The 144,179-nt window shown below is 44.2% G+C and overlaps 1 protein-coding gene and 1 pseudogene across 2 annotated transcripts; both read left to right on the plus strand.

The window, feature by feature from the left end:
• The first annotated feature begins 11,356 nt into the window (after positions 1-11,356).
• Positions 11,357-76,004, plus strand: ripk2 (receptor-interacting serine-threonine kinase 2). Of its 2 annotated transcripts, XM_078540707.1 has the most exons (11): positions 11,357-11,841; positions 34,452-34,605; positions 35,773-35,928; positions 41,330-41,487; positions 45,598-45,647; positions 47,691-47,852; positions 54,593-54,678; positions 55,603-55,683; positions 58,238-58,394; positions 70,142-70,345; positions 72,098-76,004. In XM_078540707.1, the coding sequence occupies exons 1-11, from the start codon at positions 11,651-11,653 to the stop codon at positions 72,454-72,456; spliced, it is 1,758 nt and encodes a 585-aa protein (XP_078396833.1). In that variant the 5' UTR covers positions 11,357-11,650; the 3' UTR covers positions 72,457-76,004. The 2 variants fall into 2 exon arrangements, with proteins under 2 accessions (XP_078396833.1, XP_078396834.1); XM_078540708.1 differs by lacking the exon at positions 47,691-47,852.
• On the plus strand, positions 42,089-42,299 carry LOC144680145 (small nucleolar RNA SNORA53; annotated as a pseudogene).
• Positions 76,005-144,179: the final 68,175 nt, after the last annotated feature.

Here is a 144,179-nt window from a genome sequence, read left to right on the forward strand (position 1 = left end):
ATGCCCAACTTCCCTTGAGAAGATGGTAGTGAGCTGTCTTGTATATGTTATATACTGCAGCCATGGTTGCTGAGGGGGTGAGTCTTTAAGGTACTTGATAGCACGGCAATCAAGTGGACTATTATGTCCTGTATGCAAGTGAGATTCTTGGCTGTCGTTGGAGCTACACTCATCAAGACAAGTGGAGAGTTCTTTATCAAACTCCTGGCTTGTGTCTTGTAGATAGTGGACAGCATTTTGGGGGACTCAGGAAGTGACCTGTTCTTATAGACACAGTATTTCTGTGGCTCATTCTGATTTGTCAATGGTATCCCCGAGGATGCTGATGGTGGAGGGTTTCAGCAATGGTTATGCCACTGAATGTCAAGGACAGGCGGTTGTTGGAGATGTTCACCGTGTTATGGACAGGAGGGGGCTTTAAGTTAAACAGCCTCGATTTCTCCTCTCACCATTTGTCCATATACAGAAAGGTGTTTATAGATTTTTTGATTTCCCCCTTTATAAGAGGTGGCATATTTTCCCCAATCCCTCAATTTTGGAGTGACCCATCCTCTATTAATAGCCCCACAGCAAACCCAAGATATGGTAAAATCAGAGGGACAGTTTATTTTACACACACTCAAAATGTGGTGAGTGGGTGTTGCTACGTAACCCCGATACATTCACACCATAAAGGAGGGATAAGGGAAAGAAAGACGTACAGGGCAAAGACCATAGAGAGAAAAAAAAATATTGTTTCACTTGAGTCCAGGGTCCAGTAAGTCACTGTCCAAGGAAGATTCTTTCAGTTGGCTTTGTCTGACAGAATTCCTGGTCTTTTTCTCAGGAGCTTGGTTGAAGGCTGAGGTAGGTGAAGATGCAGCAAAGTATTCTTGTATTCTGGGATTTAGTTCACTTTGCAGGCGAAATGCAAGATTCTTTCTGGAGACCAGGATTTGATAGAAACGGAGGTCAGAGGCAGGCTGCTATAGCCTGGAGTGTTGTTATCTCTTCTGAAGTTAAAAAGCAACTGAAATCTGGGTCATGTGACAGGATGATTTTGAGTTGAGCCATTCAGCAAATGAAGCCCCCTTGTTAAAACCCATTGCATTTTGAGCAGGTAACTGTGGAACCATTAGCACAATGTTGGGGACAAGGAGTCACAAATAGCTCTGCCTTTGTCCAGTGCTGGCTGAGCAGAAGTCTTGCCCTTTGTGTTGGCTTGGCTAGAATGTTCAGACAACACAAGTCACATTCCAGGAGGTTGATGAGTTCACTTTTGTCTATTGGAACTGCTCAGAATTTTACATAACTACAAGCATGTGACTAGCTGCGGCCATTTTATCAGTCCAGCAACTGTCGATATATTTTAAAAAAGAATTTAAACAAGACAATATGGAAGAGAAACAAAATTCTTGGAGATGGTGTTTTCCTTCATGATTTCTTGGCATGACAATTGCCTGATATTCATGTGGTGTGAATAGGACTGAACACTGGGTAAGTATCAGAGTCAATGTTGAAGACTCCCAGACCATTCCCTCCTGACTGTGTGTCTCTGCTGTTGGTGGGACAGGACATACACAGGTATAGTGATGGAGGAGATTGTAACATTTGCTGAAAGGTACACCTTGGTGAGTATGATTGTGTCAGGCTGATGCTTGACCAGTCAGTGGCTCTCCTAGTTTTGGCACATGTCCCCAGATGTGGTTGACTCTTAAACCAATGTGGTTGATTCTTAAAGGCCCCCTGAAATGGCCTAACAAGCCACTCTGTTGTAACAAACTGCTATGAAGTCTCAAAAAAGGAATGAAAACAGACGGACCACCCAACGTCGACTTAGGCACCAGAAACAACAACGGCATACTCAGCCCTGTTGACCCTGCAAAGTCCTCTTTACTAACATCTGGGGGCTAGAGCCAAAATTGGGAGTTGTCTCACACACTAGTCAAGCAACAGCCTGACATTGTCACATTCACGGAATCATATCTTACAGACACCACCACCACCACCATCCCTGGGTATGTCCTGTCCCACTGGCAGGACAGATCCAGCAGAGGTGGCAATGCCATGGTATACAGTCGGGAGGGAGTTTCCCTGGGAGTCCTCAACATCGGCTCTGGACCCCATGAAGTCTCATGGCATCAGGTCAAGCATGGGCAAGGAAGCCTCCTGCTGATTACCATGTACCACCCTCCCAGCTGATGAATCAGTGTTCCTCCATGTTGAACATCACTTGGAGGAAGCACTGAGGATGGCAAGGGCACAGAATGTGCTCTGGGTGGGGACTTCAATGTTCATTACCAAGAGTGGCTCAGTAGCCCCACTACTGAGCTGTCCGAGTCATAAAGGACATAGCTGCTAGACTGGGTCTGCGGCAGGTGGTGAGGGAACCAGCAAGAGTGAAAAACATACTTTACCTCATCCTCACCAACTTGTCTGCTGTAGATGCATCTGTCCATCACAGCATCGGTGGGAGTGACCACCACACAGTCATTGTGGAGACAAAGTCCCGCCTTCACATTGAGGATACCCTCCATCGTGTTGTGTGCTAAATGGGATAGATTTTGAACAGATCTAGCAACTCATCCATGGGCATCCATGAGGCACTGTAGGCTATCAGTAGCAGCAGAATTATACTCAAACACAATCTGTAACCTCATGGCCCAGCATACCCCCACTCTACCATTACCATCAAGTCAGGGGATCAACCCTGGTTCAATGAAGAGTGCAAGAGGGTATGCCAGGAGCAGCACCAGGCATACCTAAAAATGACATGTCAACCTGGTGAAGCTATAACACAGGACTACTTGTGTGCCAAACAGCATAAGCAGCAAGTGATAGACAGGGCTAAGCAATGCAACAACCACCAGATCAGATCTAAGCTCTGCAGTCCTGCCACTTCCAGTTGTGAATGGTGGTGGACAATTAAACAACTCACTGGGGGAGGAGGCATCACAAATATCCCCTCTCTCAATGATGGGGGAGCCCAGTACATCAGTGCAAAAGTTAAGGCTGAAGTATTTGCAACCATCTTCAGCCAGAAGTGCCGAGTGGATGATCCATCTCGGCCTCCTCCACAGATGCCAGTCTTCAGCCAATTCAATTTGCTCCACATGATATGAAGAAACGGCTGAAGGCACAGGATACTGCAAAAGCTATGGATCTTGATAATATTCTGGAAATAGTACTGAATGAAGATTGTGCTCCAGAACTTTCCACGCCCCTAGCCAAGCTGTTTCAGTACAGTTACAACACCGGCATCTACCCGGCTATGTGAAAAATTGTCCATGTATGTCCTGTACACAAAAAGCAGGACAAATTCAACCCGGCCAATTACCGCTCCATCAGTCTACTCTCCATCATCAGTAAAGTAATGGAAGGTGTCATCAACAGTGCTATCAAGTGGCACTTGCTTAGCAATAACCTGCTCACTGAAGCCCAGTTTGGGTTCCGCCAGGGCCACTTATCTCCTGACCTCATTACAGCCTTGGTTCAAACATGGACAAAAGAGCTGAACTCCCGAGGTTTGGTGAGAGTGACTGCTCTTCACACCAAGGCCGCATTTGACCAAGTCTGGCATCAAGGAGCCCTAGCAAAACTGGAGTCAGTGGAAATCAGGGGGAAAACTCTCCACTCTTTGGAGACAAACCTAGCACAAAGGAAGATGGTTGTGGTTGTTGGAGGTTAGTCATCTCAGCTCCAGGACATCACTGGAGGAGTTCCTCAGGGTAGTGTCCTTGGCCCAACCATCTTCAGCTGCTTTATCAATGACTTTGCTTCCATCATAAGGTCAGAAGTTGGAATATTTGCTGATGATTGCACAATGTTCAGCACCATTCGTGACTCCTCAGATACTGAAATAGTCCATGTTCAAATGCAGCAAGACCTGGACAATACCCAGGCTTGGGCTGACAAGTGGCAAGTAACATTAGTGCTACACAAGTGCCAGTCAAGGACCACTCCAACAAGAGAGAATCTAGCCAACGCTTCTTGACATTCAATGGCATTACCATCACTGAATCCCCCACTATCAACATCCTGGGGGATATCATTGACCAGAAACTGAACTGGAATAGCCATAAAAACTGTGGCTACAAGAGCAGGTCAGAGGATAGCAATCCTGCGATGTGTAGCCTACCTCCTGTCTCCCCAAAGCCTGTCCACCATCTACGAGGCACAAGTCAGGAGTGTAATGGAATACTCCCCACTTGCCTGGATGAGTGCAGCTCCCACAACACTCAAGAAGTTTGATACCATCCAGGTCAAAGCAGCACTCTTGATTGGCACCACATCCAAAAACATTCACTCCGTCCACCACTGACACACAGTAGTAACAGGAATTCACCAAGGCTCCTTTGACAGCACCTTCCAAACCCACGACTGCTACCATCTGGAAGGATAAGGGCAGCAGATAGATAGGAACACCAGCATCTGGAAGTTCTCCTCTAAGTCACTCACCATCCTGACTTGGAAATATATCGACGTTCCTTCACTGTTGCTGGGTCAAAATCCTGGAACTCTCTCCCTAACAGCACTGTGGGTGTACCTACACCACATGGGTTGCAGTGGTTCAAGAAGGCAGCTCTCTATCATCTTCTCAAGGGATGGTCAATAAATGCTGGCCCAGCCAGCAAAGCCCACATCCTGTGAATGAATAAAAAAAATGTTAGAGAGGAAGACCTGCAGGGTCAACCTGAAAGTGTCAGTTTTTTTTCTGAATCTGATGCCTAAGTCAATGTCGGGTGGTCTGTACAGTTTGTTCTTAGCATTCTCTGTTGTAGCAGTTTGATAGAACAGAATGGCTTGCTAGGTGATTTCAGAGGGAAGTTAATAGTTAATCACACCCCTGTAGGCCCAGAGTCACATAAAGGCCAGAAGGATAAGGGCAGCAGATTTTCTATCCCTGAACGACAATAGAGACCAGTTGGTTTTTCCAACAATCCTGTGGTTATATGCCATAACTGGTACTAGCTTTTATTTAATTAACTGAAATTAAATTAATCAGCTGTTGTGATTTGAACTAATTTCTCCAGATGATTAGTCCAGGTCTTTGGGTTACTCCTCCAGTGGAATAACCACTATGCTACTGTTCCACTTGCTATTTGGTGCAATCAAATTTCTAGGTCTGGTTCTTTAATAACTTCAGACTTGAACGTAGCTCACCCTTCGTCTTCAGTGTGAAATTCTGGCAGTTCATCTGTTAACATTTTGGGAGCGGTTAGAGATAGGTTTTGGTACTTAATCGGATCCTTGGAATGACCATGCATTTTCTTCCACAGGGCCAATGTTTTTGCTTTCATTTGTACCAGCCTCATTTCCAACCAATACATCTATTCACAGGTTCTCTGCATTTCATAGATGGAGCATTGGCTGAAAGGTATGATCTGTAATTTCTCTAATTATGCTTCTTCTTGTCTTATTAATATTACTGCAGTCATTTAACTATCTCTCTCTTCTATTTAGGCACTTTATAGGTAATTTTATTGTTTCGCCCTCATCTGTGATTTTTATCCCTTTCCTCTTTCGTTTGTTCTATTACTTTTCAAATGCTGCTTATATGTTCTAAAGTAGATTCTATGTTGACAGATGTTCTTCGGGTGAATTAATAGCATGGATTCTTCTCCAAATTGCCACCCATTTTGATATGGGTTTGGACAGATAAACAGAGAAAAATATGTTTTTAAAGGCTACTGCCTCAAACCTGCCACAATATAAAACATGCAGCTACATTCTCCTCCCATAAACTGATAGTTTTGTTCAAGGCTAATCAGAAATGCACTCTGCCATATTTAAATCGGGTCAAAGTCCTCGTCCCTCCACTCCTTTCATAGAATTACAGGCTGAAAAACAAAATATCACTGATGCTAGAAATCAAAAATAAAATTAGAAAATGAGTCAGTGGAGTTATTAATGCCATTGACCCCATGCCAGAATGCCGAGAACTCTCGATACATCAAGTAGCAAATGCCAAATGGATGGTAGGGTATTTCAGTCCTTTCCTCAGTATGTTGGTTATGTTATTGTTTAGTCACTACATGAGCAATAATCTTGAAGACAAAAGCCTGCCTTGTTCCTATATTCCTTTTTTCTCCTTCGACCACTTATCTCGCCAACTCTGAACTGTTGACATGGTGTCTACTTGAATCATTTATTAACTCCAGTCATGCATTCCACAGCTTCTCAAATACTTGTGCAAAAGAGTGAATCTATGCTATATCCTTCCATAATTCTGGAACCCAAAACTGCACAGCACACCAACAGAGTTCTTATCAAGATTTTATATCGATTCACCATTACATCTCTACTTTTTTTAAAAATCAAAGTGTACCATCTCATGCTTACTGACACAATTCTTCTATCGTATCAGTGCCTCTTTAAAGCTTTCTTTGATCCTCAAAATTTTTTACCACAAGCTGGGAACCCATCCTAATGTTGGGAAATAAAGGGATAAAAGTTAAAAATAAGATTTAAAAGTAAGATAAAGGAAATGTTTTTATGAAAGAATAAGCGGAGATATTTTCCCTACGGGCAATGTGGGCTGAATGAGGTAAGTCTTAAAGCTGAAAATCAGACCACAAATATGTTTCTATGAAGCAGTTTATTTGAAGCATTTCTTGTACCCAACAGATTTCATTCAACAATTCACTTACTTAAATTCTTTCACACAATTATTTTAATTAACAGTTTTAATCCACAAATATGAAACACAAATATCCAAATTCACATAAAATTATTATATTAACAAAACATTATTTGACAAAAAATATTTCTTTTCAGAATATTTTTAAAATTTGCTTTATAGAGCCATATAAATGTTACAGCACAGAAAGAGACCTTTCAGCCCATCATGTCTGTGCCAGCTGGAAAAGAAAAAAAAAATTTAAAAACTAGCTGCCCATTTTAATCCTACCTTGCAATACCTGGTCCATAGCCTTGCAGGTTACAGCACTTTAGGTGTAGATCCAGGTGCCTTTTAAATGAATTGAGGGTTTCTGCCTTCACCACCAAACCAGGCAGTGAATTCCAATTACCCACCACCCTCTAGTGAAGATGTTTTTCCTCATGCTCCCTCTAATCATTTTACAAATCACCTTAAACCTATACCCCTGGTAATTGACCACTCTGTTAAGGCATCCCTGTCTATTCTATCAAGACCCTCATCATCTTGTACACCTCAATCATGTCACCCTCAGCCTCCTCAGTTCCAAGCAAAACAACTCCAGTCTATCCAATCTTTCCTCATAGCTGCAATTTTCAAGCACGGGCAACATTCTAGTAAACCTCCTCTGTGATCTCTTCAGACCAATTATGTCCTTCCTGTAATGTGGTGGTCAGAACTGTACGCAAAATTCCAGCTGTGGCCTAACCAGCATTTTATACAGTTACATCATTACATCCCTGCTTTTGTATTTAATATCTTGTCCTATAAAGGAAAGCATTCCATTTGCTTTCATTACCACCTTATCCACCTGTCCTGCCACCTTCAGAGACCTCTGGACATGCACACCAAGGTCTCTCCCTTCTTCTACCCCTCTCAATATCCTCCCATTTATTGTGTATTCCCCAGCTTGGTTTGCCCTCCCCAAATGCATTACATCGTACTTCTCTGGATTGAGTTCTATCTGAAACTTTTCTGCCTGTCACAAAGTTATAATATTTTTCATAATGTTATTGTGGTTTATTGTAAAGTAGGTTTATGAGTGTGAGTGTGTATAGTTCTGTCTGTGATTTAATTGAATTGGAGTCAGATAGACTGCAAGCTTACAATTATCAAAAGAAGTTAGGTGTAAAAGGCATTTTAAATGCTAATGAGTACACATACATGATGTTTTACAATGTAGGGTGTGAAGGAAATTTGCCATTTTTAGATAAGTGATGGAGTTGTTTAGGTTTCAAAGGGATAGGGTGCTTGCAACTAACAACGTAAACAAGGCCAAGCAGTGTGGTTATTTTTCATTTATTGACAAGATGAGAAGTACATTTCCAAAGACATATGGGAGAATGGAATTTACAGATTAAAGAGAAAGAAACATATATAAAGAAGGAAGGAAGGTGATGTTTGGAGGGGGCACGTAAAATCTAAGACAATCATGTAAAACAGCCTTGGGGAAGCCTCCAACCGCTTTTGAAGAAGCCTGCTGTGTCCAGTAACCAAAGGTGGAGGAAAGCTTTTGGAATTCCACTGTTGAGTGGGTGCTGTGGTAAACTAGCTGGCTTGCTATTTAAATTTAAAATTTATTTTGGACTGTTGTCTTAAAGGAGGTGTGTAGTTGGGAGTCAGGTTAATTAGGGATTTGTTATTGTTTTAGTCACTTTAATCTTACATATGTGCTCGAAATCTTTCCTTTTGTTAATAAATGTTTTAATTTTGTTCTTAAAATCTCTAAAGGTGTATTAGACTCATTACTTCTGAATTCAGCGCACAAATATTCTCATAATAAATACAAATTGCAAAACCATTGTGATAGCGTGGCAACATTTCCCTTGTGGATTTGGCATCACCTGCCACATTCTAACATGCCCACTCAACCAAACCATCATTCCGGAGACAACAGCTATCCTTTTCACTATTAACAACACGGCCATTTTTTGCATCATCCACAATTTTCCCAATCATGCCAGCCACATTAAGTCCAAATCATTAATATATACAACAAACAGCAAGAGACCCAACACTAAGCCCTGTAGAACGCCACTGGAAACTGTTTTCCATTCGCAAAAACATGCATCAACCAGTACCCTTTGTTTCATGTCACTGAGCCCATTTTGAATCCAACTCGCCACATGCCCCTGTATCCCATGGGCTTTTACTTTTCTGACCATTCTGTCATGTGGGATCTTGTCAAATGCCTTACTAAAATCCATGTAGACCACATCGACTGCACTACCCTCATCAATCCTCCTTGCTGCTTCCTCAAAAAATTTGATTAAGGTAGTAAGACAGAATCTTCCCCTAACAAAACCATGCTGACTATCCCTGATTAATCCATTCCTTTCTAAGTGACAGTTTATCCTGTCTCTCAGAATTGATTCTAATAATTTGCCCACCACAGAAGTCAGACTCACCAGCCTATAATTATTTGATCTGTCCCTCACACCCTTTTTAAATAATGGTACAACATTCTCAGACCTGCAATCCTCTAGTGGTTCATTTGTATCTAGTGAGGATTGAAAAATGATCCCCAGGGCATCTGCTATTTCCTCACTGGCTTCCTTTAACAGCCTGGGATATAATCCATCCGGCCCTGGTGACTTATACACCTTCAACGATGCCAGTCCTTCTCTCACTTTGCTAATTGTATCTAATATATTGCACTCTTTCTCTTTAACTAGAATATCTGCTTCATTCCTCTCCTTAATGAAAACAGAGACAAAATACTGATTGACAACCCTGTCCACATCTTCAGCATCAGAGCACAAGTTACCATGTACATCTCTGATTTGCCCTACCCTTTCCTTAGTTATTCTCTTGCTCTTAATGTACTAGTAAAACATCTTAGAGTTTTCTTTGATTTTACCTGCCAATATTTTTCATAAAAGACCATAAGAAGTAGGAGCAGAAGTAGGCCATTCGGCCCATCAAGTCTGCTCTGCCATTCAATGAAATCATGGCTGATCTGATAATCCTCAACTCCACTTTCCTGCCTTTTCCCCATAACCCTTGATTCCCTTGCTGATTAAAAATCTGTCCATATCCTCTCTTTGCTTTCCTAATTACCTTTTTTATTTCACCTCTGTATTTTCTATAGTCTTCTCGGCTTTCTACGGTATTACGTTTTTTGCGACTGTCATAAGCTTACTTTTTCTGCTTTATTTTACATTGTATACTTCCAGATAACTAGGGGGCTCTAGATTTGGCAGTACTGCCCTTTTTCTTTGTGGATACACTGTGCCTGTAGAATCTTGCTTTTGAATGCTTCCCACTGGTGTCACTGATTTCCCTTCAAGTAGCTGTAACCAGTCAGATCACCTCTCAGTTTTGTAAAATGTTTCCTTCCCCAATTTAGAACTTTTAATCCTATTCTATCTTTATTCTTTTCCATAATTATATTAAATTTAACTATATTATGGTCACTTTCTTCAAAATGGTCACCCACTGCTACTTCATATTTCATGATAGACCACGTTAGAATGCCTCCCGTCTTGAGCCAAAATAAAGAGATTCCTTGGTGATCCTACTCAGCTGTTATATTTCCTGATGATTCTCAAGGAGTGTTTTGATTTTTCTGTTGTTCCCATAAGAACATACAGTGGGTTGTGTGGCTCACTTAAGGGTGGCAATCATACTTTACCATTTATGCAACACATTGAAGGTGGTTCCTTTTTCCACTTTAACGTTCACAAACCTCTGATCTACTGCCAATATCATTTTCTGGGTCTGATTCATAATTGTGATGAGGATCATAGATTAAAGCCTCCTTAAGAATCTTGGTCTGCTACTTGCAGCACTGGTTCTTCTTGCATTCTGTTGCTCTCTATCAACATCTTGTCTTCTTACTCTCTCCTCTTCATCTTCCCTTTCTCTAATTCCTGCCTTTTTGCTCTAGAGTCTTCATCTTCCCTGGCTCTGTGTGCTGCCTGTTGCTTTCCCTTACCAACTAATAATGTGTAGTGACAGAACATAACTAACAGAACAGAACTACGATTCTGTAGTGTCACAGAACATAACTTACATGAGACAAATAAAATAAGAAAAAAGCAAATATGAAAGAAAGTTGGGGATTTATGACATAAATTCATTGTTTTCTTTCTTGGAATGTATGATTAAGATTGGTTAAAGCATGTCTTAGTTATGGTGTCAGTGGGGGCACAGTGTAGGCTGGGCCGCAGGATTCTCTGCTAGGAGATCAAAGCTCCCCAAACTCCCCTACAACATGCCACTTGGTCCAATGTATCATGCCACCAAATTTGGTTGAGGTTGACCAAAGGACTTCGGAAGAGTTTGTCAACAAACAAACAGGCATTTTGCTTTTTATGCATATAGTTGTATCTGACCTATCAATTACACATTTCAGAGACCACTTGTCCAATTTAGTAACAATTGAGAAGAGTCTGACAATCATTTTAAGTGAAATAGCACGAATTATTCAGATATGGCATTCATCACTTATTCGTTAGCCTAAACTTTTTTTTTACTATTGTGATTCAAATTGAAAGCGACATTTAGTCATTTCTAGCTAAAGAATAAGTTTCCCATGACTGTGGGAACGCCAAGTACATTCGAATAAATAGCGAGCATAAAAGCTACATAATATCTAATTTTCTTAAAGTGGTTCTCCCAGAAATATGAGTGAGAGCTGCGCGCACCAGATTTTCGGATTCCAGTAAAAGGCGTGGTTTCGGTCGGTTTCAGGTTGCGCAGTGACTGATCCCGAAGAGCGGAAGAGCCCTGAGTTTGGGGAATTCCTCGGAGGAAGTGATCAGAGAGCAGCTCCTTCGCTGCCGAATCATTAACACCTTTGATAACATTCGGCCGAATCCCAAGGCGAAAGTGGGTTGAGGATTTTAGCCCAGTGGGAACTCGTCCGTTGAGTTATGTAGGAGGAGCGTTAACTTGTGAAAATGTACAGTTAACCTTAGAGCTGGACCGGTCCTTAAGCAATGAGCAAACGCTGGAGGCACAGGTTGCAGTGACAGAGGAGGAGGAGAGTCTGAGTGCGTATCGACAGTTATGGAGTGTTCGAGGGGGAGCAATTTCTCGAGTATATCATCCATCCTGGATGTGGTTCCCTATCAGAAGTTGGTGGATCTGCATTATATCAGCAAAGGAGGCTATGGCGTAGTGTTCAGAGCGCAACACAGCGACTGGAGGATGACAGTGGCAGTCAAATGTCTACAGTTCGACTCTCCAATGGGTGAAGGGTATGGTATTGATGCATTGGGAGAGGAGAGGAGGTGGTGCTATTCAAATAATTGAGATTTCTGAAGGACTTTATATAATCTGTGAATCTGCAACCCGGTAATGATTCTATATGAAATAGGATGTGAATTTGCGCACACACTTAATCCTTTGGTGTGCGTGTTGTTATGCATGCGCCGCTGAAAAATAACACTTGAGTAATTTCAATGTCGTGATTTGTCTAAGTCGCCACACCTCATTCATGTGAAATCACCACTGCAATTATTGCATCTGAAATTTTGAATTTGATTACTAATTTCCAGTCATTCCTAGTCAACTGTTAGACCATAAGACGTAGGAGCAGAAGTAGGCCATTCGGCCCATCGAGTTTGCTTGCCATTCAGTGAGATCATAGTTGATCTGATAATCCTCAACAAAAACAGAATTACCTGGAAAAACTCAGCAGGTCTGGCAGCATTGGTGGAGAAGAAATCAGTTAACGTTTCGAGTCCTGACGACCCTTCGGCAGAACTGAGTATAGTTAGGAGAAAGGTGAAATATAAGCTGGTCTAAGGTTGGGGGCGGGGGGAGAGAGAAGTTGAGGGTGGGGTGATTGTGGGGATAAGCAAGCAGTGATAGGAGAAGATAATCAAAAGATGTCACAGACAAAAGGATCAAAGAGGTGTTGAAGGTGGTGATATTATCTAAGAAAAGTGCTAATTAAGAATGGAAGGCAGGATACTCAAGGTACAGCTCTAGTGGGGGTGGGATGGAAAGGCTAACAAAGTTTTGGTTTTAGATTTAAAAATAATGGAAATAGGTGGGAAAAGAAGAATCTATATAAATTATTGGAAAAAAAAGGGGGAGGGGGGAGAAACGGGGTGGGGATGGGGGGAGGGGGAGTTTAAGATCTAAAGTCGTTGAATTCAATATTCAGCCCGGAAGGCTGTAAAGTGCTTAGTCGGAAGATGAGGTGCTGTTCCTCCAGTTTGCGTTGGGCTTCACTGGAACAATGCAGCAAGCCAAGGACAGACATGTGGGCAAGAGAACAGGGTGGAGTGTTAAAATGGCAAGCGACAGGGAGGTTTGGGTCTTTCTTGCGGACAGACCGCAGGTGTTCTGCAAAGCGGTCGCCCAGTTTGCGTTTGGTCTCTCCAATGTAGAGGAGACCGTATTGGGAGCAACGAATGCAGTAGACTAAGTTAGGGGAAATGCAAGTGAAATGCTGCTTCACTTGAAAGGAGTGTTTGGGCCTTAGGACGGTGAGGAGAGAGGAAGCGAAGGGGCAGGTGTTGCATCTTCTGCGTGGGCATGGGGAGGTGCCATAGGTGGGGGTTGAGGAGTAGGGGGTGATGGAGGAGTGGGCCAGGGTGTCCCGGAGGGAACGATCCCTATGCAATGCCGCCAGGGGGGATGAAGGGAAGATGTGTTTGGTGGTGGCATCCTGCTGGAGTTGGCGGAAATGGCGGAGGATGATCCTTTGAATGCGGAGGCTGGTGGGGTGATAAGTGAGGACAAGGGGGACCCTATCATGTTTCTGGGAAGGAGGAGAAGGCGTGAGGGCGGATGCGCGGGATATGGGCCGGACACGGTTGAGGGCCCTGTCAACGACCGTGGATGGAAAACCTCGGTTAAGGAAGAAGGAGGACATGTCAGAGGAGCTGTTTTTGAAGGTAGCGTCATCAGAACAGATGCGACGGAGGCGAAGGAACTGAGAGAATGGGATGGAGTCCTTACAGGAAGCGGGGTGTGAGGAGCTGTAGTCGAGGTAGCTGTGGGAGTCGGTAGGCTTGTAATGGATATTGGTGGACAGTCTATCATCAGAAATTGAGACAGAGAGGTCAAGGAAGGGAAGAGAAGTGTCAGAGATGGACCATGTGAAAATAATGGAGGGGTGGAGATTGGAAGCAAAATTAATAAATTTTTCCAGGTCCCTACGAGAGCATGAAGCAGCACTGAAGTAATCATCAATGTACCGGAGAAAGAGTTGTGGGAGGGGGCCGGAGTAGGACTGGAACAAGGAATGTTCCACATACCCCATAAAGAGACAGGCATAGCTGGGGCTCATGTGGGTACCCATAGCCACACCTTTTATTTGGAGGAAGTGAGACGAGTTAAAGGAGAAATTGTTCAGTGTGAGAACAAGTTCAGCCAGACAGAGGAGGGTAGTGGTGGATGGGGATTGTTCGGGCCTCTGTTCAAGGAAGAAGCTAAGGGCCCTCAGACCATCCTGGTGGGGGATGGAGGTGTAGAGGGATTGGACATCCATGGTGAAGAGGAAGCGGTTGGAGCCAGGGAACTGGAAATTGTTGATGTGACGTAAGGTGTCAGAGGAATCACGGATGTAGGTGGGAAGGGACTGGACAAGGGGAGAGAGAAGGGAGTCAAGATAACGAGAAATGAGTTCCGTGGGGCAGGAACAGGCTGACACGATCGGTCTGCCAGGACAGTTCTGTTTGGATTTTGGGTAGGAGGTAGAAGCGGGCCGTCCGAGGTTGGGCGACTATCAAGTTGGAAGCTGTGGGAGGAAGATCTCCAGAGGAGATGAGGACAGTGACAGTCCTGGAAACAATGGCTTGATGTTCTGTGGTGGGGTCATGGTCCAGGGAGAGGTAGGAGGAAGTGTCTGCGAGTTGACGCTCAGCCTCCACGAGGTAGAGGTCAATGCGCCAGACAACAACAGTACCACCCTTGTCAGCGGGTTTGATGACAATGTTGGGGTTGGACCTGAGAGAACGGAGTGCAGTAAGTTCAGAGAGAGACAGATTAGAATGGGTGAGAGGAGCAGAGAAATTGAGACGGCTAATGTCACGCCGACAGTTCTCAATGAAAAGATCAAGAGAAGGTAAGAATCCAGAGGGAGGGGTCCAGGTGGAGGGAGAATATTGGAGGTGGGTAAAAGGATCCGTTGAACGGGGAGAGGACTCCTGCCCAAAGAAGTGAGCACGAAGACGAAGACGGCGGAAGAAGAGTTCAGCATCATGCCCAGCCCGAAATTCATTGAGATGAGGGCGTAAGGGTATGAAACTAAGTCCATTGCTGAGCACTGAACGTTCAGCATCGGAGAGGGGAAGGTCAGGGGGTATAGTGAATACGCGGCTGGGGCTGGGATTGGAAGATGGGGTGGGGACGGAGGGACAAGCAGGGGTGGAGGGTCCCAGATGGGTGTTGGTGTCGATGAGTTGTTGGAGCTTGCGTTCCTTAGCACTTGAGAGAAAGAGAAAAAGTTTCTTGTTGAGGCGACGGATGAGGCGAAGAATAAAATGAAACTGGGGCACGCGCAGCTTTGAAAAAGGGTGCGGCGGTGCTGCTGGAGGGAGAGGTCGAGTGTGTTCATATGGCGGCGCATGGCACTGAGTGTGGATCTCAGAATGTGACGGGAACAGCAGTCCGAGAAACGTTTTATGTCCCGGAGATACCTGTAATCCTGGGTGGGTTCGAAACAAGAGGGATGGAATTTCAGTTGAAATCCACGTGAGGTGAGTCGGAGACAGAGACAGTCACTGAGAAAGGAGATATGGCTGTGAAAGCGGGTTTTAGTAAACACCTTGTCAAACACCAGGAGAGAAATGGAAAGCAATGAAGGTGAGCAGGGCAGAAGAGACAGGCGGAAATCCTGTCGGAGAACAGAACCGTACTTCTTCAGAGAGGGCATTTCTTGAAGAGAGGTGGCAGTCAATTAAACACAGAGATAAAAACAAAAAGCTAAAAGCTACTGCGGATGCTGGAAATCCAAAACAAAAACAGAATTACCTGGAAAAACTCAGCAGGTCTGGCAGCATCGGTGGAGAAGAAATCAGTTAACGTTTCGAGTCCTCACGACCCTTTGGCAGAACTGAGTATAGTTAGGAGAGAGGTGAAATATAAGCTGGTCTAAGGTGGGGGGCGGGGGGAGAGAGAAGTTGAGGGTGGGGTGATTGTGGGGATAAGCAAGCAGTGATAGGAGCAGTAATCAAAAGATGTCACAGACAAAAGGATCAAAGAGGTGTTGAAGGTGGTGATAGGTGGAATCCTCAACTCTACTTTCCTGCCTTTTCCTCATAAACTTCGATTCCCTTACTGATTAAAAATCTGTCTATTTCAGCCTTGAACAAACTTAACAACCCAGCCTCTATAGCTCTCTGTGGTAAAGAATTCCACAGATTGACTATGCTCTGAGAGAAGAAATTCCTCCTCCTCTCTATTTTAATTGGACGCCCCTTTAGTCTGAGATTATGCCCTCTGTTCCTAAACTCTCCCACAAGAGGAAGCAACCTCTCACCATCTGCCCTGTCAAGCTCCCTAAGAATCTTATAAGTTTCAATAAGGTCACCTCTCATTCTTCTAAACTCCAATGAGTACAGGCCCAACCTACTCAACCTCTCCTCATAAGAAAATCCCTCAATCCCCAGGATCAACCTAGTGAATCTTATCTGGACTGCCTCTAATGCCAATATATCTTTCCTTAGATAAGGGGACCAAAACTGTTCACAGTATTCTAGGTGTAGTCTAACTAGTGCCTTGTATAGTTTTAGCAAGACATCCCTATTTTTATATTCCATTCCCTTTGAAATGAAGGCCAACATTCCATTTGCCTTCCCTATTGCCTGCTGAACTTGTATGCTAGCATTTTGGGATTCATGCACGAGGACCCCCAAATCCCTCTGTGCTGCAGCTTTCTGCAGTCTTTCTCCATTTAAGTAACATTCAGCTCCTGTATTCTTCCAGCCAAAGTGCACAACCTCAACTTTTCCACATTATATTCAATCCGCCACGTTTTTGCCCACTCACTTAACCTGTTTATATCCCTCTGTAGACTCTGTGTCATCCTCACCACTTGCCTTTCCATCTATTTTTGTGTCATCTGCAAACTTGGCGATAATACATTTATTTCCCTCATCCAAGTCATTAATATGTAATGTAAATAATTGAGGCCCCAGCACTGATCCCTGTGGCACTCCACTAGTTACAGGTCGCCTTCCTGAAAATGACCCCTCGTATCCCAACTTTCTGTCTTCTATTAGTTAGCCAGTCCTCTGTCCATGCTAATATACTACTCCCAACACCATGGGCTCTTATTAAGTATTATGTGTGATACCTTATCGAACGCCTTTTGGAAATCCAAATATATTACATCCACTGGTCTCCCTTTATCTACCTTGCTTATTACCTTCTCAAATAATTCTAATAAATTTGTCAGGCATGACTTCCCCTTCGTGAACCCATGCTGACTCTGCTTGATTAGATTAAGTGCTCTGTTATTACACCCTTTATAATAGGTGCCAACATTTTCCCAATGACAGATGTTAAGCTAACTGGCATATAGTTACCTGTTTTTTGTCTCCCTCTCTTTTTGAATAGGGGTGTTACGTTGGCAGTTTTCCAATCCTCTGGGACGTTTTCAGAATTTAAGTACTCTTGGAAGATTACTACCAGTGCATCCACTATCTCTGCAGCTATTTCCTTTAATATCGTAGGATGCAATCCATCAGGTCCAGCTGACTTATCAGCCTTTAGCCCCATTAATTTCCCTAGTGCTTTTTCTCCAGTGGTTGTTATTGTATTTATTTCCTCCCATCCGCACCCCCCCCCCCCCCCCCCCCACCCCACCCCACCCCACCCTTTTGCCCCATGATTATTTAGTATTTTTGGTATGCTATTAGTGTCTTCCTCTGTGAAGACTGCAAAGTATTTATTCAACTCGTCTGCCATTTCCAGGTTCCCCATTATTATTTCCCCAGCCTCATTCTCAAAGGGGCCTATATTGACTTTGGCCTCCCTCTTCCTTTTTATATATTTAAAGAAGCTCTCACTGTCCGTTTTTATATTACTTGCTAGTTTACCCTGAAAGTTTATTTTCTCCCCTTTTTTTTTGTCATCTTTTGTTGGCTTTTAACATTTTCCCAATCCTCTGGCTTACCACTAACCTTTGCCACATTGTATGTTTTTTCTTTCACTTTGATACAATCCTTAACTTCCTTGGTTAACCATGATTGGTTTACCCCCTTCCTACAATCCTTCTCCCTCACTGGGATATATCTTTGTTGTGAGTATTGAACTATTTTCTTAAACATCTGCCGTTGTTCATCAATAGCCTTTACTGCTAAACTCCTTTCCCAGTCCACTCCAGCCAAGTCTGCCCTCATTCCTTTCTCATTACCTTTATTTAAGCTTAGCACAGATATTTTCGAACTAAGTTTCTCACTCTCAAACTGAATGCTAAATTCCACCATGTTATGGTCACTGTTTCCTAGGATATCTTTTACTCTGAGATCATTTATTAAACTTGCCTCATTTCACATTACCAGATCCAAAATAGCCTGATCCCTGGTTAGATCCACAACATATTGTTCTAGGAAACTGTCCCGAATACACTCTGAATTCTTGCTCGTGGCTACCTCTGCCAATTTGATTTTCCCAATCTACATGGAGATTAAATTCACCCATGATTAATATACTGCCTTTTTTTACATACCCTCATTATTTCCTGATTTATTCTCTGTCCGACAGCATAGCTACTATTAGGGGGCCTATAGATTATACCCACCAGTGTCGTCTTCCCCTTGTTATTCCTTACCTCCTCCCATATGGATTCCACATCTTCCAATCCAAGGTCATTTCTTGCTATCGTACTTACTCCTTCTCATACTAACAAAGCTACCCCACCACCCTATCTGTGCAGCCGGTCCTTTCGAAAAGTCTCATACCCCTGAGTATTTAGTTCCCAGCTTTGATCTCCTTGTAGCCATGTCTCTGTAATAGCTATAAGATCATATCATTAATCTGTATTTGTGCTGTTAATTCATTTATTTTGTTTTGAATACTACATGCATTTACGTAAAGAGCCATTAATTGTGCCTTTTTACCATTTTATCCTCCTTTGACCCTATTTGCCACTTTTTTTTTAAATGTTTGTATACTCTGTCCCTTCCTGTCACACTCTGGGTATCATTACCTAAGTAACTGCCCTGCAATGCCGCCATATCCTTTTGTTTTGTAAGCCTACTTCTCCCCTCTCCAGAACCCTACCCCCATCTATTTAGTTTAAAGCCTCTCTACAGCACTAGCTATTCGATTCGCCAGGACATATCTTTCTTGATAAAATAGTTTGCAACATCTATAGCATTGGTCATAGAGTTACACAGCACAGAAACAGGCCCTCCGGCCCATTGAGTCTGTGCCGACCATCAAGCACCTATCTATTCTAATCCCATTTCCCATCATTTGGCCTGTAGCCCTGTATGCTATGGCGTTTCAAGTGCTCATCTAAATACTTCTTAAATGTTGTGAGGGTTCCTGCCTCTACCACCCCCTAAGGCAGTGTTCTCCAGATTCTAACCACTCTGGGCGAAAAAACTTTTCCTCAAATGTCCTATGAACCTCCTGCCCCTTACCTCAAATATATGCCCCCTGATTATTGACACCTCTGCTAAGGGGAAAATGATCTATGCCCCTCAACATTTTGTATATCTCAATCAGGTCCACCCTCAGCCTTTTCTGCTCTAAGGAAAACAACCCTAGCTTATCCAGTCTCTCTTCATAGCTGAAGTGCTCCAGCCCAGGCAATCTCCTCTGCACCCTCTCCAGTGCAATCACATCCTTCCTATAGTACGGCGACCAGAACTGCGCACAGTACTCCAGCTGTGGCCTAACTAGCATTTTATACAGCTCCAACATAGCCTCCCTGCTCTTATATTGTATGCCTCAGCTAATAAAGGCAAGTATCCCATATGCCTTCTTAACTACCTTATCTACCTGTGCTGCTGCCTTCAGGCATTAATGGACATAGGGGGTGGCAATGGCGTAGTGGTATTGTCACTTGGCTAGTAAACCAGAGACCCAGGATAATGCTCTGGGGACCCGGGTTCGAATGGTGGAATTTGAATTCAATAAAAATATGGAATGAAAAGTCCAATGATGACCATGGAACCATTGTCGATTGTTGTAAAAACCCATCTGGTTCACGAAAGTCCTTTAGGGAAGGAAATCTGTTGTCCTTACCTGGCCTGGCCTACATGTGACTTCTGACCCACAGCAATGTGGTTGACTCTTAAATGCCCTCTGAAATAGCCCAGCGAGACACTCAGTTGTAACAAACCGCTACAAAGACACAAAAAAGGAATGAAACCGGATGAACCATCCAGCTTCGACCTAGGCACCGGAAACAACAACAGCAATCACAGTCCAGTCGACCCTGCAAAGTCCTCCTTACTGACATCTGTGCCAAGCCCATATCAGTGCCAAAATTGAGAGAGCTGTCTCACAGACTAGTCAAGCAACAGCCTGACATAGTCATCCTCACGGAATCATATCTTACAGACAATGTCCTAGACACCATCTATCTGTTGCCCTTGTCCTTCTAGGTGGTAGTGGTCATGATCTTGTAGATAGTACTGCAGGAATTCACCAAGGCTCCCTAGACAGCATCTTCCAAATCCACGACCACTACCACCTAGAAGGACAAGGGCAGCAGATGGATGGGAACATCACCACCTCGAAGTTTCCCTCTTGGTCACTCACCATCCTGACTTGGAAGTATATCGCCGTTCCTTCACTGGCACAGGGTCAGAATCCTGGAACTCCCTTCCTAACAGCACTGTGGGTGTACCTACACTACACGGACTGCAGCGGTTCAAGCAGGTAGCTCACCACCACCTTTTCAAGGGCAGCTAGAGATGGGCAATAAATGCTGGCCCAGTCAGTGAAGCCCACATCCCGTGAATGAATTAAAAAAAAAATATACACCAAGGTCCCTCTGACCCTCTGTGCTTTCTAGGGTCCTACTATTCATTGTGTATCCCCTTACCATGTTAGTCCTCCCAAAATACATCACCTCATACTTCTCAGGATTAAATTCCCTTTGTCACTGCTCTTACCAGCCCATCTATATCGTCCTGTAATCTAAGCCTTTCCTCACTATTTACGAGACCACCAATTTTCGTGTCATCTGCAAACTTTTTGATCATAGCTCCTATATTCATGTCTAAATCATTAATGTACAGTACAAACAGCAAGAGCCCCAGCATTGACCCCTGCGGTACAACATTTGAATTACAAAAACAACCTTTGAACATCACCCTCTCCCTCCTGCCGCTAAGCCAATTTTGGATCCAGTTTGCTAAATTGCCCTGGATCCCATGGGCTCTTAGCGTCTAACGTCAGTTAGAATTTGTATAGTTGACTGATTTAGAGATGGGTCTAAGGTTATTATGATTGTAGTTAAGGATCTGGCACATACTGGGTTAATGTGGGACTGAGCACAGTACCACCCACACAGTCATGACCAAGATGCAGGGGCAGTGTGGTGTTGAGCAGAGATATGTATAGACCTAAACATGGAGATAGCTCCGAGCCTGCCTCCTTTACTGTACGTGTGTAAATAATTATAGTGGTTAATAAAAACTTAGTTAACATACAGAAGACTATGAAGACTTCTTTAAGACATACTGATCTGTAATCAACACCTGCCCAACATGGTGGCAGCGATCGGATCAAAACCTAGAACCTTGCTAAAATGTTGAGACAAACCAAAATGCTGAAAGACTAAGTAAAACTTCAACAAAGCTTTCTGACCTGAAAGAAGTTCCCAAAAGAAACAGAGAGAAAAATTGCCACAAAAAAAAACACTCCAGAGGATGTTGTGGAAGCTGAAGACAGAGATTTTTCATGCAGCAGTAGACTCCATTGAATCTCCTTTGGAAGTCCAGCTTCAGAGTGCAGAGTTGTCGGAACCTGCAAGCGTGAGCTAACTCTTTTAAAATTCCAGGCTGCAGCAAGCCCGGAGATAGCTTTAAATAATTCAATGTGAGAAGTGCCGTTTGAAAGAAACCTGTTGTTAAAACCTGATCCCCAAGCCAGAGTTTTAACAATTGGCCTTTGACCTCGTCAGAGAAAAAAAAAGAGAAAAATGCATTAAATACTTCTGCAATGTCACAACTACCTAGCTCGAAAAAGAAAAAGGCAAATGTAAGCTAGAATTCTACCACATTGTTCCTTGGCAAAGTAAACAGCTGAACAAAAGAAATCGGCAGGCAGCCATTGTTTAAAAAACGTGTACTTCAGGAAGTGTGCCATCACCATCTTGCGGAGCCCAACAAAACCAGCAATTGCGGGAAATCCCTCTGCCTCTAAGTGAATGGCGACGCCATCTTGAAATTCAGGCAGCTGAACATACACTTCTTAAAATTTGAACATGGATCGCAATTCCACACTTTCAAGTCAATTTGGATATATCCAAGGCCCAGACCAGTGGCAACAATGATAAGTATTTTGGGCTCAGAATTTTCTTTGTTTAAAGATGGACAGGATGAACAGATTATCAGATTAACAAATCAGAGTTAACTGGCCATTTTCCAAACTTCCCTTTTAAAGAGAAAAATATGCCTTTGTACATTTCAGCTGTTAGCATGATTTCTCAGTTTTCATGGCTCTTTGGCCAGTCTGGATTAGCAACCTGCTTGTGTTTACTACAGAGCTTCTCCTGGTTATAGGAGGTACTTCACTGGAATATTTTAGAGGGCCAGCTTGAGGTGGGGAGAATGGTGTTTAGACAGAAATAGAACAAGCTCTGATGGTTATATTATTTTCTTGTATAAGATACTGGAGTACACCAAGGGTTAAAAGACATCTCTCTAAATCTTGGATAGTTGTCAGACTCTATAATGTTTATTTTTAAGACCATTTTGGACCAAGTACAAGACCATTCTTCCCATTTAGTGTTACACATAAATGTCATTTGTCAAATTATTCAAACTATGCCATGTTTAAGTGCCATTAATAGCACAAGGCAAGCATCAATTCCGTGTCAATGGAAGAGAAGGCGTCCATACTCCAAATGAGACTGCAATCTAACAACTATAGAGCATTTTCATTCATGCTAAGCAGTATGGGTAAACTTTGCTTCCATTAGTGCAAATTAACTCAATCCACAGCAGGAATATGTACAACTGTTAAATTATGTTGGGTCATGTGTAATGTTGATTTGTAACATGTCAGGGTTGCTCAACGAACTTGTACAGCCCAATAATTCAGTTTACACCTACAGAACTGATTGAAACGGCAGTAGCTAAGGATGGAGTTTTATTTTTCCAAAGATACTGAGCTTATTATGAGAACAGATACAGACTGATATCTGAAGGTGTTAAATCAATCCAGTGGGAATGTCCTTTTTGTTTTCGCCCCTGAAGGACCTTTAGTTTCTCCAAATGAAATCTCGAAAGCCTTGGAAAGATGTCTTCGAATCCTCAACTTGAAGGTTTTTTTCATTCATTCAAGGGATGTGCCTTCGCTGACTAGGCCAGCATTTATTGCCCATCCCTAATCATCCTTGAGGTGGTAGTGCTGAGCTGCCTTCTTGAAAGCTGCAGTCCATTTAGTGTATGTACACCCATGGTGCTGTTAGAGAGGGAGTTCCAGGAATTTGACCAAGCGCCACTGAAGAAATGGTGATATATTTCCAAGTCAGGATGGTGAGTGACTTGGAGGGGAACTTCCAGGTAGTGGTGTTCCCACCTATGTGCTGCCCTTGTCCTTCTAGATGGTAGTGGTCGTGGGTTTGGAAGGTGCTGTTTAAGGAGGCTTGGTGAGTTCCTGCATGCATCTTATAGACGGTACACACTGCTGCCACTGTTTGTCGGTGGTGGAGGGATTGAATGTTTGTGGATGTGGTGCCAGTCAAGTGGACTGCATTGTCCTGGATGGTGTCAAGCTTCTTGAGTATTGTGGGAGCTGCACTCATCCAGGCAAGTGGAGAGTATTCCACCACACTCCTGATTTGTGCCTTGTAGATTGTGTGCAGACTTTGGGGAGTCAGGAGGTGAGCTACTCACCGCAGAATTCCGAGCATTTGACCTGCTTTTGTAGCCACAGTATTTATATGGCCAGTCCAGTTCAGTTTCTGGTCAAGGGTGACCCCCAGAATGTTGATAATAGGGAATTCTTAGAAGGTAATGCCATTGAATGTCATGGGGAGGTGGTCAGATTCTGTGTTGTTGGAGATGGTCAATGCCTGGCACTTGTGTGGCATAAATGTTACTTGACACTTGCCAGCCTAGCCTGAATATTGTCCAGGTCTTGCTGCATTTGCACATAGATTGCTTCAGTATTTGGGGAGTTGGTGATTATATAATTAATTGGAAAGAACAGCACTAAAATTTGTACTTAAAATCTCCACTTTGAGTGTGGGGTATCTAGACATATCTAACAAAACAGTAAGTAAAAATGACAATAATCACTCGTAGTTTGTGACTAGAACTTTATAATTACCTTTATTTCTCTGAATTCTCTGTATCTGCAAATTTGATGTTTGAGGATGACTCCAGGGTAGCCGACTGTCAGTGCATAAACTGTTGGGTATGCAGGTGGTGGGGGGAATGACAGGGCAGTGCTGGGGTGGCTCTGGGACACCTTGTTTCCACCCCCCCCCCCCCGAGGAACACATCTTCTTCTGGTCCACATGCATTCCACAGAAAAGTCATTTTTTAAAAAACGTACCTAGATCTTTTCTGGTCACTCTGTGAACCACGCTGTGGTTTCACTGTCGGGATTTACTTTACTTTATGTGGGGCTCTCGAATTCCAAAGTCAGGATTCCATTGTGCACCAATGGGGCCGCAACCGTTAGATTTAAATAAGGCCTCACCAGCCTTAATCGACTTCAAAATCAGTGAAGCTAACATATTGGCTGGCTGAAATATTCCTGGATTCAAATAATTTAACCTTTCCCAACATGCTGTCCCCGCCAGGCATTTGGAAGACCAAGGCAAAACAATAGGAAGAAGTGTAATATTTTTTGTCCTTCCCTCACCTCCACCTCCTCCCTTTGCTTCTGTTTCAACAATCTTGGTATCCCTTTTAACTGCAAGCTGTTCTTTCAACCCCGTATCCTCTATCTGCACTTGGAGAGGCAAGGTTTGATCAGGGATAGTCAGCATGGCTTTGTCAGAGGGAGGTCATGCCTAACAAATTAGATTGAATTTTTTGAGGAGGTGACCAGGTGTGTAGATGAGGGTAGTGCAGTTGATGTAGTTCATATGGATTTCAGCAAAGCCTTTGACAAGGTCCCACATGGGAGACTTATAAAGAAGACAAATGCACATGAGATACAGGGTAATTTGATAAGGTGGATTCAAAATTGGCTTAGTTGTAGGAGACAGAGGGTGATGACAGAAGGATGCTTTAGTGACTGGAAGCCCGTGTCCAGTGGCGTACCACAGGGATCTGTACTGGGTCCCCTATTATTCGTCATTTATATAAACGACATAGATGACTATGTGGGGGTAGGATTAGTAAATTTGTGGATTACACAAAGATTGGCTGGGTGGTTAACAGTGAGGTTGAGTGTCTTGGGCTACAGGAAGATATAGACGGGATGGTCAAATGGGCAGCTAAGTGGCAGATGGAATTTAACCCTGAAAAGTGTGAGCTGATACACTTTGGAAGGAGTAATTTGACAAGGAAGTATTCAATGAACGGCATGACACTAGGAAGTTCTGAGGAACAAAGTGACTTTGGCGTGTGTGTTCATAGATCTCTGAAGGCGGAGGGGCATGTTAGTAGGGTGGTGAAAAAGGCATATGGGACACTTGCCTTTATCAATCGAGGCATAGATTACAGAAGTAGGGAGGTTATGTTGGAGTTGTATAGAACCTTGGTGAGGCCACAGCTGGAGTACTGTGTGCAGTTCTGGTTGCCATATTATAGGAAGGATGTGATTGCACTGGACGGGGTATAGAGGAGATTCACCAAGATGTTTCCTGGGATGAAACATTTAAGTTATGAAGAGAGGTTGGATAGACTAGGGTTGTTTTCGTTGGAGCAGAGAAGACTGAGGGGCGACCTGATCGAGGTGTACAAGATTATGAGGGACATAATGGACATAAGTTACTCACCAGAGGCTTCCCATAAATTGCTGAATTACTTCTATTGTTTTAGTTTGAAGATGATGCTGCCTAGACCTGTAAGCAATAATTTTTAAAAACTGATTAAATTTATGCTAGTCAAGGTTTCATTTTAAAGTCTTTTCCAACTAGTGTTCTCCTTTTCATTAATACTTTCCTTCAGGTACTGACTTGTGCTCTGTGGCTCAGCTGCATGCTTGCTAATTTTCTAAAGCTTTTGGGAAAGCTTTAAAGTTTAAGGGGGTTGATTGTGATTTTGCAGTGACAAGTGTCAACTTGGTTCAGCACAGACACACCAACGAAACTGACACTTCAGTACAGTCCTGAGGAAGTGCTTAATTGTCAGGAGTACTGTGGTCATAAATCTGAAACCCTATCTGCCTGCTCAGGTGGATGTTATAAGATGTGTCCTTTCACCTGAAACAACAACAACAGTTTGCATTGACACCGCACCCTTAGCAAAACAAAATATCCTAGGGCACTTCATAGGAGCAGCATATAAGCAAAAATTTGCCACCAAGCCACATTTAAAAATTTTTTTTCATGGGATGTGAGTATCACTGGCAAGGCCTGTATTTATTCCCCATGCTTAACTGCCCTTGGGAAGGCCATCATGAGCTGCTTTCTTGACCGCTGCAGTCTACCTAATGTAGGTGCTCCCACAGTGCTGTTACGGAGGGGGTTCTGGGATTTCAAACCAGTAACAGTGAAGTAATGGCAATATCATTCCAAATCAGGATGGCTGGTGGCTTGGAGGAGAACTTGCATGTCTGGTGTCCCCATGCGTCTGCTGCCCTTGTTCTTTTAGGTGGTAGAGGTGGTGGGTTTCAAAGTTGCTGTCAAAGGAGGCTTGATGACCTGCAGCAAGTCATCTTGTATGTGATGCACACTGCTGCCACTGTACATCCATGGCGGAGAGAATGAATGTTTAAGGTGGTGGATAGGGTGCCAGTTAATCAGGCTTCTTTTGCCCTGGATGGTGTCAAATTTGTTGAGAATTATTGGAGCTTCACTCATCCAGGCAAGTGGGAAATATTTCATCCTACTCCTGGCTTGTATCTTGTAGATGGTGGACAGGCTTTGGGGAGTCATGTGATAAGTTAATCACCAGAGACTTCCCAGCCTCTGATCTGCTCTTGTAGTCACAGTATTTATATGACTTGTCCAGTAAAGCTTCTGTATAATGGTAGCCCCCACGGGATGTTGATGGTGGGGAATTCAGCGATAGTAATGCCATTGAATGTCAAAGGGAGATGGTCAGATTCTCCACTTGTTGGAGTTGCTCAATGCTAGCATTTGTGTGGCATGAACCTTGCTTTCCACTTATCAGCCCAAGCCTGAATGTTGGCCTGGTCTTGCTGCATATGGACATGGACTGCTTCAGTATCTGAGGAGTTACAGATGGTACTGAACACTATGCAATCATTAGCAAGCATCCCCTTTTCTGACCTTCTGATGGGGAATGTCATGGTGAAGCAGGTGAGGATGGTTGAACTAGGGACACTACCCTGAGGAACTCCTGCAGTGATGTCCTGGGGCTGAGATAACTGGCCTCCAACAAGCACAACCATCTTCCTTTGTGGTAACTGTGACTCTAACCAGTCGAGAGATTTCTCCCTGATTCCCATTGACTTTGCCACAGCTCCTGTATGCCACACTTGGCCAAATGCTGTCTTAATGTCCAGGGCAGTCACACTCACCTCTTGAATTCAGCTCTTTTGGACCAAGGCTGTAATTGAGGTCAGGAGCTGAGTGGCGTTGGCAGAACCCAAACTGACCCTCATTGAGCAGGTTATTGCTTCATAAGTGCCACTTGAATGCAATGTTGATGACACCTTCCATCACTTTGATGATTTAAGAGTAGACTGATGGCATGGTAATTGGCTGGATTGCATTGATTTTAGTGGACAGAATATACCTGGGCAATTTGCACATTGTTGGGTAGATATCATTCTTAAAGCTGCACTGGATCAGCTTGGCTAGGGTGCAGTAGTTCTGGAGCACAGGATTCATGAGAATGGTTCCAGGGATGAGGAACTCCAATTACGCAGACAGTCCCAACCTCTCCAATCTATTTTCCATGGCGAAGAGAAGGTTGAGAAAAGATTTGATAAAGGTATTCAAAATCATTACAGAACTGGACAGAGTAGGTAGGGGAAAAACGTGTCCCATTCGTGGAAGGATCGAGAACAAGAGAGCACAGAGTTAAGGTTATTGGCAACAAAAGTAATGGAGACATGAGGAAAAACACTTTCATGCAGCGAGTGGCTGGGTTCTTAATGCACTTCCTGAGAGTGTGGTGGAGGTAGGTTCAAATGAGGCATTTAAGAGGGGATTGGATCATTATCTGAAAAGGAAAAACATACAGGATTACAGGAAGAAGACCAGGAAGTGGCACTAGATAAACTTCCTCTTCAGAGAGCCAGCCAGCACAGTCATGAGGGATCGAATGGCCTCCTTCTGTGCTGTAACCATTGTGTGATGCTGTAGAGGCGTAAACTGATTCTAGCACTTTTCCTCATGGACAGAGTTGCTTCACTGGTGTTAACTCATTTGAAAAATATCCCAATTTTCATTGTTTAAAAAGATTGATCCTAATTTGTTTCTTTGCTCTTTATTTAATTTTCACAATACAAAAATATATATGCATCTATATTTTTTCCACAGTTTTGACAAGCTCTTAATGTTTTTAGTTCTGGACAAATTTTACAGGAGCCACAAACACGCTGAAAAAAATCCCCTTTATTTTCCCTTTTCCTATTTCATGGTGATGATTCCAGCCAAGGGTGAGTTATAGGGAAACTCCTGTGTTCACTGGAAAAAAATTAACTTGTTAGATGTAGAAATGTTCACCTGATCGCTCAATAGATAAATATATCACGTGGGTGGGTTCTGAGCAATGCAGTTCAGAAAGATCTCAGGATCAAACCCTGATCTGAGCTGATGCAGCTTCTTAGTGGCAGCACTGTTGGAGATTATAATCAGTCATGGTGTTCCCAAGCTAAGGTGGGAAACAAAAAGCAATAATTTCCACTCCTAACCTATATATAAACCATAACCCTTGCTGAAAAATACAGTAGTATATTTGGCCTTGATTCATCCTACAATTGAATTGTACTTTTCACACCTTCCAAATGTCCCAAAGCACTTTACTAGCAGTTAATTATTCGTGAAGTGTAGTTACTTTTGTTATATAGGCAAATGTGGCTGCTATTTTGTATAGAGTAACATCCTACAAATAGTGTCCAAGTGATTACAATTAATTTACACCCTGTCAAAAATTGGTACAGATATTGCAAATGGCCAGTTGTGCAAAATGATTCCTATCCTCGCTTACCCAAATTTGCCTGTCCCCTAATATCTCTAATTTAAAATCCTTCTCTTCATCTTTAAATTCCTCCATAGTTAGGTTGCACCCTATTTCTGCAAAAAAAACTTTTAGCACTATGTCCCGCTTGAACTCCCCATTCATCTGGTTCCAGTCTCATTCATTTTACGCTCCTCCATGTTCATCCCCGTATGTTGTAGGGTGGCCGAGTTGTACTCTTAATGATAGAGTTGATCTGCAGACACTTCTTGGGTGGAAACATTAAGTTTATTTACAATGTACTCAGCAGCAATTACACCTGTGCTTTCAACTCCAACTTTATCTCTACACTGACAATGGAGGTAGCCCGCGCTACTCTCCTATTGGCTACTACAGATCATGCGATCTTGCCTAACAAGTATCATTCTTAAAGGCACATTACACTAAATAAAACTAAAATTACTACACCATCATAAGGTGGTAGAAATTTTAGCAATATGAGTCCTATGGCTAAATTTAGTAGCGGTGGCGGGTGGCCCGAAAGAGGGATGGTGAGGCAACCCCACTTTGGTATCTTGTCAGCGGAAACCAATTAATCCGCCAGGGCAGTTGTCCCTATTAAGGACGGCTGCTCGCACCCAAGAGCTGCCAGCCAATCAGGTGACTGACAGCTTAGCTGCCTCAGCATTGCCATGGGTAGCATTAATGAATATACAACCTCACAACCAGGTAAGTGGAATCTGGGGGCAGTGGAGCCAGTCAGGCAGTCCTGGTGAATGGGGAGCGGGGGAAGGTTATTTTTACATTCATTCGCTGGCTGGGCCAGAATTTATTGCCCATTCCTAGTTGCCCTTGAGAAGGTAGTGATGAGCTGCTTTCTTGAACCGCTACAGCCCATGTGGTGTAGCTATACCCACGATGCTGTTAGGAATGGAGTTCCGAGATTTTGACCCAGCGACAGTGAAGGAGCGGCGATATATTTCCAAGCCAGGATGGTGAGTGTCTTGGAAGGGAACTTCCAGGTGGTGGTGTTCCCACCTATCTGCTGCCCTTCTAGATGGTAGTGGTCGTGGGTTTGGAAGGTGTTGCCTAAGGAGCCTTGCTGAATTCCTGTAATGCATCTTGTAGATGGTACACACTGCTGCCACTGTATGTCAGTGGTAGAGGGTGTGAATTTTGTGGATGTGGTGCCAATCAAGCAGGCTGCTTTGTCCTGGATGGTATTTTGGTGTTGGCTGTGTGGGCAGCTATTGCCACTAGAGAGCCCCTTTGTAGATCAAAGCGTGCTCAAAAAGGAGGGATTCCGCTCACTCCACCCTGCCGTGCTCCAGAGCACCACAGGATCTGCCATATTCCCCACCACTGCCAAGATTGCATGATGGCAGGAAGATGAAGGGCACTCCAACCACTGCCTGCTGATGGGCCCCAGAGCCATCAGTCTGTCCCCAGAAGACTGGCAAAATTCAGCCCCTAAGCATCTGTCTCTGCTCCTTAAAAATATGCTCATAACGTTACAGATCCTGTGAAAATGGAAGTTTGTGATGTTTATCTGTTATATACACTGCTGACATGTTTTAGGTTTAAGAGAAGAATTTTGGCTGGGTGACCAGAAGGAGATCTGCTTCTCTTTAAAGTCTTTAATATCCACCTGAATAGGCTAAGTGTTCGGATGATAAGGGTGCTGGTTTCAGTCTTAACTGAAAGTTGGCTGCTAAAACAGTACAGACCTTCCTGCTTTGTAGATTATTTGAGGCTTGATTACCTGCTCAGGTCCCAGAGTGTGCCTTGAACCAGTATCTTTCTGATTTCGAGGAGGATGGTTCCATGCACTAAATAAAATTTATCAGTTAGCAAATAGCATTAATCAAATGAGAGTTTGGCACCAGCCTTTGTGAGGAATATCAAATATCAATACTGGACCTGGTATTAGGGAATGGACCCAGCCAGGTGGTCGAAGTTTCAGTAGGGGAGCATTTCGGGAAAAGTGACCATAATTCAGTAAGTTTCAAGGTACTGGTGGATAAGGATAACAGGAGTCCTCGGGTTAAGGTGCTTAATTGGGAGAAGGCTAATTATAACAATATTAGGCAGGAACTGAGGAATCGAGACTGGAGGCGGATGTTTGAGGGCAAATCAACAACTGACGTGGGGGACTTTCAAACGTCAGTTGATAAGAATTCAGGACCGGCATGTTCCTGCTAGGATGAAGGATAAGCATGGCAAGTTTCAGGAACCATGGATAACGAAGGATATTGTGAGATTAGTCAAAAAGAAAAGGGAAGCATTCGTAAAGGCTAGAAGGCTGGGAACAGATGAAGCCCGTGGACAATATAAAGAAAGTAGGAAGAAGCTTAAGTAAGGAGTCAGGAGGGCTAAAAGGGGTCATGAAAAGTCATTGGCAACCAGGATTAAGGAAAATCCCAAGGCCTTTTATACACATGTAAAAAGCAAGAGGGTAGCCAGGGAAAGGGTAGGCCCACTCAGGGACAGAGATGGGAATCTGTGTGTGGAGCCAGAAGAAATGGGAGAGATACTAAATGAGTACTTCTCATCAGTATTCACCAAAGAGAAGGACTTAGCGATCAATTTGTCTAGGGAACAGGGAGTGTAGATAGCCTGGATCATGTTGAGATCAAAAAAGAGGAGGTATTAGGCGTCTTGAAGAATATTAAGGTGGATAAATACCCAGGGCCAGATGGGATCTACCCCAGAGTACTGAGGGAGGCAAGGAAGGAGATTGCTGGGACCTTGACAGAAATCTTTGTATCCTCACTGGCTACGGGTGAGGTCCCAGAGGACTGGAGAATGGCCAATGTTGTTCCATTGTTTAAGGAGGGTAGCAGGGATAATCCAGGAAATTACAGGTCTGTGGTAGGGAAATTATTGGAGAAGATTCTTCGTGACAGGATTTACTACCATTTGGAAGCAAATAGGCGTATTAGTGAGAGGCAGCATGGTTTTGTGAAGGGGAGGTCGTGTCTCACTAACTTGATCGAGTTTTTCGAGGAAGTGACAAAGATGATCGACAATGGAAGGGCAGTGGATGTTATCTACAAGGATTTCATTAAGGTCTTTGACAAGGTCCCTCATGGCCGACTGGTACAGAAGGTAAAGTCGCACGGGATCAGAGGTGAGCTGACAAGTTGGATACAGAATTGGCTTGGTTTTAGAAGACAGAGGGTAGCAGTGGAAGGGTGCTTTTCTGAATGGAGAGCTGTGACTAGTGGTGTTCCGCAGGGATCAGTTCTGGGACCTTTGCTGTTTGTAGTGTACATAAATGATTTGGAGGAAAATGTAACTGGGCTAATTAGTAAGTTTGCAGACGATACTAAGGTTGGAGGAGTTGCAGATAGTAAAGAGGATTGTCAAAGGATACGACGGGATATAGATCGGTTGGAGACGTGGGTGGAGAAATGGCAGATGGAGTTTAATCTGGACAAATGCGAGGTAATGCCTTTTGGAAGGTCTAATACAAGTAGGAATTATACCGTAAATGGCAGAACCCTTAAGCGCATCGATGGGCAGAGGGATCTGGGTGGTACAGGTCCACAGGTCACTGAAAGTGGCAATGCAGGTGGATAAGGTAGTCAGGAAGGCATATGGCATGCTTGCCTTCGTCAGCAGGGGTATTGAGCATAAAAGCTGGGAAGTCATGTTGCAGCTGTATAGAACCTTGGTTAGGCCACACTTGGAATATTGCGAGCAATTCTGGTCACCACATTACCAGAAGGATATGGAGGAGTTGGAGAGGGTGTAGAGGAGGTTTACCAGGATGCTGCCTGGCCTGGAGGTTATTAGCTATGAGGAGAGGTTGGAGAAACTCGGATTGTTCTCACTAGAGCGACGGAGATTGAGGCGCGACTTGATGAAGTTTACAAAATTATGAGTGGTATGGACAGAGTAGATAGTCAGAAGCTTTTTCCCAGGGTGGAAGAGTCAATTACTAGGAGACATAGATTTAAGGTGACAGGAGAAAACTTTGGAAGAGATGTGCGGGACAAGTTTTTTACGCAGAGGGTAGTGAGTGTCTGGAATTCGCTGCCAGAGGAGGTGGTGGAAGCAGGTACGATAGTGGTGTTTAAGAGGCAGCTTGACAAATACATGAATGGGATGGGAATAGAGGGATAGGGACCCCGGAAGTGCAAAATGTTTTAGTTTGACAGGCAATATTATCGGCGCAGGCTTGGAGGGCCTGTACTGTTCTTTGTTCTAATTCTACTTGTTGATGGCACGTACTGTAGAACTATTTGTATTCCAGATTGAGGTATTGGAATACTTGCACACTTTTTGGAAGTCAGGCCACTGAGTTAAATTATTCTGAATAATGTCGATCTTTGTGTAGTGGTGCCTTTTGGTGCTGCTAGTTGCACCTCCTCTTGATTCACAACACGTATTCTAATCATATAGTGGTAATGCAAATTATATTTTCTGTAATCATTATTTCAAATTTGTTGAATTCCACCTTTTCTCTTTTTAAAAAAAAAAGGTCACCTCAACTTTGACATTGGCAGGGTACTGTGTGCTTAAGGAACATTGAAATCAGTAAGTCTTTGAATATGTTATTTTTCAGTGTAGCCCCATAATTGTCAATGAAACATTTCCCTGCATTACAACCATACCTTCATGCTCAAGGGCGGTCTCAATGCACGAGCTTCTTGGTGGAGGCCTAGTCCAGGATTCTCTTAAGGTTAACTTGCGGGTTGAGTCAGTAGTTAGGAAGGCAAATGCAATGTTGGCATTTATTTTGAGAGGACTAGAATATAAAAGCAGGGATGTGCTGCTGAGGCTTTATAAGGCTCTGGTCAGACCACATTTAGAATATTGTGAGAAATTTTGGGCCCCGTATCTCAGGAAGGATGTTCTGGCCCTGGAGAGGGTCCAGAGGAGGTTCACAAGAACGATCCCAGGAATGAAAGGCTTAACATATGAGGAATGTTTGAGGACTCTGGGTCTATACTCGATGGAGTTTAGAAGGATGAGGGGGGATCTGATTGAAACTTACAGAATACTGAAAGGCCTGGATAGAGTGGACGTGGGGATGATGTTTCCATTAGTAGGAGAGACTAGGACCTGAGGGCACAGCCTCATAGCAAAGGGAAGACCTTTTAGCACAGAGATGAGGAGAAACTTCTTTAGCCAGAGAGTGGTGAATCTATGGAATTCATTGCCAGAGAAGACTGTGGAGGCCAAGTCATTGAGTGTATTTAAGACCGAGATAGATAGGTTCTTGATTGGTAAGGGGATCGAAGGTTACGGGGAGAAGGCGGGAGAATGGGGTTGAGAAACTTATCAGCCATGATTGAATGGCGGAGCAGACTCGATGGGCCGAATGGTCTAATTTCTGCTCCTATGTCTTATGGTCTCTTCCCCTTCCCTCACACCCTCTCTTTAGGTGCCAAATAAAATGCTTTTTTGAATGGTTTCAATATTTTGTTTTTTTTTTTCTAAAGGGAAAGAAACAGTCTGTTGAAGGAAGCAGAGGTCTTGCACAGAGCCAGATTTTCCCATATAATCCAAATTTATGGTATTTGCAATGAACCTGAATTTATGGGCATTGTGACGGAATACATGAGCAATGGGTCTTTGGACCAACTCCTTTATCAGGTATTGTGTTTAAGTGAAGATGTTCTTTATCGTAGTTATTCTATGCACATTGTTAACATGTAGCTCCTTATAGCAAACCATGGAAAGAAATAACAATTAAAAAAAAGAAAGGAAGGTTTGGACGTAAACCGTGCCTTTCATGACTTCAGGAAGTCCCACAGCACTTAAAAACAAGTTAAACGCTTTCAAAATGTAGTCATGTGTAATATAGGAAGTGCGAAAACCTATCAAGTGTGTGCAATGTAATATGCTAATCTCTGAGAAAGCTTGGACTTAAACTACACTGCATAATCGGAGATGGATTTTTACCTTGACTAATGGAAATTTAGATTTAAACTGGTTAATCTGGTTACTGGATTATCACGTGTCTAGTTACCTGAAATGAATGGCCAAATTATTTTGATGTTCCACTGAATAATAATTTTCCTCCCCAGACTATCTGTTGTTATCATTTTTTGACATTGGTGTGGATTTTAAGCTATTGATAGAATCTTCCCCTTGAGGTTGATCCTTTGGCTCTAAAACTGTGTTACACTAGGCTAGCTATGCTGTTGGACCTTTCACTACCAACAAATTATTTCAAATGGTGTCAAAATTATGTCTTGATGTAGCATTTGTTTCCATAGTTCATATGCTTTAAGGTATAGAATTACATTTACAAATTTATGCAATGGAGTTACTGGGTATAGGATTGTACTATACCCATTTCCAACTCCCTGCCACCAGTGTAGTAACATTATGATGAATGTTCAAGTGTGTGCTAGATACTTCCATACTCCTGCCTCTCCAGTACCTTTTGCTGTGGCTGCTTTGAGTTGGGCATTGATTGGAGTGTGGGAGCAAATTGCACACTAACCCTCACTGACAGATGTAGGGTGAGACGTACTCAGAGTCCTGTGTACCCATAAGAGAGGAGGTTTGTGGAGGTGGAATACATTCATCTGTTAGTCGATATCTGAAAACTGGATCCTTCGTCTGTACATTTACAATTAAACATTTTAATCATGAGATGCTGTGTGGCTGGGCACTAACCGTTAACAGGCTAAACCACATCTACGTTTAAACTTCTTGAAATATTAAGTTCTGTAAAGGAGTCAGGTGCATAATGATTTATCTTTCCAGATGAGTTCTCTTCTAAAAGCAGACCTGTGTTTTTCTGATACTTAGAAAGATACTTATCCAACACTTCCTTGGTCATTGCGACTTCGCATACTATATGAAATTGCACTGGGAGTGAATTTCCTTCACAACATGAACCCACCATTACTGCATCATGATCTGAAGGCACAAAATATTCTGCTGGATGGTGAATTTCATGTAAAGGTAAGAAATGTCATGTTCGGTCAGAGTTCAGTGTTATGCAATAACAATAATTGAATACTTCATGTTGAATAATTAGAACATTTTAATACCCTTTAAAAATTAGAATATTTGACAGTTTTCAGTGGTTTACTTTTGCCAATACTGGCAGAAATTTACCCTCTCCTGTGTAGCTCTTTTGGATAATTTGTTTCATTCTGGATGTCAACATAACACAAGTGCGTCACGCATGTCACCAAAGCCACATTTGGCAGGGCTGTCACTTAAGTGCACTTTTGCTACTGATGAGGCCAGTCGGAATGAGGGGGACCTTGGATTTGCTGCACTCGCTGGGTTGCTGCAGGTACAGGACAGGGAGCCATAGATTTGCCTGTGTAGTCTTGTAAAGTCCAACGTTCATTGGTAAACGTGGATCCAAAATGTGACAATTACAGCCTTAAGCAACAAACTGAATATCCTTATACAACGACAAATCCTTTTGCTTTCTTTTCCTATTACTGTACTCCTTCAGAGTGCAATTCCTGGGTGGTTTTGCCAGAGCTAGAGGCAGGTTGTTTATTCTCCTGCTCTGACTGTTCAGATGCTCTTTGTCAATGTCCTCTGGATTTCGGAGTCCGTAGGGGCCCCAACAAAGACTGCCCCACCTACACCAATGCAGGGGCAGAATTGGCTGATGGGAAGTAAGTCAGTATGTGGGGCTCTGACTGAGGGAAGAGCAAGTGGTGTGGAGTGGAAGCACTTTGAGCAGACTCCCCACTTCCATCTGACCTTTCTTCGTGTTGTCTCATGGGCCACCTGCCCTTCCCTGCTAACCAAGAGTGTCGAATGGTCAATGTGAGGCTTTCCTCCACCCTACCTAAGCTGTCAGGTGAGTGTACAGGCTATTAATGAGAGTCAGCATGCACTTGGTGGTCTGCCATGTCTGATTCTCCATGCAGTGGCCATGCTTACAATGGGAGCAGACATCAGCTCAAAAGCCTGAGACATCACGGTACTCATTTTAGATAAGGAGTACAGGGATCTCTCTGGAATTGTGCAGAGTGTCTCTGAAAAGGCTGACAGAACCTCTAACATTTTCTGCTGCTTCTCCATAATAGTTCTGTTTGATGATGACCTCCACCCCCCTCTTCAAGGCTCAGCATCTGCGCCCATTTAAGCAGAACTAGGAGTACTCAACCTTCACTGCTGCCCATGCCTCCATCGCCTGCTTCTGCTCACTTGTAGTTTGCTCTGCACAATGTGACATCCCAACTACTGCTTTTGGCGAGGTGTGCTTTTTTGCGCAGAAGTAGTGTTATGATGTTTCCTCAGAGTGAGTGACCTCCTCTGTGAAGAACTCCTCACCAGCTCCTGTGACATGCCAGAAGATGTGAATTGAAGCTGACAAAGCGAGATGACTCTAAGTCATCATTGCGCAGATAATATTTCAGTGCCGTCTATATTAGTGCATGTTGCATGACGTTTGGTTATGTTATATTTAATTCTGTCACCAAGATAGCTGGGAAACCTACATAGCCATGGCCAGGCATGTTGATACTTGGTTTATCTACAGCGCCTCCCCCTCTGCAGCTGCCAAAGTGGAGATATCTGGAGGACCACCCAGCACGGTTCTGCCTCTCCCTATTGTTCTGTTCTCTCTAGTGCAAGGAGAGAAATAAGGAACCTAAGAGTGTGACCTGTGGAATGTTTTGAGAGGATGGGAGAACTGCGCTTGTGGAGGGTTGCAGTGAGGGATGTATGTGACATTGCAATAAGATGAGGGTGAGTGTTAGTAGTGCACTAAGTAGAGGGTCGTGAGCCTTTGGAACTCTCTTCCTGGATAGGCAGTGGAAGTAGAGCTTTTGAATATTTTTAAGGCAGAGGTGGATAGATTCCTTGGTAAGCAAGGAGGTGGTAGGTTATCGGGGGTAGGCAGGATGCAGGTTTCCGGTTATTATCAGATCAGCCATGATTTTATTAAATAGTGGAGCAGGCTTGAGGGGCTGAATAGCCTACTCCTGCTCCTTGTTCATATGGGCAGGTATGGATATGACAAAGTGCCTCGAGAGAGGAATGGATTCACCAGCAAGTTGTGTTGGCCTGAGCAGTGAGATACAGGAGGAGCCTTGGAAGGCAGAGTCAGGGAGTTTGCACTTAAATGTGGAATTCTGTTCAGCGTTTCTGCCCTGATTGGGTGTTAAACCTTTTGCAGCACTGTATCCAAGAGCGAGACACTGTACTCTAGCTGCTGATTGCCTCTGCAATTTTTAGCCATGGCTGCTTTTTCCCTGAGGCTCTCTATTTCTTCCCATCCACGAGGTAGAGAAAAGTCTGAGGACCCTTACAGCCTCCAGACTGATGATTTAGGATACATCTGATAATGGTGGTGGAGCCTTTGGACGTTGTCTCTCGGTTTGTCCAGCTGCTGGTTCAGTTCTGATACCCCTGGAATGTTTCCATTCTGACCCTTGCAACACCCCTTTAAATAGTGGAACTGAAAGGGACTGCAGCAAGTCATCATCACGCCTGCTCTAATTGGTTGAGAAACCTGGCCGTCAATTGCAAATGCCATGGCTGACTCACAAAGCCACAGACAAGCTCACTGTTGGAACTCCCTGCTGCTGCCCCGCCACTGCAAGTGAGTTGGAACTTTAACATTCACTCTGTGGTGTAGTTCAGGTCAAGCTGAAACCTAAACTGAAACCCAAATGCAAAATCTAAATTCTGTGCTTGTTGTCAGAGTTATTTCATAAAAAATGACCAGGTAGAGTAACTTGATTTTAAATAGATTTATTTGTAGGCCACTGAACAGCATATTACTTTACTTATTACAAAAGACACACACTGAAATATTTTGCAATAGCTTGAATAAGTAGTAAGCATTTCAATGTCATTTCATATGGCTCATCGATTCTCTTCAGAGTGGAAATGCATTTTCATCAATGTTGAATTACATCTCAAAGTTCAGTGAGTGTAGAGCACAGAAACAAACCATTTGTCTCAGATCTAAGCCAGCAATTATGCTTTACATGAGCCTCCTGCCATTCTTCCATTGTTGGCCTTAGCAGTCAATTCTATAAAGCAGTCTTTACATCTCAAAGCTTACTTGTGGTGAGAGAAATGGCTTCTATAACTGCTGAAGGAAAATTATTGCAGCTCAACCTCGAGTATGCTGCCAGTGTCAACTCTAAATAACAGGAGCATGGCAGGATGATCCATCACGGCCTCCTCCTACGGTTCACACCAACATAGATGCCAGACCTCAGAAACAGCTGAACACTGGATACTGCAAAAGCTGTGGGCTTCCATAACATCTACTGCAGTGATGAAAATTTGTACCTCAGCACTAGCCATGCCTCTAGTCAGGCTGTTTCGGTCCAGCTACAACGCTGGCACGTACTCGACAAAAGAGTAAAGTTGCCCAGATGATTCACTGTCCATAGTCCTGTCCATAACAAGCAGGATAAATCCAGTCCAGCCATTTACCACCTCATCAGTCTACTCGCAGTCATCAGCAAAGTGATAGAAGGAGCCATCGATGGTGCTATCAAGAAGCAATGGTAGGACCCTAGGAAGTACAGAAGGCCAGAGGGACCTTGGTGTACATGTCCATAGATCCCTGAAGGTAGCAGCACAGGTAGATAAGGTGGTTAAGAAGGCACATGAGATACTTGCCTTTTTTAGCTGAGGCATAGAATATAAGAGCAGGGAGGTTATGTTGGAGCTGTATAAAACGCTAGTTAGGCCACAGCTGGAAGACTGTGTGCGGTTCAGGTCGCCACTCTGTAGGAAGGATGTGATTGCACTGGAGATGGTGCAGAAGAGAATCACCAGGATGTTGTCTGGGCTGGAGTGTTTCAGCTGTGAAGAGAGACTGGATAGGCTAGGGTTGTTTTCCTTAGAGCAGGGAAGGCTGAGGGGGGTGCCTGATAGAGGTACACAAAATTATGAGGGGCATAGATAGGGTAGATAGGAAGAAACTTTACCCCTTAGCGGAGGTGTCAATATCAGGGGGCATAGATTTAAGGTAAGGGGCAGGAGGTTCAGAGGAGATTTGAGGAAAATGTTTTCACCCAGAGGGTGTTTGGAAACTGGAACACACTGCCTGAGGGGCTGGTAGAGGCAGGAACCTCACAACATTTAAGAAGCATTTAGATGAGCACTTGAAATGCCAAACCATACAGGGCTATGGGCCGAGTGCCTGGAAAATGGGATTAGAATAGATAGGTGCTTGATGGCTGGCACAGACACTATGGGCCGATGGGCCTGTTTCTGTGCTGTATAACTCTGACACTTGCATACCAATAACCTGCTCACCGCTGCTCAGTTTGGGTTCCATGAGGACTACTTGACTCCAGAACTTATTACTGTCTTGGTCCAAACATGGACGAAAGAACTGGATTCTGGAGGGAAAATGAGATGACCGTCCTTGTCCAAGAGTGGTATTAAAGAGCCCTGGTAAAATTGCAGTCATCGAAAATCAGGGGGGAAATTGGCTGGAATCATGCCATTGGCCGGAATCATACCATGCACAATATTCAATGGCATTGCCATAATCAAAATCCTAACTAACAACTTCCTAGTGAAATCGCGGTTCACCAGAAACTTAACTGGACCATCTCACATAAATATTGTGACGACAAGAACAGGTCAGAGGTTGGGAATTCTGCAGAGAGTAACTCACCTCGCCAAAGCCTGTCCACTGTCTACAAGGCACAAGTCAGGAGTGTGATGGAATACTCCACTTGCCTTGATGAGTGCAGCTCCAAAAACAGTCCAGAAGCTCAACAGCATCCAGCACAAAGTAGCCTGCTTGATTGGCATCCCATCTACTAACTCAAAACATTGACTCCATCCACTACTGATGCAACTTGGTTGCAGGGTGTACAATCTATGAGATGGAGTGTAGCAATTTGCCAAAGAATCTTCGAAAGCACATTCCAAACCCAGGGACTCCAAAATCTAGAAGGACAAATGCAGCTACATGGGAACTCCACTAACTCCAAGTCACACACCGCCTTTTACTTGGAAATCTATCACTGTTCTTCACTGCTGTTGGGGAAAAATACTAGAACTACCTCAGTTCCAGCGTTATTGAAGTACCTTTACCACACGGATTGCAGCTGTTCAAGAAAGCGGCTTACCACCACCTTCTCAAATGTAATTAGGAATGGGTATTGAATGCTGGCCTCACCAGCAACACTGACATCCCATGAATGAATGGATTTTTAAACAATATTTATTCAACAAAATGGCTGTTTTATTCTCTTCATATTCCGTTAAGGATATTCAGGCATTCCTTCTAAAGCATGTCACAATGATGTGATTTTTCTTCTGTTTAAACAAAAGACTGATTTATTTTGTAATAAAGTATCAGGGTATTTGATTAGCTAAGTTCAATAGTGGATTTTTATTGTTTGTTTAGATTGCAGACTTTGGGCTGTCAAAATGGCGCCGTTTGACAATGAGTAAATCATCAGGCCTTAAATCTCCCACTGCCGGAGGGACAGTTATCTACATGGCTCCAGAGCAGTATGAGCCTAACAAAGCAAAGCGTGCAGATGTAAAACATGACATGTACAGGTAAAGTTAGATGGTTTCTTTACACTTTAAGAATTGAATAAAATAATTATTTTGAATGGTTTCTCATTATTATTTATTGCATGAGACTGGCACACCATGAAATTTGATGTATTGCTGTTTCCAGTTCAAAAAAAAGATTTTACCCGCCACCTAATATTAGCCTAGTTTTGCAATGTAGTGTCTAATAATTGGTTTAAAATCCCCATATTCTGAGTTTGGAAACATTTATATTTTTGTAAAGAATCTGCTGGCACATGCTGTGCTTTTAGAAGGCAAATTTATCTGCTATTCCGATCCTTATGTTTATGATGTAGGGAATTGCCTAAGAGCTAATAGTTGCAACTTTAACTCACCCCAGCGCCCCATCCCCGACATGCAAGCAAAGGAGGTTAAATTCTTGAAAATTGAATCCTGACTCCAGCCTGCCACGTACGTGATTCAGGCTCCCACTTAAGCTAGGCCAGAGCATACTTATGCAGAAATTGTGACACATTGAATTCAACAGCACCACAACATAATATTAATGTCAAGCCAAGAGGAGGTGCGTGCTGTTCACTGCTTAGCAACAGGACCATGGTGGAAAGAGGTCAAATAAGTCTTCAAAATGCCTTTTTCTCTGTGGATCTTGAAAGCAAAGACTACCAGTGGACTGGCAGGTGACATTCATCAACTTGTGGTTGTACAGTCAAAGGTGCTTGAGTCATTGGCATGTTAAAGTAATATACTTGCACGGTATCCACTCTGTTCTGATGTGAACAACCTGTTACTCCAGGCTGTTGCTGCCACCAGGACTTTGCTGCTGTGTGGACATGTTTATCAAAATCCATATGGTTTAAATATTGCAATGAAATAGGTCTTAGACCCTTCATTGAGTGCTTAGCCTCCTCCCACCCTGATCGTGACAAAATTGCCAGCCATATCTACAGAGACTACAAAGAAATTCAGTCATCCTATATCAACAGCCAAACTCACCCTGGAACCCCTCCTTCCACTGACTGCCGGCAACCATTCCAAAGGCTGCAGTGTGCTGCAGATAAATTCCCACGCATGCCCACTGGTCAGCTGGTGAACCTGGCCAAGTGGTGAAGTGGACAAGTGTAATGTGGAACCCCAGGAAGTTTTATTTAGATGAGGACCTGCCATTAAGATTATCAAGGTCGCCTCATCTCTGGCCTCTTCGGGTGTTCTGCCCGCTGCTGGATTCATCTGCACCATTTCCACCGCACCTCTGGTAAAAGTGAGGTCAGTGTCACACTTGACATTGTGTTTGTGTGTTGAAGGAAGAATCGACTTGGATATCTGGTATGGTAACAGATGGAAGAGGAGTAACATTTCAGTATATAGAATGATTACAGCATAGAGGAGGCCATTTAGCCTGTCATCGGGAAATGACACTAGGTGTATTGCTTGTTTGGAGAACCGGTGCAGACACAAGGGGCCGAATGGCCTCTTTCTGTGCTGTAATAATTCTGTGATTCTGTGTCTGTGTCGACTCTCTGCTAGAGAGAGAGCTCATCCTACTCAACCCCTTTTACCCATAACACTGAAATATTTTTCTTCAGTGCTTATCCAATTATTATCCATTTTAAAAGCCATGATTAAACCTCCCCTTCTATACACTCTCTCAGGCAATGCATCCCTACCCAAATCATCTTAATCAGACCTGCACATGAACACACAAACAAGGACAGGAAAAGACCAACCAGGCCTTCGAGACTGTATTTTGGCAAAAATAGTGTACTGAATTCCATCATCCCCATCCTCTCACCCACTCCCACACAGCAACGCAACCTCCTGGGAGAAGCAAAAAAAGTGCAAAATGCTGGAGTTTGAGTTTGTGAGTCACGTCAGGTTAACGAGCTCCACAGTACAGTGCAATGGAGTTACGGATATTCAGTGGAATTGGCACAGTTTTGTGCCATGAGGTTCATGATCTTAGTTTCCTCATAAGTGTTTACAGTACCGCGCTTTTTGAAAGAGTTCTGTATGATAGTTTGTTTCCTTTGACAAGCTGAGACATTTATATCTAAAGTTATGCTTTTCAGAAATGTATTTTAAGTTTATCATTTTAGATGTGTTGATGTACCCGGACTTTCTGATCTGTTGTAGTTGTTGATGTGCTCACAATGAAGGTGAAAATGTGTCTCCATGAACCTCTAAACTAGGACTGTGCGTGCATGCGTGTGTTTGTGTGTTTGTTTTTAGAGGAATGTATTTGCCAATTAAGTGGCAGTCTGACAGTAGTCATAACAATCTTTATGCCAGCCAAAGAGTGATTAGTCCTGTACAGGACAGTTTTACAGGCTTGCATGACCCATATGATGAAAAGAGGCCACTCACACCCATTGGTCAGGAGTATCCCAGAGGATATTAGCCTAGAATTGAGAGCCAGGTCTTGGGTCTCCCTTCACTGGGAATGGTTGGACCAGTGTTTAAACTATGTACCTTCTGACTCAGCGATAGGATGTTATCACTAGCCAAAGGCTCGCTCTATGATAGTGTAACGATGACTTCTATCAACTTTAAAAACATCATCCAGACATCTTGAGGGGAATTTTATCCCAACTAAGATATGAGGGATTGTTGTGGGGTTAATTTAGTAAGTATGGGCCAAACCTACCCAATATTCAACCACAGCAAGTTAGGAGAGGTCTGAGTAACCCTGAAGAAACACCTCTGTAATTATCATATTATAATGAGACTTTGTTCCTCAGATTTTAGAAGCCATTTAAAATTAATGGTTTCAGGCTAGGTTACACAATACTTGGGGGAAACCCAGTAGCTGAAGGGAGGCGGAGCCTGCCAGATCCAGTGGGTAAGTGCTTTTCCAACAATGTTCGCAGGCCAAGAAGAGCACAGGCATGCTTCGCTCACAGCTGGCCAGTCAAGCAAATCTTCTGCAACCTGTCCCTTCCCACGATCAGCTGACATTTCCCCCCACCACCTGCAATTTCTTTTCCCTCCCGCCACTTTCTTCCTTCAGATTGACAAACGCCCCCAAGCTTCCCTTCCCTCGATCTCTCTTTCCTTCTGTGTTGCTGTGCTCCAAGTATCCCCTCACCCCACCATGTTTGCCAGATTCCAGGAACCGTCCTCAAAAGTCCCCGGCTGCCGCCTTCTGTCACCGGCTTTCCCACCCGGCGGTGGATCAGGAAATAGGGTATGAAAATGCTAACAATGTCCTGCAGTCAAATTTGGCAGGGCCTCTACGTTTCTCACATTTCTGCATTTCCTGACTGCAAACAGGCGTCCCTAACTCCCTGTAAATATTGGGACACTTGTAACTTCTATTAAACTGTAAATATGGCAGTTACCAGTTGCAGTTTGTTCTGTAAGTTCTATAAATGTGGTGTTAGTGGGAACTGCGCTGGCAAAAGTAGATGCTGTTGAACCAAGATCATGCATCATGTGAGAAGGAGGAAGAGAAGAGCTCAACCCATCCAGATAAGATACAGCAATGTACACGATCTACACAACCTCCTTACAGAGGCAAAAAAATTGGATGGGAAAAATAAATCTGGGACTAATTCCTAAACAAATACCTAGGATAATTAAGCAAGTCCACAGGACTGCAACAGCTCAATAGTCATCAATCCCCTAGCAATACTCTTCAAGCTCCTAGAAATCTTAACATGTTAACTTTTGAATATTGCTGGAAAGAGGGACATGTTGCCAAAGTTCTCATCTTGCACTCATCAGGACAAGCGCAAGATGAGTGCATGACAAAAAGCTTCGGCTACATGTCTCTCTTTTCATCAATATTCAAGTTCTGTACTACTGAATAACCTTAACTTTTATAACTGGAGATATCCTCATCACTCAAAACTGATGATCTTCCTGTTCAAAGGACTAGAATTTATGTACATGTTTTTTGTTTAAATATTTCAAATGTGCTAATTTTTTTGAAACATTTTCCAAGAATCAAAATGCTTTTGAAGAATTTACTTGTAAAAATATTCCACTGTCATTGTATGTTTTAAATTGCTTCAAGCAGAGCTCGTGCAGAGTGAGTTGTCACCTAAATAATTAGGTTGAATAACATGTGTGCTTGTTAGTTACTACAGATAGTTCAAAAGTCTTGTGTCTAAATATGCTTTGTTCCCTTCAAAGCTACTCAATAATAATGTGGGAAGTCCTTTCAAGAAAACAGCCATTTGAAGGTCAGTTCTATTCAATTTTGATTTCAGGCCTTCTGCTGACTTTATCCTGTATAAATGTAATTGATAAATTTTAATCTATTAAGTTCTAGGCATTATTATCAACAATCTTTAATTATCCGGGGGTGCGGAGCGATAAAGAGAAAACAGAGACCTACAGGCCAGTTAGCATGACATCAGTCACTGGGACAATGCTGGAAACCATTAGTTAGGATGTGGTAACAGGACACTTAAAACCACACTGACTCTGGTTTTCTACGAAAGGAAAATTATGTTTGACATACCTATTATAGTTTTAGGAGGAAATAACCAGCAGGAGAAGGAGGAACTAGTTCAAAATTTCAAAAGGCTTTCAATAAAGTGCCAGGCAAAAGGTTGTTCCAGTAGATAAGGGCCCATGGGGTTGGAGTTTTAAGTTAGCATAGTCTAGCCAGCGATGCCTGCATCCCATGAATGAAAAAATAAAGAAAAAATAGATAAGATTGGTTAAAGGGCAGTAAACAGAGAGTAGGTATAAATAGGTCATTTTCAGGTTGTCAGGCTGTAACCAGTGGAGTGCTGCAGGGATTGGTGCTGGGAGTCAGCTATTTACAATCTTTATGAATGACTTAGATGGAGGGACCGAGTGAAATGTACCCAAGTTTGCTGATGGTACAAGGCTAGGTGCGAAAGTAAGCTGTGAGGAGAATGCAGAGAGCCTGTGAAAGGTTATAGAAAGGTTAAGTGAGTGTGCAAGAAGATAGCAGCTGGAGTATTTTGTGGGGAAACGTGAGGTCATTCACTTTGATAGAAAGGGTAGAAAAACAGAATATTTTTTAAATGATGAGAAATTATGAAATGTAGGTGTTGAGAGGGATTTGAGCTCTCCTTGTAAACAAAACCAATTACCATGAAGACACGGCAAGCAATTAGGAAGACAAATGGTATGTTGGCCATTATTACAAGGGATTGGAGTACAAAAGTAAGGAGGTCTTACTACAATGTTATATAGACTTTGGTGAGTCGTCACCTGGATTGCTGTGTACACGTTTGGTCTCTGTACATAAGGAAGGATATATTTACTTTTGAGGAGGTGCAACAAAGAATCACTGGACTGATTCCCAAAATAAGGGTTGTCCTATGAGGAGGAATTGAGTACAATGGTTCTATACTCTGGAGTTTAGAATAATAAGAGGTGATCTTGTTTAAATATAGATTCTGAGAGATTTGACCTGGTTGATGTTGAGAGGCTGCTCCCCTTAGCTGGAGACTTGAGTAAATAATCAAGACTGACATTTCAGTGCAGTATTGAGGGAGTGCTGCTTTGTTGGAAGGGCTCTCTTTCAGATGAGATGTTAAACTGAGGCTGAGACTGCCCCCCTCAATTGGATGTAAAAAATTCACATTATTAGTTCTCCTAGTGTTCAGGCCAACATTTATCCCCGAGCCCACATGAGCAAAACAGATTGTGTGATCATTTATTTATTTGCTATTTGTGGATCTTACTGTGTGCAAATTGACTGCTGCATTACACCAGTGACAAACATTTTAAAACTATCTCATTGGCTGTGAAGTGCTTTGGGATTTAGTGAAAAGTACTATATAAACGCCGATCGTGCTTGTGTCTTTTTCTGCATTGTAATAATTTTGCCCTTGTTATTTAAGGTGCATTGAAAAATTGTAAGCTTTTAAAAATTAGGAAATTCCCAAATTATTTTCAACAAAATTGATCATTTAACGCTTTGTACTGCTGCATAGTGTACTTTGGTAAAAAATATCTTTTTGATCTCCTAAATGATCCATTACTTTAAATGAAAATGTCTGCATGAAGTAACTTCTGTCCAGTCAGAAGATGATTAAGCACAGGATAATTATAAAGAAGCTTTGATTTTGCAACTTTATTTTTTAAATGTGTTGTTCTTTTTCTCCATTGTGTAACTTGTTTACATTTTAAATGTAAAAGGTTTTCAATTGTTAATGTTAAGATGCCGCAAATTTTAATTGTTATGAAAAAATGTTTTGTTTATACTGTGGTTCAAGCTTCTCATCTGCAGTTCTCTTTCTCAGATGCTACAAACCCAGTGCAGATCATGTTTAGTGTACTGCAGGGTTCCCGACCTGACACCAGTGAGGAAAGCTTATCATTGGACATCCCGAGCCGCAAAACTCTGCTTGCGCTAATGATTAGTGGCTGGTCTCAAAACCCTAATGAACGGCCTTCCTTTGTTAGTAAGTTGTTGCAAATATGCGGAATATGCAAAGTTAGAGTAATGAGTGATTGCAATAATTTGGTGCCAACATGGGATCTTTAATCCGCTGTTAACTGAAATTCTCCTTTACTTATGGCAGTTATTCCCTCATTCAATCATGACATGCTCCTCATTTTTAATTCAGCGAGATTGTAATTCTATTGGTTTTACACAGCCTTCCCTTCTCCTACTGAAGCTGCAACACTAGCCACTTAGTTGGAGACTTGAACAAGTTCCTGGTAGGATCTGGAATACATGTGTCAGCAAAACTGACTTCCATAGCACTCCAGCACAAACCCACCATTCTCCTACAATGGAATCGGTGGCTGGTTCTTCCAGATCAGAATCCTAACTGCCTCATCTCCTTCTCACGGTGAATATCCACTTACATTTTCTTTATTCTCTTGAATCCAATCACATCGCTGACTTATTAACCCCAACTTGCTAGACCAGTTTAATATCTATGACTCCCTGTAAACTGGATCATCAAAAATTAATGCATTTTGAAATGATATTAAGGTGATTAGAATGATCCTTGGGCAGTGAGGTGTAGCCAAAGTTTATTCAATTAAAGAATTGACATATTAGCCACTTTTTTGCCACTTCTTTGAAAAAAAGAACCTTCTCCATATCATGGTCCATACAGCTGATTCAATCAGATAAAGACATATCTGAGCACTCGATTACTATCGTAGGCTGTGAAAATCAATCATTTGTGCACCAGGAGTAAAACAAATTCTGTGGCAAAAATTATTTATGTACGGATTGCAATTCTCTGTTGACATTGTGGTTTGAACAGTTAATAGAAGTGTTTAGATGAAAAACTCAGTCTCCTGTATATTAAAAAAACTGCTGAACCACAGATTTTACAGAACTTGTGGTTATCTGGCATGTGCTGTTACACATATGAATGGAAATTGGTATTGCAAAGAAAAGTACTTTCAGAATTTCCCCTTTCTATAGTATTTAGAAGTTCTTTAACAAATTAAAAAGCAGGTTTGCAGCCCTGTAATGTGCCAAAGCCTTGAAAATTAACATTTTTTTCAGCGCTAAATTTCCATTCAACTAATTAAATATTGGGAAGACTGAAGCCGTTTTCTTTACTCTTTGCAGCAACCTTCAATCCCTAGGTAACAACTGCATCCCTCCCCCTTACAGTTGTCTCAGACCAAACCAGACTATTCCCAACCTTGGTGTAATATTTATCCCAAGATGAGCTTCCGACCACATATTTGCCTCATCACTAAGTTTGCATATTCCTGACTTGGGCCCTGCCTCAGCTCATCTACTGTTGAAAACCTCATTCATGCCTTTGTTAGCTTAAGATTTGGCTATTCCCGTGCACTCCTGACTAGCCTCCGTAGACTTGAGGTCATCCAAAACTCTGCTGCTTGTGTCCTCACTTATACTAGGGACAGAATTTAGTTGAGGAACCAGTGGAAGCCCTGATATCATCTTTCCTCCGAAGGCCTGAATCAGGCATTTAACTGGGCAGCTTCAGGCCTCCCTCTGAATTAAGCCCCTCCTAGGGTGGAAATGTCTCCCCCGAGAACTGCCAGCCAATCAAAAACTGGCAACTGCAGTACCGGCAGTGCTATTGGGAGTGGTGGTCGCTGCCAGTATTGCACTAGGGCCTATGCCAAAGATCACTGATGGATCTTCTGGAGACAGGTAAGTGGGGCAGGATGGGGTTCCCAGAGAGGGGGGTTGCTGGCTGGGGGAATGGGGAATCAACAGAAAGGGCAGAGGGGTGGCTCATACCCCTCCTCCCCACTTTCTTAATGCCACGTCTTCCATCAGGCACAGAGTGCCTGAGTACGAGGAACAACCCTAGAAGGCCACAGGCAAGCAGCCTCCTTGGATGGCGTTTCCTCCACCCATACCAGCAGCAATGGGATGAGGCCCTTCAGTAGCCCATAATTGGCCACTGAAGGGCCTCAGTTAGCTCCGTGTGGGAAGGCTACTCACAAGCTTCCAGTCCTGGACTTAATCAGAGGGAGGCAGGAAGGCAGCGGGACCTCCACTCTGCACCCTCCCGCACAATCACACTGTCCCTACAACCTCCAAAGTCACCTCTGAGGGGGGCATTAAACTCTGACCCAAGTCTCCTTTACTCATCACCCCTTTAATCGTTGACCTACATGGACTCCCAGTCAAGCAATATCTTGTTATTAAAATTCACATCCTAGTTTTCAAATGCCTCCATGATCTTGCCTGTCCCTATCTCTGTAATCTCTCCCAGCTCCACAATCCTCCAGGATAGCTGCGCTCATGTAATCCTGGCCTCTTGAGCATCCCTGATTTTAGTCGCTCCACCATTGATGGCCGTGCCTTCAGCTGCCAAGGCACTAAGCTCTGGAAAACCCTCCCTACATCTGTCTGGCTCCCCACCTCGCTTTTGGCATTAAGGCACTTCTTAAAACCTACCTCTTTGACCAAACTTTAGGTCATCAGACCTAATATCTCCTTCTGTGGTTCTGTGTATATATTTTTGCTTTAAAATACTCCTGTGAAAAGTCCAAAAATACAATCCTGATGGGCTAAATATTGTTTTCAAACAAAATCTCTTTGAGGTCTTCCAATAGCCTATGTGGACTTGCTGTACCATTGGTTGATCCAGTTTCTTGAAAAACAGTGCCTCCATTTTTGAAAAAAAGCCAGCTTCAGTATATATCGTATCAGGGAAACCACCCTTTAAAACACCTTTGATGTCCTTCGTAATGGCGGAGACAAAGGTGCCCTTAACCCAGCACAACTATGGCATAATGACTGGAAATACCTGGCAAGGTGGCTTCCCTCATTTAAAGGGCATCCAAATGCAACTGAAAAGAAGTCAGGGAGCTGGAGTAACTGTGGGCAGAATCGCCCCAGATTTGCACTAAATGCAGTAGCGGGTGGGGATAAAGGGCGTTTTACCCGCCGGCCATAATGGCAGGTTTTTGCGCTGTGTCATCCCAATCCCGCCTCATTCGTCATGTGTTCCTGGGAAACACATTGTGTCGCTGGCGGGGAGCCTTCGATTCACCTGCCACACCGTCACTTCGCCAGTTCCACACGCCGGGCGCCATATTTACAGCGCAGCTGTGTGCACATTTCTCAGTGCTTTCAGCCCGGGAGGGCACCGGTGAAGGCACGGGCCCAAAAGCCAGAAGGAGTGCAGCCCCCCGATTCAGTGGCGCATCCCTGGGATGCCTTCTGGGCACTGTTGGAGTCTGCCATGATGTGCTGTATCCCCCCCTCCCACCCCGCTCTGGCCTCAGGAAACCCATCAGTGTCATCACTTCAGCTTGGGAGGCAGTGGTAGTGGTGGTCAGTGCCAATGCTGCACAGAAGAGGTTCGCCTTCTAGTGCAGAAAGAGGAAGAATGATGTCATCCATGCCACTAGAGTAAGGCAGCCATCTCAGCACTCAAGATTTGCATTCACAAGGCCATCACACATTCACTGGCATCTCACTCACTGTCAGCTCAAGAGACATCACCACTCACTCTCTCACACGCACCCTCACATCTCCATCTGGCCACATCTCCTATGGAGACTTCCTCCTCAGCCCTCACGCTCTTGAGGCCACTTGCACAGGTCAACATATGCCCCCAAACACAACCTGGGATACCCTCCTTCCCCAATACAACTCTCATGCTGCAGGTTCTTCCCCTGCCTGAGGCCACTTCTCCCCTTCCCCAAGCAAGTCCTAGTCCTGCAGCCATTGAAAAGCCACCCCCATCTTATGGCTGGTCTGGTAGGAAGAGACCTGCTCGTGAGCCCTCCTAAAAGTGATGTGGTGCTGCCTGCAAAGCCTGGCACTGATGACCACGAGTGCTGATCGAAGCAAGGTAGGCAAACACACCTTGAAGTCCCGAGCGAAGTGCAGCTCACCAGGTGCACATCGCTTATGCTCAGTTGCGAAACACATCGGTGTGTGAATACACGGACATGCTTGGATGATTCAGTGTGTGGGGGGGTGGGTGGGGTGATGGGGGGAGGGGGGGGATGATTCCGGCAAGCTGGGCTTATAATGATATGCAGATGTATTACAATGAGTTTCCTGATGTTCGACAGCGGAATACACAGCCCGCCATTGGCCGGCAGAGCAGACGATTGCAAACTGGCTTCACAATGTTGTGAAACTGATTTTTGGCCTTCTTGGCATATTGATGGCTCACGCTGCCAAGCACGTCCAATGCCAGTGGGCATGGAACATTCCGCCCTGTGTCTTAACATAAATCAGGAATTTGGGCATCTTAATATTGATTTCGTGATTGAAATTTGGGCAACTATTTTATTTGGAAGCATATGATTTGAATTGAATAATTCAACAGCAATAGAGTGAAGGTGAAGTTATTTGCCCATAACTTCTGATCTCTGGGGTGCCATACCAAGAGGATACCCCAAAGATGCGCTGGGAGTCCTCCCTCCCCCCACCCCCCAACCCACCTCCAGAAGTCCTACTTAACGATTGCACAGCAACTGTTTGGGAAATTCACACTTCCGTTGGGCAATTGCCCTGCACTGAGAACTATCCGAAAATGCGATTTAATTTGTAAACTTTGGATGGTTCTGATTGTTTTACAGTAATAGTTACCCAGAAAAAGTTAGAAGAATTAAAACCACTTCCAACTCCTGGGTAACTATAGTACTGACCTTCCATGGGAACCCCCAACTACATGAGCCTGCCGAATACCCACCCCCCAACCCCCTGACCCACAACGGGACTCCCCCCACCTTCACCCGACTGCCTTCCCAACCCCCCCAACTAGACCCCCACCCTCTCTGACTGCCCTCCTCACCCCCTGACTGCCACCAATCCTTGATTACTCCCAACTGGGGGAGATGGTGGCATAGTGGAATTGTCACTGGACTAGTATTCCAGGAACCCAAGGTAATCCTCGGAGGACCTGGGTTTGAATCCCACAACAGATGGTAAAATTTGAATCCAACAAAATTCTGGAGTTAAGAGCCTGATAATGACCCTGAAACCATTGCTGATTGCCATAAAAACCCATCTGGTTCACTAATGTCCTTTAGGGAAGGAAACCTGCTTCCTTAGCTGGCCTGGCCTAATGTGTCTCCAGACCCACAGCAATGTGATTGACTCCTAAATGCCCCCTGAACAAGGGTAATTAGGGAGGGGCAATAAATGCTAGCCTAGCCAGTGACGCCTACATCCCATGAACAAATTTTTTTTAAAAACTACTTTCACCAACTACCCTCACTGACCACGCCATCTGACCACCCGACCCTCCCCACTGACCAACTGATCCCAGCACTGACCACACCCCTTGTCCGCCCTGCGCCCCCCCACCTACCAACCACCCCTCCCTCCCACCCTATCCCCAACCCTACACACTTACTTTCTCCTTGGGTTCTCAACGTGGCTGGATGTTTAAACTTATCGACTTTACGGCAGCAATGCCGTAAAAAGGGGCCACAGCTTCCCTCTGTCCCATCTGCCTTAGACTGAAGGCCTCGGGAACCTACTGCACTACACTGTTCTCATCCGGCCTGAGCCGGAAGGTCGGGCGAGAAATGTGCGGCTCTACTTCAGGGCAAATAACTAGGAGCAGAGTGACAATCCGACTCTGATTGCTACCGCATGGAAGTTACAGCTCATCATGACCAAGAGTTTCTGTTTTGGGCACAGCCCATGATCTGGTTACATTGCGCTAAAAATTGTGCTAGTTTTCAGAAGTGTTTCTTTAGCTCAAGTTTCTGCTCAAGCTCATTTGCATGTTGATTCATAAAACCTTTCATGAACTTGCTTAAGCGGGCAGATTTTTGGAACATCATTTTTAAAAATATGTTTCTTGATCAGTTTAAGAGTGCTAACCTGAAACAGGTTTATTAATACAGTGGGAAATGGGTTTATCAGAAATAAATAAGCGTTTTTAATTACAGTGTCCTGTCCACCATTTGAGTAGCCTGATTTTAAATAACTGAAATTATCTTTGAAGAAACTATACTGAAGCACTTGACAGTTACATTGGTGTTCAGTTGTTAGTTTATTAGTAAATTTAAAATACATTTAAAAGCTTTTAAAACATGCTTGAAGAAAAGCTTAATTTTAAGAAGCTGCTCAATGACCAACAAATGTGTAGAATTAGTGAAAACCAGCAATGGAGATTAATTCAATCTGGGGGCATGGCTAGTTTTGTGGGCTGCTCTGGCTTCTAGTGTGATGTTTTTAAAAGACAGCAGAAATGTCATTTGCATAGATGTAATTTGAGTTTGAAATTTCTTTCTCTTTTGCAATGATATTGCTGATTTTGGACGATTTGCAGCTTAAACTAGTGCCATCCTGCCTTTACTGTCTATAATAGTGCAATGTGAAAAGGACAAAGATTAAATATTAGGTTTCAAAATTTGAAGACAACATGAATAACCATTACAAAAACAAAATTACCTGGAAAAACTCAGCAGGTCTGGCAGCATCAGCGGAGAAGAAAAGAGTTGACGTTTCAAGTCCTCATGACCCTTCAGCAGAACTGAGTGAAGTTAGGAGAGGGGTGAAGTTAGGAGTTAAGTGAGTCCTAACTTCACTCAGTTCTGCTGAAGGGTCATGAGGACTCGAAACGTCAACTCTTTTCTTCTCCGCCGATGCTGCCAGACCTGCTGAGTTTTTCCAGGTAATTTTGTTTTTGTTTTGGATTTCCAGCATCCGCAGTAGTTTTTTGTTTTTATCTCTATGAATAACCATTAATCTGAAACTTGCTTGTTTACAAAGAATGCCTCATGGAATTGGAACCAGTGGTTCGAGCATTTAATGAACTGACTCTACTTGAAGATGTTTTGTATCTTAAAAGAGCAAAAGTAAGTCGATTTGAATTTGTTTCCTTTGATTTAGAAAAATGTGTTTAGGGCTTTTACCTTAATTGCCAGGATTAGTAAATTAAAATTAGGTTTGCTGTTGATGATTATATTCAACATGTAATCACATGGATCAGCTGTTTGTTTTATTTAGCTCAGTGCATTGCAGTATCACAACAAGTGACACGTTTATACCCTCCTATTTAGTGGAGAGGTGGCAAAAAGCAGCCTGCTGTGAGAGATGGTGTTTCAGCTTTGATGGAAGGTGTCTGAGAGCTGACTTTGAAGAGGAGCACTAGATAGTAAATGGTACAGGAAATGTAAATCTGGAAAATCACTTTAGGTTAGTTGGTAAGAGGCGAACTAAAGGATACAGATTATTATAATAAAGCCAAATTTAGGACTTACCAGGAAATTCTTCACACAATGGATGATCGATACTAGAATAGAGAATGCAGATAGAACAGTGGAGGCAAAAACCAGGATTCATTTTAAAAAAGTAAATGCAGCAGATAGGAAACTTTTAGATTGTTGAAATAAGATGGACTGAATAGCCTTCCTCACCTGTAATTATCTTGTGTCCTTGTGAAGTCTTGTAAACATTTTAACAATAAGGTTGTATTTTCTAATGCATTTTCAAGTAGGTTAAAAGTTAGGAGCAGGGTGCATGCCTGTTACATTGGAATAAAACATGTTCAGAGCATTGATGGAAGAATATAATGCAATCCAATACACACATTATATTGCTTTGCCATTGATGTGGGGTGGAGGAGCAGAATTCCCTTCTTGATGCCAACCTGAATCACTGTCCTACTGTCATAATGGTTAAGCTGATGGTTTAATAACCTGATAAAATCTGTTGGACATTTATTTATTATTGACCCTATATTTACTTGTATCGAAATGTTATTTTCATTACAATTATAGGGGAATTGTGATTTGAACCTTTTTTCAACATCATATGAAAAACTCAATGGAGACTTGAAGTCACTTAATATACCAGTACAGGTAATAAATACATGCTTCATTCCAAGTATCTCTTTAAAAAGATATAGTAAACCTGAAGAAACAAAGAAATAAAAAACGGCCACTTACCAGCTTACACATTAGAACCTTGTCAAGAATAGATCCTAAAATGGCCTTTGCTTCAACAACTTAGAAAATAACCTTCCTTGTTTAATTTATCCTTGATAAAAACTCACTGTAATGGTCACTATTAGGTTTTATGTTGGGGTTTTTTAAGCCAATTCCATTCCTCAAGTATGTTCCAAGAGATCTGCAATAAAGCCAGGATTTTGTTAAAAAACAGTCATTCATACCTTCCCACAATTAGATCAGAAATCTGCCACTGATCAGTATAATCACGTGAAAATGATGGAAAATCTTCCCAAATTTCAAATCGGCACTTCTGGCACAAAATACTCTGCATTGGGAGACATTTGCAACCTTCACTGTAATATTCCTACATATGATGGATTAAAAAGTCAAACTGGAAGGGTAGAACATGGTGAAAATGTGTTCATCCGGAACAGGCTGTAAGAATGCATTAGGCTGACAAAGGTTCAGAAGGGTGTGGAACAGATTGTGAATGGGAGGAACTGGCAGGAAAATGAAGGAGACTGCTGGATAATTTTCAACTTTGCTGCCTGTGTATTAAAAATTAACAATACACAAAATAGAAGTGGCAATTCTAATCATATGCAGCTTCCTTCAGGCTCAAGTGATGCCAGGAGCTTGTGCCTGCCCAGGAGGCTGGGCTGGGTTGTGCTGCCACCACCTCTTATGGAACCTGATTTCATTGAAAAGACAATCGAATGGGTTATGCAATGGCACTGAATTTGAAAATGACGTCAGGCTGATGTGATGCCACTAAAGCCATTGCTCAGATCAGTAGGTTGTAAGGTGCCCAGAGGCAGATAGGGTATTATTCTTGGTTTGCATTCATTCAGTTTATTTATAGTGAACCCAACAGAGAAAAATCAGAGAGTGAAAATTGAAGTGATGAGTCACATGGAAGTCAGTAGCATGCCCACACTAAACAGTCATTCCCCAATTTAGAAGAGACCACACTATAAGCAGCAAATACAATGCACAGAATTGGAAGAAGCACATTTAAATTTCTGTCTCACAGCCAAGGGTGTGACGGTATCATGGGCGAAACAATGGGTACATGGTAAAATGTGACAAGAATGAAGGTGTTGTAGAGGAATGGTCCTTCTGCAAACATGAAGAGGGGATGGAGGGAAACATGTAATTGATGGCGAAATTATGTTGTAGATAATTATAAATGATCATGTGATGCAGAGTCTAGTATAAGAGGCGAGATTGCCACTTTCAAACTTAATATGGAATCCAATTGTATTATGATCACTATATTTCCCAGCAGATCTTTTACCATGACATTGCTAATTAACCCTGTCTCATTACGCAATACTAGATCTAAAATAGCCTTTCCCCCAGTTGGTTCCACAGTGTATTGCTCCAGGAAACTATCACAAAAACATTCTACACACTCATCTTCTGGACCACCCTTGGCAATGATGTCACCATCAAAAAGCACAGAAAAGAGACGAGGGAAATGGACAGCCACTGTTGTGGGCCTTGTCTTGCACAGATGAAAGAAACCCTTAATATAGAGGAAGCAGTTAGTCCAGTTCTGGTACTTTGTTTATATTATAAAAGCTGCAATACTAGGTTATGAAAAGCTGTTTCAAAACCTGATGTGTACTTGATAAATGAAATACTGAAAATACAGTCGCTTATGGTGTTGGACCACGAATGAATAATGCTTTTGTGTGGTAAAATGCAGATTAAATTTGCCCATGCTTGGCTCTCCATCTTACTTGTGTAGCTGTGGGGAGTTTCTGAGTGAAGATGTCATGCTTATTTAAGGACCGAAACGAAGCTAGATATAGAATTATCCCTAAGTTGGTGTTCATTCTGCTTAGTTAAGAGTATGGCTGATACAGGCCAGAATTAAGCCATTGACTGCTCTCAAGGGCAGTTGGTACACCGCCAGGGAAGAAAACTAGTATTTACCCAAAAGAGTGCAATATTCTTGGTAAACTAATTGAAGGGCAGTCATTTTTTTTAAATTATAGTGCTGAGTATTACATTCTGCCCAAGCAGTAGTGCATTTCAAATGATTTGTTAACATTCAAATATTTTGTTTCATTGCAAATCTCTTTTGTTTTGTGACAAATCTTTTTGAGCATTATAACTTCAAGTTACAGAGATGCTACAAAAAAAGCCTTTTCATAGTATTTTTGGCCACATGTGCTGTGGAATGCACCCTGTGAATGATATGTGGTAGATTCTAGAGCACTGATAACAGAGAAATGGCCACAAATGCAACTGTTTTCTGGCTGCCAGATAACTGATCTGACTATGGCCAGATTAAAAAGGTAGCATATGCTACCAAAGGCACCAAAACTGTCATGTAAAATTATGTTAATTGGTAGATAAATGTTTGTAAACTTCAAACATTTCAATCTCTCCAAATTTTAAAATAACGTGATTTCTGTTTAATTTGTATTGTATGTCTTTTTCTGTTGTGCAACAGGCTATCAATCCAGAACCACAAACCTTATCCTCACATCAGGAAGATGTCTCCTTTCAGCAGTCGGAAGGAGTTCGCCTTCAGTTTCCCACAGCTCCCTCACTTCCTCAATACAACATTATGCCTTCAGTATCAGGAAACAGCAGTTTTACGAATAGCAGTAAGTGTGATTGATTTATTGCAGAGGTGGTCAAGCTGGTATTTGAGTCAGCTGGTGAAACACATGCAGAGGTGGGCAAGCGTGAGATGGCCGATGGAGAATTGATAAGCAAGGAAGAGGCAGTAAGTGGATTACATTAAGAAATGGTAGAGGTGGGAAGATCAGTGAGATGATGCAGGAAACAGAGAATATGTTCCACTTACTAAATTAAATTGGTGTTGCCGTAAGGAGCAAAGTTAATGAGAAAATAGTGAAGCTTAAAGAAAAAATGGAAAAGGAAGTAGAACTAGGGGAGGGATCTAAAGTTTCTTTTTGTTTAATCAGCCTTTGTTAAAAATCATGAATTTCTGAGTGAAATTTTCAAAGTGGAGTGGCTATTTAGACCAGGGGCTCTCAACCAGAGGACCCCTGCCCCCCAGGGGTCTGCGAGACGGTTTCAAGGGGCCCGCTACCACCAGACTGCAGCTTCTCCCATTACCATTAATATAACCCCACATCGGCTTAGCGCTTACAAACTGTCAGCATCATACCGGTCATGTGACTCAACTGACCTTTCACCTCTTTCTCGTGACCCAGCAATTCATTTACAATGTTCAACATTAAAACTGACCTACTGACAATATATTTAATACATTTTTGAATGTCCAATAATATAGGCTGCCAAATTTGCTGTTGCTGTCACTACGGAACTGAGAAAATATCATCCAGTCTGACGTGGCATGCAGAGTAGGCAAATTGTGACATCAAACAGCTTTTAATGCTGATTTGATGACCAATCTGCCATTTTGAGCCACACAGGTCCAGTTAGTGCCCTGTCTAAATGACTCCTAGTTGAACATGCATTCCCCACCTTTCAATCCATCTGTTATGGACTAACAGAGGTTCCTCATGGTCAAAATCTTGAAATAAAAGCCAACAACAAAAGACCATTCCAGAGCAACTTTATCCAATGGCACTTCCCATAATACATGAAACCTGCTTGGATGACAAGAAGGACTGTAGGGTGATAAAAACAAAAAACTACTGCGGATGCTGGAAATCCAAAACAAAAACAGAATTACCTGTAAAAACTAAAACAGAATTTTTCCAGGTAATTCTGTTTTTGTTTAGGAATGTAGGGTGGATGACCAAATTGACTATGGTACCATGGTGCACGATGCCATTCAAATGGGGTTAGAGAAATGGAATGTGGTAGAGTAAGGGACTGTATAGTCGGGGAATAGATACCAAATAGAAGTAAATTGTTTAGATTTAATTAATATCACAGAGACATTATTACAAGGTGACCATGTTATTACAGAGACATTATTACAAGGTGACCATGGTTGGGAAATAAGTATTTTTAGGTACACAATATTTCGGAAAGAAAGACAAAATGGCAAAGGAGGAGGGTAGCCTTGATAGTAAAGGATGACCTAAGGACATTAGTGAGAAAGGGTCTGGGTTTAGAAGGTCATGAAATAGAATCAGTATGGGTGGAGATTAGGAATAATAAGTCAGAAAACATTGGTGAGCATGTTACAATCCTGTTAGGGACCATTAAGGTTTAAGGAAGAAATCCAAACAACCAGCAATTAACTGACAGAATTACACCACAAGATTTCACATTTTGAAACAAAAACAAACTTTATTGTATATCAAAAAGAGTGAAACAAAGTAAGCACTATCAGCTTAATACTATAGCATATAAAGACTTAGATTGTAAACTCTTTTCTACTTTCTGTTTTCCCCCTAAGAGTTCCTTTATCTTACAAAATCTTTAAGGTTTATTCACTTTTCCTCAGGCCAACTCAGAAGTATATCACCACTATCTGGAATTCAATCTGATTTCTCTTCAGTGTTCCAGCTATTCGCCAAGGTACAAGATTTCATGGGGATCCTTCCATTAGCTTTTGGCTAAGACACTCTCCGATTTCTTTATCAACCTCACAATTCTGGATTCCACAGCTCCAGCATGGGCTTCCCTGTGACTCCTGCGCAGTGTTTTAAAACATCAGAAAACACCCTTGGTTGCTAATAGCCTGCTGCTCTGGTTTCAAACTGCAAACAAGCTGATTGCTTTCAGAACTGCAACAAGGTTAACTGTCTTTTATTGAGACTTACTGTAGATTTCTTCCTTTAGCTTCCAGTTAACTAAATCTTCCAATCGTTTTTTTCTTTCTTTCCAACTTTGTCTTATACTGAATACCAGCTCCCAATCACAGGCTGTGTCATGAGTAATAATAGATCAAGCTTTAACTCTACATTAGGTGTAGGTCTGGCTTTATCTCCCAACCTTGAAGGAGCTACAAACTACATAAAACCCAAAATTGACAGAGTCTTTTAGATGCTTCTCTCAACCAGTCTTGCCTGTTGGCTATACCCTAACTAAATTCACAGAGATAACTCAAACCAAAGAATCTCACTAAGCTCCACCCATCTCCATTGTAATGTAACACACGTAGCTTGTTCCCAGGTAGAAGTGCAAATTAACTGCCTTTTAAATATAAAGCTTTTCTTAATTCTGAGAAACCACATAAATAACTTGTATCACTAATGGAATAAGTGCAGACTTCATATCTCCAGTTCTTCAGTTCATTAAGCCCATCTGTCATCTTATGACTCTCCCCTCTTTAGCTGTGACTTTAGCCAGTAAACACAAGTTGTTTATTGATTTTGGAATTGTAATTATCTTAAGTTTGTGGTTTACCAGTCTCTAGATATTTGCCAGGGTTTTTCAATTTCAGCTTCTAAAACTTGAAAAGCTACAGCTAAAACATATGGACTATGATATTAGGGCCTGAAATTTTCAGTCGTTGGGCATGGGCGAACAGCAGGCCCAGGAGCGGATGGGAAATGGGCCACCAGCTGCGATCGGCCCCCGACGACAATTTCACGCTGGCTGGCCAATTAACGGCTAACCAGTGTGAAATGCGGGCTGAAATGCTCAGCGCTTCCGGGTGAGGGCAGGAAGAGGGCGGGCGCCGACATAACTGAGAGTGTGGGTGAGCGCTTTTAGTGAGCTCCTGAAGGCACACAGCTGCCCCAGGGAGCTGCAGACCTCCATAGACTAAAGGACATGATAAAAATGCTGCAAAAAATGTTCATGCGGCATAAATCAAGCACCTGAAAGCATACCTCATAAAACAACCAGTACCCAGATATCTCTCTTTATTTTATTTCCCCATGGAGATTTCATATCGCCCTGGATCGAGGTTTGAGTAAAAATGTGAAAGCCGCCTGGGAGAATGGCCTGTCCACCAACCGTAAATTTGGATGGGCCATGTGAATTCGCTGTTGATTGCATTGTTAATGGGCTTAATTGCCCACTTATTTGTCGGTGGGCGCACTTCCGATTGCCGCGCATGCACACCGAGTGAAATATTGCGCTAGTGCGAGATGACAACTCACCGATGTCATCTTGCACTATTTCACGTCCGTTCAGGTCAGCTGTGCGCCAGCCCGCGGGTCGTAATATTCTGGCCTAGGTATATTATTGGAGCTTGGAACAAAGGCTATGTAATATTTGTGGATAACTTTAATTTTTTCACAGACTGGGACAATCAAATTGCAAAGGGTGATCCAGAAGATGAATTTGTAGAATGTTTCTATGACAGTTTGTTGGTGTAATATGTTGTGGAACTGACTAGGGAAAAATCTATTGTCCATCTAGTATTGTGTAATGAGGCAGGGTTAATTAGTAATGTCATAGGAAAAAATTTACTGGGATATAGTGATCATAATACAATTGAATTCCATGTTAAGTTTGAAAGTAACGTACTCCAATCATAACCAAAAATCTTAAACTTAAACAAAAAACCAATCACATGGGTATAAGGGGACAACTGGCTAAGGTTGCTTTGGTAAATAGACAAGATGGATAATAAATAAGTAAACAAAGAACCAATCAAAATGTTCAAGAAAAATACATTCCATTAAAAAACAAAAACTTAGCTAGACTCATCTGTGGCTCACTCAGTAAGTTCAGGATAGTATTAGACTAAAAGAAGAGGCTTATGATGTTGCAAAGAACAGTAGCAGTGTGAGCATTGGGAGTGTTTTAGAAACCAACAAAGGGTCACCAAAAAGTTGATTTTTTTTTAAAAACAGGAAAAAAATTGAGTCTGAGAATAAACTAGCCAGGTTTATGAAAAAAAAATTGTAGGAGCTTATACAAAGATATAAAAAGGAAAAATTCACTAAAGTAAATGTTGGTCTCTTAGAAGCAGAGAGGAGAGAAATTATCATGGTCAATGAGGAAATGACACAGGCATTAGTAATGTCATAATAAAAGATCTGCTGGAAAATAGTGATCATAATACAATTAAATTCCATGTTAAGTTTGAAAGTGACATACTTCAATCACAAACATAAATCTTAAACTTAAATTTTTGTGTCTCTTCACAGTAGAAGACAGTCTCCTGCCGAGTTCTAAGTAGAGCAGTTACTTTGGGAGTCTGGTGTGAGGCATATGAACACACACACACACACTCACACACCATTGTGCTTCTGGATGGCGTCGTCTTGTTTTCTTTTTTTAATGATGCACACAGGCTGCCAACATTGTGGCTGAGCTAACTTTATTGATAACACATTTTCCTAACATGAACACATATCTGCAGTGTTTGAACACTATCAAGACAGGCTCCGACATGTGCTAACTGACCCTCAACCTTGAGATCAAGTGACCCTGTATATAGTACAGAGTGCCCTATAGTATCTAATACTGGAGTCCACAACCGCAGTCAGCTATGATCATGACATTCCGTTTTTTGTTCTAAACTTTTATACAACTCAAGTACACAAAGTCTCTTATCTATTCTTTCTCACTGTTTTGATCAGTCTGTTTTGTCTTTTACTCATCTCTGTATCTCTCTGGTTTTTTCACAATTCTTCCACTGGATGTTCTGAATGGTGACAAGAGGTGATTTTGAAGGACAAGGGGCCTTCTCCGGCTCTGTGTCACTAGCACCCCTTGGATAGTTTTCAGGGCTCTCAGGCTTTGTCTGGTTATCTGTTGCTTCACTGCTGCATCCTGGTTTTTGATCTTCAGCTACACTTTCTGGTTCAGAGCAGGGTTGTGTTTCATTTGTTTTCCGTAAGAATTTCCAGTTTTTCCTGTACTGTTGTCCGTTTGGAGTCTGCACTATGTAATACCTTGGTTCTCCTGTGATTCCTGTGACAACACCAGGATCCCAGATCCCTTCATGCTGAATCCTCACTGTCTCTCCCATGTTCAGGTCAGGCGCCTCGATCAGAGTATTGCTTCTGCTTCTGTTGTCTCAGTTTGAGCAGGTCCTGCACGCTGTAGCTCACAGGCTGTGGATGTAACAGTTGGGGCACAGTTGGAAGCTCAGTTCTTCGTCTTCTCCCCATCAGAAGCTGTGCTGGAGATGGTCCAACGCCCTTTAATGGAGTATTCCTGAAATCCAGCAGAGCCAAGTTGGGGTCTCTTCTGTCCACCTTTCCTTTCTTCACCAGGCATTTTAAGGTCTGCACGGTACGTTCCACCATTCCATTGGATTGTGGATATTTGGGACTTGACGTTGTGTGGCAAAACTCCCAGCCCTGTGCAAATTTGTGAAACTCAGTGCCTGAGAATTGTGGACCATTACCTGAGATGAGCACTGCAGGCATGCTGTGGAGAGCAAGAATTGATTTAAAATGATTTATTTCAGTGATTCTCTTCCTATCACCTGTGTCGCCCGTATAATGTGTTGAAGGTACAGAGTTCATCCAGAGTACTGCGTTCATCCAGCTTGAGCTGCCAGAAGCCTGAACTCTCAACCAAGACTCAATATTGTTTAGCATTGGCTAGCTTGCTCGTGATCTCTTCAACTGTGGGCAGCTGGTAATGCTGTCTTTATACTGCCTGGTTTAGGTCCTGCCTGGGATCCAGACAAATTTGCAGGTTTCCATCTGATTTTTCTACAGTTAGAATTGGATTAACCACTTTGTCGGTTCTTGATGATGTGAAGTTTCTCCATTCTGTCAGTCTCTCAGCATTACTGGTATTTTCCTGAGCGGGTGTACTTTGGGTGTCATGGTTTCGTCACTCCTGATGGTGTGCTCCCACTTTAGGCAACCTATCCCCAAAACATATCTTTATACTTGCTGAGGATGTCATCAGTGGTGACAGTCATTTTTCCCTTGATTAGCTTCAAATTTTTACAAGCTTTGATTCCAAGAATGGGTTTTGCATCAGTTTTCACCACTATGAACGGAAGTGTTTTTTGTAGTTCACTTTAAGTATGCACTTGCCTTCTACTGCAATTTTTTCACCTGTATAAGTAGGCAGCTTCACTTTTGTTTTAATTAGCTGTTTTTCTTTGCTTATCTTACGATACAGACTTATGGGAATGATGTCTGCTTGTGCACCTGTGTCAAGCTTGAAATTCACCATCATGTTGGCAATTTTTAAATCAACCTTCCATTTGTCTTCTGTGGAATTTGTTGTTACTGCACCAATGGAATTTCAGTTCCAGTGTCTGTGTCAATCGTGTGCACTTTCTTCGATTTACATTTCTTAGCGAAGTGATTTAGTTTATCACAGTTCATACACTGCTTTCCACAGTTGAACTACCACGTGTTAAACGCTCTGTTCTACATTGGCTACATTTAAATGTTTTAATCGCAGTTTTGTTCTTGTTACTTTCAGGCTGTCTATTTGTTCTTTCCTGGGGCTGTTTCTGTTTAACTGCATGTAACTGCTTGACCATGTGCAGCTTATCATCTTTGGTCATTTGTTTAATCTGGCATTTAATATCTAAATATCGCTCTGCAGATATTTATTGCTTTCTCCAGCTTGAGATCAACTTCTCTCAAAAGCCGTTCTCTCTGAGTGTCGTTTGCGATCCCACAAATTGTTCTATCTCAGATGAATGATTCTTCAAGCTCTCCAAATTCACATGATTTAGCTCATTATCTCAGCTCAGTTACATACTGACTAATGTTGTCACTGTCTTGCATGCACATTAAAAAAACGGTATCCTTCATACATGATGATTTTCTTAGGGCTGCAGTAGGCTTCAAATTTTTCTATTATTTCTTTCAAGTCATTTTGTTTCTGATTACTTTCAAATGTGAATGTGTTATAGACGTCTTCCCCTGCTATGTGAAAAAAGATGGAACACCATCTGAGGATCATTTTTACCACTGCCCATCACTGTGAGGTACAGCTTGAATCGCTGCCAGAACTTCCTCCAGAGATTTCCCTCCAAACTGAGCTGTATCGGTAGTTTCAGAACCTCCATTGTTGCGTTCAGTTTACTTCTGACACCATGTCTTGTTTCTTTTTTTAACAATGCACACAGGCTGTCGACATTGTGGCTGAGATAACTTTATTGATGACAATTTTCCTAACATGAACACATATCTGCAGTGTCTGAACTCTATCAAGACAGACTCCAACATGTGCTACCTGACCTTCAATCCCCAGGTCAGGTGACCCTGTATACAGTACAGAGTACTGTATAGTACCCTATACTGGAATTCACAACCACAATCAGCTATTATCATGACAAATGTGAGCCAATTATTTGAATTATAGGCACATATGCGGATTGAAGCTTTGGTAGAGGTCTCCAGTTATCGAAACCGCAAAACAGCAAGTGTAGAGGCCTTGATTTCCACAGGCTTGTGGAGAATCTGGGGACCTTATTAAAATGGCGGGCAGAACCCAGATCCAGAAGTCCTGCTTCCATTTCTGACACATCCTATTTTTGCCGGGCAGGAGGGAAGTGACTCCCGCACATGTGAATCCCAAACTCAGCAGGGCCTTTTGAACTCAGTGTTGAGTTCAAATATTGCTGAAAAAAGAGGCATACTATCAAAGCTTTTCATCTTGCACTCATCAGGACAGCTTGCAAGAAATTACCAATTGTAAAGGGGAACAACAATTAATACTGCATGAGAAGAGAGTGCTGATTGGTTGACAAGTGGGCTCTGGTGGAGGCGTTGCCATGGAGACCGCAGCATGGAACAGTTTACTGCCAAATTTTGTTCAAATTCAAAATGGGCAGGTTGACTCTGGCCAAGGCATTGCCCTGGGGAATGAACCAGGGAATGACTGTTCCCCGTGCTTACTGAACTAAACACCCTTGAGGTCGGTATGGCGAGCCAAGAAATTACCTGATTCTCATTACCTGACTCGGGAGCAAAGTTCCAAACCAGAGTTTGCCAAATTCAGCATTCGAAGGAGGACTATTTAGGCCCTTAGTCAGAGGCAGCAGGAAGCTCTAAAGAGAGGAAAGCAAATGGCAGGAAGAACCTGCAGAATTGATTCCCCTTGAGGAAAGCCTGATAAAAGCAGGGTCTAAAAACAGTCAGAAGTGTCTGGAAGATATGGGTGGAGGGAAATGGGCCTTGCTAATTCTCTGTGTGGAACATGCTTGCAACAAGAGGTAGTATAAACAAATGGAAATATTTACAGAGCAGTGGCCAGACCAGCCCACTGAATCAACCTCTGGGGAAAAGACCAACCGTTTGCTTAAACATAGAAAGAGGAGAAGCAAGAGCAATTGTTCTAAACCAACTGTTGGACAGAGGTTAGGATTGTTGGTGGTGCTATGGAGCTCTGAGGCTGTTTGAATAGTGCTGCAGTAAGCACTGGTATGGAGATATACAGCTTGTGTTCCAACTGGTGATAGGCAGCTTCGTAATCCTAATAGGGTGTAGAACCAGATTCAGTGGTAGCTTCAAAAGGGGAATTGAATAAATATTTGAAGAAGTTACAATTGCAGACATGTGGTGAAAAAACCAGGGAGTGGGACTACCTGAATTTCTTTTTGAAAGAAGCAATGTAGGCTTAATGGTTTGAATGACCTCCTTCTATGCTACTTTATTCTATGATGCCATTCTATTGGATACATTGAGCCCTCTGGGTATTGGAGACTGTGAGGGCTCCGAATGTGAATTCTCCAATGAATGTAACACTGCTGCTTCTGCAGCCCTGAAAGTGTTGGTCCCATTAAGACAATCTGCTTATGTGAATCTGGATATTCAGCAGTTACACCAATTAAAAACCGGACAAGGATGAACATTGATTCATTATGTTTTAGAAGTGTAACTTTTAGTTTGGGAATTGAAATTTTTAAATGTAGGATAAATGAAAACGCCTGGTTTGAGAAGCTGGTAAACAAACCTAAAGTAATTAATAAGGTCAAATGGGAAGCATCAGAAAGAAAACAATGGGTTACTCCTCAGAACTTCTGGGTGGAGTTAGGATATCTACAACTGTCTCAGTAAAGGGTTTAAATTATTCATATGGTTCCCCAGAATAAAGGGGAGGTTTGGAAATTGAAGATAATTGGTTTGAATCTCTATCTGGAACATTCCAGGCATGCCACATTGCTGTGGGGATAGATTGCTGGGAGGCTTCCTTTTGGTTTTGGGTTTTACCTGGTAGATTTTCTCACAGAAGCTAGCAGTTGAAGCCTGGGCCCAGAGCAGTTTGGAGAAGGCAGAGAAAGAACTTGCCAAGAGCTGTGGACCAGGAGCAGAGGGCTATCAGAAACTAGGGGTATTTCTGATATGGAGTCACCAAGCAAGAATGCAGTGAGGCTTACGCTTGAGCTAGGTAATCCACAATCATGAGGTGTTGAAGGAGAGTTGGAGGGTTTGCCTAGCCAGATGTTAGTGAAAGGACCCCAAGAGAATCTCAAACCACAGAGAATAGTGGGAACACTGAGAAGAATCAAAGTGAATTCCTGAGAGTTGTGACATACCTTGGTTTAGCCCCAGGAGAAGCGAAGGAGCAATCAGGACCCTGTAAAGTAAGGGAACTTCTGGATGGAAATAAATGTAGAATGGGGAGTGTTCTGTTGAGTTTTTTTTAATTATAAATGTTTACAAAATATAGCGCCAAGTTAGTGTTTGCTTTGATTAACTCTTGTAAAGTAAAGTTTTTGTTTAAAACATGAACTTTTGTGGTGTAATTGGCATTCTTTCAGTTAATAACTGAGAGCTCATTTTTAAAAAAGTTACTGGCCTCTACTGAGATTGTATTGTAACGCATGTGCAAGTGTTTGTCAAAGATACCTCCACACCTTGACAACTATTGTTCAGCACCAGTAATCAGTTTCACATTAAGTAGTTAAAACGAAAATAATCATCATTTTTGCTTAATTGCAGAAACCAATTTTTGTACTGAAAAATGTTTGTGTTTTGTTATAGGGTGTCTATGGATTTTTTTATAAAATGGGAGGGAGGGTCCGCGCAGAAACAAAACACTTGAGAGCTTCTGATTTGGAGTATGCTTAGCAGAAAGCACTGGAATTATAGATGATAATTGATATGAAGGAAGTTAAGAAATGTAGTGTAGATTTCTACACCGGATATAGAGAGGAGCAAGGACAAGTGTTTTACTTAGCCATTGGAAAAGAAACTGATGCTGTGTCAAAGAAATAGATATTTCGGAGGGATGACCAGATGCTTAACAAAAGTCCTGGTCTTAGAAGTTAGAATGACGAGGGGTTTGAGGGACAAATTCCAAAGAGTGAGCTCTATTTGACTAAAGGGATGCCCATTGGTGGGAAAGGAGGGGATACACAGAGGCAGAGAGAGTTTGGGAGAGAAGGATTGTAAGATGAGAAACAGTTATCGAGGTAGGGAGGGGAAAGCTCTGGAGGTATTTCAAGACAAGGACAGGAATTTTACATTTTAGATGTTAGTGGATCAGGACACCATAGAAGCCAAGGGAAATGAGGAAATTGAAATTGATACAAGGTAGGATATAAGCTGCAGTTTACCAAGGAAGGGAGATGGGATGCTGGCAAGGAGAGCATCAGAATCAAGTCTAGGAGTGGTGAATATGTGAATGAGAGTTTCAGTAGCAAAAGAGCTAAGATAGTAGTGAAGGCAGGCAATGTGATGGGAAGAAACTCAACTTGGGGTCAATAAATCTTTTGACATTGCCTGACAGTGCAACTGAAAGGTTGAAAACGTCAATTTTTAGTCTTCTTAACTGAGAGAGAAATTGTTGTGGTTACGAGCAGAAAATAGCTCAAATAAATCATTTTGAGGGAGAAATTTATTCACATATTGTTGATTCTCAGGGCAGGCAGGACAATGGGCCACATCAGCAGTATTCTTCAAATGAAAAGCGCAGTGTGGGCTATATAGCACTGCCTGCGCCTGCGAAATTGACATAAAACAGTGTTGCATGAACATATTTCTCCCCCGTTATGTATTGTCAAGACCATTTGTATAACTCCTACATGTTGCACACCAGAGCGCTGGTGCAAAATAATAGAGCTGTAATGAATCCATTTTTTCTTTTATTCTTTCATTGCTGCCCATCCCTAACTGCTCTTGAAAGTGGTGGTGAACTTCCTCCTTGAACTGCTGAAGTCTATCTGGTGCAGATGCACATACAGTGCTGATAGGAAAGGAGTTCCAGGATTTTGATCCAGTGACAGTGAAGGAACAGCAATATAGTTCCATGCAGTGTAATGTAGATCACCATACATTAATGCATCCTAATTATTTAAATTCAAGTCTTTCACATGTATGTTTTTTTTGTATATTTCAAGCTATTCACCCCTAGCATAGTTCACAGTTAACTCATACTTTAAACATTATCTTAATTTCTTTCCCATATTACTATTAATGGCTTTCCTATTAACTTCTTGCAAACTTCCAAAAGGATGTGATTTATGTTTGTAAAAGCTTCTAAGAAGGTTGAAAGATTTTACATGTAAAATAAGAAGGGAAGCATTTTAATCTTTGCCCATAATGTTTGCATGAATTTTATGGATGTCCCTTCATAGGAAGCACAGATGAAAATGCTCTGTCTAGTATAAAATGTCAAGATGAAGAATTATACACACCATCTTTAGTTGCACCCAGTGAAGAAGACAATTTGGCTCAGACTGCTATATGCCAACCAGAAGATACCTTTACACCTAGAAGGGGAGTTCCTGAAAGTGAACTGGACTGTGAACATGGATTAATAACATTCCAATCTTCCACCGGTGAGTGCAGACAGACTATAACTTAGTGTGTAGAAATCAATCTGTGCAACTATGATTGAAGACACAGATTTTTTTTATATCTCAAATTCTAGCTGCATATAAAATGTATTTATGCCTTTTGCAGATATTCGTAAGTTTAGACTGCTAGAGGCGTTGCATTCACACCAGCCTCTGCAAACTATGAAAGCAAGGAACGCATGACTTATTGCTATTGTGTAAAAACAAAGGCTGTTGGGAAGGGCAGGGCTTGGTGGGGGCAGAGTGGTGGGGGAGGTGTCAAAGTGTGGAAGACTCCTCCTTGGTCTCTAAATTTTACTCTTGGCAGAAGAGGCGATAGTCTGGCCTGACTAACGACTGCCATAGGCTGGTATGGTACATCTGTAGTACTCACTTTGATCCAGGTCAAAACGTATAGGCCAGGATATTTCGCATGGCGGGGTTTCCTGCCTCACCATCCGAAGAGTCGGCGGTGAATACATCCCAACAAATCTGCCTGCCCCGCAGCCATTTCACCCTCGAATGAGCATTAATTGGCTGCAGGCGAGACATCTGCCCCTCACTCAGGAGGAAGCCCCGTCTTAGCCCCGCAGCAGAAGCTGCAGTGGACAGAAGAGAAACTTCCTGAAGATGTTGGAGCCTAAGCCCCAGTACTGGACGAAAAGGTAAGTTTTCAGGGTCCCGGAGCATGGATGGTGGAGGAGGCCTGAGGAGGAGTGGGCATTTAGGGTGTCAGGTGAGAGTCCAGGGGAATGGGGGGGAGGGAGGTCCAGTGGCCAGCAGACCTTAATGGCGTGCGCCCAAAGTTAGATGGGGGCTTCTGATGGAGGCGCCTGCCCCCACCCCCTCCACCACGCCACCCAATCATTTTCGTGCTTCCCCCATACCCAGGAAACCCTCCTGCCAGCCTAAAAATTCAGGCTGGGTGGGAAATGGCCCTTAAGTGGCCAATAATTGGCTTCTTAAGGGCCTCAATTGCTGCAGGGGCTGGTGGCCCATCTAAGGCCTTGCTGACCCGAGCGTAAAATCGATGGGCGGCAACCCAGTGGGAAGCCTATTTGTCCTATTTCACACCCCACGCCTTGCCCCCAGCTGGGGAGTGTGAAATTTAGGCCATAGTGAAATGTTCATTTCTTGGATGGGATTTTTGGCTAAGCTAACTATATTGTATTAATATATATTAAAATTTCCTTATGAATTGATTCCAGAATGCATTATTACTTCATTAAAAGGTTAGAAATTTTTGGTTTTAAAATCTACACTTACAACAACTTGTTGTAAGTTATCATCTGCTCACATTCATATAAGGGAAAGCTATTTTCAAAATTGAAATCTGAGATTGAGAATGGCAGGTCAAGATAGGAATATTTGTTTCTTAACCTGGTGAAATCATTTTTTTGTAACGTAATCAAGATCTCCATTGCAAACTCCAGCAATGCAATCTTCAAATTGCTGGCCCATAGTGACATTCCCGAATATCCGTAAGCTCTGAAACCAGACATCTAGAGGTGCAAATGCAGCTTTAGAACAGTTGCATATTTGAAGTCTTGTACTTGTACAATTGCTTCATCATTTCCCCTAGTAATCTGTTTTCTGTCACAAAGTATCTTTCAAGACACCCAGACCAAAAAAATGTGCCAAACACATTCAATGCTGCTGTTTGCGCAAGTGTCAGCCAATGTTGGTAGCCTAATCCCTGTACTGTTGTTGCTGTTTTTACTGTGCTCCATTTACTGATGTAAGCCTTCCATGCAGGTTTCTTCACAGAGAGTGTCTCTCAAGGCGTGGCTCACCAGTGGATTCAAAGCAAAAGGGAGGATATTATCAATCAGATGACAGAAGCATGTCTGAATCAAGCCCTAGATGCCTTGATTTCCCGTGACCTAATAATGAAGGAGGATTATGAGCTCACCAGCACCAAACCTACAAGAACAGCCAAAGTCCGACAACTCCTAGACACTAGTGACAACCAAGGAGAAGACTTTGCCAGAGTTATTGTTCAGAAGTTAAAAGACAATAAGCAAATGGGCCTTCAGCCTTATCCAGAACTATCTACAATATCGAGTCCGCTCTCTTATATGAGCCTGATGTCAACTCAACTCAAAAACAAGTGACTATTATTGAGACAAAAGCAAAATGCTGGGAATCTGAAATAAAAACAGAGAATGTTGGAAATAGTCAGCAGGTCAGACAGTATCTGTGGAGAGAGAAACAGAATTAACATTTCAGGTCGATGACCTTTCCTCAGCCCAGCACTCTCTGTGAATGTTATTCAGATTTGTTTCTTCAGGTCTTTTGTTGCCCTGGGTTATTTAAGCTATCATCTTCAGTGGTCTTTGTACTGTGCTGCAGGTTGCACCTAGTGAAAGTACAATGTTTTAGAAGTTGGAATAAATATCCTTCAACCAAAGAATTGTGAATTTTACCACAGCTCCCATTTAGTCAGGTTACTGTTCCATATTGTTGCCAACGTCGATTGTCTAACAGGCACAGAATGAAATCTAATGGTTTTTACTGTGCTGTTACATTGAATGTCACTGCAAGATAAAGTGTCACACCTGAAAGGGGATTAGAGGCTTTCGTTCTTTGTGCTTTTTCAACAAACTACATTGATTGCCTCGTATTAGGGCGACACCACAACCCCGATGAATTAATGAGTGCGGTTTACATCTGAATTTTTAGAAATGGATTTTAGATGGACTGAATTGTGTTGCCTTCACCCTATTTTCAAAAGTTAGATCATTATTATCATTAATGTGCATAGCCTCCTGTTGTAGATTTGGGTTTATGTGGGGAGCACGCTAGTGGTTGGAGGAGAAAAAAATACTTAAGTGCATTTTAATAGGATGGGGACATTTAAAATGGCAGCATTCCAGAAGGACAACAAAAATTCTGAAAGCTTTCAGAAATGCTTAAATGGTAACTCAGTCCTTTAAGCAACCATTGTCGAGGCTGAAGGGGAGTCAAACATGACAGACAAAATTGAAGGGAGAGGAAACCAAGATGCATGGTACGTCTGTAGAGAAGATGTGGTCCTGCCAAGCACTCAACCTCCAACTTAGCTGCTGAAGTGACAGTGGTGCGGTGCGTAGTTCTCTTTATCACTTGGTGGTAATATTTCCATCAGCATTGCAGCATGCCCTACAGGAGTTTGAACCAAATATCAGGCCACAACTAATTGGTACTGTCATTTGGATGTGCCAGTTCCACCCTGATTTGGATGCTGCAGATGTCCTTGCATCAGATGGCACTGCCCTGCATTTGACTTTTTGATCCATTCATAGATCTGTGTTCAGTGAGGTTTGCAGTGCTCCTGAAACAAAAGCAGCAGATGATTTCATTAGAACAAACACACATTCATTAATATTGAATGCCAATCATAGACAATGGTATTGGCTAGCTGATACTTTGAATGTTATCTTCAACCTTTTCATTCATAAAGGTCATTCCATTTAGCTTATCCGGAACTGAACAGATATGTTTTTCTCTGTGTGATTCCATTTTAACTTGCTGCATCTTAGGTCTAGTATATTTAAAAGATTAGCATAGAGAAAGGGGACATTTTTAGACCATAAGATCAGAAGACATAGGAGCAGAAATTTGGCCATTCAGCCCATCGAGTCTACTCCGCCATTCAGTCATGGCTGATAAGTTTCTCAACCCCATTCTGCCTTCTCCCCGTAACCTTTGATCTCCTTACCAATCAAGAACCTATCTATCTATTGACACAGGATACTTCTGAGGGAGCATGCAACATTATTGTTATTCAAGCAGTAACATATTAGTGGTGCCGTTGGATCCACGGTCCCAGTTTCCTTTGGTGAATAGAGCCACCACCTGCACTAATGGCCTGCCAGAGTAAGATGTATTCAATTCTGCCTGTAGACGTTGAGGGGGTGTGGAGGTGGCCGTGGGGTGGGGGGGAAGGTGGCCGGGGTTGGTGGGTGGGGGGAGAGGCGGAGTGTGGGGAGGTGGCAGTGGGTGCTGGTCAATAGGCACAAACCACCTCTTGTATAACTTGGCACCCCTCTATTGGTCCTCTTCTTACAAACTCCTCAATAAAGGCATTCCAGTTGGGGATTAACAATATTGACGATGCTGGAAGCAAAGAACTTAGAACAAATGCTCATGACACTCTTATGTGCAGTGGGAAGGCAAACAAAGATAAATCATAGAATGGCTACAGCATAGAAGGAGGCTCATTTAGCCTGTCATTTCTGTGTTGGCTCTCTACAAGAGTTAATCATCTAGTACCACTCCCCTGCCTTTTTCCCCATAGCCCTGTAATTTTTTTCATTTTTAACAAATAATCCAATTCACTTTTGAATGCCATGATTGAATTTGCCTCCACCACAGAGTCAGTGCATTCCAGATCCTAACCTTAATATTACTGTATTTTTTAAATCAATCTGTGTTGTTCCAGACCCAGTTCAATTATGAATAGATATCTTGCACACACGAACAGCGGGAAATGGCATATAAGAAGTTTCCACTCATTTTAATATCTAAATTAATCTTTCAAGTCTCAATAGCTGTGTCTTGCTCCTTGATGCATTGCATGCTGGAAAAAGATCCATTACAGAGATATCCCACCACTATTCTAAAAAGGCATGTCTGATCTGAACTCGAGTATTAATAAAAATTAAGCTTCTTTGACCTCCCAGCTGGAAAAGCTGTAAGCCTGAGGAGAGGAGTGGAGCAAGTAGATGGGATTTGATTTGTAAAAGTAAGAAAATGTAGAATATAAGTAAAAATGTGACTACTTTTAAGTATTATCTTCCATTCAGCTTCCTTTTGTCTGAAGATTGAGCAGCTTCACGATTGACACTGAACTCATCTGTGAACAAAACCTGGAGAGTGCAGTATGATAACTTTTTCAACATTTTTTCATCTATTGTGATGAGTGATATGAGAGCTGCTATTCCTTTGTGAATCTGAAGAGATTTGTAGTGTGCACTGTTAAAATGTAATCTACTAAGCATTTTTATTTATGAATTTAGAAAAGTACTTAAAAGTGTAGTGCTTTCACAGAAGTATTATATCTAGTTATGCTACAGTGTTTTTTAAAAGAAGGATTGGAATAGTGTTCTTTGTTGCTGAAGTGGGGCTTAATTCCTGCCACCTGCGCAATATATTTGTGAACAGATGGCTCTTTTTTTCACAGCTCTTATCACCAATATTTCTTTGCTAATTCATCTGTTGCACTATCCTAAGCACAATTCAACCATGCCAAAAACAAACTATCATTACAAAGCTTTATTCTAGCTCTGGCTTTTATTAAATTGTAAGCTATGTTAACTATACACGGAACAGACTACTTCAGGTTTTGATTTAATGCATGCCATTCCTAGGTTCATGATTCAAATGCATTGTCTTATCATAGCCTGAGTATATGATTTTAAAAGGATCTTTCCTTCTGCTTTGGAATTGAATACAGGAACCGTAAAATGTGTTCTTTTAACTTGTCCGCATTGTGGTTGTGCTGATTCACATCAAATTGAAACTTGAATTCTGAAGATTTGTTTGACCTTCTATTATATCTTAGTAGTTTGGTTTAATTATAGGTTAGTTGAAGATGGTGATGCATGTTGACGTGATTTGTAGCACTGTGTTGTGATAACAGTTAAGAAAGCCTTACCAATAAATCACACTGCATTGAGAACACGGTTGAGCTTTCCTTATTGGAGAACCTATTCACGTACCAGAATTGCCCAAAAACCTAGACTTTCCAATCGATGTTACTTTGATGCCAGCAGTACTCTATTTACATAATAAAGGCAAAATACTGCAGATGCTGGAGATCTTGAAAAGAAACAAGGTGCTGGAAAAACTCAGCAGGTCTGGCAGCATCTGTGGAGAGAGAAACTATAATGGCTGGGGTTTCCCAGCTCCGTTCGCAGCAGGTGTGCTCAGTGGCGAGATTAGAGAATCTCGCAAGAAGGCCCTGGTTGCGTTTCCTGACAATGTAAACACAGGATGTGATTGTCCCCACTCCCCGCACATGTCAGTGGCGGGCCACGTTTCCCTCCGTCGAACATCAGTAACTTAATTGTAATAAATTTGCATCTAATTGTTGCCACACATTGGAATCATTCCCCTCGTCAAATTTAAATCCCACATCGGGGTCCTTTAACAATGTTGTGTTTTACAACTGCCTTTAAAAGGTGGGGTTGGTGGAGGGGGGAAGAAAACGGCCGGCCTAATGGTAAAACATGTCAAAGATAAGCACTCCACCAAAGATAACAGAATAATGTTTTACTTAATTATTTTAGCTACCATTTTTCAAGTACTTTATGCCTTTATAGGCTCTCCCTCCCAGCTTCAATTACAGCTGAGCATCACGTTAAAATCACTTCATAGTTTAAACTATTGAACAAAAGATCTACAAGTAAACAACAATATAATTAATTGATGTTGCAGTGAGGGGACCATCAGGTGCATGGAGCCAGGTGATCTTTCTGTCTGCCTGATTGCTTATAGACAGGTGAGAAGAGAAGAAGAAAGCAATGGAGGCGCCTGGCTTGGCAAAGGGAGGTGCCAAACCCTGAAGACCCATGGAGCAGCACGGCCTCCTCTGCATGCAGGGGATAAACCCCACAGCGTCATCGTGCGTAGGCACAGGGTCTACAGACCGCACGTGTGCTACCCGCGAATGAGCAAGAACCAGTGTTGCAGATGCCCGCACAAGCCTCTACCCACAAATGTATCCAGGAGGTCACATGCCCTTTTTGTCAAGGCGCGCACCTTCCTCAATTTCGACAGGGATCAGGTAAGCCAGGAAGCAACAGCGTTGGGATTTGAGATTTATGGATTCCCCCAGGTGCAGGGTACCATTGACTGTGCCCACTTGGCTCTTAAATCTCCCTGGCAACAAGCAGTCCAGCATGTGAACCACAAAGGCTTTCACTGTCAATGTTCAGCAATGTTCTGCACCCATAATAAACAGATCATGCAGGTTTGTGCAAGCTACTCTGGAAGCGTCCACAACTTGTACATCCTCAGCAGGTCTCAGATACCTGACATCTTCCAGGGACCACATAGGATACAGGGCTGGCTCCTCAGGGGCAAGGGTTACCCAGCAAAGAACGTGGCTGATGATGTCCATGCGGCCACCTCAGACTCCTGGTGAGAGAAGGTACAACGTGGCTCATGCCACAACCCGGAGTTTGGTTGAGTACACCATTGGCATCCTGAAAATAAGCTTCCGGTGCCTGGACAGACCTGGTGGAGCACTGCAGTACACTCTGCAGAAGGTATTGCACATCATAGTGGCTTGCTGTGAGCTACACAACCTGATGATGCAAAGGGGGGAGGATCTGGATGATGCGATGCAAGAGCTGCACATCTCTAATTAGGAGGAGGTGTGTGTCTCTGTGCTGGAGGGTGTGGGTGAACACTGTAACACGTCTTCAATGTAGGTATCTGCGGGTTTCTCTTTCATGTTGTCCTCAGGGCTGGCATCAAGGACCTAGCACATGGACCCCCTCGGCTGCTTCTCAGATGTGCCTGTGAAAGCAAGGAGAGAAAATTAGTTCATGGTAGGGGACTGCGAAACGGGAACTGACTCACGGCATGGTTGTCTGATGGACATTGTCCTGCTGGATCCTCACTTGGTTACGTGCCGTTGACCTCACTGTCAGCACAGGAATGGTCCAGATCATTGTCGGCAGCTGGATGGCTCTATTTTCAAGGTCTGTGAGCATCTTGGAAGCTGGGCATTCTTCCACCCATCTGTAACCTTTTGTTGTCTGCCAGCTTGTCCTGCATGAATACAGATGGAGAGAGTGTAAGCAGATAGCCTGCCGGGCCAGATGAGAATGATGTTTGGCATGTGTGGGTTGTGAGTGGTGCCATGGATGGGATGAGGACACAATCCGCAGGGCAGATGAAGGTGTGTGGGAGAAACTGAATGGCAATGTCCCTTGAACTGGCAGTGAATGAGATCCCTGAGGATGTGTGATGGGTTTGTGAGGCATGAATTGAGAGTGATGAGAAAAGAGTGAATTATCCTGGCGGAATGGAGCAAATCATTCATCCTCTTCCTGTACTGGGTGGCTATCCTCTTTTGCAGGGTGTTGGCACTGATCACTACTGCCACCACCTCCCATGCTGGGTTGGTAACCTTGCTTGCTGGTCTTGTCCCAGAGTGGGGATAGAGGACTTCATGGCAGTCCTCCACTGCATCTGGTAGGCACTCAAGGGAGGCGTTGCTAAATTTTGGGGCAGCATATTTCCTCCCTTTGGCAGCCATGACTTTCCAGCAGCTTTCGATCCCTTAGGGAGAGCTAGCTCTACACAGGTGCACGCTTTAAATATGGCACCTGGGTTTCTGTAGGCCTGAGATGACAGCGGGGCGGGTGATACAGAGGCTGCCCTGCCAGCGATCCGACATGAAACACATGCCTCTGCATTTTTTAAACAAAGTGCCACACGATATGGCGGCAAAAGCTGCCATTGCCGTCAATGGGTCAAATGCAGCTTTCCTTGCCCGATATTGGAATTTGCCAATTTCAGGGACAATTCCGTTCAATATTTCAAGTCCAATATGACTTATTCGGTAGTCTCTAATGGGTTGGTGCTGTTGTACTAATATTGTCAATTGAAAAATCTTGGCTATCATTATATATATTTTTTTAAATATCATAGCTTCAAATAGTTACGCCATCAAGAATCATTATCTACTTGCATAATTGTACAATAAAACCTTTTATGCAGCATATTTTGTTTCTTCCATGCTCCTTTTCCTGCACCCTCTTGGCCTTTGTGAAGCTGCTGTACTTCCAGGTATTTCCAAAAGAAAGCAAAACAATTGCTGAAGTAAAAACAGAATGGCCTAGAGATTTGGCACAAGGTGGGTACAGAACACATTCCCTGCAGCAGAATGGTGAGGCCCATGGCACCCCTGTCAGTCTGCCTTTAGTCTCATTCCCATGAAGCAGGCAAGCTGCAGAGAGTAAGAGACAGTTTTCCGGGCAATGCATGTTTGAAGTTTGCGCTGCTGTGACACTAGCAGTGACCCTCAGCTAAATAAGAACACTGTGGATGGTTGTGATTGGGTCAGGAGGTAATAGTGATCAGGATAAGTGATTGGTGACTAGCGGGATTGGCAGCAGAGGTGCAGATTCGCATTGCTCCAATAAGGGTTTGGAGAGAGCACTCCTTCGCCTCCTAGCTCAACGTTCAGCTAAGTATCTTAAAAACTTACCTTGTTGGTTACAGCATAACAGACGGTCTCCTTAAGGACAGCATATCAGGCTACCTGAAAGCCTAGTTTTCCTGAGTGCAAGACCACAGCATGTCAATTTTTCTTTGCCCATTATCAATATAGCAGGCAGTGCATTTCTGACTCACAATGAGTGTGTGCTTCCTGCCCATGCTACAGCAGGTTTAGGCAACTGCTTTGCATACAAAACAGATGTGGTCGAATTTCTAGACGCGTAAGCCCACGGCAAGACAGGAATTTTTTAAAATTAATTTATGGAATGCGGGCATTGCTGGCTAGGCCAGCATTTATTGCCCTTCCCTAATTGCTCTTGAAAAGGCGGTGGTGAGCTTCCTTCTTGAACTGTTGCAGTCCATATGGTGTAGGTACACCCACAGTGCTGTTAGGGAGGGAGATCCAGGATTTTGACCCAGCGACAGTGAAGGAGCGGTGATATAATTCCATGTCAAGATGGTGAATGGCTTGGAGGGGAACTTCTAGGTGGTGGTGTTTGCACGCGTCTGCTGCTGTTGTCCTTCTAGATGTTATGGTCAAGTGTTTGGAAGGTGCTGCCTAAGGAGCCTTGGTGAGTTCCTGCAGTGCATCTTGTAGATGGTACACACTGCTGCTGCTGTGCGTCGGTGGTGGAGGGAGTGAATGTTTGTGGCAGGGGTGCCAATCAAGCGGGCTGCTTTGTCCTAGCATTTGAAAGAGAAAGACATTTAATATTACAGCAGTAAGACCCTTCACCAAAACTATACTCATGAATGTGATTTGATAGAGCCTTCAATGTGATCTTCAAACTATCTAACTGGCAAGTGAGCACTCTGCAATTTGTGTCACTGAATCACATATTTAGGCAGGTTTTTCTTCCAGATCTGCCCATCGTAAGTACTGAAAGTAAAATGAGCTGGAATAATTGGCAATTTGGCTACCTCAATTTGTCCAGTTTTCAAGTTGGTCCTAAATTCTGATTTTGTCCATTTTCTTCCAAATCAGTGGATATGAAATAATGGAATTGGAAACATTTTCTAAGCTAACTTACCCAATGGATCATTTCAAAAAATTCAATTACTAGAAAACATTAGCCATGAAAACCATTTTCTAAATGCAGCATTAACAGACTATTACACAATTTGAAGTTTTATGGCCTGATCAGAGAAAAGTCTGAACTCTGCACTACAGTCATAGACAAGAATAACTAAGTGTTGCCTAATAGCACACATCCTGCTTTATTACAGTTAATTTAAAAATACAAATGGAAAATTCTGCATTGGTATAAATTTATATCAATGCACACTAAATTCAGATATTTAAAAAATATATAGTTCAATTCAGACACTCAACTTGTGGCGGCAGAGTATCAAATTTGACATTGAGATTTTGAATGGTCTGGTTCAAACAGACAGTGGTCAGGGAGGGGGTAGAAATGGTGGCAAGGGTGCAGTGTTGATGCTGGGGGTGAAGAGAACTGTTTTGGTCTTGCTAATATTTAACTGGAGGAAATAGTGCTCATTCCATGTCGGAAAGTAGTTTTATTTCTTCTATCTGTGATAATAGATTAATTTTCTATTGCTAACATTAAGCACACTACACTATTGTCTTGTTAGGCTCTTCCCTTTTCTTAAATGAATTTTAATTGTTGGTATCTTTCAAACTTTCAATGCAACTATTAAAGCTTTGGATGAGTCTAACTAATAGCAATTTGGAGGGGAACTTGAAGATGATAATGTTGTCATGCAATTGCTGTTCTTGACTTTGAGGGTTTAGAATATTCTGTTGAAGAAATTAATGCAGATTTATCTGCTCCACTAGAGTGGAGAAGGAAGAAACAAATTAAAGATGAAAGTAAAATATTTATTTCGCACTCTCTCCATGTTCATATTCTCTACAAATGTCATATCTGTTTTAATGGGTCTACTTTCTGTGGTAGAGTTCACGTTTATTGAATCAAAGGAAGTGAAACCAGGATATGAACAAAAGTGCAATATAAAACTCAGCAGTATTACAGCACACAATAAATATCTTATAAAATATGACTCTCCCCTGATTATTTTAACACTAACTGAATGTCATGGAAAAAAATGACAGACTTGACCTCATGTTTTCCACTTAAGCAATATTAATGCCATATGAATGATTCTCAGTAAATCCTTATACCCAGTGAATTAAAACACACGCAATGGGCCTACTAATGGGAAACAAATCCAAAAATGTTAAGATCACTATCTGATACTATCCTCACAACAGTGTCATCATAAAGTGTTACAGACATGGATGAGGGAGATCTATTGAAACTCTTGTTCCCTTCGCTTAGTGTCTGTAATCAGTGTGTTTTTGAAAAGGAAAATATGTGTACTTCCTAACTCGTGAATGCGTGGACAATTTCAATGACCAACAGCAAGCTTTTCATGGGTTTAAATAACGAGGATTACTTATTCACGTGTGCATCCTGAAAGTCTAATGCTACATCATTCACTCACCACTCACACAAACGCACATCCGCACTTGAGGAAAAATAAAGTTAGAGAATAGTACACTTTTACAAGTTATAAACAAAAGAATGTTTTGTAATTCACATGATTCGCTCATCTTGAAAAGAAAACATGTGTTGTAGGCCTTAATAAAATAGGATGACCAACCATCCCGGATTTCCAGAGACTGTCCCATTTTTAAGGCACTCATCCCACAAACTGTTTTGTCTACAATTGCGACGCTGTTTTACCAATACTCTTGATCATCGAATTTAACACATGCACACAGCACTCTCCTCTCGACAGCTTTCTTATCGCACTCTACCCTCCCCCCACCCCCCCTCCCCCCACTCTCCCCCGCTCCCGACATAGATTAAACAGTACAGACCTCTCACGCCCCTTTCAACAGAGATTCAGGACCACCCATCCCCACCCCTGGGCCAAATGGGAAAGTGTCCCTTAATTCACTCCTTGACAATGGATTCAACAGCCAGTGTCGCATAGCAGAATTGTTGCAGGACTCCCTCATAGGGATGAACTTTCAGCAGGTCATGAAGTTAGAGATCAGTTTTCTGTACTGGTGGACTTGAAAAGGAACGGGCTTGGGGACCTTTAGGTGTTGCAGTCTCCAGTTTTTAAAAACGAAAGCTGTTGCTGGCCTTTCTGTTGCTGCTGACTCTGCAGTTGATATTCTATGCTCTTTTAGGCGGCATTAAAAGACTTTTTTCAAAGGGAGGCCAAGATGGCTGCTCCCATGTGGTCCTTCACAGCTCCCTTCCAAATATTGTGTAGGGTTTAAATTAATTAGTCACAACCTGGGTCTTCAGGTCTGAGAGAATCACTGCCTTTTGTTCTGAAAAGACCCCTTCAAGTCAGGAAACACCTTTTGGTTTGTTTCAGGAGATGAGTACTGGTTAATCTGGAGGTATCCTTTCGTCCTTTAGAGACAGTGTGGTCATTGGAATCCACAGACCAAGTCAGGTGAGTCTCGGTGGCCATATTTTGCAGCCTTTTAATGTCCATTTTTAAAAGAAAAGTTAGTTCCAGAAGAATCCAAACTGATTCCAGTTCATGTTTTATAAGTTATGGATAGGACATACCTCTCCTGGGCATGACAAAAGTTACAGTCACATGAGGTGTGCATTATGTTTTCATTTTATAAATAGAACAGTAGAGAAATCCCTAAAGGGAGCCAGTTTACAATCGCAATTACACTTCAGGTTCTTCCTCTTGTATATTTTTATTTCATCCTTACAAGCTGCATTTATGTTTGATCGCTGCACTCTAAAAGGAATTCATGAGGTGAAGCACAGGCATTTTAACGTGAAAATGATAGTATTTACAAATAAACTAAGTATTTCTACTTTTTTGACATTGTATTGGTGATCAGCATTATAGAGACATTAGAAAGTTTTGCAACAATAGGCGGAATTTTCCGAGCCCGTTGGCGGCGGGAGTGATAGGTGGTGTGCGCGGAAAATATGGCGGAACCCACTTCACGACGGCATGAAGGCGGATCGCGATCTTCCGCTCAGCCCGCCAACAGCAGGCCGCGTTTCCCACCATCGGTCGGTGGGGAGCTAATTGTAATACATCAGCATGAAACCCCGCCATATCATCCGCCCATGTTGGTGGGAAAGCAGGCCAATGTGTTTCACAACAGCACGCAGGGGCCGAGCACTTGGCAGCCTTCACGTTGGGGGAAGTGAGGTGAGTGAGCAGCAGCGTTCTCCACAGCTCACCTGTTATTTACAGGCCTCAGGGGCACTGGGGGGCAACTGATGCCTGGGCCCGAAGGCAGCTGCTGTGGGGTGGGGGGCAGCAGGTGTCCGGGGGTACATGCTGGCCAACTTCCGAGGTCACTGCTGAGGGTTGGGGGGTTGTCTGGGGGCAAGTGCTGGCCAGCCTCGGAGGCGACTGCTGAGGAGGGGGAGGGTCAAGTGCTGCCCTTGCGTTACATCCTGCGCACAGGTGGGAGGGAGGAGGGTAAGCGAGGGAAGTGGCCACGCATTAGGGACATCTGTATAAACTGACCATGCCTCGGCAGCTGAGACAGATCAGGTGTCAGGCTCCTAGCCTGCCTGCCCATGCAAGCAACGTAGAGGCACCAAAGGGCCACCAAGGCTACCTTGCGCACCCTCCCCCCACCCACCACCACCCCACACCACCCCCCGGCACAGACTTCGAGTCCACCACCACTTAATCAGACCACGGAGCAGTTGGACTGCACACGTTGTACAATCTCCTCGCCAACTCTGGCCATGTAGCAGTCACCGCTGGAGACACTCACAGCCCCTTGCAAACTCAGCATCCTGGTTTGGACCAATGTCCCCCATGTCGCCGGTTGACAGGGCAGCCATGCAGCGCGCACACCTCTGGCCATCCAACGGGTGACCAGCACTCTATGGGAAGCGTTAAGGGGCGGTCACACAGGGCCAGGAAAGGTGCTAAGTACAGTCATGATAACCACATCTCTCTCTCTTTCATGCTGCAGGAGGACCACGTTAGAATCATGGATCCTGGTGACCTAGCTGTATGTCTGGTGGCCTACAGAGAGCGTAGAAGACGGAGGAGAGAGTAACTGAGGCACCTGGCCACACAAAGGCAGGAGCAGCAACCTCATGAAGAAGGAGCAGCAGAGGCTCCCGCACACGCTGCCCAGGAGCGACAGCGAGCCATGGCTAGTCAGCGCCTAGTGACACCCAGGGTCTATAGAAACCGCCTGCCATTCCTGCAAATGACTGAGAACCAGTGTTGCTGATGACTGCGCATGTCTAGGGACCTGGTCACTCATATCTGCCACTTACTGCAGGACTTGGCGCCAAGGGGACATGGAGGGCATCCACTGCCAGTGGCTGTGAAAGTGACTGTGGCGCTCCATTTCTATGCCAGTGGCTCCTTTCAGGGCTCCACAGGTGACTTCTGCGGGATTTCACAATCCACCACCCACAAATGCATCCATGAGGTCACAGATGCCATCTTCTCCATGGCACACAACTTTGTGCATTTCGCCCGGGACCGGGACAGCCAGGATGCAAGGGGCATTGGATTTGCCCTGATCTTGGGATTCCCACAAGTGCAAGGTGCGATTCACTACACTCATGTGGCACTCAGGTCTCCATCGCTACACTCAGTGGACTTCATCAACTGCAAGGGCTTCCACTCACTGAACATGCAGCTGGTATGCGACCACCAGAAACACATCCTGCAGGTGTGAGCACGGTTTCGAGTGAGTGTGTACGACACCTACATCCTGAGCCACTCGCAGATCCCTGCAGTATTCCAGGGTCCACAGAGGCTGCAGGGTTGGCTCCTTGGGGACAAGGGCTACCCACAGAGGCCATGGCTGATGACACCCATGCAGCGGCCTCAGACTGCAGCAGAGTGACGCTATAATGAGGCTCATGCAGCAGCTTGCAACTTGGTGAAGCAGACTATCGGGATGCTGAAGATGCGGTTCCAGTGCTTGGCCAGGTCTGGTGAAGCTCTGCAATACAGTCTGCAGAGGGTATCACGCATTGTCGTCGCCTGCAGTGCCCTTTACAACCTCGCGCTGCAACGGGGAGATGAGCTGGCTGAGGAGGAGATGGAGGAGCTGCATGTCTCCTCCGATGAGGAGGACACTGACGGGGATGAGGATGAGGGGGTCCTCCGTGGTGACAACGACAGGGATGAGGCTCTCGCACTGGCTAGACTAGGCAGGCGCACTTGGGAGGCCCTCATAGCTGCCAGATTTGTGGAAGATGATGACGACTACAGTGAGGTGTCCCCAAAAATCCTCACATTGCAGTTGTGAAAGTTTGACTCCAGTCTGGCTTATGGCAGCGCCAATACCCTCTCTGAGAATGCTCCTGTCATGGAGATGCAGTGGAGGCCAAAAAAGCCACTCAATCGCAGGAGGATGATGACAACATGCAGTGAGGACACTCCATAGATCTTCACATAGTCTCTGAGAATCTCTGACTCCTGTCTGGCCGAGGGCAGCTCGCTTGCGCTCCATGATCAGGGCCATCTCAGAGACGCAGCCATGAAACTTTAGACGCATCTGATGCTGTGTCCACCTTCAACACCTCAGCCCTTCAGGAGCTGATGTACAACATCACTGGTCGCAGACACTGGTGTGATGGGGGCCAGCTCCACCTTAAAGGTGCTGAGAGCACACAGAGAGAATGAAGGAACTCTGTGGTGCCTGCCCACTACATTCTAGCAGCAATGACCAGCACCGCCAATGTGCAGCCATCAGTAACGTTTCCAGGGAGTGTGTGGCCGGACCATCACTTTGGTCTGAAGGCTGCACAGAGCACAGGGAAGAGGCCCTGGTCTGAAGCACCTGCCTTTATCTTGTGTAGGGAGGTTTCACATCTGAGTGACAAGAACACTGCTCATCAGAACAAGGAGCCACAGGCAGGGAGACATTCTTGGGATAAAAGCAAAATACTGCAGATGCTGGAAATCGGAAACAAAAACAGAAAATGCTCGAAAAACTCAGCAGGTCTGTGGAGAAAAAGAAACAGAGTTAACCCTTTAGCTCTGAAGAAGAGTCATAAGGACTCAACGTTAACTCTTGTTTTTTTTCTCCACAGCAGCTGTTAGACCTGCTGAGTTTTTCCAGCATTTTCTGTTTTTGTTTCAGACATTCTTGGGAGTTTATTGTCAATAGTGAATATTATGTTAATACCCAAGCCCAGGCTGTGCGACTAATGCTCCTTAACTTTCCTAACACTGCTGCTACGTCTTGGTGCTCCACGGACATCCACAGCAGAGGTGGAGGCAGCCTGCTGACTGTGACGCCCTGTCTGTGATGACTTTGGTGGGTGACCTCTGGAGGGCTGAGACTTAGTGGGCCTGAGCCTGCTATCGGGGTCCTGCTGTGTGACAGTGGCACCCTCCTCGGCCTGTGAAGCTGGATCTGCGCAGGTCTCAGTAAGAGGGGATTCAGATGGGCCAGTCACTCCCAGAGTCACCTGGGTGGATGGCCCCGGAGTATGCACCTACTGATCCATGGGTGCCCGAGGGCCCCTGGCTGACTCCGTGAGCAGAAGGGGTAGCTGGAGTGAGATTGGGCTGCCCAGCACCCCTCTCACATGCACACTGTTTGAGGCCAACTACGGCATCAGCGATGGAGTTAAGCCCGCACAGCAGTGCAGGACTGACGTCCTGGACCAAGATCTCCATGGTGACCGCCATCCTGCTAGTGTTGACCATGGTGCATTGCAATGCCGGCACTATCACCTCAGCCTGAAGACGGACAGACTCCTCCACTGTGCCTTGCAATCTGAGGAGTGCAGCGAACTTCCCTTCCTGATGTTCCCTCGCTTGCCTTTGCAGCTCTAGCAACTGTGACATGACCAAGTCCAGAGGTTCATCATCTGACTCAGACTCAGCAACGTTCTGGGCTCCAGCAGTTCTCCAAGTGCCAGGGACCTGGGAAGTCCTTGCCTCCACTTGGTGTGGATTGGAAAGTGCGATGTGCTCACCAGGTTGTGATCCTGAGGCTCCTCTAAAGCTAGGTCCCACCGAGGTGGGTGTCTCTGTGTTGGTGGAGAGTGTGGGTGAGCGCTGTGACAGGACTTCAGGGAGGGCGCCTTCAGATTCCTCTTTAGAGGTTTCTTCGGAGCTTGATTGGAGGCTCTGGGTCATGGACTCTGTCGGCTGTTTGGCAGGTGGGCCTGCGAAAGCAAGGAGAGATAATTAGTGCATGGCAGTGGCCTGTGAAAGAGGACACATTACTCACGGCATGGTTGTCTGATGGATGTTGCACTGCTGGATCCTCACTTGGTAGAGCAGCGCCGAGCTCACTGTCAGTACAGGACCGACTCAGTCATCGCCGGCCAACTGGATGGCTGTGTTTTCAAATTCTGTCAGAACTTTGATCTCTGGCATCCCTCCACCTGTCTGTAACCTTTACCTCCTGTTGTGTGCCAGTTTGTCCTGCATGGATCGAGATGGGGAGAGTGTATCAGGACTCCTGCCAGGCCAGATGATAAGTAAGCCTGGCCTGTGTGGGTGGTGAATGGTCCCATGGACGAGATGAGGACAATGATGGTGTGTGTGAAAGAGTGAATAGTGATGTCCCTTGAACTGGCAGTGAGTGAGGGCCCTGTGAGTGTGTGATGGGTTTGTGAGTGTGTGAGTTGGGAGTGATGAAAAGAGTGACTTATCCTGGTGGAGCAGAGGAGATCATTCATCCTTTTGCGGCACTGGGCAGCTGTCCTCTTCTGCAGGGCGTTCGAGCTGACCACCGCCTCCCAAGCTGGGTTGGTGACATTGCTACCTATCTTGCGACCAGAGTGGGGGCAGAGCACATCCCATCGGGCCTCCACAGCATCCAGCAGTCGCTCGAGGGACCTGCCGTTGAAGCGAGGGGCTGCAGTCTTTTGTCTTTGCTGACCATGTCTCCCAGGTAGTGGTGGTGAGCTGGTGGCGATGAGCGCTTTGCTGGCAGTTGCCTTTTAAAGATGGCAGTCGGTGTGATGCAACAGTGGGGTGATGGTGAGCTGGCGAATGACAGCCCATCTGCCATGGAAACGGCGTGTTTTGCAGGAGTGAATATATAACAAGGCGGCCTTGGGAAGATACGGCGTGAAAACCCGCCAATGGACTCCATTTTACCTGCCCGCTACCGCACTTAGTACAACTCTGGGAAAATACAGCCCAATGTATTGAGTGAGCAGACAACATTTGTTGAAATTACATTTATTAAGCTTACAGGATATAATTATTGAAAAACCTAGACAAATATTGAACCAAATGAGATTTATCATAAGCAGACTATTATCTGCATTATCAATGCAGACAATTTTCTATCAAAATGGTATCAAATAAAACATAATTGAAGCGGCAATAGCTTTTAAATTTGAGTAGACAATTAGCAATCATTGATCACACAGTGGATTGCATGATATTAAATGTCCATGTGCTGGCTCCTGAATATATGCTGCTAAAATTGGCTCCTTTATCCGAAGATTATGAAAATATCTATTTATGATTCTGCCATCAGGACAAAAGAACCACTTTAGAAACAGAGGTAACCAGCAAATAGAGATCATGCTGAACAAGCAGCACATTCAAAAACACATTAAAATAACCACAACTTAAAGGGAAACTCATAATGACATTCCAGTCGGTCTCTGATAATTGAAGAATTTTAGTTGTAATCTCAAGAGTTTCCAATGCATCTCAAATCTACATTGAACTATTTTATTTTTGGGCCTCTCCCATTCTTCCTGTTCTGGACTTGTAGCTTCCCATTACTGTTGCAACTCTCTATCCCTTCAAGAAAATCTGCACTAGCACTGATATCTTGACAAGCTTTCAGCAATATTCCAAAGATAACAGAATAATGTTTCTCTCAATTATTTTAGCTACCATATTTCAATTACTTTATGCCTTCATAGGCTCTCCCTCCCAGCTTCAATTACAGCTGATAACGTACAATTACATTAAAATCACTTCATAGTTTAAACTATTGAACAGAAGATCTACAAGTAAATAATTTAATATAATTAATTGATTCAAAAAGAAAACGATAAGAGGTCACAATCTAAATTTTAAGTTGTTCTTTTGCAATAACTGTTATAAATGCCTGTTTCTAAATACTGCAGAAGCTGTGCAAGTCTATTTCTTGGAAGCCCCAAAGAGACTAAGAAGTAGCGACAGCTCTTGCGTTATCCCTGAAAACAGTTGCCAGCACTTCCTGTATGAGAATCACTGTCAACATAAGAACATAAGAAATAGGAGCAGGAAAAGGTTATTTGGCCCTTTGAACCTGCTCCTCCATTCAGTAAGATCATGGCTGATCTGATTGTGACTTTAACCCCACTTTCTTGCCTGCCCCCCCATAACCTTTGACCACCTCTGTTATTCAAAAATCTAGCTCAGCCTGGAACATATTCAATGACTGAGTCTCCAATGCTCTCTGGAATCTGAAGATTAACCTTCTAAGGGAGGAAATTCCTTCTCATCTCCATTGTGACCCCTTATTTTGAAACTCTGCCCATATTTCTTGATTTGTCCATGAGGAGAACCATAATCAAAGTGGCTGTCATACATATAATTGAACAAGTCACATAATCTGCATTTGTTTGTAAGTAGCTTGACACCTCCCTCAAGCTTGGGGAAAAGTTCTAAGGAAGAGTGTACATCCAAAATGTAATTTTGCTTGCTGAATGACCTTCAGTGCATTTCCAGCATTTACTGCTTTTATTTCAGATTTCCAACATTTGTCAGTGTGCCGTTTTATTTTAATTGCTGTAGTTGTGTCTTTAAACTCCTATAATGGGTCCTGAATGAAAGGAACCTCTACAAAGTTAAAACAAGGCAGAGTGTCTTTATTTTTGCCACAGCAACCACCAGATAAAACTATCCTTCACTTAATACAGTTACGAACAGTTATTGTGACATTTACCAGTGGGGAACTCTGGGGAATTTCCAATGGTAATTCTAACAAAAACACATAACGTTGATCATCCCACCTAATTTTTTAAAGACAGTGAGTAAGCAGCTTAGTCCCAAATGATACCAATGACACTCTGAACTGTCCAGAATGAGCTGTATGAGAGAGCAAAGGGTTACCTCCTCTTCTTCTATTCCCTTTTAGAGTTGCCAACCCTCAAACATTGCCCTAAAAATTAATCAATTTATTGGAGTTCTTTGAAGAAGTAACATGTGCTGTGGATAAAGGGAACTGGTGGATGTGTTGTACTTAGATTTCAAGAAGGCAATTGATAAGGTGCCACATCAAAGGTCATTGCAGAAAATGAACGCTCACGGTATAGGGAGTAACATATTGGCATGGATGATGATTGACTAGCTAACAGGAAACAGAAAGTAGGCATAAATGGGCCATTTTCTGGTTGGCAAATGTAAAGAGTGGTGTGCCACAGGGATCAGTGCTGGGGCTTGAGCTTTTTACAATTTATTAAGATGATTTGGATGAAGGGACTGAAGGTATGGTTGCTAAATTTGCTGATGACACAAAGATAGGTAGGATAGTAAGTTGTGAGGTGGATATAAGGAGGCTACAAAGAAATATAGATAGGTTAAATGAGTGGGCAAAGGTCCATCAGATTTTTAAACAAAATTATAGGGTAAATTACCCAATTGTATGATCCAAGCTGGAATCCATGCTTAGAGGGGCCACAGGTTATAAAAATCTGTGCTACAGTGTTGGAGCCCTATCTCTCTCCAATCACAGCTCTTCATGCCTTTACTTGATGTTGGCCGTGACTGAAGTCGCACTAATAGCTCCTTGAGTGAGAATGCAAACTATTTGCATTTTCAAACTGACTGAGTGAAATATAGTCACAAACCACAAAACCGCATGTTAAAGATAGACACAATGCATACAGATAAAATGGAGTTACAACAGAGCAACAAGACATGTGGCTTCAAGCAGTCTGAGAAACCACAAGAGATTTAATTTTGATTTAACACTCAAACTCTTATTTTTGATATGTTCAATAAATAATTAACCTTCAGTCATGTAAGTTGTAAATTGTTACATATAACCTTGATCAAATGAGCTTCATTTTTACTGGTTCATTTACTGCTTTATAAATCTTATGTTGCATTTACCTTATGGCTCTGTTGCCAGGCAGCCCAGATTTTTTTCAGCGTGGCTACAAGATGAAAAAGTTAACATTTCCATCCCAGTGACTACAAATATTACCTCAGGAAAGTGTTTGTTTTGTACTAGAGGCAGCTACATAAGTGTTACAGGAATATAAAAGGCTGACCGTAGCATTGAAAATGGCTGTCATTACACTGTAGCACAGATTTTTATATCCTGTGACCCCTCTAAGCATAGATTCCAGCTTGGATCGTACAATTGGGTAATTTACCCTGTAATTTTATTACAAATGCAAAGCTCTACTTTACAACAAATACAAGGTTAAAACTTGAATTTTGCTGAAAGGAGAGACAGATCATCGAAGCTTTTCATCTTGCACTCATTAGGGCAAATGCAAGAATGCCAAATTTCAAATGATGACATCAATTTATACTACAGGAGAAATGGGTGCTGATTGGTTGACAAGTTGACTCTGAGTGGCCAAGACATTACTATGGAGAAAGCAATGGGGAATCAATCTTGGAATCACACCTAACATAGGTGTTTTGTTTTGGGTTTTGCAAGCACGGCCTGGTTGAGTATGGCACCTGTATGGCACCCATACAGGTCAACAATATAGTCTTCACATTGCTCTCCTGCAAAAATCTTCCACAGTCTGTTGAGAACATTCACAGCCGGAGATTGCTGTGCATATCTGGATAGTTAGGCCTTATCTGGAGTACTACATCCAGTTATGGGCACCACACTTGGGGAAGAATGTGAAGGCATTGGATAGAGTACAGGGGAAATTCACAAGAATGATTCCCAGAATGAAGAACTGTAGCTATGAGGATAGATTGGAGAGGTGGGACTGTTTTCCTTGGAGAAAAGGAGGCTGAGAGGAGATTTGAAAGAGGCATTCAAGATGCTGAGGGTTATGGACAGGGTAAGTAGTGAGAAACTGTTCCCACTCAAGAGAACATCAAGAACTAAAGGACACAGAATCAAAATAATGGGCAAAAGGAATAAAAGTGATGTGAGGAAAAACTTTTTCACCCAGAGGGGAGCTGGAGTCTGGAACAAACTTCCTGAAAGAGTGGTGGAGGCAGGTATGATCAAGGTATTCAAAAGGGAATTGGATAGCTACCTGAAAAGGGAGAATGTGCAAGGTTATGGGAATAAGGCAGAGGAGTGGGACTAGGTGGAATGGTCTTTCAGAGAGCCAGTGCAGGCTCGATGGGCTAAATGGCCTCCTTCTTCACAGTATAGACACTGTGGTACTGTGAAGTTTGCGGGCATTTCCATTTATTTTGTTTTTGCAATTTAATGTGAAAAGCAAGTGACATTTTCTATTTCACTTGGGGCCCAGAGTTGCATGGGGACTGCGACGCCAACAGAAAAATAACAGAGTGGAAACCCTCTTTGCATTTGCAGTCAGCCATTGATCCAATCACATCGTAAATTGTGGGGACTGGATCTCAAACATAGTAGCCAAACAATGGACTGTCTCAGGAAAAAAATCTTGTTAATGTTTTAACACATTTAAGGTAAGAAAAGAAAGCATTAATTAAGCATCCACACAATATCTTAGCAGTAATATATTATAATATGACTTTAAATTTGATGTAAGTCTGTTGCAATGCATTTTACTTTTTACGAGAAAAGGCATGTACAGCTTCGGCTGACTAGATATCTGGTTTCACACTGGACTGAATGAGAACGTTCTAAGACCATATTCTGTACAAAAGATTTCATGTCACAAGCATGTAGTTGTGATATTATAGATTTTGGGAAAAAGCTAATCTTCCTTTTTAAATGTACACAAGAAGCCTTAAAAATGGCTGCCAAAAGACACCTGACCTTTTTCAACTGCAATATGGTCATGCTTTCAGAAGGCTTTAAATGGATTGCAGGCAGACATATCCAGACGTGATAAAATTTTTGGAATTCAATGAGTCGTCAAACAGACACTGGTTTTCCATGAAGCTGTGAAAACCCTGACCCATTTTGAACACTGCAGCTCATGAGACTTCAGATTGCTAAATGGGATTACCAGTTGTTTTACTGGAAGATGACCTGGCATTTTATCCAGATCGCATGATAGCAGCTATTTTAAGTTTTTGAACTGCATAAACACAGGCTGCAAAAAGCCATTTTGTGTGCAGAACCCCAGGAAGAATTCTGAGAAACAGATTCAGAAGGAGTTCTGGGCAAAGAGAGGACAAATTGGAAGGTTTTTTTGAGAAGTTAACTGCCATTTCTGCCGAAAAAGTCCAGGCAATCTGCATGTGCCGTAACCACCGAAGCAGTGAGGAATAGGAAACTTTCTCTCTCTCCCAAAAACCTGCTGACCTGCTGAATCCACCTGAAAAAGGCAAACACCAACTGATCGGCTTCAGAAACCATCACTTAACCAAACATCAAGTTTCAATTCCTCCACTTCTGAAAGAAAGGAACTCAAGCAACAGGCTGCAACAATATCTTACAGAGACTGACTTTAAATCTTATCTTTAAGTATCTTTTTATCTTTATCTGCTTTTAATCTTTGTAACTGTATTGTAGTTAATAACTATCACTTTTGCCTAGATAACTTTCAGCAGTAGTTTTGTAATACATTAATCTTCATCTTGTTTAAGACTAAAGCTTGTCTGAAGGGTTATTTTTAAATTGAAAGACTCATAAATTAAAAGGGGGCTACTTACACTCACACAAGTTCTTAGCTTATGGGCTAGTTTAAAAGGAAACGCCTTTTACATGGTGGTGACATTGCATTAAAGCAAATGATCTTTTTTCTTCTTCTGGCAACTGATGCCTCAAACAAGGGTGCAACAAAGTGTTCACCCTGAGTTTTTAGATATTTCAATCTGAGAAGGGGATCCAGCATTCACTATTGGATTTCTATAATAATAACCAGGAAATGTCAGAAGCAATCACAGCAGCAATATTGGCCAAACTCAGTGTCTTCAATCTCAGACTGGAGGGACTTTACACGTATTAATTATAGAAAGCAAACAGTGCTTATCAAAAACTGAAAGTTGCTCAAAGAACATAAAGGAGAATCCCCCCCCTGTCGAGGGGGTTGTGTGGGGTGGGCACGAACCCGATCGGCACCCCCAATTGGATCCGCACTGACATTTTAAATGGGTGGGCCAATTAAAGCCCACCCAGCGTGACACACGCCCGGAAGTGCTGAGTGCTTCCTGTGCGGGCGGTGGGGGGGATTCCCTGAGTCGGGGCCTGTGCTCTTTCGCGTATGCATGCAAAAGAGCGCAGAATTCTCCCGAGATTGGTTTATGTTTTAAATATGTAAATAAAGAATTTTTTAAAATTTAAAACATGTCCCCTCATGTGACAGTGACACATGAGCTGGGACATGTCAATGAATTTTTTAAAAAAAATTTATTCAATTTTTAAAAACTTCATGAAACCTCATCCCGCCCGTGGATGAGGTTCCATGAAAAATGCAAAGGCCGCCTGGGCTCATCGCCTGCCTGCCAACCTTAAGGTTGGGCAGGCAGCATTCTTAACTGCTTTAATTGATTTTTTAATGGCCTTTATTGGCCGTTGATGAAATATCGCGATGACGTCGGAATGCAAGCCCGACATCATCATGCGTCATTTTATGCATTGGGCTCGCTGACCCGAAAATTCTGCCCATAGTGAAACAATTGAATTTGCATGCAAAGGAGAAAATATGTATAAAGGAGCAAAGACTGTATGTAAATGTAGGCATTTTTAAGATCTAACAATTGTGAAAAGCGTTCAGTATCTATGCCTCAAGCTGCTGTTTTCAAAGAACTGAAGTTAAGAAAGCTCGCTTTGAACTTGACTGGTTCAAGGTATCGTGTGTCACCTATGTCTTACAGTTGCCTTAATGAAAGTGTAACTGGGAGTCAGGTTAAAAAGGGGATTTAGAAGTTATCATAGTAGTAATTTGGAGATCTATGTGTTTAAAATCATTTCTCTTATTAATAAATGTTTAATCTCGTTTTGTAAAAGCCTATAAGACTAGGTGGTCTTATTATGACTGAATTCAAGGCACGAATCTCAAAATTTATACAAATTCCATAACAAGTTGTGGCAGTTGTTTCAAGTTTCCCTTTGGGATTTGAAAAACTCAGCATTTACCATCGGCTGTGCCATAACAGCTTACATAACAAATATCCAAATTAGTCCTTGCAAACGCTGTGTCCTGGGAAGAATTTTGCCAGGGTGTTCAAGCATGCAATCCTAAAGAGGTTAACCTGGCAGTGCTATATGAAGAGTTCAGCATTGTAGAAAGCATCACATCCTCCCCTGAGGTGAAGTATTGCCAGACCACCTTATCCCTTTTCAGAAAAGCCCAGGGAAAAAAAGAATCAAGAAAATGAAGAAAATCAGCTCCTATGTATTCTCCATACCTTGCAGCCGTACTCATACAGAATGTGTTTTCTCCAAGATGACCACCATTTGGGAAAATGAGAGGAACTGGTGGAAATAGTCAGTGTGAAATTAAGCTCCAGATCTGCATCAATGTACCAAAAGAATACAAAGACATGTACACTGAGTTCTCAGAACACAAAATACTCCTGAATGCTACCAGGGATGGACCAAAGTATAATACTAATCATCCCTGACTGGGGACCTTGGTTTTAAATTGCTGATTTTGTTATTAGTTATTATATTATTAGCTATTCTACTACATGTCAGTTGTTAGTGCAGTTATTATTGGTAATTATTAATGCAACCTTTTCTCTTGCTCCAACTTCTTTTTTGGAGCAGGGCACTCACCCTGAATTTCCATGGGGATTCTACTAAGCTGCTGCTGTAACTTGGTTGGATATCCACAGAATCTCTGCAGAAATGGTGAAAATTCTACCCCACCCTATAGAGTAGGGGCTTACTGGTATTTTTTGAATGTGCACTCCCCAAGATAGAATGTTCCCTACCACAGGGAAAGTTGGAAAATTACAGGAGCATTCCTCATGGAGTTGTTAATCATTAATTATAACAGAAGTAAAATCCTAGCTGGAGCCTTGAATAATGCATGGTTACCTCTTCCCCTTGATTCTCTGATCCAAGCTTCCATCAGTTGAATCTCTACACCAGGAGCCTATCTTACAAATTATCACAGAGATTAATCCATTCATTTCAAAGTCCAGGAGAAAAAAGTAGCTGGATAGGTTCTGGTGGTAGACTATAAGGCACCAAATCCCATTCGCAATGATTTACCGAGCTTTTATGTTCAATTGGTAAGCTCGCCTGCTACGGTCATGCCAGGTATTGGAACATCAGGAACACGCGGGCCATATGGGAAATAAAGAGATACCCAGGTGGAACGTCTGCCCCACCAGCAGTATGAATCGTGGCAAGTGAGGTACTTAATTTGGCGTCAGTCAAAAAATCAGTTTCTGAAGTGGGGGATAATAAATTTAGAATTTTTTTCTCCTGACTTTGAAGGCGGGTTGGAGGCAAGTCGAGATTCCCAACGAGAAATGTCAGGAACCCCATTTGCATTCATGGGTGGGGATTTTTAGGTGGGGCATGCAGGCGCGATTGACGGGCCCGTGAGTGGCCAGGGAACAGTCCACCGCCCGCGATCGGCCCCCTACTGCGATTTCATGCTGGCTGGCCAATTAACACGCGCCGAAATGCTCAGCACTGCTGGGGTGGGGCAGGAGAAGGGCGGGTGCTGACGTAAGCGCAGGAGCAGGGGAGAGCAGAAATAAAGCTCCCTGATGGCAGCTCTCTGTCTAAGGGATCTGAAGAATTTAAAACCAAGCAATAAAGATTTTAAATCCGGACAAAAATGTCCACACATCAGAATCAGTCACCTGAACATATAGATGATGAAAATTCTGTCCATACTTTTAAAAAAATTTAATACAGAAACCTCATCCCGCTTTTGCATGAGGTTTCATCAAAAATGCAAAGTCCGTCCGCCTGGCGGATTCGCCCACCTGCCAACCGTAAGGTTGGACGGACCACGAAAAATTGGGGACAATTGGAACTTTAATGGGCTTAATTGTCCTTGTAATTGTCAGGGGCGTGCTTCCAACTTTTGTGCGTCATCACGCGCTGTTTTATGATTGAGCGGGCCGAGCGTGCACCCACACGCCGACTTAAAAATTCTGCCCATGAATGCTCATTATTAAGCCAACTCACCGGAGTCACATTCCCCCTTCAAATTAACTTCCCTGCCAGCGGGTAATGAGAACATTCTGATTTACAATTTAAGTGGCGCCTAGCCAGCTTCACTTTATCCATGACTTTGAGGTCAGTAGATGCTTTCACCTTCCTTCTAAACATTCACTGCTACATATCAGGTGCTGGGCTGGGCATGGGAAGCAGGAACAGTGGCGAGGGGTGAGATGAAGGTGGAACTGGTGGGGGAGGAAGACCATAGAGTCATAGAGGTTGACAGCACAGAAAAAGGCCCTTCGGTACATCCAGTCTGCACCAGCCAAACAAGTACCTAACTATTCTAATCCCATTTTCCAGCACTAGGCCCATAGCCTTGTATGCCATGGCATCGCAAGTGCACATCCAAATACCTCTTAAATGTTAAGAGGGTTCCTGCCTCTACCACCCTTTCAGGCAGTGAATTCCAGATTTCCACCACCCTCTGGGTGAAAAAATGCTTCCTCACATCCCCTCTAAACCTCCTGTCCCTTACCTTAAATCTATGCCCCCTGGTTATTGATCCCTCCACCAAGGGGAAAAGTTCCTTCCTGTTTACCCTATCTATGCCCCTCATCATTTTATACACCTCAATCATGTCCCTCCTCAATCTCCTCTGCTTCAGGGAAAATAACCCCAGTCTATCCAATCTCTCCTCATAACTAAAACTCTCCAGCCCAGGCAACATCCTGGTAAATCTCCTCTGCAGTCTCTCTAGTGCAATCACATCCTTCCTATAATGCAGATTCCAGAACTGCACGCAATACTCTAGCTGTGGCCTAACCAGCATTTTATACAGTTCCAGCATAACCTCCCTGCTCTTATATTCTATGCCTCGGCTAATAAAGGCAAGTATCCCATATGCCTTCTTAACCAACTATCTACCTGTCCAACTACATTAAGGGACTGGTGGACATGCACAACAAGGTCCCTCTAATCCTCAGTACTTCCCAGGGTGCTACCATTCATTGTATATTCCCGTGCCTTGTTTGTCCTGCCCAAGTGCATCACCTCACGCTTATCCGGATTAAATTCCATTTGCCACTGATCAGCCCATCTGACAAGCCCATCTATATCCCCCTAAAATCTAAGGCTATCCTCCTCACTATTTACCACCCCACCAATTTTCGTGTCATCCATGAACTGACTGATCAACCCTCCTACATTCAAGTCTATATCATTTATATATACCACAAACAGCAAGGGCCCAACACCTATCCCTGTGGAACCCCACTGGACACAGGCATCCAGTCACAAAAATCACCCCTCGACCATCACCCCCTGCTTCCTCCCATTCAGACAGTTCTGGATCCAATTTGCCAAATTGCCTTGAATCCCATGGGCTCTTACCTTCGTTATCAGTCTCCCATGCGGGACCTTATCAAAAGCTTTGCTGAAGTCCCAGTAGACTACGTCAAATGCATTGCCCTCATCTACACACCTGGTCACCTCTTCGAAAAATGCAATCAAATTGGTCAGACATGACCTCCCTTTAATAAAACCATGCTGACTGTCCTTGATTAATCCCTGCCTCTCCGAGTGTAGATTAATTCTGTCCCTCAGAATTGCTTCCAATAGTTTCCCCATCACTGAGATTAGACTGACTGGCCTGTAGTTCCCTGCTTTATCCCTTCCTCCCTTTATGAATAAGAGTACCACATTGTCAGTCCTCTGGCATCTCTCCTGTGGCCAGAGAGTTATTGAAAATTATTGCTAGCACCCCTGCTATCTCCTCCCTTGCCTCACTCAACAGCCTGGGATACATTTCATCCGGGCCTGGAGATTTATCTACTTTTAAGACTGCCAGAACACTTATAACCTCCTCCCTTTCTATGCTAATTTCCTTAATTATATCACAGTCCTTCTGTCTGATTTCCATACCCACATCGTCCCTCTCACTTGTGAACACCGACACAAAGTATTAATTTAGAACCCTACCTACGTCTTCCGGCTCCACACACAAATGACCACTATGGTCCTCAATGGGCCCCACACTTTCCCTAGTTATCCTTTTACTCTTAATGTACTTGTAAAATAACTTTGGATTTTCCTTTATTTTACCTGCCAATGTTTTTTCATGCCCCCTTTTTTTCTCTCCTAATTTCCTTTTTAAGTTCCCCCCTACACATTCTACACTCCTCTAGGGCTTCTGCTGTTTTGAGCCCTTGGTATCTGCCACAAGCTTCCCTTTTTCTCTTTATCCAATCCTGTATATTCTTCAACATCCAGTGTTCCATGGATTTGTTGGTCCCACCCTTTATCTTTACTGGAATATGTTGGCCCTGTGCTTTCCCTATTTCCTTCTTGAAGCAGATTTACCTAAATGTAGCTGCTCCCAGTCCACTCTGGCCAAATCACATCAGATCTTATTAAAATCAGCCTTCCCCCAATTTAGAACTTGATTTCTGGCCCATCCTTGTCCTTTTCCATAACAACCTTGAATATAACGGAGTTGTGATCACTATCTGCAAAATGCTCCCCCACTGATATCTCTACCACTTGCCTGGCTTCATTCCCTAAAATTAAGTCCAGGACTGCCCCTCTCTTGTAGGAATTTCTACATACTGGCTTAAAAAGCTCTCCTGGATACATTTTAAGAATTCCGCTTCCTCTAACACTATGACTAACCCAGTTAATGTTGGAGAAGTTGAAATCCCCCACCATTACTACCCTATTATTTTTACACTTCTCTGAAATTTGCCTACATATCTGCTCTTCTATTTCTCTCTGACTGTTTGGGGGCCTATAGTACACCCCCAGCAATATGATTGCTCCTTTTTTGTTTTTCAGTTCCACCCATATGGCTTCATTTGAGGAGCCTTCTAAGATGTCATCCCTCCTTACTGCTGTAATTGATTCCTTGATCAATATTGCGATACCCCCTTCTCTATTGCCTTCTTCCCTGTCTCGGCTGAAGACCCTATATCCTGAAATATTGAGCTGCCAATCCTGCCCCTCTCTCAACCATGTATCTGTGACAGCAATGACATCATACTTCCATGTGTTAATTTGTGCCCTCAACTCATCTGCCTTATTCGTCAGACTCCTTGCATTAAAATAAATACCATCCAGCCTTGCCAAACTCCCTTGTGCCTTAACTGGCCTGTAATTTCTGTGCCTTTCAGACTCACTTGCTCTCTCTTCTAATTTTGGCTGTGCATCTCCCCCTGCTGAACCTCCTCTCAGGATCTCATCTCCCTGCCAAGTTAGTTTAAACCCTCCCCAACTGCACTAGCAAACCTCCCCACAAGGATGTTGGTCCCATTCCGGTTCGGGTGCAACCCGTCCGCCTTGTACAGGTCCCACCACCCCCATAAACAGTCCCACTGTCCCAGGAATCTAAAGCCCTCCCTCCTGCACCATCTCTTCAGCCACGCATTCATCTGGACTAACCTCCGATTTCTATACTTACTAGCGCATGGCACAGGAAGTAATCCAGAGATTACTACCTTTGAGGTCCTGTTTTATAATCTGCTTCCTAGCTCCCTAAATTCTGCTTGCAGGACCTCATCCCTCTTTCTACCTATGTCATTGGTACCAATATGTACCACAATCTCTGCCTGTTTGCCCTCCCCCTTTAGAATGCCCTGCAGCCGTTCAGTGACATCCTTGACCCTGGCACCAGGGAGGGAACATGCCATCCTGGAGTCATATCTACGGCTACAGAAACGCCTGTCTGTTCCCCTTACTATTGAGTCTCCACCACTATTGCTCTTCCCCTATTTTTCCTCCCCCCACCGTGCAGCTGAGCCACTCACAGTGCCAGGAGCGTGGCTGCACTCCCCAGAGGAACGGTCACTCTCACCATTTCCCAACACAGAAAAACGGTTCCCAGCATGGGGGGGTGTGACACAAAGGCAAGTCTGTGGTCGGGGGGAAGGATCAGCGGGAAGGAATGAGACGGAGGCACGATTGAGAGGCGGGGAAGGACCAGAGGACAAGGGCGAGACAAAGGCAGGACTAGCGGGGGGGAAACCTGAGGGCAAGGATGAGATGGAGGGAGAACTGGGGTGGGTGGATGGGGCATGGAGCAGTGGGGAGGGAGGAAAGATTGTCTGTGGTATATGTTGATGAGATTGTCCGGTGAAGGCTGAAGACTGTTCAGGGGGGCATGTTTAAGAGACTGTCCAGTGATTAAAGACAGACTCTCAGGGTATTTTTAAGAGACTGTCTGGGGACTGAGGTCAGACTCTCAGAGGTATGTTTAAGAGACTGTCTGGGGAATAAATTCAGACTGTCAGGGGTTCACAATCTGGTGACCACCTCCCAGCCATAGGTTCACAGCTGGCGGAGGCAATGACAATCAAGGTCTGCTGGAGATGAGGCCTCCGCCGACTCCAACAAACCTCTGGACTCAGCCCTAAGTGACCTCTTGCAGATGCAGAGACAAGCAGGGCAACATCAGGCAGAGTTGTCAGAGGCCGTCCACAGACTGGACTAAAGGCTGGAGGAGTCCGTCCATGTCCTCTCTGCTGCCGTGGCTCCGGCAGGCGAGCGCATCAAAGTCTTTACGGGAAGGGCGGCGGCCTCCTTGGAGACCGAGGTCCAGCAGTTTCTGCCGGATTTGTGTTTGGACCCGCACACCATCGCTCCAGACATGGGTGTGTTCCAGCAGTGGCTTGGTGAGAAGGGGATGGAGCACTTTGACCACCCTCCCTCACGAAGTCAGGGAGGGACCATCAGGCACCCACAGGAAGGAGGATCACTAGCTAGGTACCTCAGGGCATTCACCCAGGACACTCCAAGGGTGCCCTGCTACTCCAACATCCCTCTGCTAGTGACTTCATTAATCCCAGCAGGTCTGGCCGAGGAGGGTGCGCCTCGATCTGAGCAGGAGACCCTGAGCAGGCTGGGGCCCTCAAGGCCTCAGACCGCCTGAGGATGCCCACCAAAGTCATCTCAGACAACGGGGCATGGCAATTAGCAGACTGCTTCCACCTCAGCTGTGGATGTCAGGGCTGCACCTAGACCTTTGACATAGCAATAGGGTTAGAAAAATTAAAAGAGATTGAATGCACTGTGATGGCACAGGTGTTTACTCATTGTATATAGTTGCCATTTTTGTAAATATATATTGAATCTATCCATCTATATAACAGCTGAGTTGGATCACCAAGGAATCCCTTTATTTTGGCTCAAGAAGGAAAACATTCTAATGTGGTCTATCATTAAATATTTAATGTTTCAACAAAAACTGAAAATACAGAAAGTGACACTAAAAAGTGAGTGATACTACTGATATTGCCTTTGACACTAATGATGAAATATTCAGAGTATTAACAGGCATTGAGGAAATAGGTGCAGATGTAAACCTTGATCCTGAGGATTTTGAGAGTGACAGTGAGGATGTAGAGAACGGTTAGCAGAAATCATATAGTAAAACTTCTAAATCTAATTAAACTAGAGTCTAGACAAGTAAAATAAGATAAATTCTAGATTTAGTATTAGGAAATGAAGCTGGTTAAGTGGATGAAGTAGCAGTGGGTGACCATTTTGGAGATAATGAACATAATATAGTTAAATATAATATAATTATGGAACAGGATAAAGATAGAACAGGAGTAAAAGTTCTAAATTGGGGAAAGACAAATTTTACGAAGCTGAGAGGTGATCTGGCGAAGGTGGACTGGTTACAGCTACTTGAAGGGAAATCAGTGACAAACCAGTGGGAAGCATTCAAAAGCGAGATTCTATGGGCACAGTGTATACATGTCTCCACAAAGAAAAAGGGCAGTACTGCCAAATCTAGAGCCCCCTAGTTATCTCAAAGTATACAAGGTAAAATGAAATAGAAAAAGAAAGCTTGTGACAGTCACAAAAGGCTTAATATTGTAGAAAGCTGAGAAGAATATAGAAAATACAGAGGTGAAGTAAGAAAGGTAATTAGGAAAGCAAACAGAAGATATAGATAGATTTTTAATCAGTAAGGGAATCAAGGGTTATGGAGAAAAGGCAGGAATGTGGAGTTGAGGATTATCAGATCAGCCATGATCTCATTGAATGGCGGAGCAGACTCGATGGGCCGAATGGCCTACTTCTGCTCCTACGTGTTATGGTCTTACCTCCACGTCTCCTTAACGGCACATTTAATTTTATGGTTGTTGGACAGGCGAATCAGCCAGGTGGCCTTTACATATTTCATCAAACCTTATCCAAGGGCAGGATGAGATTTCCGTTATTAAATAAAATAAAAATAGAAATCTATGGACAGCATTTTTGTAATCTATATGTTCAGGTGTCTGATTATGATGCTTGGACATTATTTTCCTAATTTTAAAAACTTTATTTCCTGGGTTTTGGGTCTTCAGCCCCCCGAGGCAGCTCTCTGCCTTTGGGAAACTTTCTGTCAGTGCTCGCCCTCGCCCGCGTTGACATCATCGCCTGCCCTCCTCCAACCCCCACCCCGGCAGTGCTGAGCTTTTCAGTGCGCGCTTCATGCTGACTGGCCATTAACTGGCCAGCCAGTGTGAAATTGCTGTCAGGGGCCGATTGAGGTCAGTGGTCCGTTTCCCGGATGCTCCTGGGCCCACCGATCAAGCCCGCCCACCAAGCTGAATTTCAGGCCATGGATGCAATTTGCTTCAAAGTTTCACGGTCATTTTAAGGTCCAGAATGTTGTCCTGCAATGTAGTCCCACCAGGAACTTCAATTGCTTCAGTTCTCTCACATTTTAGTAGTTTGTAGTTCCACATCAGCAATATCAGGCAATGCACATCATTTGTGAGTGTGCTGCCTGGCCAATACTCCTGTCAGACAATTATCACAGGTAACCATGCCTAGGCCTCAGGAGATGAGCTCATCGAGGTTATTGATTTTATTGCTGCTGTTGCACTGATGTTATTTGGTTGTGGGTGGCATGAGCAGTCATGGTGATTTAAATCAGATTCATCTGTCCAAAAAGTCATTTAGAATGACTTTTCAGGCGTGAGGACTGAGCCTGTGAGACTGCTTTTTCCAAGGCTATTGCAGCTTCCTCCTCAGAGGCAGCTGGGGGGCTGGGGCTGTGGTATCTGGAGGTTAATGCCACCCCCCCACCCCACCACCCCCCACACCCCCCCTCCTCTTTTCTTGCTAGTCCCAGGAATAGAGAAACGAGAGATTTAGTGATTGATTAAGTAGGCTGTACATTAAAGATCACTCACAGTCAATGCCCGCATACTGAGGATGGATTCTAGATGCATCCTCACTGGGTTGTTGGGTGTGGCCAATCTCACCTTCCGCACAGGCATGGTCACACTCCTCACCTGCAAGCTCTTCGGCCTGTTCCTTGAAGGTACTGAGGGGACAGATTTCTGGGGTGCCACCTGCCATCTTTGCACGCTCTCTCTGGTTATGTGCAAACAGACCCTCTCTGTCCTGCAGAAAGGCAGAAGATTGGTTGTGAGGCCAGTGGGTGACTGAGCAGTTCAGAAGTCTATTGTAGCTGCTGATGCCTCCCAGTATGAGATTAAGAAGCCATTTGACCAGGCAGTAATATGAGATTGAGATCTTAAAGTGGCTGGCGCACATTCAGTGCTGATTTCCCATCTGCTGGCCGTGTGTGACATCCCTGTGTACTCTAACCCTTGGACTGCCTGATGCTCTTATGAGAGTGTCAGTTCACGGTGAGCAGATGTTTCACTTAGCACTGCAGACCATTCATTGGCTTCCTGCACTGCAGGCTGGTCGTTTTTTGAGCCCCATGGGCAGTAACAACCCTGGCGACTTCCTCCCAGGCTGCTGTGATCAGGTGGGAGGGACTCCTGCTCCCATCCCTCAAAAAGACAACCTCTCACTTTTCCTGGATGGCCTGAAAGAGAATCTCCACGGAGTCATTGCTGACCCGTGGTGCTGAAGGTTGCTTTCTTCTCACTGGCATTCTCCTTCAGTGTTGAATGACAGGCAGACTGAGGCTCCTGGCCCACAGTGAGTGAATGGCTATCCGGGTGCCACTTAAAAATGGAGCCAAGGCCTTCGACCCCATGAGGTAACAGCAGGGTGGGCAACTTCCTGCCCGCCACGCCATGAGATTCGCTGAGCTCCTCGTGGGTGTGCAATTAATGAGCAGAAGATCGTGCATGCTCATCCATCCCACCGCCCTGTGGGATTTACTCCAACTTTCCCCACCGCCACTGGACTTAGCCTCCAGAATGGAAGATTCAGCCCAGTGGTTCCATATGACTATTATCGGTGTCCCCTTGCCTGGTAAGGATCGCAAAGAATCCCCCTCCCTTCTGACAAGCCAATTTTCTCCCATGATGCATTCTGCGCCAAAGCAAAAGGTCGTTGAAGATGGGAAAAGAGGGAGAAATCTGTACCACCACTGAGGTAGCACTAGACAAAGAATGAAAATAGAATTAAGAGGATATTTGAGGCATGCTATATGCAGCATCCATTGTAGATAACTCTACTGATAAAGCCCTTACTAGCAGAAGTCACTGTGTTTGGGAACCTCAGCATTACTTGTATATCTTACACTACTACCTTCATCATAAGTGCACCTTCAGGCACAGTGTACAAATGTGTGCAAAAGGGCATTGGTTATGCACAATGTTTGAAATGGTACCCTCTTCCCAGAATAATAGGAGTCCATACCTATGTTTGAGCCCAAGAGGCTGAAGTTTTCCAAACCCGATTTTAAAAGAAAAATTATTTCAGGGGTTTCTGTACTGGTAGAATCATTGAAGATCTTATCAAGTAACATGCAAAAGATGCCAACTCAGGTGGAGGAGCCCACTATCCATATGTGGACAACTTTGCCTGATGGCTTTGCAAAGCAGCAGTCTGTCTGAAACGTGCAGACACTATGGATATCTGTAGCTCCCAATGCCAGAGATCCTAAGACCAGTCAGGTATCTCACATTAATGCTTAGACTGCTGAGTTTCAAGATGGAACGGACACTCTCCTGGCTTCAAAATGCTTGGTGATTTTCTATTGAGGTCAGAAGGCAATGTCCCCGTTAACTGGAGGTGATGGCTACTGTGGTTTCACCAGACGATAGAGAAATTCCTGGCCTTTGGATTACCCAGGCCTACCCCTTCCGAGGTGACAGCTTTATTTGGAGAACACAGTAATTCTGCCTCAAAAAAGGTACAGTATCAGAGAAACAAAATGAGAAGGCTGGACTCATAAAAAGTGGAGAAGAGCGCCAGCAATTCAGAGTGCCCATGTGGTCTTTTGTCATTCTGCAACCAGATTTTATGTGGAAGTGTGGTAGGACACAGTGTGGTGTGGTGTGATAGGAGGTCCATGGAAATTTAGTGCCAAGCTGTATTATGTATAACTTCTCTGCATAAGAATTATTATTGCAGCTTTTTAAAAAAAACCCAAACTTTCCCAGTGTCTAAATGGTGCTTCAATGACCTAGTTCAGCTAGGTTAGCAGGATTTGAATTTCTTCCAGTAAGGAAGTATTCCAGACAGGAAGAAGAGAGTGGGCGGCACTTCACCACTGGTAATGTTCAGAGTTTAATCTTTAGTATCATAAATGCATTTTAGAATCGAAACAGATGCTGCTGTACGTTTATTCTTTTGCTCTTTGCATGAACATAGTGGCTCTGTTTAACTGCTCAGGCATGATGGACTGAATGGCCTCCTTCTGTGCTGCATGATTCCATGAACTTATGGTATGGCTACAGTCATGGACCTGAAGAGAATCAGGATATGTCTCTACAAGATTGTAGAAGAAAGCATAGTATCCTAGTCTGCATTCCATTGAACTATACTGAGATAGAATAGATATCGAGAAACTGTTTCCTATATTGGGGAATCATGAAATAGGGGACATAATCTTAAAATTAGAGTGTGACCATTCCAAGAATGAAATTGGGAAGCACATTTTCACACGAATGATGGTAGAAACCTGGAACCTTGTACTCCAAAAGGCTGTGGAAGTTGAGTTAATTGAGGCGTTCAAGACTGAGACTGGTAGAGTTTTATTGAGTAAGGGTATCAAAAAATATGAAGCAATGGAGTTGAGGTTCAAATCAACCATGGTCTAATTGAATATCAGGCAGAGGCTCGAGGCGTTGACTGGCCTACTCTTGTAAGTGATGATTCAAGTATTTCTATTAAGCAAAAAATGTGCTTCCTTTGCTGCCTGCCAAACATAGCCACAAGATTGCCTGATATAACAAGTTGAACCAAGTTTTCCTGAAAATGCTCAATCTTTCATTCATTTTTTGTTGTAAACTCACATCACATAATTGCATATCCTTGGTATCAATACCCAGACAAACGTTTTTGTGACTGAACAGAATTTGGTGTAAAGTGGTAGGGACTAGAAGACATCACAGCCAAGATTTATAAACAGTTTGATAGTTGTTATTAGCATGTTATGACTTTTTAAATTTCCAATACTAAAGTGACTTAATGGTTACAGTGGTGTATTACACTGTAATAGAAATGGTAATGCTCAGAGGAAAACAAATCAGGTTTAGTTGCAAGTAGCATGCATGCACTAATCCTGATGACCTATATAAACTGAAAGCTACAATGTTTATCCCTTAGGGCAGCAACTGTTAAAACAAAATATTGTGCCCAGACCAACAGTTGTGTTTTTCATTCTTTATATTCTAGGCTGTCTCAGTGCTGGTGCTCACGTATTCACTTTGTAAGTATGGACAGGAAATCAATACGACAATTAGCCAGTCATAAGCTGCTTGAGTCAGGTACTTTAACAATTTTTCAGCTACACTTAACAGCACTAAAATAGGCAGTTACATGATCGGAGTGTGACGATTGCTTCATAAAGGAACATTACAGTGAAATTGTAGGGGAGTCTAGAGTTAATAGCACAACACCTTAGAAAAGAAATTGGATCTTTTGATTTAACATTACTTCCAGTTCATAATGCAAATTTTGCAACGATGCTGTGAATAGTTATGGAATAATATTAACGTTTTAAAATGATGTTATGAAATAAATAGATCAGGAATGTTGATCTCTTTTCTCTTTGCTGTGCTGTTATTTTGCAACTACATATTGGTGTCATTTACAGTTCGACGCAGTTTCCTAATTAATTTAAAGGTCACTGAACATTGTCTGAATTAAGAAACTGGAAGAACAAGTATAGACTTCAGAATCTAATGCTGGGAAATATACTGCCCATTAATTGTAGACATCAAACATTTTTGTATCTAACATGTGTGAAAATTACAGTAGAGATACTGGCAGAATGTCATTTCTGTGTTTTTATTTTATATTAATACAATAATTACTTTTTCTAAGAATCCCTAAAATGCCACAACATCTAATTAAACATATTTTATTAGCAGTCTGTCCCCTAGTACATTGGCTTAGACTTTTTCAAAGTTAGATCCAAGAATGAGCACAATGTTGCATTGATTTTGCTAATATCAAATTACATTCAAGCATCTTCCTGATCTCATTGGAATATGGCCAAACTTAAAACTGGCATAAAGTAGCATAAATAATCAGATCCCAAGGAATGGAGGACCCCCAGTTCAGTGACGTATCCCTTGAGCGTCTTTTGAATGTCGTGGAGGCCCACCATGATGTCCTCTACGCCCGCTCTGGCCGCAGGATGGGCAGCTGCATCACCAATCCAGCACGGGAGGCGATGGCAGCAGTGGTCAGCGCCAATGCCTTGCAAAAGAGGACAGCCACCCAGTACTGCTCCAGGATGAATAGTCTCTTACATTCTGCCAGGGTAACTCACTCTTCTCATCACTTTCAACTCACACACTCACAAACCCATCACACATCCACAGGGACCTCACACCTGAAGGGACAACATCACTAACTCTCACACACACCCTTACATCTCCATCAGGCTCATAACCTCTCGAACTTGCATCCTCATCCTGTCCATGTCTCCGCTCACCACACAAACATTTCACACAGTGCCATGTGTCCAGCTCTTACGCTCTCCATCTGTTTCCATGCAGGAGAAGCCTGCTCACATCAGCAGGTCCCAGATGGAGGGTGGAGTGGCCCACATTAGGCCCCTCACTCACTTTAAGGAGTGTGCCATTACACTGACAGGTGAAGATGTGGACTGTGCCTGCAGTGATGGTGAGATCAGAGGCATACAACCTCATGAAGATCCTGCACCACATTATCCCTCTCTCAATGCAATTGTGGGTGCTCTCTCTCCTACTTTTGACTCTGCTGCCATGCACTGCTTACCTCCACTTCAGTTCACAGGGAGCTCTTCCAAGCAACTGACACCCTCAGCCAGCCAGTCCCCAGCTCCATCCATGCCCTCATCCCTAGCCAAGAGGACTCCTCTATTGAAGGGCTGAAAATAAGCAGCCTGGGAGACCCGTCACAGCGCTTGCACACACCCTGCACCAGTGCAGAGACATACACCTCGATGTGACCTAGATCTAGAGCAGGCTCGGGTTCCGGACCTGCTGATCACTGCACGGACACATGTCTGCAGCAGTAGGAGGTAGCTTTATGCAAGTTCCCTGGCACTCGGAGGACTACTGGGGATCAAGTATCTGTGAGGTCAAAGTCAGATGACAAGCCTCTAGATTCGGTCTTCCAACTCATTGTCGGGAGTCAACAGAAGGCGGGGGAACATCACGCAGAGCTGTTGGAAGCCCTCAACAGAATGGCATGCGACTCGGAGTGTGTCCTCCTGCTCTCTGATGAAGTGGTGCCCACATGAGTGTGTAAGGGGGTCTCCATGGGAAGGATGGTGTACACCATGGAGACCCTGGTCAGTCCAGCAGAAAGTGGAGATGTGTGCAGACCTCCACTCCATCACGGAGCTATGGGTGAGTTCCTGCAGTGGCAATGTGAAAAAGAAATGGGGCACCTCGACTTCCCTCCAGGTGCTCCTTCCTCTCAAGGAGTCAGGCTGGGGCCCCTGGGCACCCGAAGGGAGGAGGAGCGACACTGGAAACCCCTGGGTCTTCCACTCAGGAATCTCAGAGGCTGTCCTCTCCCTCCGAGTCCCCTTTCCCTGTGAGCCCCTCATCCTTATACCCTATCACCGCAGTCAGAGCAGCTGGCCAACGAATGATTTGGAGGGAGAAGTGTGTGTGTGTGTGGCAGGGCCTTTCAGAGTTTCATGCAAGCATTCTCCCACGCATGTGGATCCTTCACATATCACACTCACCTCAATGTCCTGAACATTTTGAATGCGGCCTGCTGGGGTTCTCTTTCAGTTGTCCATCTGAGTTGACCTCCGCCCACCCAATGATCACACTTCCATGCAGCACCTGATCTTGCCCACCACGACTGTCATTTTACTATTGATTTAGACAGCATGGTCTGGATTCGCTTTCTCGTCAGCCACCCGTCTCTTCCACTCCCCCAGTCACCCATTTCCTTTCCCCCATCACAGTTGACTCCCGTGGCATCACCTTCCACCTCCCCTCTGTGACCTACCAGCCACAACCCTTTCTTTCAGGGATGTCCAGGCGAAAGAACAGGTTCCCTACCTTTCGGAAAATCCCACCCCTATCCACATTCACCTCCCTGACTCCTCCTTCCCACCTCCAGGGTTTGTGTCTTCTTCCAAGTCTCCACCAACCACTATTCACAGAATCACAGAATCACAGTGCAGAAGAGGCCTTTCGGCCCATCGAGTCTGCACTGACACATGAGAAACACTTGACCTACCTACCTAATCCCATTTACCAGCACTTGGCCCATAGCCTTGAATGTTATCATGTTCCAAGTGCTCATCCATGTACTTTTTAAAAGATGTGAGGCAACCCACCTCCACCACCCTCCATTCCAGACTGTCACCACCCTCTGGGTAAAAAGGTTTTTCCTCACGACCCCCCACTAAACCTCCTGCCCCTCACCTTGAACTTGTGCCCCCTCGTGACTGACCCTTCAACTAAGGGGAACAGCTGCTCCCTGTCCACCCTGTCCATGTCCCTCATAATCTTGCACACCTCAATCAGGTCGCCCCTCAGTCTTCTCTGCTCCAACAAAAACAACCCAGGTCTATAACTTAATAAGTCTTCATAACTTAAATGTTTCATCCCAGGCAACATCCTGGTGAATCTTCTCTGCACCCCCTCCAGTGCAATCACATCCTTCCTATAATGTGGTGACCAGAACTGCACACAGTACTCCAGCTGTGGCCTTACCAAGGTTCTATACAACTCCAACATGACGTCCCTACTTTTGTAATCTATGCCTCGATTGATAAAGGCAAGTGTCCCATATGCCTTTTTCACCACCCCACTAACATGCCCCTCTGCCTTCAGAGATCTATGGACACACATGCCAAGGTCCCTTTGTTCCTCAGAACTTCCTAGTGTCATGCCGTTCATTGAATACTTCCTTGTCAAATTACTCTTTCCAAAGTGTATCACCTCACACTTTTCAGGGTTAAATTCCATCTGCCACTTATCTGCCCATTTGACCATCCCGTCTATATCTTCCTGTAGCCCAAGACACTCAACCTCACTGTTAACCACCCGGCCAATCTTTGTGTCATCCGCAAACTTACTAATCCTACCCCCCCACATAGTCATCTATGTCGTTTATATAAATGATGAATAATAGGGGACCGAGCACAGATCCCTGTGGTACGCCAGTGGACACTGGCTTCCAGTCACTAAAGCAGCCTTCTGTCATTGCCCTCTGTCCCCTACAACTAAGCCAATTTTGAATCCACCTTATCAAATTAACTTATATCCCATTTGCATTTGCCTCCTTTATAAGTTTCCCATGTGGGACCTTGTCAAAAAGGCTTTGCTGAAATCCATATAAACTACATCAACTGCACTACCCTCATATACACACCTGGTCACCTCCTCAAAAAATTCAATCCAATTTGTTAGGCATGACCTCCCTCTGACAAAGCCATGCTGACTATTCCTGATCAACCCTTGCCTCTCCAAGTAGAGATAGATTCTCTCCTTCAGAAATTTCTCCAGTAGTTTCCCTACCACTGATATGAGACTCACTGGCCTGTAGTTCCCTGGCTTATCTCTTCAACCCTTCTTAAATAATGGAACCACATTAGCTGTTCTCCAGTCCTCTGGCACCTCCCCTATGGCCAGAGATGAATTAAAAATTTGGGTCAAAGCCCCTGCAATGTCCTCCCTTGCCTCCCTCAGCAGTTGGGACACAAATCATCTGGACCTGGAGATTTATCCATTTTTAAGCCTGCCAACACCTCCAATACCTTGTCACTCCCTATATCAATTTGCTCAAGAACCTTGCAGTCTTTCACCCCGAGTTCCATACCTTCCTCCTCCTCCTCTTGGGTGAAGACGGATGTGAAATATTCATTCAACGCTCTAGTGATGTCCTCTGGCTCCACCCATAGATTGCCCCCTTGGCCCCTTATGGGCCCTACTCTTTCCCTGGGTATCCTCTTCCCATTGATATACTTATTGTCATCCCTTCTATAGCTACCGTCGAACCCTCACCCTCCCAACCTACAGCCTCACTCTGCTCTCGGTCATTCTCACCATTCCCTCGTTCCACACCCACCCTCAGAAGCCACCCCCCTAGAGGCAGTCATGGACTCATCAAAGCCCTCCCTTGCTTATTCACCTGGATATCTCCCCTTCCTCCACACCCCTTCCTCCGGACCCCTTCTGCTCTTAGAACCCCTTCCCCCCTTGGAACCCCTTCAACTGCCGGACTCCCCCACCTCCCCCACGTCCCCGGACTCCACCCCCATTTTGCCCTTCCCTCATCCTGAATTCTTCAGATACCTTTACTTCTTCCACCACCTTTCATCCTTTCCCCCTCCTGATCCTTTTCTCCAGCCTTACTTCTTCCTTCAACGTTAGTCCTTCCCCTTCCCATCTCCTTCCTCCAACCTTACTTCTTCCTCCAGCCTTACTCCCTTTCCTCTCTGCACTCCTTCCCCCCTGCAAACTCCTTCCCTTACAACTGCACCCCTGACATCTACCTCCCCAGTTGCCATCTTCTTCCCTGTTAAGTCCTCCTTCTCCTGGTCCTCCCTCCCCGCTCCCAACCGCACCCATCCTGACAGCTCTGCCTCCCCCAGTCAATCCTGGACCTTCCTCTCGCCATCCCCCCTATCCCTCCCCGGTACATCTTCCTCTCCCAAACACAGCTGGACTTTACACTCCACCCCCTCGACCCTCATCCTTTGTGAGCAGACGCTCAATGGTGACTTTCCACCTTCCATGAGCTGCTTCACAGCAGAGCCATGTCCATGAGAATTCACCTAGCATGTCATGGATGTTCCTCCAGTCTGCTGTTGATGTCGGGCACCAGCATCTTCTGCTTCTAGGATGTCCGCAATGTGAGCAAGGCAGTAAGTCCTGACTTCTGCACATCACACGTGTGAAGACATGTTCTGCACCAGCGTGCAATGATGCCGACATGGACGGACGATCGAGCATGGGGAGATGAGTCCAGCGGGCTGGCCTTATAATGATATGCAGATGTATCACAATGAGGTTCCTGACATCTGATAGTGTAAAAATGGCCCATCATTAACGGGCTGAGCGGATGATCGCAAACTGGTTTCACGATGCCGTGAAACTGCTTTTTGGCCTTTTCGCCATATTGTCTGCTCACACCATTGAGCATGCCCGACGCCAGCGGGCACAGGCGATTCTGCCCTTTGAATGGAACTTTCTGTTCTGAAGCCCAAGTTTGGTGGCAGGAGTGGAAGTCAGAAGGCAGGATTTTCTGGCTCCTCACACCGGCGGGATCTTACAGTCCAGCTGAAATCAACAGAGCTTTGAATGGCTCGTCACGTCTGCTTAAGGGCAACCCACTGCGGCAGGGCCAGAAACTCACAGCCAGAGTGTTTTCTGCTGGGGATGGGACAGCAGACCACATGCGATCTGGTCAGCTCATTAATTCTGCATCTGTGCAGAGCACGGCGAATCTCATGGTAGGGGTAGGCCATTACTTCATGGGGTCAAAGATCTGGGTGCCATATTTAAAGGGCACTCAGACAACCTCCCTTCCCCGCTTCACCTGCCTTGCAGGTCCAGCCTCCACTCCACCCTTCCAGCCTTCCTCCCAACACTCCTTCCAGCCTTTGTGCACCTTCTGCTACCAGCACCCGGTATAAGTCAAATTGTGAGTGTTCCTCAAGAAGGCAATAGCAGTGTGTGCTCATCCCAAAGTCATGGAAGAAGTCAAGTTCGCCAGGTGAATGCCACTTACATACAGTCATAAAAGTGAACATTCTAATTTCACACTGGTGGGGAACTTAATTTGGAAGAGGAACTTAATTCCGAAGAGGTGGCCTTTTAATAAGCATGAATGACATGCTAATACATGCGAAAGGGCTTCCTAAAATTGTTTGTTAGGAAGTTTGACCCAATTTTAACCTGCCTTTAAAGTCCTGAGAACAGAGTTCCTACAGTTCATCCTGCCATTGGGAAACTGATTTCTGGTTTTCTGCCAATGTTACAACCAGTTCCCGGGAGAGTTTCCACCTATTTGTTATGATCCCAGGCGAGAAGGAATTCTTTAATCAACCCCCTTGGTTGGTTGCAACAAGGTTAATTTAAAAGGGGTCCCTTCCCCCTTGGATAGGTTTTCCCAGTCTAAATGTATTTATGCTTTAGAAGGAGCCAATTTAACCAGGCTTTCTTGAGTCAAAGAAAGAGTAAGTTTATTAGTGACTAAAACCCGAGAAAAACATAATAAAAATGCAACACACATACACACAGACCAGAAATGAGAAGTTGAGTCCAAAAATAAAAGTTAAAAAAATACAAATCAGTCTTTGGCTTGTCCATGAGGCATAGATGGCAAAACGTTGTGGCTGTTAAGTTGGGTAATTCCAGTGGAGCTGACTTTGGCAGTTTAGCAGTTGATTTGGAGACACTTGGTTCTGCAGGTTAGCTGAAGAAGCTGTCTTATTTCCTTTTAGATTGTGACTTTGCTGACTGCCTCCAGCAACAGAGAGAGAGGAGAGAACCTTTGCCTTCAAGCTGCAAAGGGGTGCCTAGTCAATCTTCTGCTGTGACTCTCGTTAGCACACACTAGCACACCAGAACTAGAATACACAAATCAGGTCTGCAGCAGGCTTTTTAACCCCTTTCCTTGTGTATTCCTGGAAGGGTAAAAACAAACATGTCTTTCACCCAGTGTTTATTTTCTTTTATCTCAGATCATTTTCGCATTCTGAGATATAACTCAATAAGAGATGGATTTTGCTGAGCTGTGGTAATCAGCCTCCATTGTCTCCACAACCACAGGAAACTAAAGTTCAGTCTTTTGCATTTCATCTCTTCCTTTCAAGTATCTCTGTCTGAAGTAGGCCTTGACAGCTGTTTAGGGGTGATATTCCCTTATGACACAGCTGTTGGTAAATGCTGAACTGTTCAAATTCCAGAGAGAAACTTGAAACAGTTGTCATAACCAATTTTGCAATTTGTATGTTTTGAGATGTAGGCTTTGAATTCAGTAGTAATAAGACCACTGAGTCTCAAGAGATTTTTATAAAACTAAATTAACATTTATTGATACAAGAACTATTGTAAACACATACATATGTCTACAAAATTACTACTATAATAACTACAAAAATCCTAATTAATCCCAAGTTACACCTCCATTGAGGCAACAGTAAAGCACATAGATTTAAACAGACTCCTGGCAAAGCACACACTGAACAGGTGCATTCAAAATGAGTTTATTTTAGCTCTGGGTTCTTGCAGGCAGTGGCTTGAGGCTTACAGGCTGCATGCTTTAGATCTTAGAATATCTCATCTTTTATGAACAGCCTTCTCTTCCTTTATACATATTTTTCTCTTTGGATGCTAATTCTCATTGTATCACTAAGTTTTTTGAACTTTACCTCTTCTAACAATAAAACCCTTTCATAATGCCAATTTTATTAGCAAGCTTTGGAAAAAGTAAACACATTGTTTGGCTTCTTCTGGCTAGGTGTGTTATTTCAACCATTCTTTTGAATGTTTTATTTCAAAATGCAAATTGCCCCCTTTACATTTCACCTTATAACTTCCTATGTTTACCTAATTAATATCTCAAATCTATTTCTCTTCAATACATCAAAGCCTCTAGACCAGCTGGCTTTAATCCAATTAAGACACACACATAGACACAGATACCACTAGAACTCTATTTTAAAATAATTTCCAATAACATTATAGACATTATTATATTTTCTTGACATTCCATGGTCTATCTGGACTAGTCGGTCAAGTATAATCCATGGGAGAATTTTCCAGAAAGTGGTTACTTTACATTCTCAGCCAGTCTTTGCTTGTATGTCTTTTTTTTAAAAACCACATGCCTTCCTTAAAAGTTCAATAGATCCATAAGTAATTTGGGGCTGTAATGCACTGTTGTGACACTTCCCCGGCACAACTACTAAAATGAGATTCGTTCTCATTTCATTAAAAAAGGAAAAATATATAAAATGACAAACATACTCACACACACATTCATTCTCTTAGCCTTGGTCAATATTATCTCTTCAGTTCTGACCAGGTCTCTTTAAGTTCTGGACTGGGTGTCTGCAATCACCTTTGATTTCCCGGCAATGTGGGTGATTTTTTGGTGGTATGGTTAGAGAAACAAACTCCAGTGGGATAACCTTATGTTCTGTGTTTTTTTTAACTTTTCCACAAAGTTTACATTTATTTATAGATTAGTTTGGTATCAACGTTTCAAAGTTGCTTTATCTTATAGTCATCTCTGGTCAGTAATCCTGTGTCCGTCCCTTGTTGTGATGTTGGGTTAAGAATCATCAATAGGGTTTCAGTGTTTTACCCGACAGTTAGCCCCCAAATTGCTAACAATAGCCAAGCTGCTCTGGGAGCTTTTTAAGTGTCCCTGGGCCACTTCGCAGGCTCTTATGAGTGGCTCCAGGAATACTGTTACATAGTCTAACATGGAGGCTTCCTCCTCCTGCTCTGAAAGCCTCTTGTAGTAATTAAAGGTATAGTCTTTCCTACTGTTTATCAGGGGTCATGTGATTGTTCTTGGACACTCCAGCCAATGAGCCCTAAGTGCAGGTAATCTGGGTGGGGGGGGTGGCGCAACATGCTTTTCTAGTCAAGGACCTGGTTCAAATATGTAGCTTCTGAAGAGCTCTCTGTAATAAAGTTATCTGTTTCAAGTAGAAATCTGTCTGGTCCGTCACGTCATTACATTTGGCGACAAGGATGGGATAGCTCTAATGCTGCATGTGAATGTGGGTACTTCAGATCTTGACAAAAAAAGAAAAGTATACTTATCAGTCATGCCACTCTTCAGCAGAATTGACCCTTATGATGTGACTATGGAAAACTGGAGCCAGTATGTAGAGCGCCTTGGTTTTTATTTCGTGGCAAATGAAATTACCGCGGAGGAGAAGCAAAAAGCAATTCTTTTGAGTGTATGTGGTAGCAAGACATATAATCTCATCCACAGTCTGACGGCCCCGAATGCGCTCAATTCTAAGTCCTCTAATGAATTAGTAGACCTTGTGAAGATGCATTTTCAGCCAAAGCCACCTGTAATAACGCAGAGGTTTAAGTTTAACTCCAGAGTAAGGGCCCCAGGAGAGTCCAGCGCAACGCAAATAGCGAAGTTGAAGCAGTTGACTGAGCTCTGCAACTTCGGAGATACACTAAATAATATATCATGGGACCGATTAGTTTGTGGAGTTCACAATAACACCATTCAGCGCCGTTTACTCACAGAAGTCAACATCAATTTGAAGTGCACCATGGAAAGTGCTGCAAGAGACTTGCAGGCTTTACAGAACATACAACATAGCGCTGTTCTTCATCTGGGGTGGGAACCTACCACTGGGCGTCATACAAAAACCAGAGACACAGCAGCGAAGCGAGAGGCAACCTCTGCTGCTACAAAAATGAAAAGGCCTAGTGGAAGCATTTCAGCAGCGATTCCAAGGTTAATTTGTTATAGATGTGGGGGTAACTGCGTACCAGGCACCTGCAGATTCAAGGTTGCAGAATGCCATTACTGTCATATGAAAATGCACATAATAAAGTAATGCTGGGCGAAATCAAGGCAGCCCATAAAGCAGCAAACCAATATGATTGAAGTGAATAATATAACAGAACCTGAAGCGGCCAATATCGATATCTATTCCTTGCACAATGTCACAGAGGTAAAAACTGAACCCATTACCGTCACAATCCAAGTGAATGGAGATAGATATGGGAGCCTTAACTACAGTGTTGGAAGAGCGCGCATTTAAATACCAAAATAAAGGTACCCAGCCACTGAATCTGGAGCGAACAAGGGCTCAATTGGAGACATACACTGGAAAATCCATACAGGTAAAGGGCGTTGCCACCGTACCTGTGTCCTATAGGCAATAGACTGCCCAGCTTCCAGTGATCATAGTGACAGGTGAAGGACATGGTCTTCTGGGCCGAGACTGGTTACAAAAAATTAAGTTCAACTGGTAGAAATATTTCACTTGAGAACAGGAGGAGTTCCTGAACTGCTAAGGAAATACGACAGTGTATTTTGTGACAAATTAGGAAAGTAAAAAGGCTTACAAACAAAATTATATGTAGATTCTCAGGTGGCCCTCCGTTTCTTTAAGGCCAGACCTGTGCCTTATGCCTTAAAGGAGAAAGTGGATGCAGAATTGTGCTGGTTCAAAAAGCTAGGCATCATCCAACCAGTCCAACCTTTGGAATGGGTGGCACCCATAGTCCCAGTGGTGAAGCCTGACCATACCATATGCATTTGTGGGGAACATAAATTGACCATGAACAAGGCAGCCAAACTAGATAAATAGCTAGCTGGAGTCAGGTCCTATACAAAACTGGACATGAGCCATATATACCAACAGTTAGATAGCACATCTAGAGGGTACGTAACCATAAACATACACAAGGGTCTTTATCAATATACTCACCCACCCTTTGGAGTATCATCTGCATGTACAATTTTCCAAAGGACTCCATTGTCCATTGAGCTCTCCATTGAGCCTTTTGCAAGGACTTCCCCAAATAGTGGTATACCTGGATGATGTTCTGATCACAGGGTCAACTGAAGCCGAACATTTGGCCAACCTGGAAGAGATGTTAAGAAGATTCTTGCAAACCGGGGTATGATTAAAGAAAGAGAAATGTACATTCCAAGTGCCAGAAGTTACTTAACTGGGTCACAGGGCAGATGCCATGTGTTTGTATCCAGCAGAAGAGAAAATTAGGGCAATCAAAGAGGCACCCTCTTCGTCCAGTGTAACCGAATTCAAGGTTTTTCTGGACACGATCAATTATTATAGCCACTTCTTACCAAACTTGTCAACTTTGTTAGCGCCATTAAACTTCTTGTTAAAAAAGAATCATAGTTGGTCATGGAATTCGCAACAAGAAGCCTTTGTGAAAGTTAAGAAGTTACTACATTCATCATGTTTACTGGTACGTTACGACCCATCGAAAGAATTGGTATTAATATGTGATGCATTTCCTTATGGTGTGGGAGCTGTGTTATCACATAGAATGGAAGATAGATCAGAAAGGCCAATTGGCTATGTCTGTAGAACCCTCTCTGCATCTGAGACAGCCTATCCCCAAATAGAAAAGGAAGGTTTATCAGTAATATTTGGAGTGAAGAAATTCCACCAGTACCTGCATGGACAACATTTCACCATTGTGTCAGACCATAAACCAATACTGGCTTTATTCAGTGAGGATAAGGCTATTCCGCCAATAGCATTAACAAGAATTCAACATTGGGCTTTGATATTATCTGCATATGAGGATACGTTTATGCACCGTCCTGGCGTGCATACTGCAAATGTGGACATACTCAGTCATCTCCTGTTATCAGATAGCATTGTTCATGCTCCAGTGCCACAAGAAGGTGTGCTTGTACTGAATTTCTTGGATTCTCTGCCTGTGTGTGCGAAGCAAATTAGGTTTGCGACAAACAGGGATCCAATTTTGTCGAAAGTCTGAGACCTTGTACTGCAAGTGTGATCGAATTCTCTGCCCTGGTGTGTCTGAAGAGATGAGACCATCCCATGCCTGAGAAACCGAGCTAAGTTATCGAGATGGAATCTTGTTGTGGGGATCAAGAGTCGTCATCCTTTCGCAAAGAAGAGAACCACTCTTGACAGAGCTTCACAGTGCATATCCAGGCATATCAAAGGTGAAAATGCTTGCACGAAGCTATATCTGGTGGCCAGGCATAGACAGTGACATTGAAAGCACGGTCAAGCACTGTCTCCAGTGTCAGAAACAACAGAAGTTGCCTGTTTCAGCTCCCCTGCATCCGTGGGAGTGGCTTGGTCGACCCTGGGTTAGACTACATTTGATTATGTAGGACCATTCTTAGGTACCATGTTTTTATTGATCGTAGATGCACATTCTAAGTGGATGGAGGTGTATGAAGTCAGACCACCAACATCAAGCGCAACTATTGAAAAGCTGCATCATCAATGTTTTAGTATACCTGGCCTATTGGAAGTCATCATTTTGGATAATGGTACAGTATTTACCAGTACAGAATTTCAGAGATTCATGAGTTTAAATGGAATCAGACATTTTAAAACAACATATCACCCCTCATCAAACAGTTCAGCTCAAAGAGTTGTGCAACCTTTCAAATCTGGAATGAAGAGGTTATCAGAGGGTATTCTAGAAACTGGACTTTCCCACTTTCTACTCAATTATCATACAATGCCTCATTCAACTACAGGTTCAATGTCATCTGAATTATTGATGAAATGCCACCTACGTACAAGGTTATGTTTGGTGTCTCCAAACTTAGAGCGGAAGGTAGAGAAGAATCAGAGTAATCAAAAATTGAATCACGAAATTCATAGCAAAGCTCGAAGAATCACTGTAAGGGCCACAGTTTTTGTGCAGGATTTTGGAAGTGGATCTTGTTGGGTTTCTGGTACAATTGTCTGAGAAACTGGTCCCTTGTCCTTCCAGGCGGAAGTGAAAGACTGAATTGTTCGAAAACATGTGGGTCATCTTAGGAATAGAGAGACATTCCAACAACCAACTATTCCACCTGTGATTAACGCTGAATCATTAATCCCTGAGGTGACAGATCGACCTAGAAAATACCTGATGTCTCTGTAGAGTTGACCAACCCTAAACTGCCGCTTTCTAATGATGTATCTGATGCTGCAGTCCCTGATCATATCGATCCAGTGGAAGAACCTCAAGTGGTAGAGGTACACCACTCTAACCAAATAAGGAAACCACCTCAGAGACTTTGGGCAGAATTTTGCCCTTGACGAGTGAGCAGGCCCGACCGACTCAGCAGCGGGCGGGTAGCCAAATGCCACCGCTGAAATGAGTGTGTGCGGGCAGGCCAATTAGGGCCCGCCCAGCGGGTTAGTGGCTCCCATGTACAACGGGAAAGTCGATTTGGCGGCGGGTGTGTTCAGACAGCCGGCTCCAATGGGGAACCGGCAGTCTGAATAAAGAGTGGCCAGGCAGCCTGCTTGAGGCAGTGCACCATGGCCACTCACAGAGAAGGACATGCTGGTTTAAAGGCACAGGAGGAGGAGAAGGGGGGGCAGGCTGCAGGATAGGCCAGCGGGGGGCCACTGTGCCCCTCGCTTCTCAGATGCCTGCCTTGCTTTTCTCCTTGAAGACATGTCCAACCATTGGGATATTTTGTATCCAGAGGATGGGAGGAGGAGGGCCCCCTATGTCACCAGGCAGATGTGGCAGGAGGTGGCGGAGGCAGTAAGCGCCCATGACGATGTGCGGCGCAAAGGAACACAGTGCCGCAAGTGCTTCAATGATTTGTTGCACTCTGGAAGGGTGAGTACCATGTCAGCCTTGGCCATTTGACCCAGCAGGTAGCCTTAGCCTTTGAGCCCACCCCACCTACGTCTTACTGTCATTACTGCATTGGGCATTTGGTGCATGCTGAGTGAGCAAAGAGTTAGTGACCATGCTTACATCAGCCTTAGTGGTTGAGGAGAAGATGGGTTCTCCCCACAGCATATGTCGCATTTGAGTAGTCTGGGGGCAACCTGCAGGGAAGGCAGCTAGACACACACTCAGAACTCTAATACACGTCATATCGATGGTGATGTGATGGTGGAAGGGGAGCCTCAAGGTGTCGTGGCCAACAGCCGTCTGTTGGCATCGGCGCCGCATCTAGTTGCACCTCTTTGCCATGGGCGCTAAGACCCGTGTGTTATTCAGAGAGATGGATGCCGAATGTGTCCAAGGTGTCCGTTGGGGGAGAGGGTTGGGACCAGCCGTACTATCTTCTGGGGACTGATCACCTCAGATGGGCCACTGTGGTTGGGGTGCGGCGTGCGCGTGCAGAGTACATGAGCGATCAGCCCCAATAAATCCTCTTCTCTGTTCTGCAGGCAAAAACTGAGCAGAATCTCAGGGAGCGCCAGCGGACTGGTGGTGGGCACGCCATGCTGCAGTGCCTCACCGCCTACGAGGAGCAGGCCATGGAGCTAGGGAGGAGGCAGGCGGCCAGGGAGGCAGGTGTCGGTGAGGCTGGGATGCAGCGTCCAGGTATTTAAGGTTCACAGTCCCATCCACTCTGTCTCCCCATCATCCAAACCACTGATGATTGCTGCAATTGTTAATGCAGCAAAACTGCTCATTCACAGACTGATACAGTCACACATGTGGGTCATACACAAAGATCCCTTGGCCCCTTGAGGATGCGCGTCTCCAGCACCTTCCAAAGTCGTCTTATCCCACTTGTGACCACTATCCCCATGGCCTAACATGCCATGGCATCGCTGCTGCACACCCAAAGACGTTTTGTATCTTAGGAGGGTTTGTATCTCCACCACCCTTTCAGCCAGTGTGTATTACATTACTCTGTCTAAAAGGTCCTCAGCACCTCACCTGTCAACTTCATGGCACTCAACCTAAATAAATGCCACCATGTTAGTCATCCCTGCACCAAGGGGAAATGTTGCCTTCTGCCCACCCGGTCTATGCCCCTCATAACGGTATGAAGGTCAATAATGTGATCTGTCAATCTCCTGTGATCCATGGCAAATGTCACAAGTGTTTGCAATGTTTCCTCATAACTCCAACTCTCCAGGCCAGCATGCATCCATGTCAGGTACCTCTGCACTCTCCCCACTCCAATGCCACATAACATTCCATGTGGCATTCCTTAGGCCATCTGACCAGCCTGTCTGTATGCACGTCTAATGTTTGGGCCTCCTCTTGACTATTTTCCACCCCACCAATGTTCGTCTCCTTAGGTTCTTGAAGGGTGAGTGACTTATGAGGCTGGGGGGGAAAGGGATGAAAGGTCTTACTGACTGAACGCTAACTGATGCACTGTCCTTGTTGTTAATTTCAGCATCACCACCGCAACAAGTCCGGAGCAGCCCACTCCACATCTGAGGGCCAAGATGTGCAACCTGCGGCACATCATTTCAGCCAGCCAGGCATCAGCACAGCGACAAGCACTTCACTGGGGAATGTAACGGCGGCTAGTGTCCCGGGGCACAGTGGAGAGGGTACTTCACAATCGTTGGAGGAGATGGCAAGGACAGAGAGTGCCGATGGCGCCAGCAGCCGGAGGACTGCAGGGGACCAGGCACATGCTGGGTCCGACACTGACGATGTGCCTCTGGAGATGTCACCAATGCAGCAGCTGCAGGACAAGCGGCAGGATTCGTTGGAGCATCTGGCAGGGTTGCATGAGGGTGTGCTTCCGTTGGTCTCTGGGGTAGAGGAGTCCAGGCAGAGTGTAAGTAAAGGCATGAATCTCAGGACAGAGATTCACGTTTCCTCCACTGAGAGATTGGCGACTCTCATGGAGAGGGGCTTCGATCGGATTGAGAGTCTTCTGATTGGGTTACGCTCTGACCTGCAAGACAGGTGGTCATTCACAATGTGGGAGATATTCTGGGCACCAAGTGTCACCGCTCGGTGCCCATGCATCTGCGGTGAGCAGGGAGGTCCAAAGTGACCTCATGTCGGCGCAGCAGCTGCCTATCGTCGCAGCGAGCTCCTCTCAGGGTGCTCCGGATGAAGGCAGCAGCTCCTCCTCCCCTCTTCCAGTGACCATTGCATCCGTTCAGGCTGCGACAACTGAGGAGGTGCCAGTCCCTCCCAGGCGGGGCCAGCACAGGCTCCACGGGCCAGAGGACACCCGCCAAGGTCATCGACGCCAACAGGACAGCAGAGTCAGTAGGCTGTCTCACAAGCCACTTCGAGCGATGGGGTGGCACCTAGACGCAGCACACAAAAACGAAAGCATAAGGCACGTTAGGCACTCCACGGGTATGTCACTGATGATTTTGTGTTGGCCTTAGGTTAGGGAAAAAATAGTTCTGTATGTCAGATCGGCGTTTGTGTTTGATGTTGGACTGAATAAAGTCCACTTTTCTGACCATGGCTGAGGGTGTTTCCTTTGTGCTGCATTTGTATGTTTCACAGACATCTCATGAGTGTTTGAGTGGACGTTGATGTTTCTGTACTAAGCCCTTAGTTGCAGCTGATGAGGTGGAAGATGTAGCACCTAAGTGCCATGTGTGGAAGCGCCAGGCAATTCTGGTCCTGCTGATCGATGTGTGTGGAGCTAGCTGAAGGTTCATTGGTTTTAAATTGTCCCGGGTGTCCCTGCCTCCTTGGTGTAGTAGCGGGTTGGCGTGCTGCCCCTCATCATCGCCCTGTGCTTCCTCACCCTCTGAGCCACTGCTGGATTCATCATGTGCAGCCTCATCCACTGCATCAAGGTCTTCATTGTCAACTGCATCTCCCTTTCCAGCGTCAGATTGTGGAGAGCGCAGCATGCTACCACTATCAGAGAGACGCAATCTGGGGGGTACTGGAGTGCGCCCCCTGAGCGGTCCAGGCAACGGAAGCACATCTTGAGAAGACCGATGGCTCTCTCCACCACAGCCCTTGTGGTGCCCTGGCTCCTATTGTACCGCTGCTCAGCTTCTGTTCTTGGATGGCGGAGAGGGGTCATGAGCCACCTTCTGAGCGGATCGCCCTTGTCACCCACCAGCCAACCATCCAGCCGGGCTGGAGCACTGAAGAGCCCCGGCACCTGGGAGTGTCTGAGGATGTAGGCATCGTGGGAGTTGCCTGGGTACCTTGCACAGACTTGTAGAATCAGCATCCTGTGATCACACACTATCTGCACGTTCACGGAGTGGAAGCCCTTCCTGTTGATGAAGGCACCGGGCTCACCTGTTGGCGCCTTGATGGCCACATGTGTACAGTCTATTGCACCCTGGACGTGGGGGAAGCCAGCAATGGCCGTGAAGCCTCTGGCTCGCTGTGCCTGACTTTCCTGGTCCCAGCGGAAGTGGATGAAGGTCAATGCCTGTCTGAACAGAGCGTCTGTAACCTGCTTGACACAAGTGTGGACAGCTGATTGGGAGACACTGCAAAGATCAACCACCGAGCCCTGGAAGGAGCCAGAGGCATAGAAGTGGAGGGCAGCTGTGACCTCTAGAGCCACTGGCATGGGGTGTCTGCCCACACAGTTAGGGGAGATCTCAGGGCCAATTATCTGACAGATATAGTTGACTGTTTCCCTTGAGAGTCGGAGCCTCCTTCAGCACTGCACCTCAGTCATATTGAGGTTGCTGCTTCGCCACCTGTATACCCTGGCAGGAGGATAGTGGCGTCTTGTGCAGCCCCTTCCATCTTGGACAACCTCTTTGCCCTGTGCCCCTTGTGCCTGTGCCTGGCCTCCCAAAGATGGCTTCCCTGGAGGCTGATTGTCCACTCCTGGCCTCTTCCTTATTCTATCCCTCCCTTCCTCCTCAGAGGAGCTGCCTTTAGTGGATATGTCAGAACCCATAACCAGGCTAAATGGAAGCCTCCGGAAAGCTGCAGGCCCGATAAAGATTACTGTCTGCAGCCTGCTGAGCTGAAGCTTCAAAGTACAGAGAAAGCTCCTGGAAATCAATGTGAACTGCTAACAATCACACAGGCAACTTTAAAACACTTTCTGCATTAAATACTTCAGAAAAAACATGAACAACCCCTCTGAGCCCACATATCCCGCCAGTGCATGAGTTTTGATAAAAAAATCACTTACCCGCCTGCCCTTTGGGCCCGTGCACCGAGCCGAAGTTCACACGGGCTCCTCAAAATCGTCGACAGTTGCCGAGTTAAGGGCCTTAACAAGGCCTTTAATTAATGGTGGGCGCGCATCGCGCTTCATAGCGCGCCCGCTCACCTAAATGTCGCGATGCCGTGCGCTGACGTCGGGACACTCGCGCGACATTTTAAGCACTGACGTGTGGGCTCCGCCACCCGCAAGTCAGTCAGAAAATTCTGCCCTTTATCTTTAATCACCTGACTTGTATATATGTATATAATGTGGGATATTCAAATGTTCTCTGTAAATAGAAACTGTAAAAAAAAAAGGAGGAAATGTAGTAATTGAAGGTATAGCCTCTCCTACTGCTTATTTGGGGTCATGTGATTGTTCTTGGAGACTCCGACCAATGGGCCCTAAGCGCGGGTATTTCAGGAGGGTTGTGCTTTTATAATCGAGGTCCTGGTTCAAGCACGGAGGTTCTGAAGAGCTCTCTGTAATAAAGTTATCTGTTTCAAGTAGAAACCTGTCCAGTATTTCAAGCCATTACACCTCTCCTTGGTTAGTTTCAGCGGACCTCGCACTAATTCAACCGGAGTAAAACTGATGGCCTCTGATATTAGCCTCATACTGCCTTTCACAATGATAAAAACAAAAAGCTAAAAGCTACTGCGGTTGCTGGAAATCCAAAACAAAAACAGAATTACCTGGAAAAACTCAGCAGGTCTGGCAGCATCGGCGGAGAAGAAATCAGTTAACGTTTCGAACCTTCATGGCCCTTCGGCAGAACTGAAGCATAGTTAGGAGAAGGGAGAAATATAAACTGGTTTAAGGTGGGGGGGGTGGGGCGGGGGGGGAAGAGAGACGTTGAGGGTGTGGTGATTGTGGAGATAAGCAGTGATAGGCAAAAGATGTCACAGACAAAAGGGTCAAAGAGGTGTTGAAGGTGGTGATATTTGTCTAAGAAAAGTGCTAATTAAGCATGGAAGACAGGATATTCAAAGTACAGCTCTAGTGGGGGTGGGGTGGACAGACTAACAAGGTTTTAGTTTTAGATTTAAAAATAATGGAAATAGGTGGGGAAAGAAGAATCTATATAAATTATAGAAAAAAAAGGGGGGGGGGAGAAACGGGGTGGGGATGGGGGGAGGGGGAGTTTAAGATCTAAAGTTGTTGAATTCAATATTCAGCCCGGAAGGCTGTAAAGTGCCTAGTCGGAAGATGAGATGCTGTTCCTCCAGTTTGCGTTGGGCTTCACTGGAACAATGCAGCAAGCCAAGGACAGACATGTGGGCAAGAGAACAGGGTGGAGTGTTAAAATGGCAAGCGACAGGGAGGTTTGGGTCTTTCTTGCGGACAGACCGCAGGTGTTCTGCAAAACGGTCGCCCAGTTTGCGTTTGGTCTCTCCAATGTAGAGGAGACCGCATTGGGAGCAACGAATGCAGTAGACTAAGTTAGGGGAAATGCAAGTGAAATGCTGCTTCACTTGAAAGGAGTGTTTGGGCCCTTGGACGGTGAGGAGAGAGGAAGTACCTGAACCAGAATCCCTACCCTGGTCCACTCCTCCATCACCCCCTACTCCTCAACCCCCACTTATGGCACCTCCCCATGCCCACGCAGAAGATGCAACACCTGCCCCTTCACTTCCTCTCTCCTCACCGTCCAAGGGCCCAAACACTCCTTTCAAGTGAAGCAGCATTTCACTTGCATTTCCCCTAACTTAGTCTACTGCATTTGTTGCTCCCAATGCGGTCTCCTCTACATTGGAGAGACCAAACACAAACTGGGCGACCGTTTTGCGGAACACCTGCGGTCTGTCCGCAAGAAAGACCCAAACCTCCCTGTCGCTTGCCATTTTAACACTCCACCCTGTTCTCTTGCCCACATGTCTGTCCTTGGCTTGCTGCATTGTTCCAGTGAAGCCCAACGCAAACTGGAGGAACAGCACCTCATCTTCTGACTAGGCACTTTACAGCCTTCCGGGCTGAATATTGAATTCAACAACTTTAGATCTTAAACTCCCCCTCCCCCCATCCCCACCCCGTTTCTCCCCCCCCCCCCCCACCTTTTTTTTTCTATAATTTATATAGATTCTTCTTTCCCCACCTATTTCCATTATTTTTAAATCTAAAACTAAAACCTTGTTAGTCTGTCCACCCCACCCCCACTAGAGCTGTACTTTGAATATCCTGTCTTCCATTCTTAATTAGCACTTTTCTTAGACAAATATCACCACCTTCAACACCTCTTTGACCCTTTTGTCTGTGACATCTTTTGCCTATCACTGCTTATCTCCACAATCACCACACCCTCAACGTCTCTCTTCCCCCCCTGCACCCCCCCACCTTAAACCAGTTTATATTTCTCCCTTCTCCTAACTATGCTTCAGTTCTGCCGAAGGGCCATGAAGGCTCGAAACGTTAACTGATTTCTTCTCCGCCGATGCTGCCAGACCTGCTGAGTTTTTCCAGGTAATTCTGTTTTTGTTCTGCCTTTCACAATGACTGTTACAATGCAAATTTGTTTGGCAGCTGTACTGAGCTGCTCTTTTCAGGTTTAACTCTTTGCCTATCTTTGTAACCCATGAATTTGCTGGCTCAAACCCAGGCATTACAGGTCCAATTGTCAGGAGGTCTGTGGGTCATGCTGTGATTTTCACCCCCTGTAGGGATTCTGGTTCAGGTACTTCACTCATTGTGAGCTTTTCATCAGCCCTGTTCTGGTTGAGGTCTAAAGCTTGTTTGGATTCCTCTGGTTTACCAGGGCTAATCCCTGCATGGGTTTCCCTGCTATTCGGCTTGTGATTTCCACACGATTTACCTACTTTAGGATTGACTCTCCTCTCTTCCTATTTTGCTTTAGGAGGGGGTCTTCCCCTAAACTGTTCCATGTGCTCAGGAACACTACTACACTCAGGTTGAGGTTCAGCACCTGCTGCAATGCCCTGCAGTTCATCAACTAGGTGAGGCATCACCCTCACTTTCTGCATGTCTACTTGGGACTCTCCCTGTTCTCCCTCAAAAGTTGGCAAAATGGTGTGGGCTAGCCAGACCTGCTGCTCAGCCAGCAGGGGTATAGGCTCCTTTCTTTTTAAGTTTTCTGGCCTGGTCTTGGGACTTTCTGTGCCCCTATTTATCTCCAGGGAGGAGGATTTTGCTAAGCCCTCATTAACTGCATCTCCTCCAACCTTTGCCACTCCCATCCTAGCCTTTTTTCTTCCGCGTGGCTCCTCAACAGAGCACTGTGCACCCGTTTTGGATGCCTGGGAGTTAACTCCAACACTTTTGGGCACTGGCAAGGGTGGGCTTGCTTATAGGGTAATGACTTCCCCAATGTAGTAACTGTAGGAGTGGACTGGTCCATATTCAGCCCCATGTCCTCTGGGACACCCTGGCTTACATGGGGCTGGCTAGCTTTTACTGCTTTGCCATGTGGCTCTTTAAGTGTGTGAGAAAGCTCCCTCTCCAATAATTTCTCTGTTTGGGAAATCCCCTCAATCTGTCTGAATCTGCCATGAAGCTAGTGATCAAACAGAACATTGGTTCAATAGCATCCTTCGAGGGATAGAACTTTTAAATCCTCAAAAGTAACTTCCTCTTCTCCTAGGAAAGCACCGAGAGCAAATGTAGACATTTCTACACTTTAGTAGCACAGATTCGAGAAAACCTTCTTACAGTTTTAAAAAATGATTTCAAAGGAACAATCCACTTTTCCCAGTCTAATTCTTTCGTTGTGTCTGTGGGAACTATTCCGGCACTGAGCCCCCAATTTGTTATGATCGGTCCCCTGGCGAGGTACCCCCAATTACTTATGATTCCACACAAGACATACACAATTTATTATGATCCCAGGTGAGGAAGAATGAGCTGGCACCCCTTCTTTATTCAAACCCCTTGGTTGGTCGCCACAAGGTTAATTGAAAAGGGATCCCTTCCCCCATTCCCCTGTGGACACCTTTTCCCAGTCCAAATGCTTTAGAAGGATCCAATTTAACCAGGCTTTCGTGAGTCAGAGAAAGAGTAAATTTATTAGTTATTAAAGCCTGAGAAAAAAATAAATAAAAACACAACACACATTCACACAGACCAGAAATGAAAAGTTGAGTCTAAAAATAAAAGTTAAAAAAGATATACGAATCCGTATTTGGCTTGTCCCTGGGGCGTAGATGGTGAAACATTGTGGCCGTTAAGTTGGGTGATTCTGGTAGAGCTGACTTTGGCCGTTTAGCAGTTGGTTTGGAGATACTTGGTTCTGCAGGTTAGCTGAAGAAGCTGCCTTCTTTCCTTTTTGATTGTGGTTTTGCTGTCTTGCCTCTAGCAACAGAGAGGAAAAAGCCTTAATCTACAAGCTGCAAAGGGGTGCTGTCGCTGAAAAATGGAGTGAACACTCAGACCCTGGAGGCTTGTCTAGGAAGTCTTTATTAAAGTCGTGATACCACGGAGAGCCTAGTCGCATACAACGGAGCGAACCAGTCTCTGCCTAACACCTCTTTACACACATAGATATAGCAAAAGGTTCGTGACAGAAACTTGGGCAATTACAATAGTTCCAAATGGCTTCAAAGGGTAGCGATCAGTGTTAATGATTTAACGATTAGACAGGACAATGTCAATGATTTAACAAATAGACAGGACAATGTCGATGGTTCAGCAAATAGATAGTGTTAATGGTTACATATTCTGGGCAATGCACACACAATAGTTTTTTTTCCCTTAGATTTTGCCACCGTATCTGACATCCGGAGCCCCTTAGTCTGGGAAGGTAGCACTGGCCCTTTGATTTGCTAATTTATGTGCTGGCTGCGTGACTGTTTGGGGACAGTCTACAATAATTTCATTATACATGTATTTTAATTTCCTTTCCCAATTATACGGGTAGTTTATTCCATTCACAATTATACGTGCATTTTATTTCATTCACACTTATACACGTATTTTATTCCTCCACAGTCCCCCCTTGTTAATCTTTTCTTTTAGATTAACACCAGTGAGGAATAATATCTTCATCAGCATACGGGGGTTCATAACCATGAGGAAAAGGCCGGTCCCTGGTGGGGTAAACTTTCTCTCCCCACCAGTGGGCTTCGCTGGGGCCAGTGCACATCATTTGGGGAATGATTGGGGCACCCCCTAATCCAGTAGAGACACTATTGATAATCTGGGAGCAGCAAATCCGTAAACTAACACATGCACAGCACCCTATGATACATGCTACGACTATCCCAATTAAAAGTATAGCAACCAACTTCCCCAGCCGGAAAACCAACCTAGTATTGTAGACCACTGAGAATCTTTTTTATAAAAATTGCTCGAACTTTCCCCAGCCTTCTTTATTTCTTGTACCTTGTCCATGACATGCTGTCCCAAGTCAGTGATATTTTCAGAGACATCGGGTACATAAGTGCAGCACTCTGAGCCTATCATAGCACAAGTGCCACCTTTTTCAGCTAGAAGGAAGTCAAGGGCCATCCTGTTTTGTAATACGGTTAGGCGTAATGCTATCATTTCAGTGGTGCTGGCTGAGATCTGCTTCTGTGTTTTGATCAAAGCATTAGCCATTGAATTAGCGACTTTTTCAAGCGCAGCTGCCAGGTTGATAATTTCACGTGAATTACGAGCCGATCCATAAGGGGGCAAAGCAATCATCCGAGATGCCACGGCGATGTAGGCACCGATGTGGGTGCATATCTGATTTACCTATATGGCGAAGATTGGGATTTAAGTATGCTAGGTAGCAACAGCCACTCCAGGTGGGAGTGGTTTCGTTCTTTTCCGAATTTCCTACAGGCACATTAGAGAAAAGAGATAGTTGAGGCATCCCAGGCAACCAGGGGTAAGCTTTATCTCCACAAACCCAATATGTACCATTAAGAGGGTCTGGTGGATGTTCAGCACCGGCGGGCTTTCGGACAGATAGGCCAAAGATGTATGATACTGTAGTATGACAGGAGCTTCGTCCCAGATCATAAGTGCTGAGTGTAAGGTTGGAACACCAACAGGTGGCGTTTACCGGCTCTAGTGGGGGTCTAATTCTAATCCCATGTTCTGTATAGTTCCACCCATTGGCAGGTGGAGAGCGACGGAACCAACCCCTAAACATATTGTGCTGCGGTGTTACAATATCAAAAGTTCGAACGTCAGCATACTCAGTGTCATTTAGAGGGACAGCACGCCAATTACCCGTCTCTCCCCCATGTTGGGGAGTCTGGGCACATATCCAACAGGCACCCTGTCCTACCTCTTCAGCATAGGTGTGGCATAGAGTCAAAAAGGTGTTTGGGTGAGGGTCCCTTGGGTATACCCGCGGAAAATAACAAAGAACAATATCCTATACATAATGCAAGTTAAATCACTTAGTAACAGTTGCTATACTGTCGCCGGACAATGTTTCTTACAGCGGGTGACGTGGATCCAGTCTTCCTTCCCTTCAACCTTCAAAGCTGTCCGAGCTGTTAGCAACACGAGGTAGGGTCCTTTCCACCTAGGAGAAAGAGAGACTTTATTTAGATTTTTTACATACACTTGATCACCTGGCTGGAAGTCGTGTATAGGAGTATCTTCTGCGGTCACCTGAGCCTGCCTTACCCTCTCATGCAATTCAGCTGCAGTTTTGCATAGTGCTTGGGCGTAAGCCAAAGTCTGTTCATCGTTCCATACTAAGGCTAATTTTTCGGCACATACAGGGGGCTGGGCTCCGGTAGCCATAGGACGTCCCATAAGAGCTTCATGGGACGTTATTCCAGTGGCTCTATTTTTTCTATTTCGCATAGCATAAAGCACTACTGGGAGTGCTTCTGGCCACGGGAGTTTATTATCCTGACAAACTTTAAACAGGGCGTTTTTTAATTCCCCATTTACCCTTTCTACCATCCCTGAGGACTGTAGCTGGTAGGGAATATGCCATTTCCACTGAAATCCCATAACCTGCGCTAAGTCTTTTACTATCTTTCCGGTAAAGTGAGTCCCTCGGTCACTATTTATTCCCATAGGTATTCCGTATCTAGGTATTATTTCTTTCCGCAATATTTTCACTACCATTCGAGCATCATCTTTTCGTATGGGGTAAGCTTCTACCCATCGGGTGAACATGTCTACTATCACTGACATATACTTATATCCCAAGGCCGGGGGCATATGTACAAAATCAATTTGTAAATTTTCGAAGGGTATCTTGGGCATCGGGAGGTGATCATACTTGGCTGCTGGCCCTTTGTTATTCTGCTGGCAAATTGAACAAGAGCGAGTGATTTTTTGTATGGTTGGGGTTATGCCTGGCGCAAACCATTGTTGGTTAATCGCATGTTGCATCCCTCCTTTACCCACGTGTGCCTGTGCATGCACTAGGCGACACAGGGGCAAAAACTGACTTCGGGGACATACCACCCGCCCATCTGGATGAAACCAAACTCCTTCCTTAGGACTGCATTGTGCCCGCTCCCATGTCTGCTTTTCCTGTTGAGTAGAGTTTTGTTGCGCTGTCTGTAGTTCAGAAGACTCTAAAACAGGGATGGGAGGGTGGCTGGAGACGCGGAGAGCTTGCAGGAGAGGTACTTGTGTGGCAGCTACTCCCTTGGCTGCCTGGTCAGCGCGGGCATTCCCTTTGGAGACATCATCAGTTGAATTAGTGTGTGCTTCACATTTAATAATTGCCAGGCGCTTGAGCAACTGAATTGCTTCGAAGAGGTTTAATACAAGTTGGGAATGCTTGATGGACTTTCCCGCTGATGTAATAAAACCCCAATTTTTCCATATCTGTCTGAAGTCATGCACAACACCAAAGGCATAGCGGAAATCGGTGTAAATATTGGCTGCCTGATCACCGGCCAGGATGCAGGCTCGGGTGAGGGCAAAAAGTTCTGCTGCCTGCGCTGAAGCGCCAGGGGGCAATGCATAGGCTTCCACAGTGCGGTGCGGGTCCACGATGGCATAACCAGCGAGGAGTAAATAGTCTCTTGGTCGATGAGAAGAGCCGTCGGTGTAAAAGATAACATCCGGATCGAGCAGGGGGTCCATCCGCAGATCCTCCCTGGGGGAAGTGGTTCATTCGACCATTGTGAGGCAGTCATGCTCCGCATCAGTTGAGGGCTCTGGCACAAAGGTGGCAGGATTAATTGCAGGTGATCGGCAGTAGGTGTAATTGGGGTGTGATAACAAAATTACTTCATATCCTGTACGTCGTGAGGCAGTAAAATGTTGGGTAGCGGCGGAGTTTAAAAGTAACATGACAGCATGGGGTACTCGCACCTTACAAGGGTGGTCGAGGACCAACGGTAAAGACTTTTCGACCATGGCAGTGGTGGTTGCGACGGCACGGAGACAAGCAGGCATTCCCACTCCTACAGCAGGGAGAGCCATAGAGTAGTAAGCAACTGACCTCCTTCCTCCTCCATGGTCCTGTGTAAGCACTCCCGTGGCAATTCCTTCCTTCTCACAGACGTGCAATTGAAAAGGGCACGCATAGTTAGGTAGCCCCAAAGCCGGGGCTGTTGTTACAGCTGTCTTGAGGGCTCGGAATGCTGACTCCCGTTCTGGAGTCCATTGAACGAGTGCGGGTGCTTCTTTCAGAGTAGCAGCACGGAAGACAGCATCATGCAGGCGATAATCGGGTATCCATTGTCGACAATAGCCAACCATGCCTAGAAAAGAAAGGACTTCCTTTTTAGTCTTAGGAGGGGGTATTCGTAGGATAGCCTGTACTCGCTCAGGTCCTATTTGCCGAGTTCCAGCCTTCAAGGTGAATCCCAGGTACTGGACTTGCGACTGGCAGAACTGTAGTTTAGACCTTGATACCCTGTGGCCTCTTGTAGTTAAGAATTGGAGCAAAGTCACTGAGTCCTCTACACAGTCTTCCAGGGTAGGTGAGGCCACTAAAAGGTCATCAGCATATTGTATCAGGGTAGAGTTTCCATTCAGACAGTATTCTTCCAAATCATATTTCACAGCAGCTGCACACACAGCAGGGCTCTCTGTATACCCTTGGGGAAGCCGTGTCCAGGTATACTGTCGTCCTTTATATGTAAAAGCAAACAAATACTGGCTATCAGGATGGAGAGGGATGGAAAAGAATGCAAAACACAATTCAACTACAGTGTAGACCGCAGCTTCAGACAGGATAGAGGATAGAATCACATTTAGATCGGGCACCACCGGGGCTATGGGAATCACGATGTTATTTACAGCTCGCAAGTCCTGCACAAAACGCCATTCATCTGGCCGTCCAACTTCAGGTATAGGCAGTATTGGTGTGTTACAGGCTTGAGAACCCCTTGCCGGAACAGGGAGTCTATGACTGATGCGATGCCTGCCTCAGCTTCAGGGGTCAGTCGGTACTGTCGAACGCAGGGCAGCACAACATCCTTTCGTAGTATGACACGGTGGTCCGGGGCGGTGAGCACTCGGCCTACATGAGTATTGTGCAGGGCCCACAAATCGCTATTGATTATGTCCAATGCTGGAGGGCCAACAAGGCTGGGCTGCTCAGGGGGCTGCTGCTGCTGAAATTCAGCAAGAGGGTCGATTAACTGACAGGAAATACCAGGGAGGTATATTCTACCCTCAGCAGGTCCAAACCACTCAAAAGATCCAATGCATTCAGAGGTAGAGGCCGACTGTAACCGTTTAATCATGGGTCCTATGTGCTTTGCCAGGAAGGAGGGCCGAATAGCGAGTGTCAAGTGGGCGCTGAATCAAGGTCCATACGGAACAGGGGCTGCTGCTCTGTGGTTAGGTGCACCAGGACGCCTATGCCCGCTTCCCCGAAATAAAGGTAGGGGTCAGGGCTGACGGAGGTTAATTGTCCTGCAAGAGCATTGGACCTTTGGCGATACTCAGGGTCATCTTTCATTGTAATCCACGCAGTACAGTGTAAGCGAGAGTAATACTGCATCACCTTTAACAGGCTTGTCAGAGTCCGAACAGGAGTTAAAAACGGCAGCTTAACAATTTCCTGCCACAAGCGGCCCATCTTTGCCGCATAAGGGTTACCCTCAAGTTGCCAGCAGTATAAGCTCGGTTCGGGCTCAGCTTCGGGGGTAAGGAGTAGGGACGCTAACTGATGGGTCTGGGGCGAGGGTACCTCCATATACATGCCCTGAGGGATACAGTAGATAGTGGCTCCTAATTTGCACAGGGTCTGGCGTCCTAGCAGGGGTAAGGGAGTGGTTGCTGATACTATCAGTGTCTCCTCTACACGGTTGTCTTTAATGACAAAACAACCCGATTCGATAGGGGCTCTGATAAAGGAACACCAGACACTCCCACAGTCACTACCCTGTTCTGACTAAGGGGTAATCCCAGGGAGGGGGGTACAGAGGACAGGGTAGCGTCAGTGTCCACCAAGGCTCGTAAATCAGTATCTCCTATTCTAAGGGTTACCATAGGTTGTGCTTCCGAGTCTTGGGAAAGTGATATAACCGCTCCCTGTACCCTAACCTCCTCTGGGCCCTGCTAATCTTGCGGAAAAGGGTTATTCTAAGTAAAGGAGGGAACCACGGTCATCGGCAGCCTGTGTGGCATAGCATGCTCCTTGGGGGGAGTAGATTGGCAGTCCCTGGCCCAGTGCCCTTTCTTCCCGCACTTACGGCAAATGTCTTGGGATTTGTCCTGTCTCGGAGCCCTAGCCTGTCCCTTACGTCTGCCCTGTTCCTGACGATAGAATTGGGTCTTTTGTTGTTTAGGGCCCTCCTGAGGGCTGGCGAACAGTCCCTCATGGTCCATATTGACCAAAGTAGTGGTAATTTCGGACCAGTGCATAGTTTGCCGATTTAGATTTTGCATCTTAAAGGCCTGGGCTTGTTGGGGCAGCATACAGTTCAGCAGCGTCTGAATAGCCAAGGGCCCGTTGCCCTCCAAGGGAACACCTGCATTCTCTTCCCAGGTATTACGGAATCTGGCAATAAAATCAGGGGGGCCCTCATCTTTCCTCTGCAAACACCGAGTTACTTCCCCCAGGTCCCCATGTCTCTGTGCTGCCCCCATAATGGCAATACGTCCCCTCCCTCATAACCAATGCTCTAAACTTTCATTTCCAGTGTCAGCTTGCTCCTCATCAGACCGCCAATCCCCATTTTCCCCAGGTGACACGGGAATGGTATCCCTCAGTGTGGCCCAGGAGCTGCCATAAGCAAATTTTAACAAGGCTTGTAAGTTGCCTAGAAGGAGTTGATAAATTGCACACATTTGCTCCAACCAATTGAGGAAGGCTGCGGGACGCTTAATGGGGTTGGGTGCCTCAGCTACCATGGTACTAGCCTCAGCTGGGGTCCAAGGTTTAAGTATGGCCATGTCTCCGAACATTATTTTAGGGGCCTGAAATGCATGAGAGGCAAAGTCAGCTGCTATCTGTCTAGAGAGGCTTCGCGTGATGGCTCCATTTAGCTGAGTCGCTTTCTTACTTTCACTATCAGATTCCGACCCCCTGAATCGGGAAGGGTGTTTACACTGGTCGTCAGTCGGGACGGGATTTGATGGTCCCGGACCCGCATCTGGCTCTGCTCCAGCTTCCGCACCCGGTCTCGCCACTCTATTACACTGTCTCCAAGCTGCTACCATCTCTATTAGTTCTTCTGTCAGGGTATCAGGGAGAGGAGGCTGACAAGGGCTGTCAGAAACGGGCGACATGAGTCTAGGGAACTGGGGATAAGGCCCCAGTAGTCCGCAGTTAGTGGAATAAGGCGGAGGGGCAGAGGGGTTTTCAGGCTCTGGAGCGGGAGTTTTCTCCTTTAGGGTGGTATCAGGGTACCCCCTCGGTTGGTCGGGGTCTCATTATCAGAAGCCAAACCCTCCTGTTTACTCTTTTGTTTGGGGGCTGATGCCGCTTTGCTACTTCCATCCATTTTTCAAAACAACCCTGCATATAATCAAAATCCCAAGTAGGATCTCCAGCCCCATTCGCAACTCCATCCCACCAGGTCTGGATGAGGGGTATTTTAAAACTGCCGCCATACGGCCATTCCCCTTGTGTCCAGTCATATAAGTCACTACTAAAAGGCACCGCATACCTGTCATCTCCCGTTTCTGTTATAACAACGTCGGCTGGAGACCCCGGGGGGGGCGCCAACGGATCTCCTACCTTCTGCCGAGCCCTGGTTATCATTTTCATACATTTTTCTGTTCTCTTGCCCATCTTCAAAGTTCCTGATTTGGGTTCTGGCTTCGGTCTGTTTTTGAATTCCCGTGGAGCCGGGGATGCGGCAGATGCCTCTCTACTGCTATGATTTCCCATTTTATCTGGAAAGGAAACACAATTAAACAGCGTAGCTCGTTTTCCCTACCAATGCGCTCACCGGTGTTTAAGAGATCCTCAACAAGTTCTCCAACTCTTTGGGTCTTTCAAATCTTTTCGGTCGGTAGCTACCCTTTTTACTCGCAGTCCCTCTTTCAGCTGGGATGCAGTTCGTACTCTCCCCAACTTAGGGGAGTCTCTCTCTTTCTCCGCAAGGGTTCTTTTTCAGAGATCCGACGGTCCAGGTTTTCAATTACCTCTCCAATTTAAGAGGTTACCTCTCCAACATAAGAGGCCGCTGGACTTCAGTCGGATCCCATCCTCGTCGCCATCTGTCGCGGAAAAACGGAGTGAACACTCAGACCCTGGAGGCTTGTCTAGGAAGTCTTTATTCACGGAAAGCCTAGTCGCATACAATGGAGCGAACCAGTCTCTGACTAACACCTCTTTACACACATAGATATAGCAAAAGATTCGTGACAGAAACTTGGGCAATTACAATAGTTTCAAATGGCTTCAAAGGATAGCGATCAGTGTTAATGATTTAACGATTAGGCAGGACAATGTCAATGGTTTAGAAAATAGACAGGACAATGTCGATGGTTCAGCAAATAGATAGTGTTAATGGTTACATATTCTGGGCAATGCACACACAATAGTTTTTTTTCCCTTTAGATTTTGCCACCGTATCTGACATCCGGAGCCCCTTAGTCTGGGAAGGTAGCACTGGCCCTTTGATTTGCTAATTTATGTGCTGGCTGCGTGGCTGTTTGGGGACAGTCTACAATAATTTCATTCTACATGTATTTTAATTTCCTTTCCCAATTATATGTTTAGTTTATTTCATTCACAGTTATACGTGTATTTTATTTCATTCACAATTATACACGTATTTTAATCCTCCACAGGTGCTTAGTTGATCTTCTCCTGCTGTGACTCTCACTAGCACACACTAGCACATCAGATTTAGAACACACAGATCAGGCCTGCAGCAGGCTTTTTAACCCCTTTCCTTGTGGGAAGCGGAAAAAAAATGTCTTTTGCCCAGAGTCCATTTTCTTTTAACTCAGATCATTTTCACATTCTGCAATATAACTCAACAGGAAGTGATTTCTCCTGAGCTGTGGTAATTAGTCTCCATTGTCTCCATAACCACATGAGATTTAAGTTCTGTCTTTTGTATTTCATCTCTTCCTTTCAAGTGTCTCTACTTGAAGTAGGCCTTGATACCTTTTTAGGTGCAACATTCCAAAGTCTCTATGGACTAGTCGATCAAGTATAATCCACAGAGAAATTTTCCAGAAAGTGGTTACTTTACATTCTTAGTCAGCCTTTGCTTGTATGTCTTTTTTTTTAAACTACATGTCTTCCTTAAAAATTCAATGTCCCCATAAATAATTTTGGGCTGTAATCCACTGTCATGACACCAAATTAAGTTTCCCTGTCCGCCACACTTCCGCAAGTTATCTTATGAGGAAAGGTTAGATAGGCTGGGCCTGCATCCATTGGAGTTTAGAAGCTTGAGAGGTGTTTTATCGAAACGTATAAGATCCTGAGGGGACTTGGCGGGGGGTGCTGAAAGGGTGTTTCCCCTTACGGGAGAAACTAGAGCAAGGGGACACAGTTTAAAAGTAAGGAGCCTCTCATTTAAGATGGGAATAAGAAGAATTTTTTTCTCTCAGGAGGTTGTGAATCTCTAGGACTCTCCTCCCCAGAGAGCATTGAAGGCAGAATCAATTAATATATTTAAGGCAGAGGTAGATAGATTCTTGACTAACAAGGGAGTCAACGGTTATCGGAGGTAGGCAGAATGTGGAGATGAGGCCACAATCAGATCAGCCATGATCTTATTGATGGGTGGAGCAGGCTCAAGGGGCTGAATGGCCTACTCTTGCTCCTAATTCATATGTTTATATTTTTGTATGTATGTACTTCCCGCTGCTCGCAGACCCTTTAAATTTGAAGACAGTATGCCGAGAAAGAGGACTAGAATCTGTGGTGCTGTGCCCGCTTTACAAGCCTAAAATAAGCATGGAATTGACCAAAATGGGGTGACATGATGATGCACATTCTGAGCCAGAAGTGCGCCACCCACCATATGGGTATAAGCATCAAACTAATGGTTCAGACCCATACCTAAACAGGCTGTTAAACACTTTGCATATTCAAAAAGGGAGAATAATACCAGTCTGAGGCTCCCTTTATAAATTTGGCTGGCTGTGTTCAAATAAACCATTACCATGCAGCCTATCCAGTGGTCTTTAAAGGATCACACTAGGTTGCCATTAAATTGGTAGGCTTTTAAAACAAATCTTAGCAGCTTGTGATGTGATATGTCATGGTCTGCTGCCACTGTTTTATTATGATCCCCAGCTGATGTTATCCCTGGACAAGCCTGATCCCAGAATGGAATCCAACTTGATAGATCCTAACTTTTAATTTGTTTATTTAGATTCGTGGCTACTGAACAGAGTCACAGGAGTCAGCTGATGAACTTTTAACAAAAGAATAAAACATTTATTAAACAAGAAAAGATGAACCATATTACAACACTGCTTCAGCCACAACTATACCTTTACAGATATATACAGATTTGTAAGGATAACACAAGTTACAAAAGCTATCTTACACTCTAATGTCCACAGTAAGTACAGTCAGACACACCACACTCTGAAACCAAGTGACAGATGCCACCTTAGCCAGATACTTTGGATCTCTCCTCAGTTCCCCCCAGATGCTTGTCACACCATGAGCCAACCAGTCTCACTGAACTCCGTTTTTCACACGAGCGTTTCCAATCTCCACTGTTCAAGAACTCACATTGGAATCTTTTCCCAAACTGAAGCTTTCTCTCAGACGCCTTCCAAAAGGGTTCACCTCCTGGGTTTTGAACTCTCCTTCTGATGTTCCTCTCCCCTGGGTCACCACATGCATTCAAGCTGTCTTCCATGTATTCTCTCTCACCAACTCAGACGTCAACAGTACCACTGCCTTCACATGCCCACTAGCAAACAGTTACAGACCTTCAGTTGTCTCTTTGGACCTTCTTGCCTCTTGCAAGCTGTTCTTGCTTTAAGTCTGCTTTCTGCAGCTTTTGTGTCTTTAAATCTGAAACTTGCTTGCTTTCTCTCTGCCCCTCACTCTTAATTTCATTTAACAGGGCCTTATCCATGTTCCTGTCCTTCCTTTGACCAGAAGGTCTGCTTTGGAGTTTCCCCTCTTCCATTCCCCTGGATTTTGGGGTCTTTCTTTAGCTCGAGACTTGCTATCTGTCACTTCTAGGCTGCTCCTGTCTGACATCTATCTTCAAAACCACATTTAGCTTGGAGCTGGCTATCTGCCCCTTCTAGAGTGTCTTCTGTTTAGCAGCAGCCTTCAAAAGCAACTGAACTCCAACAGCTTCCAAAACAAACTGCTGTTTCTCTTCTTCTGTGTGTGTGTCTGTGGGAAGGACTTGCCCCTCTGGACCCCTTTCGCTACGCAATAGCCCAATTCTTCTACTCTTGTTTTCTTAACTTCTCATTCCTAAACTCTCATTAGAAATTCAGGCACTTTTTTAAAGTGAAATTAAAACTACATTTGACCTTTCTTAACACATACAGATACAGAAATACAAATCAAACTTAAACTTTAAAGCTAAAAATCATTCCTAATACTCACAAATACAAATATAACTTACTTAAACTAGCTCTATTTCCTAACAGTATGTAGAGGGTCTCAATGTAGACCTCAGGGGATCTGACTCTATGCAATTTATGCTAAGTAAGATATTGAGACTGATGAGGGTTCTTGTTAAAAACAAGTATCTGAAGTTTATTACTACCAACAACTATATACAGCTTTGCACAGGCCTTGATCTGGCCTGGATCCTAACAGTTACATAGGCTGATTACTTTCCTATATGCCTGGCTCATAAGATATACATAGAGTCTTGCTGATACAGGGTCAGAGGCAGTAGTGAGCATCTGCAATAGAGAGCACAGGCAATAGCGATCATCTAACATGAAGGCTGTACTTTTATATTCCAACCTCAAACAAGGTGATGTCACAGTGATGTCACTATGCAGCTTCTTAAAGGTACATATTTTCTGCATTGGCATAGATACAAGATCACAACAGATTGTATATGCAGAAGTTGCAGGAATGCTCCTCTCAACTGCACATCTGAACTATGGGCCATTGTCAGCCACCCCTTCCACCTTCTCCATTGCTTTCCTTTTCCTCCCAATAGCTGCCTCAATTTTCTGTTCCTCCCTTTCCTGATTGCTACCTCCCTCCTAATCTCTCTCCTCCTCCCCATCAAGGCCTACCTGTGGGCCGCAGTCAGCAATGCAGCAGCCCAAAATTCAAATCAACTCCACCAATGACACGCCTGGAGACACCTAGCTCACTGGTCTGATATAGGTGAGGCCCATCCAGCATAGAGACTCCCTGTGCCGAGTTCACTGTCTGTGTCTTTCTGATGACTTTTTTCCTCTGTCAAACCATCACTGGTTGGTGCCTAGCTGGGCCCAGGGTCTATAGACGCCGCCTTACATTCCTGCAGACAACCGACAACCATATCTAGGGAACTAGCCGGTGACATCTGCCAGCTACTGCAGGATTTGGTGCCATGGGGATGTGGAGGGCATCTACTGCCAGTGGCCATGAAAGTGACCACGGTGCTTAATTTTTACGCCAGTAGCTCCTTTCAGGGCTCCACTGATGACCTCTGTGGGATATCACAAGCCTCCATCCAAAAATGCATCCATGAGGTCATGAATGCCATCTTTGCGAGGGCACACATCTTTGTACATTTCGCCCGGGACCAAGAGAGCCAGAATGCAGAGCAATTGGATTTGCCCAGATGTCAGGATACCCACAGATGCAGGATGTGATTGGTAGCACTCACGTGGTGCTCAGATCTCCGTCGCAACAAGGGGTCAACTATGTCAACCGCAAGTGATTCCATTTACTGAATATGCAGCTGGTGTGCGACCACCACAAATGCATCCTGCAGGTCTGCACATGGTTTCCAGTGAGTGTCCATGACTCCTACATTCTCAGTCAGTCACAGATCCCTGGGGTCTTCCAGGGTCCACAGAAGCTGCAGGGATAGTTCCACAGTGACAAGGGCTACCCACAGAGGATGTGGCTGATGATGCCTGTGCGGCAGCCTCAGACTGCAGCAGAGTGAAGGTATAACAAGGCTCATGCTGCAACTCGCATCCTGGTGGAGCAAACCATTGGGATGCTGAAAAAGAGGTTCCGGTGCCTGGATCGGTCTGGTGGAGCCCTGCAATACAGTCCACAGAGGGCATCAGACATTGTCGTTGCCTGCTGCACCCTTTACAACCTGGTGCTGCAAT

This window comes from Cetorhinus maximus, chromosome 4 (assembly GCF_964194155.1).
Source record: "Cetorhinus maximus chromosome 4, sCetMax3.hap1.1, whole genome shotgun sequence".
Lineage (NCBI taxonomy): Eukaryota > Metazoa > Chordata > Chondrichthyes > Lamniformes > Cetorhinidae > Cetorhinus > Cetorhinus maximus.

What these genes read in the sequence shown, in the direction of transcription:
- ripk2 (XM_078540707.1), top strand. Translation starts at nt 11,651, where the DNA reads ATGGAGTGTTCGAGGGGGAGCAATTTCTCGAGTATATCATCCATCCTG. An exon ending in AAGAAAACAGCCATTTGAAG is followed by an intron (nt 45,648 to 47,690) that starts GTCAGTTCTATT and finishes TCTCTTTCTCAG; the next exon opens with ATGCTACAAACCCAGTGCAG. An exon ending in AACATTCCAATCTTCCACCG is followed by an intron (nt 70,346 to 72,097) that starts GTGAGTGCAGAC and finishes CCTTCCATGCAG; the next exon opens with GTTTCTTCACAGAGAGTGTC.